At 45.1% G+C, this 144179-nt stretch overlaps 3 protein-coding genes and 1 long non-coding RNA gene across 5 annotated transcripts; 1 reads left to right on the top strand and 3 right to left on the bottom strand.

Moving 5' to 3' along the window:
- Window positions 1-16819: 16819 nt before the first annotated feature.
- On the bottom strand, window positions 16820-18206 carry LOC119826772. The gene is made up of 3 exons (XR_005287473.1): window positions 18151-18206; window positions 17228-17306; window positions 16820-17000 (listed from the first exon to the last, which is right to left on the bottom strand). It is a non-coding gene; the product is annotated as an uncharacterized LOC119826772 (long non-coding RNA).
- Window positions 18207-26435: 8229 nt separating this feature from the next.
- On the bottom strand, window positions 26436-34442 carry Sec61b (SEC61 translocon subunit beta). The gene is made up of 4 exons (XM_038347519.1): window positions 34332-34442; window positions 34104-34201; window positions 29516-29617; window positions 26436-26697 (listed from the first exon to the last, which is right to left on the bottom strand). The coding sequence occupies exons 1-4, from the start codon at window positions 34332-34334 to the stop codon at window positions 26610-26612; spliced, it is 291 nt and encodes a 96-aa protein (XP_038203447.1). The 5' UTR covers window positions 34335-34442; the 3' UTR covers window positions 26436-26609.
- A 284-nt stretch (window positions 34443-34726) lies between these two features.
- Window positions 34727-37868, top strand: Alg2 (ALG2 alpha-1,3/1,6-mannosyltransferase). Its single transcript, XM_038347803.2, has 2 exons — window positions 34727-35133; window positions 36850-37868. The coding sequence occupies exons 1-2, from the start codon at window positions 34786-34788 to the stop codon at window positions 37747-37749; spliced, it is 1248 nt and encodes a 415-aa protein (XP_038203731.1). The 5' UTR covers window positions 34727-34785; the 3' UTR covers window positions 37750-37868.
- Window positions 37869-92858: 54990 nt separating this feature from the next.
- Tgfbr1 (transforming growth factor beta receptor 1) lies at window positions 92859-141920 on the bottom strand. Of its 2 annotated transcripts, none has more exons than XM_038347415.2 (9): window positions 141733-141920; window positions 116571-116816; window positions 114374-114616; window positions 110209-110439; window positions 104618-104785; window positions 103700-103856; window positions 101589-101713; window positions 100369-100499; window positions 92859-97050 (listed from the first exon to the last, which is right to left on the bottom strand). In XM_038347415.2, the coding sequence occupies exons 1-9, from the start codon at window positions 141815-141817 to the stop codon at window positions 96925-96927; spliced, it is 1512 nt and encodes a 503-aa protein (XP_038203343.1). In that variant the 5' UTR covers window positions 141818-141920; the 3' UTR covers window positions 92859-96924. The 2 variants fall into 2 exon arrangements, with proteins under 2 accessions (XP_038203343.1, XP_038203344.1); XM_038347416.2 differs by having other exon boundaries at window positions 114374-114604.
- Window positions 141921-144179: the final 2259 nt, after the last annotated feature.

The raw sequence follows: 144179 nt of genomic DNA, 5'->3' as shown, positions 1-144179 counted from the left end.
GACTGTGACGTTGATACAGTACAATGGATGCTGTCCACACTTACACATGTATGTGACAGACACACACTGGCCACACGTATGTTCGTCCTTACTCAGTGAGTAAGCACACTCACTCAGTGATATCCTCTACTCCTTTCTCCTCCCTTCTCTCCTCCTTTACAATAATCCTCGAAATTCTAAGGACTTTTCTAGATCCAAAGGAAAAAAACTGTCTGGGGAAGGGTGTGACAGTACACACTTCTAATCTCAGCACTCAAGACTCAAGAATTCAAAGCCAGCCTGTTCTGTATAGTGAGCCCGTAGAGCATAGTCAAGCCAGGGCTATAGTGAGACCCTGTCTCAAAATACATACCTACACATACCTACACACACATATATATACATATGCGTGCGTGTGTGTGTGTGTGTGTGTGTATGTGTGTGTGTGTGTTGAGACTGATTTTAGAATTCAACTGAAGTGGAAGGTTTCCAAACCCCACCCTTTTTAATTCACTCACCAGGCAGACAGTGAGGTGCAGAAACATGGAGTCTCAGCACCAATCAGCTCCCTGGAAGACAGAGGGCACCCCTAATGGCGTCCACTCCCATGTGACTCTCAGAGAGTCAGGCAGACCCTTATGGCCCCAGAGGTCCCTGTGGGGGAGAGGTTGTCCCTGGAACCTGGACAGAAAGCTGGTCCCTCTGTTCAGAGAGCCAGGAAAGCAATTTTTACACACTGTTCCCTGAAGACCAAAACCACTGAGGCCTGGCCAGCCCTGAAGAGATCCTGGGTTTTAGCTGATGGTTGACTTGGGGAACCATGAGCAGGTTAAGGAGGAGAACATCTACTTTAACTTGAGCTCAGCAACCAGAACAAAGGAGGCAGGACGGAGAGTGACAAGCAGGGGTCCCCAGGAGCGGGGCGCAGGGAGACTGAGGCAGGGAGGGCAGCAGTAGTGAGAACGCACTCTGGGATCCGGACGTTTACAAACCACAGTGTTCGCAGTGAAGCTTTTGATGCATAAACTGAAAGAGAGGATATTTTTGTTTCTGAAAATAAAGTAGCTTATACAAAAAAAAAATAACAGCAATAAATGGAAAGAGATGGAAATCAGAGAAAGAAAAAGCTGAGATAGTTGGAGGCAGATTAGGAGACCTCATAAGCAATAAATATTCTAGTGCCGCGCACCATGCCCCTGTATCTGCGCTCTGTGTGCTAGAACCCAGTTCGCGAGCTTCGGGCAAGGGGCTGGAGGTTGGGAATACACACACAGAGACAGACCGACACACAGACTTTCAATCACAGGTACCAAAAAGCCCCCCCTTTATTAACACCATGTAGGCTTAAATACACTGCAGTCAATGGTCAACAGGTGAAAATCCCATCCTCTGATCCTCTAAACTAGGCACAGCTTCTAGTAACTTCAATTAGAAGGTTCTAGGAGGGAAAGGCAGCTAAAGGCCAGGACTCATTAGTCCCAACATTTTAGGAGCAAAAGACGTGCATAAAATCATGACAGAGTAAAAGAATAGACAAATTAAAATGTTTTCAATCTAATGAAAGATGTTTTGAAATTAGGAGAGATTTTTCTAGTCCCCAATATGACTGATTAAGATGAAACTAAAGACCTTGACCAAATCTAAACATTAAAAACAGAAAAAAGTTCAACTCCCATTTTCTTCATTGAATAATTATGATTTTTCCCCTAACAAGCAGCAAAAAAAAAATTAGCTGAAAGAAATAAAAGATAACTAAAATCCAAATTGTATCTAATTTTTATTATAAACTTCAGCATTTAAATAAATGCAAATTAAAAACATCACACACCAAAATTAACCAAACCCAAAGATTATGCTTACAACTCAATGAACTTCTATACACTTAGAGCAGTCATTCGGGTATTTTACATCCAAATAAATTTTGGAAGCACTGCCAAAGGTACTTCGTGAAGAAAGTGTCTCCTCTTGCACACATTTATTATACAATTTTTTGTGTTTACAGGGGCTACATCAAATAACATTACCACTTCTGTATATTCCCAGTGCAATGTTGTGTGTTGCAGGAAATAACAATTTACATGAGAATCTGCTGTCCTGTAATAAGACTTGTTTTACCTAAGTAGATATCCACCTTAAGATACTCTATGAGTGCTTCCTCTGCAATTTGAAGTCATTGATTCTAAAGAGATTTTGGCTTCTTATTTTATGATGTACATATACCAATGTGTGTTAGTACCTATGGATGTGTAATAAGAACTTAGTTACAGTTATGCTGTGTTCGTGAGTCATTTGTTCTTCTGTTTGGTGACCTAAAGGATTTTATTCACCTTTACAGTCTAATCTTTAATAAAATATGCCATGCAGCTGGCATATATTGCTATTTCTGAGGAGTTTTCTCAAATCTGTTCTGTTCCGTTGTTTAAGTGACAGGGCAGATTCCAATTATACGTGTGTTGGTTCTCTTTTGTCTGTGCGTCATTTCAACTACTTTCTCCCTAGCCTCTTGATTCCTCCTTTGCTCTTTTCATTCTCTTCACTGTGTACCTTGCCTTTCTTCAGCTCCTTCTATTTTTTTTTTTTTTTTTTTGGCTATTCTACCTTGGCACTTTAGAACTAACCCTTGAGAGTTATATTTATTCTCCTTATATTTCCTCCTAAATTCAGTCAATTCACTGACTCTTAATTCAATGATATTGTTTTATATCTTTATATCAATGTGAAAGTCCTCCTGCTGTTATTTTTGTAAAAGTTCTGAGACAGGTTCTCACCATGTAGCCCAGACTGACCTCAAGTTTGCAATTCTCCTGTCTCAGCCTCCTGAAATCAGGAGAGCACCACCTTTTCTGAATAACGTGGAATTTGTTTTAGGGTGGTATGGTGATTTGAAAGAAAATGTCCCCCGAAGGGAGGGGCTCTATTAGGAGGTGTGGCTTTGTTGGCATGGAACATTTGTAGGTGTGTTCTTGGTGGAGGAAGTGTCACTGTGGAGGCGGGCTTTGAGGGTCATATATGCTCAAGCCACGCCTAGTGAAACAGTCCACTTCCTGTTGCTTTCTGATCAAGATGTAGGCAGCACCATATCTGCCCGCACACTGCCATGTCCTGCCATGATGATAATGAACTAAACCTCTCAACTGTAAGCCACATCAATTAAATGTTTTCCTCCATAAGAGTTGCCTTGATCATGGGGTCTCTGCACAGCAATAGAAACCCTAACTAAGACAGGTTGTCTTTATCTGTTTGCTTTCAGGTTGGCAAGAATCAGCAATCTTCCGATTTTGTGGCCGTCTCTTATCTTGCAAGACTGAAGTTTCCTGTTTGGGGTCTTTTGGTCTTCACTACTAAACCTCCACACAGCACCTCCTCCCTGCATTTCATTGTCTGCTGTGCCCTCCTCAGGGAACAAGACTTTTCAAATTCCTGTTAGTAGCTGCCAACTCGGGGCAGATTCCTCCTCTCTAAAAGTGACTTCAGATCAGTCACAAGCTTCTCACTAGTTCCCCTTCTCCCTCTCCCAAACAATACTTCCTACCTCATACTGTGCCCCTTGTAAGGCAATGGACAAAACACAAAGAAAACTCACTGTCGATGTGTTTATGCACCTATCGGTAAAGCTGAAAGCTGGACATTCCAATCCTTCTGGTTATACTAAACTCGTGGATTTGTTTTATTTTTCTTTCTTCTTGTCAAGTTTGTTTTGAGATATTCAGATTTTTGTGGCTGTTATCTCATCTCTGGATGCTCTCTGGTGGAAAAAGGATGATCAGCAGGCACGAGGTTGCAGCTGGATAAAAGAAGTGCATTTGGTGTCTGGTGTGTTGCTACACAGTAGAGGGACTGCCAGTAACAATAACCATGCATTTCATAAAAGCCAGAAGGAAAGATTGTGGATGTTCTAACCACAAAGAAATGAGAAACTTTGAGAAGACAGACTTGAACATTATATGATGGGTACCTACATTGTAACATTATATGAAACTGTGTATGTACAATTTTAACATGTTAATTATAAACTAAATAAATAATATAAACAAATATTGAAATATAAATATAATAAATAATGAAAATAAAGTGCTTTCTAACAATATATTTTATGTGACTCTCATGAACTGTAAAGATTTTATTGTCTTCCTATTTTATTTTATTTCACTTTGTTTTGTTTTATTTTGATATGGGGATTGAACCTCATACTCATTAGTCAGGTAAGACGCTAAATCATCGGATCTTTTTACTTCTGATATTGAAGGAGGCTCTTGATAAATTGCCAGGGAAAGTCTTGAACTTGACCCCTTCTCCTAACCCAGATAATTTTCACTTTCCCTCCCTTCTGTTTTCTGAGAGTTACTGTTCTAGCTGATGAAATACATTCATTCCATCCCCTGCCATGGTAACAAAACTCCCCAGAGAGATGTATCACCAAAGGAACCCATGAATGTCCTTGACTTGAAACAAGAAAATTATCAGACTCTAGAGATGTAGAGACAAATCTACACATCAGACCAAACTAACACACACTCTGGCCTGTTTCTAACCTAGCAGCTTCAGAATGTGACTGTTTCCTTATGGGCATAAGGGAAACAAAATCAGGGGTGGTTTTTGAGATGTAAATTGTTAAGAACAAGATAGCAGATAGGCGGGTAAGTCCAAATGAATGCCATAAATGTCATTAGCTTCCGTAGACTATAACTTTGAATCAGTGTGCACTTTGGGAAGTACTTTTTTTAGACCCAATAACAGATAATTGTATCTAAAATTTTTCAAAACCTTTACTCTTGGTTGATGACCAAGCCTTGGGTCCAGCATGTAGTGAGGAGCTGCGGGCAGACTTGCTTTTCATCCTGCCCAGCTCCCGGCCACCGGCTAGCTTATACCTCGAAATAACATCACACAAATTGTATTCTTTTAAATACTGCCTGACCCTTAGTTTCAGCCTCTTACTCACATCTTGATTAACCCATATCTAATAATCTGTGTAGCACCACGAAGTGTTGCCTTACCGGGAAGTTTCTAGCATATGTCCATCTTGGGCTGGAGCTTCATCGCATCTCTCTGAGGAGAGGCAGGGCAGTCTAACTAACAGGAGAGGCGTGGCATCTGACTGAGCCATCTACCTCACTTCCTTCTTCCTGTTCTGTCTACTCCACCCACCTATGTTCTAACCTATTAGGCCAAGCAGTTTTCTTTATTAATTAACCAATGAAATCAACAGATTGATAGAAGACCCGCCTCCATCACAAGCATAGTGTGGAAAATTCTCTCCATTTCGAGGCTTCTCCACCGTTAGCTCATGTCCTATGGTATAACTACTTCATATCCACTTCCTCGGGCTTACACTAGCTGTAGGACTGAGTATTAGAATCCCCATTTGTCCATGTATTCAATAAGCCTCTCGTTGTTAGCTGTCAGTTACATAAGCTGATGTCCCAGCTGGCAAATGCTGAGGCTTTTGTTGATTTCAGCTTGGTTTTGCTTCTGAAGTAAATCCAAATGCATGGCTATGGACCAGTACTTTCGGTCCTCAGTGATGGAAGACAGGCAGAGCCTGCACCAGGACCTTGTCCCAAGTCTTCCTCTGCCTGCTCTTCCTCCCTGCATCTCTAACAAACAGCTATTTACCTCTCAGCATCAAGCAGCTGTGCAGAGGCCTCCTTCCCAGAGTGGGGTCATTCATCACTAGACGGGTGCAGGCAAGCCATTGCTCCTTTGCCTGAAAGAGTCAAGGTGGCCACTGAGAGAGGCAGCTGAACATGGGGATAGAAACAACAATAGGCAGGAGGCTGGGTCCCTGCCCACTCAGTCATGGCCCACAGGTTAACCAGACAAGTCTCTGTCTGTGCTCTGATCTCACCTTTCCCATTAAAACCAGACATATTCTGGGGATCCTCACCACTTAGAGGGCCTCACACACTCCTGAAACCAACTTCTGTTTGTGATGGTCTCAAGACCTTTGGGCACACATCTGGGTAGAGGGGACTAATGAGCGAGTGGGTGTAAATGCAGGCTGTGAAGGAGGGAAGCAGGCACCACTGCAGCAGGATGTGGAGGAGCAGCATGCACCGCTGCAGCGGGATATGAGGGAACAGCATGCACCGCTGCAGCGGGATGTGAGGGAGCAGCATGCACCACTACAGTGGGATGTGGGGGAGCAGCAGGCACCGCTGCAGCGGGATGTGGAGGAGCAGCAGGCACCGCTGCAGCGGGATGTGAGGGAGCAGCATGCACCTCTACAGTGGGATGTGGGGGAGCAGCAGGCACCGCTGCAGCAGGATGTGGGGAAGCAGCAGTTCCTGCAGCAGTGAAATGTGGGGGAGCAGCAGGCACTGCTGCAGGGGGATGTAGGGGAGCAGCAGGCACCGCTGCAGCGGGATGTGAGGGAGCAGCATGCACCTCTACAGTGGGATGTGGGGGAGCAGCAGGCACCGCTGCAGCAGGATGTGGGGAAGCAGCAGTTCCTGCAGCAGTGAAATGTGGGGGAGCAGCAGGCACTGCTGCAGGGGGATGTAGGGGAGCAGCAGGCACCGCTGCAGCGGGATGTGGGGGAGCAGCAGGCACCGCTGCAGCGGGATGTGAGGGAGCAGCAGGCACCACTGCAACAGGACGTGGGGGAGCAGCAGGAACTGCTGCAGATGTAGGGGAGCAGGTGCTTTCTTTTTAGTAAAATTTTGTTAACTTTTTAACATGAGGTGCATGTGTGGAGGCCAGGAGAGGAGTGGGAGGAATCAGTCAGTCCTCTCCTTTCATGAGATGCGCCCCAGGAAGCAAAGTCAGGCAGCCAGGCTGGGCAGCCATTGCCTTTACCAAATGAGCCAGCTCACCAGCCAGAGGCACGCTTTCTTATGAGAGTGGGTGGGATGACTGGATGTGGCAGGCGACAGTGACCACTGGAAGCTTTCTCAAAGGATCAAATGGGACCCAAGGGGGAAGTGGGATCCACGAGATGAACTGATGGTTTCGGAACTCACGAGTTCAGAAATGGCTGAGTTCCAGCCAGGGCACCTATACAAGCGAGTATCTCATCTTCTTGGTGGCACTAGGTCAGTTTTACCACACTATAATTTTACACTTCACATCTTATTTTTCTCGTTTGCTCCCTTCATATCTTAAAATCATCCCATTCCTATGAAACACGTTTAAAAACATGGGATCTAAAAAAGTTATGACACTTTCAGAAACATGGATCTACCCAAAGAGCTAAAATTCAGATATTGAAAGGAAGAAAACTCAGGAGACTGTTCTGATAAACACTTCCAGAATATTCTACAACCTCGCCCAAATAACCAGATCCAAACAGACAAGACTGGTCACATGTCCTGATCTTCAAACAACCTTCTTATTTTGTTTTTCAGAGAACTGGCCTCTCTGGTGTTATTGCTACCCACACGACAATGTGGCCACCCTCTCAGTATGACTCCTAGCAAGCCCTAGTCTGTCAGCTCTGCTTCCTTTATAAAACAAGGCATATGAGGATCACCTCATCTCAGCTCGAAGTGGGGAGTGGTGTCCCAATAAGGACCTTCATTCAGAAGGGAAGAAGCCCCTCAGGAAATCTTGAGGTCCCTCTCTCCATCCGGGGGGTTAGGACTCATCTCCCACCACCTACTTGGCAGAGATTCCCCTCCCCATCCACATTTACTAAGTTCCTCCACGCAATCCACAGAAACAAAGGTGAGGAGGACAGGCAGACAGTGGAGACGAACCTGTCACATCAGCCACAGCTCACAGCTTCTGAAGGAATCTGAGGGACCGTGGGTAGGTGGGGGTACTCAGCCTGTTCTCCCATCTGTACGTGGGGCGAGCTTGTCAGCTTTCCTAATAAGGGCATCTCCCCTCAGGTGATAAGAGAATGGGTATTCTGCTTAGACACGAAGAGGACAAGTCAATACCTTCGGGATTTGTTTAGGAAGAGGGGCTTGATCTTGAGGACAGAAAAGAAGACCAAATAGAACCTCAAGCAGAGTTTACCCTGCACCCAAATGGCCTCAAGGTCTCTTTCCGGCACCAACCTTACTTCTCTGTCTGATGTGGAGGGCGGGCCTACCTAGCCTGTGTGTGACCTGTCATCATTGAGAAATAGTTCAGGATCCTGAATTTACACTGTTGGAGAGGCAATGACCATGACCCCTTCTAAAAAGAACCCTTCAGAATCCTTTAACAAGGTCATGTCCCACATCACACCAGCGGAAAAAGGCTATGGCATCTCAGGTACACTCAGCAGTCTTAGGAGAGAAAGGAAAGTGACCAAGATTTGCTCCAGGCGAGAGGTGCTGGATGGGAACTAGGTGTGTTTCACAGCATGATCTACAATCAAGGGCCACTGCCATTTGGAGGGTCCTGCTAAACCCACAAAGGACACAGCTCCCTTGAGCGGCCATGAATTTTGTTTGCCCGAGTGGAGTTAGGCTTACCCAAAGCTGTGCAAACTGCTTTCAGAAGTAATTGCTTTGGTCATGATTAAATTTGTTTTTTTTTTATTATAGTGTACATCTCTACCCACCAGGCATATAACTCTCCCTCATTCATTTTACAAGCTGAGCAATACTCTGTTAAGATGCTGCATATCGTTTATATGTCAACCTGTTCTTACTGGACATCTGGGTTATTTCCAAACCCTTTCAAAAAGTCCATGAAAATCCATGCACCTACAACAAGGTGTATGTCTGTGGATATCCTAACGGCTTTTTGTTCTAGAGAAAACTTGTTGCATATCTCTCTATGCACATGTGTGAATGTGCCAAAGGGTAAGGAATGTGAGCAGAATTGCTGGGCTAAAAGGAACAAATGGTCTTCAGATTTTACATTCAAATTGCCCTCCAAAGATCTACTACCCATGAGGATGGGAGAATTATTGTTCATGTGCATGTGCGTGTGCGTGTGCGTGTGTGTGTGTGTGTGTGTGTGTGTGTGTGGTGTAGTGGAGGTGGTGATAGTGGTGATGGTGGTGATGATGATGGTGGTGATGGTGGTGATGGTGGTGATGGTGATGATGGTGGTGATCATGGTGGTGATGGTGGTGATGGTGATGGTGGTGATGGTGGTGATGGTGGAGGTGGTGATGGTGGTGGTGGTGGTGGTGATGGTGGTGGTGGTGGTGGTGGTGGTGGTGATGATGGGGTGGTGGTGGTAATGGTGGTGGTGGTGGTGGTGGTGGTGGTGGTGGTGGTCGTGGTGGTGGTGGTGATGGTGGTGATGGTGGTGATGGTGGTGGATGGTGATGGTGGTGGTGGGGGTGAGGGTGGTGGTGGTGGTGGTGGTGGTGGGGGGGGGGTGGTGTGGGGGGGGGGGGTGGGGGATGGGGGGGTGTGGTGGGGGGGGGGGTGATGGTGGTGGTGGGGGGGGGGGTGGTGGTGGGGGGGGGGGGGGGGGGGGTGGTGGGGGTGGTGTTGGGGGGTGGTGGTGGGGGGTGGGGATGGATGGTGGTGATGATGGGGGGGGTGGGGGGGGGTGGTGTGGTGGTGGTGGGGTGTGGGGGGGGGGTGGTGGTGGTGGGTGGGGTGGGGGTGGGGGGGTGGGTGGTGGTGGTGATGGTGGGGGTGGGTGGGTGATGGGGGTGGTGGTGGGGTGGTGGTGGTGATGGTGGTGGTGGGTGGTGGTGGTGGGGATGGTGGGGTGGGTGGTGGGGGTGGTGATGGTGGTGATGGTGGTGGTGATGGTGGTGATGGTGGTGATGGGGGTGATGGTGGTGATGGTGGTGGTGGTGGTGATGGTGGTGATGGTGGTGGTGGTGGTGGTGATCTTGTTGTTGGTGTTGGTGGTGGTGGTGGTGGTGATGGTGGTGATGGTGGTGGTGGTGGTGGTGATGGTGGTGATGGTGGTGATGGTGGTGATGATGGTGGTGGTGATGGTGGTGGTGATGGTGGTGATGGTGGTGATGGTGGTGATGATGGTGGTGGTGATGGTGGTGGTGGTGGTGGTGGTGATGGTGGTGGTGGTGGTGGTGGTGATGGTGGTGGTGGTGATGGTGATGGTGGTGATGGTGGTGGTGGTGATGGTGGTGGTGATCTTGGTGATGGTGGTGGTGGTGGTGGTGGTGGTGGTGGTGGTATTCACATCCACAACCATTCTGTTTCTTTTAAATTTTGAAGTTTTTGCCAATTTTACTTTCCTTTATCTTTTTTTTTCCTAAATAACCCAGGTTGGCCTCAAACTCATGCTCCTTCCTCATCACCCTCCTGACACCAAGCAGAAATAGGACTTCCACAGAGAACATCATTAGTGAGGCTGAGAATCTCTGTTTGCCACGCTTGTTCATCTTCTGGGGACCTGCCCATTCACAGCCTCCGCTAGTTTGTAGGTTGAGCTATTTGTCATTTTTCCATTGATCAAGGAAGTTCTTTATATAATCTGCCTGGTTCATGCTGCAAGAAAATGTCCCCTGACTCTGTGCTTTTAAATGTGCTTCTCTTTGCTTATTTTGCTAATGACTTACTGAGATTTTCTTATTAATTTCCTAAGACTTTTCCTATCTTAAGGGTCTCTATCTTGCTCACAAGTCTTTTATTTATTTGTTTTCCACTTGGTTAATTTAGAAGAAATTTATGCTCATGTAGACACATAAGGCTTTGCATGTAATAAACCTTTAGGTGAATCTTTAGGTGGCTGCTCCCCTCCTGAAATGAGACCTTCACTAATAACTTCCTCAGGATTGCCTAGCTATGACTCTGCAGTCCATCTGGAATTTATTTCGTGGTATGCCATAGGAATCTCATTCCTTTTTTTTCCAAAATAGTTGGTCAAATTTCCCAATATCTTTCATCAAGTTAGTCATCCTTCCCTCCGGAGAGTGTAACCTCACTTGCTCAGACAGTTAGTTTTTATTTGGACTTAAAAGATGTAGCAAAGATTAGGATCTGCTATCTTGACTTTGTTTTGCAGGGGTCTGAAGTGTTGTTTGCTTTGGATGGGAAGGGAGTGTGGCGTGGGGTAACATGGGGGAGGCAGTTATGTGGTCATGGAATTTGTTGTGGAAAAGGAAAGTTTGAGGAAGAGATTGCAAGAGAGAAATCTACTGAGTCATAAAAGGAACATGTTATCAACAAAAACAGCTTCAGAATGGCCGGAGGGCAGGAATCATAGAGCAGCCTTAAAATAGAAGATGATGCAAACAGAATCAAGCTCCCAGCTGAGAGGAAAAAGCCCACAGGCAGCCACCCCCAGCGAGCCTACTGGCTGTCACAGAGCCTGCACAGAGTTCATGTCGGGATTGGCCAGCTAATTAGAGGGTAGAAGAAGCCACGGTTGTCGCTCCAATCCATTCCCTTAGAGCTCGGGAGATGGCTCAGTGGGTAAAGTGTTTGCCCTGCAATAATGAGGACCTGCGTTTCATCCAGAGAAGCCATGAAAATAGCTAAGCAAGGTGGCAAGCACCTGCAGTGTCTGTGCTGGGGAGGCAGAAACAGGAGGACCCTCCCCCACACCCTGGGCTCACTAGCCAACCAGTCTAACTGAATGGGTAGCCACAGGTCCCAGGAGAGGCACCATTTCAAAAAATAAAGGGGACGCTTTTGAGGGTTAGCCATTGCTATCAGAAATCCCTTCTCACTTAAATCTTGTGCACTGCTTAGCACACACACATACACACATATAACACAAAAGTAAGTGATTTTCAAAAAATTAATGCCTTTGCACATCACTAATGACCCATAGAAATTCACTTAATGACTGAAAAATAGTCCAACATGTGGTCAGGTCACCACTTAGTCTTTTCAGTGTTTCTATTCAATTGTCAATGATTTGTGTGCAAATGTGTCACACGCGTGTGTGTGTGTGTGTGTGTGTGTCCAAGAAGTCAATACTGAGTATCTTCCTCATTCACTCTCCATCTAATTTTGGAGGACAGTCTCTCTCTGAACCTATAGCTCGCCGATATGTGTAGCTTGGCTAATTGGATCTTCCCGACTCTGCCTCACCAGCACTGGGGTTACAGCCACACCATGGGCTCCAGGAAATGAAACTCAGGTTCTCATGCTTGCCAGGCAAGGACTTTAACAACTGAGTCATCTCCGGACTTCGGTTAATGATGCTTATAGAATAAACACCGCAATTAGAAATCCCTCCGCACTGAAATCTTGCGTGCTGCTTAGCACTCCAATAAGAAAGAAATTAGCAATCATCTTTGTTCCGGCTTTTTCTTCCTTCCGACTGTCAGATTTCCTCCCAGAATACCCCTGATCTTTTATAGTAGCGACTTCAGTTCACTATGGTTCACTGTGCACAAGCCAAGGGTGGCTGTGCACGTCTGTAATGTTGCACTTAAGAGGGGGAAGCAAAAGGATCGCGAGTTCAAGACCAGCTGTGGCTACATAGTGAGACCCTATCTCAAATGGACAAATAACAGCTGACTGACAACTCCAACTGTAAATTCTACAGCACTTTCTCTGCAGTACTTAAGGCTCAGTCCTCTTAAAGGTGGAGCACTGAGGACTCATTTGATACACCCATGCCTCTAGATAGCTATTATCAGTGTTCCCGCTTTACAGATGAGGGTGGAGCTGCCAGGAGGTTAAAACCTGGCACAAGGCCACCTAACAGTAAGGGACTAAACCGTGTTTCAAAGCTCTGCGGTGCCATGCCCCCACCCTCCTCAAACGGACAGGAATGCCAGCTGCCGAGCTCACAGAAGAGTGTCAAGAGGCCCCAGAAGAACGATTGCACAGAGCAGATAGGAAGCGGATTGGAAGGGGTAGGGACCCAAGGAATTTTCTTTTCTCCAGAAGTAGGTGAGAAAACTCAGCAGGTCACACGTTTTACAGTTAAAAGCTTACAACAATGAAGGGGAGATGGCAGATGCCTCCAGCTTCCTAGATCAGAAGAAATGAGAAGAGAAAAATTCAGAAGCTAACGTTCAAGACAGGCAAGATAAGGAGGACAGGGAAACTTCTACTTTTCCGGGCTTCTGGCTAAAGATCTCCCCGCTGGTCATAAAATGGCCCTTGGTCCGCCCACTGGACTGGGGTTACACAGGAAACAGGCTGGCTCTTTTGCTGTGTGCAGCAGCGCCACCTAGCAGAAGTGGGGTAAAATTGCATCATAACCACCAGGGCCTTCAAAAGACTGGACCCATCAGGCCAGCAGTTGCCTAAGGCTGATAAAGAGTGTCTGCCCTTGCTGTGGGAAAGAGAAGTGAAGCTGACCTTCTCAGAAGGTTCCGCCAGGGGAACTGCTCCATCCATCTCTTAAAGATCTGTAATGGAGACAGACTGGCGGAAGACGGCAGAAGATGAGGGTACGTCTCATCTCAGAGACATCCCGAGGTGGAGAAAGCCTAGGACATTAAGGAGGGTGGAATGCTGGACTCGCAGTCTTGTTTGGCTTCCTGTTTAAGGAGGGAAGTCACCAGGCTTGAGTAAGGAAGGGACGTGTGTAGATTCACATCCCAAATTGGGAGTGTCCACACGAGAACCCACGTCTCCCGAGGGTCACTGAGCCAGGGAAGAGCAAGGCAAGCCCTCGGCAGCCAGCTCCCTGGAAACGGTCAGTTGGCCAGGCCCAGCCTACTCCTGAGGCTGTGCGCTCAGAAGACCTGATGGCGCTCCTGACCATCTTCATGTCTCTACGGGACCCTGGCCAAGCTACCTGACCTTCTGCCTCTCAGATTCCTTATCTATCACATGGGGATACCAATAATGTTAAATACTCAGTCCAACACTGAGTTCACACTTAATGCTCAATAACTAGATATTAAAGATGACACTTAATACTGATGTTTTAATATGGTAATATTACTGGTGCGCTTCTCAAACTACTGTTAATCACGGTGGCCCCACTTACTAAATTATTTTTTGCTTTTCTCTTTCCCAGTTACCTGTAAGATAACACAGAAATTTTAAGAAATAACTCACACATTTTAAAGTATGTGACATTCTGAATAGCAGAATGACATCTCCTGCTCGTTCCCTCTCTCTGTCCCATTGGAGATGTGAGTGGCTGCTGTGGTCAGTGCATCCACATGGGATATGCTACTCTGAAAGGCCTTGGTTATCAGATAGGCTTTGGGGGCCATCGGTGGCTGTATCTGTGGTTCCAGCCCACTCTGGGAAATGAGAAGCGTACTGCCCATGGATGGAGTGGGACCTACTATTACATAGTTATTCATACTTATCGGTTCTTACTATTTCTCATTAAGGACTACAGACTTGCAAACATGATGGGTCTGTCTTCACAACTTGAAGGGTCCTGCTACAAGTACATGGAGGTGGCAGCAGACAGACCCAGGAGGCTGCCCAATGGGTAGGAACTGTCGGGAGCTTTCCGCTCAGTGCAAAGAATGTCCTCCTTCCAGAGGCCTGATGAGGAAGAGTCACCTTAAGACCAGGTGACCTGTCAAGGCTACCTCCTCCTTGCACTGGGCAGGCAGATATTAGTCCTCTGTACCACCCAGGGCTTTGAACCTCTAACTGGGCTCTGCTTTTAAGGGGAATATGATTTGATAGGTCATCTGAGAAGACAGCTGTCTATGCTTATAAACTCAAAGCCACAAACAGCGCTCAGAGAAGTCGGGATCCAAAACACATAACCTTGTTTGTCAGCGTAATTCATTAGACTGCAGCTAGACATTTGAAGAAGAGGCTGAGATGCCCACATCAGCTTAAACACAGGGGGCTGGGCCAGAGGAACAAAAGGCAGTGTCATGCCTGATTTCAAATGCTGCCTGGAATCTTTCATTCCCAGAAGACTCAAAGGGCTGTCATAGACCACACAGCACCATGGGACATACCGGTTCTATCTAATGAAACACATCAAACAGTCACTGTTAGATCAGAGAGACGGTCCAGCAAGTGAACGCTCAGAGCACGAGCCTGGTGACCTGAGTTCGATCCCCAGAACACACAGTGAGGAGGAGAGAGCTGGTTCCACAAAGCTGCCAGCTGTCATCCGGCCGCCACGTGTGCATCGTGGCACACACACATAACACAGCACATATACAGGCACGAAGGATAAATACCATTGCTGAAAAGCGTGCTGTTACAAAGCACTTAGAATAGAAGGGCCAGGAAGCAGGAGGGGTAGGACACAATAGGATCACTAGAAACCTCACGTGAAACCCTGCAATCCAAGGCTGAAAGGGTCTCCGCCAACAGCACAGGTGGGTTGGGGCAGGTAGCCCGAGAGAACTGCAGAAGGAAGAGACTATTCCACCAGGGCCTGGTGGAAATCCCAAGTCGTAGGCCCCAAAGGAACTGTAGCGAGTAAGCGTGGAGAATTCCTCCATTAGCGGATTCTGTTAAGCAGGTAGGAAAAGGTCTGGTCCCAACTCAATTAACTGGATTTAGGGGTGTTATTTGGTTCGGGCTTTTGTTTTTAGGGTGTTCATTTTATTTTGAGACACGGTCCCACTATATATATATATACACATATATATACTCCTCCTTTGTTTGCTTGTTTTTTCTGATTGTGGTTTCCATTTATTGGCTGGTGTTTTGTTTTGCTGGTGTATTTGTTAACTTGGTATTGATGTTTTTTTTTTTTTTTTTTTTTTTAAACAGAGTCTCCTGTAGCCCAGGAAGGCCTCTAACTTTCTATACAGCAAAGGAAGACCTGGTCCTCCTGCTTCAGCTTTCCAGGTGCTGGCCTGACAGATGTGGGCTGCCACATCTGGAGGGATGGAAAAATGTGTGATCGAAAGGGATGTTAAATGAAGCAGCCTTTGTCTCTAGAGACCTATCTCCAATTCCCATGCTTTAGCCCAGACCTATGGTCAGAGTCTCCTCTCTTGCTCATTTGGGTACCATTTTAAAGTAATCTCCAAAAAATGATTTTATTAATCTCTAAGAGATTGCAAGCTGTAGTCTGAAATATGCCAAACATAATACAATTCTTACACACACACACACATCCTTCCTCGAAAGAAGAGGAAAAAAGAATAGAGATCTAAAGGTGTGGGCTGCGTTGGGAGTAGATAGTACCCTCTGTGGCCAGAGAACAAGGAGAGTGTAAGAGCGGATAGAAGGGCAGAGAAAGTGATTTAGAAAGGGCTTGCGGCTTGCCTGGGCTTCGGTCCCCAGGACCACAGAGACTGGGTGGTAGGGCTCACACCTGTGACCCCAGCACCAAGCAGGAGAGACTGGAGGATCAGGAGTGCAAGGTCACTCTCCAGTACACATCTGAGCCATCCTAGGGTACTCCAGGGGGATCCACAGCTGCTTACGACAGCATTGTTCAAGGGAGCCCAGAAGCAATGAGAACTCACTGCCCAGAAGCAATGAGAACCCACTGTCCAGCCGTGGATACGTGGAGTCGTTAAGTGTAATGGATCCGTGTAGTGTGCCATCAGCGTGGAGGAGGAAGAAACGCTAGTACATGTTACTGCATGAACCTTAGAAACGTGCTCAGTAAAAGATAGATATGTACACCCTCACCAGCCGGCATATGAATGGTCTGAACCTAGAAACGAACTATAGCCCAAGGCTGGGGATGAGGCAGGAAGAATTGGGAGTTGGTGGCCAGAGTACAGGGTTTCTCAGGCTGTGCTGATGGCTGGCAAACTCCGTGAAGTACAGAAGTTGAGTTGCTCAACTTCAACTGTTACCTGGTGACTCACAGTATGTGAGTTACATCTCAGTAAAGCCATAGCAATAAAACAAGAACAAAACAATGGCTCTCCGAGAAAAGGCAAGGACAACATACAGAGACCAGCTCATCTGATTGTCCTTGTGGCCCAGAAGGAGACATTGAGGGCCAGAGGCAGGGCTGATTTATGACAGAAGTGACTGCCAGTGCCTATGCCAGTCATGGGCCGGGCAGAATTTAATCCAGGAAGACTCTGGCCTTGTCTCTGGCACATGAAGGTGGCCCCCGACAGCCATGGCACAGGAATCAGGGTACACCAGCTTCCAGCCAAGCCTTTCACATGTCTGGGATGCTGTGTAGACCCCAGGTAGCCAGCGAGCTCCAAGTCAGCAGGTGGTGGTGGCAGGCAGTAGTGGCAGCTGTCGGAGAGGCCAGCTTCTTGGCCGGCAGCCCCGGGAGAACGGGTACTCATGCTCACATGAGGCTTCTGGAATCTCTGTGGGTGATCCCGAGGTCTGAAGGAAATAAATCAAGGCTCTCCTGCGAAGGTAATCCCAGCTAGGCCCAGGGCCAGGACACGATCCTGCCTGACTTTCGCCCAGGGATACGCACTGCCTGGAAGTCCCCACTGCCCAGCACCCCCCTTCTCTCCAAGCCACCAGCAGACTCCTCCACAGAAGAGGTGAGCTTGGAGGACCCCATTGTCAGTTTTTACAAACGGGTCGGGGCTGAGTGTCCTCACAGCTTTCCACACGGGAGGTCGAGTTGGGTCCTCCTTGGCTGTCTCTAAGCGGTTTTCCTTCTCAGCTGTTCTTGTCGAACTGGAAGGGGGAAACAGAGTTTAACTATTTCCAAAGGGAAATCAAGGACCATGCCCAAGCACATCATACTTCTGAGGGAAACTGAGGCCTAAAGAGAGAGGAAGAATTGCTTGGTTTGGGAAGAGCCATAGTGAAAACAGGAGCCAGTCCAAACTTCTTTCCAGGGGCCTCAGAAAGGCAAGAACGAAGGTATACTTTTCTTCTAGAAACTGGATGGGAAGATGACAGCTCAGCTAAGAACATGGGAGAGGGGAGAACACGGAACCTAGGAAAAAGTCCCATGACCCATACTTGCCTCATATAATAATATTTCCCTAAAAACTGAAGGAACGAGACCCCGCTTTTTAAGTAATGGTATCACAGAGAGTGCTTTCCGAACGCTGCCACCTTGAGCTTAGACAGGGAAGCCCAGACCCCAGAGGACAGAAGACTGATGAAGGTCACAGGGTCAACATGAGGATAGACAAGAGTGAGCAGGAACCAGGGCCAGCACCACCCCACACCCCAGCACTGGGTCAGACTATCAGCAATGCCTGTCTCAGGGCTCATGGCCAGTCACATACTGGTTTTGTCTCAGCTTTCCCTGCAGACTCAGCTGCCCCTCAGACCTCCTGGTGCCAGGCTGAGGTGGCATTCTTCCCAAGCCAGGGTTTCACTCACTGCCTGGGCCTGTAATGGGACCTCCTTCCTGCCTTCTGATGTCACCTCAGCTGCCTCGTGTCTGTGCCGAGGCCCTGGAGCAGCTGGCCATGGGCTGGCAGGCAGGTTCCGCTCTGAGTCAGCCCTGGCGAGCCCATGAAGATCACCTGCCCTCCAGGAAGCTTGGGTTTTACTGCCCCCTTACCAGGTACTGCAGGAGGACACACTGAACTCCACCAGGGCTTGAGGACACGGTCAGGCTGCCGGGGCAGATGGGAAGAGAACCTGAGAACCATCCTGGCAGTCCCTCTCCTGAGGGTGACTTCAGGACACAGTGCGGAGATAGGGGTCCCAGCTTCCTGCTCACATGTGAGGTAGAAGGGACTGTCCTGGCCTTCAAACCCCAGCCAGTGAGGGTCTGAGAAACCAGACCAGCTTAGCAGGTACAGGTTCTGAGGGGCAGACTCCTCTCTCCCCCCCAGCAAGAGTCAATCAATGGTACAAGAGGGTAGCTCCCCCACTGAGGTGAGAGGCCGCTGGGAGCCACACCACCTCAAATTACAGACCAAATTCCACAAGCACAGGGCAGAACGTGAGGGCACCAAGGAGAGGGACTAAGGCCACACAGCCCTCCTAGAGCCGGGGCAGATCTGAGCCTTGCTAGCCAGTCCTTTCTATTCTGCAGGTGATTTCAGAGCAGGGAGGGGCAGCCGTGCCCAGCCCCGAGAAGGGTCTCGGAACAGCTCTGCCACCACTCAGGCACCTTCACGGGATGGGCAGTAAGAACCGACGCCTTAGCCAGGCGGTGGTGGCGCACGCCTTTAATCCCAGCACTCGGGAGGCAGAGGCAGGCGGATCTCTGTGAGTTCGAGACCAGCCTGGTCTACAAGAGCTAGTTCCAGGACAGGCTCCAAAGCCACAGAGAAACCCTGTCTTGAAAAACCAAAAAAAAAAAAAAAAAAAAAAAGAACCGACGCCTTTCCTTTAGTCGTCTCATCGAGCCAGAAAGCTAGGCCACATCAAGACCGCGTGGAAATAAACCCAGGAGTCTCCATGAACCCTCGCCGGCCGTTTCTTTCTCTCATTTCTCTTTGCTTCATCAAGACTGACAGTGGGCAGTAGAGCCAGTGTCTCCAGAGCACCCAAAATGGGAGAGAAGGGGGTTGCTGCCTGTGCCAGACTCTGTGGGGCCTCACCGCCTGCCATCTCTGGTCAACAGCGACATGTGCCTCAGACTCACGGAAGGTCCTTGTGGCACAAAAGAGAGGCTCAGCCTCATCCACAAAAGAGACCGTGATCCCTGCCAAGGCAGCCACAGAAAACAGCTTACTAGGAGAGTGGGTATAGAAAAAAAGGGCCCTGGCCAATAGCCTTAGTTCAAGGACCAGCTGTGCCTCGCCCCACTTGACACTGAGAAAGACATTAGCCCACAGGTCTTGGTGTTCCCATCCATGCTGTGGAGTTGTAAACTCCTGAGCACCCCTTCCTAGGGTGTTCTGAGGATCAGATGAGGGGGAAGGATACCCAAGGAAGACAGACTTCTAGACAGGGAGGAGAATGTCGGTTTCCAGCTGCTGAGCAGGGATGGGGTTGAATGGAGAGCCAAAAGACGAGACAGCATCAACTCAGATGTCAGCGCTGCTTGAAGGCCCTTCGGAGACTGAGCTTCACTATGGACCATGGTCACTGCGCAGGCCAGGGGAGAGAATGAGAAAGCGGAGGGGGAGATGCCCAAAGAGCAATATAGTCCTAGGCCAACAAGAAAGGGAAGCTGCCTCCCCCACAGGCCCAGTACCCAGCCTGCGATCACCCCTGCAGTCACCACCCAGTGCTGCAGAGAGAATGTCTCAAAGCATTTGTCTCACGAAACCGCTGCTGAAGAGAAGAGAGACCCCTGAGACTCGACTGCTAAGAGAGAATCAAAGTGAGAGCTGCACAGTGCACCAGTCCCCATGTGTCCCCACATCACACAGCAGGCGCCCTGACTAGCCTAGCCCTTGGTGCAGCCATGTCTGGGGCAGGCATGCCCTGGTTTTCCATCAACTACAGGGAGCATTCACCTCTTTAAATTAGCCCAGGACTGTTTGGTTCACTTCAGCAGCAGGATCGAACCCCTCACACCCAGGTACCCAGGGACATTTACATTAGAAAACCTGCTTTCAACCTCAAACACGGTTTCCTTTCAACCAAGATGAAATAATCCCAGTAGGGATTTAAAATGCACTGTAACCTGCCCAGCATAGCCTGAGCATGTGACAGGAAGCCACTCGTGCCAGCAGGGCCTGGGAGAGTTTTATTAGAGAAATCAGACACTTTATTAACCACCCCAGGCCTCCTCATAAAGGCAGTCTATGGCCCTGAGTGACAGCGACAGAGCCCTCGGGGACTCTAGCTGCTTTATTCTGGCATTAATGAGCATGAATAAGCAGGGCTGGATGGTGAGGTTTATGATCCTCAAGAGCCTGAGAAAAGGGAGTTTCCAGAGGCCCTGCTGGTGGTGTCTTTGGGGCCATCTGTAAAATGTGCCTGGATTAGCCTCGCCCCTCCAGGGTCCGTACACTGTCAGCTGTGCAAGACCCCGGGGCCTGGGGAAGCTGGAGTCCGGAGCTCTGACCTACACATCACAAAGCTTCCTGTCCAATTATCTCCAAACAGCTACACCGTTCCCTAAGTGACCCTGGCTGCACAGGGAAGGGCTGCCTGTCACCTGCTTCCTGCCCCTGGAAAGCAGTTTGACCCAACACTTGTGCAAACTGAACTGCCACCCACACCGCCGCGATCTACACAGTGACCCAAAAAGACAAGGGTTGTCAAGGGCAGGAGCTCCTGCCACGGGGTCCAATCCAGTGGCTGGAGAGGTTTGTTAAAGAGGTGAGGTGGAGAGGGAAAGGGTACACTAAAGGACTTGAGTTTCGGTCCTGTGGGGCAGGGATTCAGACTAAAATAGGACCAAATGCTTGTTATTGGTATCATCACTGAAGGCCGACCCTGGGCTAAACACACTACAGGTGGCTGGACGCTCACATAAGAGTCAGCACAATAGTCCCTCTATTTAATTATACCAATTATCCAGAAACGGGAACTGGGATCTGCGGCGCGGGTCTCTGAGGCCCAGAGCAAGGCTCAGAACCTGTGTTTTCTGCCTCTCAGGATAAGGTACCTACGCAGAGGCTGGGACCTGGCAATCAGATCTGAAAGGGAACCAGCCTGGAATTCTGTCCCCAGTTTCCAAGGGGCTGTGGAAAAAGACAATATAACCGGATAAAAAGCAGGGCCCAGGGGTCTCTTAAAGGTGCAGGGGCTTCAGTATAGAGAGCAAGAGGAAGGGGTTGGTACCTGTTGTAAAACTCTGGCCTTTCTGCGACACTGCTGTAGCCTTCTAGAACTCAGAGCAACTATGATTAAAGTCACGGGACCCTCATAGAACAGGAGGGGTCCACAGACTCACAGTTTCAAGCCACCCCCTTTCTCCAGCCCCCAACTAGTTGGGTGTAATCCTGACCCAGCTGCATGTCACAGGGGTGAGGCTATGGGAGGTGGAAGGCTGACTGAAGGGGACACTCTAGTAAGGAGACTTTGGGGACAACTGTCCATGCCTGGGTGGGCTTCAAGAGTGACTCATACTCTTGCCAGGCGGTGGTGGCGCACGCCTTTAATCCCAGCACTCAAGAGGCAGAGGCGGACGGATCTTTGTGAGTTCAAGGCCAGCCTGGTCTACAAGAGCTAGTTCCAGGATAGGCTCCAATGCTACAGAGAAACCCTGTCTCGAAAAACCAACCAACCAAACAAAAAGAACGGCTCATACTCTTACACATTACACAAGAAATCCATCGGTTCAGCAGGCTGGATTTAGGTGAAACTGTCTTTGACCTGTCTTTGGTGCCCTATAGCTGGGGTGACCAGACATTTGTTTGTGTTACACACCAATCCAGTTTCCTAAGAGGACCATTCCATAAAAGGGAACTTCCAGCCAGTGTCTTGTTCCTTTGAGCCACAGTCTGGGCTTCTGGGGACCTTGGGTGGGCAGGCCACAAGGCTGAGCCAGCCCTGTTCTCCTCACCACCCACACTATCCCGGCAGAGCCTCGCCTCCCATGGCTGCTGTCCTAGGCCACTCCTGGCCTGAAGAGCCCTGAGAGGCCTGGGTCCCAGCTCTGCCCAGAAGCTGACATTATAGTCAGTGGGAGGTGAGAGCTTGGCTCCCTCTCTCTCAACAGTGTTTGTCCTCAGAGAAGGTCTGGGAAGAAGGATAGCCACTCTCTTTCCTTCCAAAGATAATCGGGGAGATACAGAAAGAAAGCCCCTGTGTCTAAAGGCAAAATGACCACAATTAATCTCTAAGCAAAAGGCCGGCCATGGCGTTCGTTAAGAAAACAGCTTTACGAGTTTAACGACAACCGAGAGAATGAAAGCGGATTAAAAGAAACAGTAATTAAATCAGGAGAGAAGTTTTTGTAAAGGGGATGGTAAAGGAAATTAAAACCAGTAATACTGAAAAATGTGGTGGACAGGGCTGGGGGGAGGGTCGGGCCTGGTGAAGGAGAAGGGGGGGGAGCAGGGCTGGGGGAAAGCAACTGAGCTGAGGGGTCCTAAGAACAGGGTCAGGAGATAAACCCCTGGAGATGCCGTGGCCAGCCTGTCCAAGCCAAAAGATACAAACAGTGCCTGGTGCATCCTAATCGTTTCAGGAGCCTCCTGGACGACCAACTTGTTCAGTAATTTATTTATTATTTATTTACTTTTTTATTGGAATAATTCAAGGGACAGTATGTAGGTTAAGGCTCATTACAACAAAAGGATACATGAACATCATCTGAGAAGACCCAGGTAGACCCAGGTAGAAGGCAGATCCTGCGCGGGTCTCCTAGAAGCTACCTTTCCTAGGAAGGACCCAGCACGCTTCTTTCTCCAGTATCGGCAGATGTGATAATATGAGTCGTGTTTTAGCTCAAGAAGTTGGCTAGGCCCTAGGATCCCAGGGTGCTGGTCATAGAGGCCCCTTCTACCTGGTGACTGATAAAATCCATGTTTCTAGGCCACAGAGGTGGCTCGGTGCTTAAGGGTTTTAGCCTCCTGGGCACACAGCCATGATCATTCCCGTCTCACTATGTTTGGAGTTAATACTATAACCTCAAGATGTCCCATTCCCAACTGGCTTTGACACTGTCCCTAACATGGCTTCTCCAAGAACTTAGAAGGCTTAGCCTGAACCTGTGGCAGCAGTTCATCTTGTTGGCGCTGCTGCCACAGAAAGCAGTGAGAATTACAGGCCATGTCAAGGGTCCTGGAAGCTTCTCTGAGCCAATGTCATCTTAACTCATAGATCTAATGTGTTAGGATTTCAGAAGTGCTATAAATAAACCCCAGGCATGGTGGCACATGCCTGCAATACAAGCGTTTGGGAGACAGAAGGGTCAAGAGCTCCAGGCTAGCCTGGGCTACAGAGGGAGCCATGGTCTAAAATACACACACACACACACACACACGGGGGGGGGGGGGGGAATAACAATTTATTTTAAAAGAAATGTGATACACAAATATCTTTCTGCCTAGAAAGAAGGGAATTCTGAAAAACAATGTAGCATGTGGAGGACATTATGCCAATCAAAATAAGGTCACAAACAAGACAAATGCTGTAGGATTCTACCTGTAGGAAGAAGTCACACCATGAAGACAGTGATGCCGTCAGCTGCTGGGAGAGGGCAGTTTTGCAAAGTGATGCATTTGGGAGGTGGATGGGGTGAGCATCCCACCAAACATACAAATATACTGAATACCACTGAATAGTAAGTTGAAAGTGGTTAGGATGATAAATTTTATATTATGTGTGTTTTGCCACAAAAAAAATATTTCTTTTGATAAAATAGAAAGGAACAGCTTGAACACTGTGTTTCTCGGCAACGGTATTAACAGAGCCAAGGCAGCTACGGAATAAATGCTGCACATCTTTACGTCCAACTCCCAAGTTCCCTTCCTTTCCTTCTGCCGACTGAAGCGTCCCCATCCTGCCAGCGAGAGCGAGCACCTTCTAGCTCACTGGTTCAGGGAATGCAGCAGCTTTTGGGTACCACTGCGGACCAGGCTAAACAGGACAACGAAGCAGAGAGCATCCTGAGTGGCTGCAGCATCTAGCTGCCCCAGAGACAGACAGACAGACAGAAGACAGACAGACAGACAGACACACACACACACACACACACACACTGATAAACAAATTTCTTTTCCAAATTTAAGTCCTAACTTTTAGCTGTATTTGGTTCCTCTAACTGGCTATGGCGGTGCAGGGTCAGGAGGTGGAATTCCACTGTTGATATTGTTGTTTTTTTCCAAATGAATCGGACTTTGTTTTCAGTGCTTCAAAAATAAAAACACCTATTTAATGAATTAAGAAATTCACAGAATCCAAGAAAGCCAGTTTTTCTATTTTTTTTTCCCAAGTAAAATGTTTCCTGCTAAGATTTAAAAGTTCCAACTCCCTGATATGTCTCCCTAAATCTTCCACAGAGCTGGTGAGATGGCTCCAGGGTAAGGGAGCTTGCGGCCAAGCCTGATGACCTGAGTTCCATCCCCAGAACCCACATGGTAGAAGGAACCGATGCCGGCAAGTAGTCTTTTGAGCTCCATGTGTGTGCCACATCATACAATAACCCCCCCCCACACACACACACAAATAAATAAATGCAATTTCTTTTAAAGAAATCCTATAAAGAGATATGTTGTGTAGCATGTGCAAGGCTCGGGGCCTGACTGCTCTCATAAAAGAGGCAACACTATTTGGAAAGAGGAAGGAAGCAGCCAACAGAGAGGTGGAACAGGACAGCAGAGTGACGATTAACTACACCCACAGAACAAGCAGCATGAAACCCATCAGTTTGCACAATACAAAGGGACACATCAGTACTTTTCAAAATGTGACTCAGAGTTACAGGCAGCGGTGAGCCACCTTATGTGGAAGCTGAGATTCGAACCCAGGACCTCTGCAAGAGCAGCAAGTGCTCCTAACCACTGAGCCATTGCGCCAAGCCAAAGATTGTATTTTTACTTTTTGATTACGTGTTTATGTGCCCATGGCAGCAGCGCATTTGGAGGCCAGCAGAGGGCACTGGGGCGCTGGAGCTGGAACTGCAGGGAGGAGTGAGCCACCTACAAGAGTGCTGGGAACAGAAACGGGTCCTCTGCAGGAGCAGCACACTCTTAACTGCTATCATCCCTCTGGCCTCAAGATTTTGTTTTTTTTTTTTTAATGTGTTTCTTAATGTATATTTTCATTTTATTTATAAAATAAATATGGCACACGTGGAGGTCAAAGAACAACTTGTAGGGACCAGTTCTCTCCTTCCACCATGTGGGTCCCAGTTGGGCAGCAGGCACCTTTCCCCACCTGGGCCGTCTGGCCAGTCCCTGGTGTTCTGTAACCTATACATCTCTTCAACACTGCAATAGCAACGGACAGTCAGCAGCTTCTTCCTCTCTCCCCTCTGGCTCCCAGAGTGCACTGGCTGGGGTGATTCTCACTCACGCCGAGTGGGGCAGCACAGGTGGCATGAACTTCAAAACTTACTTTTGGGCAGAATTATTCAGACTTAAGTGTAAAAATGCTGTCTCATTCCTATTACAAAGTCTTTAATTTTCAATAAATCCAATTCCTCAAATTAATTCTCTCAAAGCAGGTTTAGAAGTGAGATCTATGAGTGCTGGGTGGTGGTGCACACCTTTAATCCCAGCACCTGGGAGGCAAAGGCAAGTGGATCTGTGTGAGGTCAAGGCCAGTCTGGTCTACAGAGTGAGTTCCTGAACAGCCAAGGCTACACAGAGAAACCCTGTCTCGAAAAACCAAGCCAAAAAAAAAAAAAAAAAAAAAAAAAAAAAAAAAAAGAAAGAAAGAAAGAAAGAAAGAAAGAAAGAAAGAAAGAAGGAAAGAAGGGAGATCTACGGATGGAAATCCCTGATGGACTCTCAGAAAAAAAAAAAAAAGCAAACAATTATCTAAACTTCAGACACAAAGGACTGAAGGAGCCAGGCCTGGGGGGAGGGGGTGGGGGCACGCCTGTTCTCCTGCTCAAGGGGTGGAGACAGGAGGATGGCAAGTTTCAAGACAGTCTGGGCTACATAGCAAGACCCCATCTCAAAAAAGTAAAAACAAAACAAAAGAACAGAATGAGCAGATATCTCAGCCAAGACTTTTGGTTTCTGATTTCTTTGACTCTTACCCTCGGCACCAGCTGCCTCCTCACACGGATCTGCCTGACGGAGTCCAAGGCATACTTCCTGAAAACCAAGTACCCAAAATGACAATCACCAGGACAGAAATACCTTGGGGAAAACATGCCAAGGCCAATTAGAGCATCTTGGATTTGAATGACTCCATGGCTGTATGAGGAACTGTCAATCCCACACAGAATGAGCTCTCTACGAAAGGCTGTCTACCTTCTCACTAGCAAACCTGAAGGCAGAGACTGAGGGCCTTGCAGTGAAGCATCAGCGACCAAGCTCCATAGAAATCAATTCCAAAGTTTATTAGACATAGAAAAAACATTTCTCAAAGTCAATTCTTGTTAAGTTCTCTGTAAAATAATACACATGAACAGAAAATCACTACACTTTTGGTCCAAGATATGTTGGGTTTTTTCCTTCTTCTTCAGATGACAGATGGATGTAGCCAAATCTATGAGCGCGTGTACTTGCCCCAAATGTGCAACATAAATACAGAAGCGATGAACAGAAGACTCATCACCAGCACTGGAACAGGGCCACTAGAATGAGAGAGAATACTTCAGAACAAGGTATGCTTAATATAAGATGGCCTGAGGACAAGGTGGGGACATTGTTTATGCTGTACACAGGATTCCCAAAATTGTTACTGCTGCAAATGTGTGTGGTGGTGGCACTCCTTTGAAGGAGGCGCGGCCTCCTCTCCTGTGGAAAAGCAAATTACACAAAAACAAACCCATCTGATGCCCTGGAGGTCACCTCTCAGATTCTCTAATTTTGTGTACTTATTATTAATAAGCTCTACAATAAAAAATTTCCAAACTCTTACATGCAAATTATTCATTTACAAAACTTCTCAAATTAGCATAAATTAAGTGAGAACCTTTTCTAACTATGAGACACACAGGTGAATTATCCCATTTTATAATTTACAAAATACTTTTAAATCTATGATCCCATTCAACCTGCACAAACACATGCCACAAATGAGACAGTATTAATCCATTTTACATTAAGGAAACCCGAGGCTCAGATGGATTCTTGCCCAAACTCAGACTAGAAAAGAGAGGCCTGAACTTGGCCTCGCTGACTGTACCCTTCAGGCTCAGTTGACCTGCAAGTTCTCCTTTTGCCTGTTTTGTTAAGACAAGGTCTTTCTCTGTAGACCTGGCTATCCCAGTACTCACATTGAAACCAGGCTGGACTTGAACTCACAGAGATCCACCTGCCTCTGCCTCCCTAGTGCTGGAATTAAAGGTATGCGCCACCACACCCAGCAAATTTCTAATCTTAACACCACATTCTGTGCAGTGTATGCTGCTGACTTATATTCCTGGGCTCAGTGTAGAAAAGAAATAGATTTCCCTCATCTGCCCGCCCTTCAATCAAATGCTTTTCGTACAGAGAACTGGCTTACATGTTTCTTACTGGGAGGGCCTCTGACTGTCCACAACTGTGAGCATTGCCCACACCACGTTTGAAGAATTCACCTCCCAGATACTACTGGGGAGTAGAGAGCAGAGATTTCAGAAAAGGCATCTTTAGTCATCAAGGCGTTATCAGGACCCAGGGTGAGGTAGCAGCAGTACCAGATTGGACAACAAACAATGCAGAGATCAAGGTCTCTGCTCCATCAGTCTGAAGTTTGCACAATTGAAGAATAAGCAAGTTTACACTTGAACTCCCTCCCTTACTGCCAGGCACCTCTGCTAACAACAGCCAGCGCACAGAGTAAAGGATCCAGCCCTCAAGGACCAGAGCATGATGCCTGTCAGTCACAAGCGTGCCTGTGGCCCATCCCTTATCTTTAAATCTGTCTCCCATCTGCAAGATGGTTACTATGGCACCCATCTTGAGGGTTGCAGACACAAAGGCAGACTTATAGTGGGAACTGAAGAAACCCTATTATCAACCTGAAAAACCTTACTAAACCCCCAGAATGAGCCAAAACAAGCTCAAAGGTATTGGCTGATGGTAGATTTGTAGGTAGGCATTCTCGAGTGCATTCTTTCACTAAAGTATATTTCTCTAATATTACTGGGAAACTACTTATGAAACTTGAAGGGACAATTTCTACTAGCTCCTGAGAAGACCTAAGCAGCACCCCCGAAGGACTCGCAGGGCAGGTGTGAGTCAAACTTGCCCAAACAAGGGCTTCCCGCCTTTTTGAGAGATTTAAAATGAGTTCCAGGACCATGAGGAAGAGGATGGGAATAGAAGGCTCTTCCTACAACACTAAGAAAATCACCTTTAACAATCATCAAAGGGAGAACTGCACCCTAAATACACGCTCACAAGTCAGCAATACACTCGGGGGATGAGGGGGAACAGGACCAGCTCGGTGTGGTCACACACATCTGTAATCCCAGTGCTCAGGAGGCTGAGACAGAAAGACAGTGGTTTCAGTTTAGTCCAGTACTTAGTAAGACCCTGCCCCAGAAAGAAATAAAGAAAAAAAAAAAGAACAAAACAGTATAAGGAAAAAAATTCAATAAATGAATTAAACCAAAAAAAAATCTTCATAAACTAAATCTATAATCTAAGCCAAACTGATTAAACTAATTGCATTTTTGTCTCTTTTTACCAGATAGGCAGTAGGGGAAGGCATGTGCCTCAACAGTCAGGCCTGTTCTGCCCCCTGTCAATTGTTGTCGAGGACCTCACTGCCTGAGATTCCTCATCTGCAAAACGGCGCAGCTCCTACCTCAGGGCTGCTGGTCACATCAAGACACAAAAGACACTGCGTTTTCCTCCAAACAGCAGATGCTACACAAAGGAGATCTGCTGTTGTTACAGGGAACAGCAGGGAAGGGTGCCCTGGTACTAGACACCCTGGCCTAAGAGGTGACCACAGGACAGAAGTTGCCTGGACAGTCCCTTCTCATCGGCCCCTGAGTCCTCCCAAGCCTATGCTGGGAAAACTGATGCAGTCACCCTCCTGGACCTGCTGGTCACCCTCCAACAAGGAGGCCAAGCAACTTTGGGTAATACAAAGTAATGGGAAATTTCCATTAGGCTATAATAAAATCAGCCTCTCCCTCAGGGAAACTTTGAAAAACCACCCAATTCCCATTCAAATGGTTCATCCCGTTTCTCAGTGTGGGGCAGCAGCACCTAATGAAGAGAGATTTCCTCTAATTAAGCAGCTCCCCTCCGGTTCTCTGCAGCCATCTTTTACCCTGACACAGCCACAGGAGGCCCTTCTGTCCTTTCCATCACTCCCAGAAAGGTGTCATTCAGCGCCTAATCGGTCTAATCAGTTGATGGACGGGCCAGCCAGACCCAGCCCAGCTGGCACAACCGCAGCTGCAGTGTACATGTCAGGGACAGCTTCAACACTCAGTCACTAGGACGACTTACACTTTGAGCCCTGGGGAATCTTCTGTGTAGAATCGCCACATCCCTCCAGTCCCTGCAGAGGTGGTGCGGCCTGCACTCCGCGTCCCACAGCTGGCATTTTTTCTGAAAGGGATAAAAATACCATTAGTAGCCTTTTAATAACATACGCCGACAGTATACAGCAACAACCTGTAAAAAGAAAAGCCTTCTTTACTAGAACAAACTCAAACCCTACCTTTGCCTGTCGTCTTATGTTCTATGGACTGAGAACCAGCACCTGTCACGTGCCAGTGTGCACAGGACCTGCCTTTGCCATCTACAAGCAAGAACAACTAGCTCAGCAATGGCTAAGCTGGCATGTGCACCCAGGTCGGGCCCCAGAACCTGTCTGCTGCTTACACCATCTAGCCTTCTCAGTGCCTGTTGGTCTTCATAGGAATGTCTGTGAAACTAAGTAATAAACCCTCATCTATAAATGCTCTTATTCTATAATTCCATTTGAAATGACTACTTTTAAAAAATGGCTTAAAATAACTGTTTGCTGCAAAAATTAAGAAAAATCAATAAACTTTAATTATGTCAAGGTCACCAAAATGGAGAATGCACACAATGAATAATTACTTTGAAATGTACTTGTGCTATTTTATATACTGATCATAGGTCTCAGAGAGGGACAGAGTATGAAAAGCCGAAAATACATAATTAGAACTTGTCCTATGCAAAAGGACAGAGCTGGTGCATAGCGCTATCAACGGCAGACAGAGCAAAGGAAAGAGATGGACACTTAGGACCCGGGACAGGTCCAGACTCTCCTAGCAACTACTCTCCTGGGGGTAGGGGGTACAGTCCAGCCCTGTGCTAGAGCGGCAAAGCAAGGGCCTGGGCAGCAGGTGGCAAGAAGAGATTCCAAAAGAAATCCTTTTCAACCATTTATTGTTATGCCAAAAGTGTTCAGTGTGGGAAAAGAAAGGAGAATGCACCACCCCACAAAATCCCAATACTCCCCCTCTTAAAGCCCCATTCCTGGGAGGGGGCTGCTGATTCTTGATCAGTCCGAAAGGCCACCTCACCCCAGCATGGTCTTGGCATGACATTCTGAATGCAGAAATCCTGGCAATAGCCAGGGAACTCATCCTGCCATGTGGGTGTTCCAGGCTGGCTTCAGTTGTGCTCATGACAAGAACTCTGAAGATAGTACCAGATTTTTTTTTTTTGGGGGGGGGGGGGTTGAGACAGGGTTTCTCTCCTGGAACTAGCTCTTGTAGACCAGGCTGGCCTCGAACTCAGAGATCTCTGCCCCATCTTAATATCTTGAATTTCCATTACTTCTGCATGAACACTTCATAGTTTGTGGTCTCTAAAGTACCATCGCTCCTTTCCCTCCTTGTAGCAGCTTCCTTTTCCACTGTATTATGCAGATGAAGAACTCCAAGCCCAGCTGAACCTTAAATCCTACACATTTCTTCTCTGAGGTGTTGTTATTACCACTGTTACTTCATTCACCGGCCGTGCAATAGTAAATTAAAGACACCATTCATATCCATATCCGCAAAAGTTGCATCTGTCACATCACCTACACAATGATTGCCTCATTTTTATTTATCATTCTTTGACAATTTGATAAATAAGTGTCTTTTGGTTCTTTAAAAGTTCTCAGATGGGCCGGGTGGTGGTGGCGCACACCTTTAATCCCAGCACTCAAGAGGAAGAGGTAGGCGGATCTCTGTGAGTTGGAGGCCAGCCTGGTCTACAGAGCGAGTTCCAGGACTGGTTCCATAGCAACTGAGGAAACCTGTCTTGAAAAACCAAAATAGATAGATAGGTAGGTAGGTAGGTAGGTAGGTAGGTAGGTAGGTAGGTAGATAGATAGATAGATAGATAGATAGATAGATAGATAGATAGATAGATGAAGTTCTCAGATGAGTCAAACTTCCCTATTAATTCTTCTTGAACAAAAAACAATTCCCAAGGATCTATCCACACCTACAAGACTAGCACAAAGAGTCTCTGAAACCCCAGCTAGCAACAACACAGGAGCCAGGCCCGTACAGCCTACGCCGTCACTCAGTACACTTCCTCTAAGTATCTCAGTGATGCAACACTTGCAGTCACCCAGGACCACCTTATCATTTCTGACAGTTCTATGAGAACTCCCGTCTCTGAGCTGCAATCTGTTGCACACCTAGTCTAAATTCACTGCATAGACTTAGATTTTCCTACAGTAGTCAACAAGAAAGGTCTCTCGTCTCTTCCTTTGTGGATGTTTTGTGCTGTGCTTTGTGTGTGGTGCTAGAGACCAAGTCCATGGCCTCACACGTGCTAGGCAAGCTCTCCACTCCCCCAAGCCTTCCTCTCCACCTTCTGAATGATAGTTTTAAAGTTCCCTTCGAGTTTTCACAGTCTACTCCTCTCTAGAAAAAGGCCTTTCTAGGTGTTCCAAAACACAACAACGGGGTTGACTGATTCCTTCAGCTGATATTTATTATGGCGTAACTTAAGACAGGAACTAGGAAAGAGCACGTGGGCAGATTCTCTATTGAAGCAGAGGAGATGAACATGCAAGCATAAAGTCTCCTACTATTAACAAAACTACTAGCACCTGGGAGGTGAAGGCAGAGTGGTTATGAGTTTAAGCCTAGGCTATGTGAGACTGCCTAAAAAGAAACTAAAGAAATAAATAGTTGAGAAGAGAGCAGACCGAATGAGGATATGGAGCTTAGGAAATGGTAATAAGTTCAGAATTGCTAGATCACAGGAGGAAAAAGAGCCCCGGGATTACTCCACAGGCTCCTTTTTTTTTAACATTCAGCCACCAGAAACTTGCAGAGAATCTAAGTGGAAGAGAAACAGCAGGCTGGAGGATAGAAAGTGGTGGAAATGCAAAGCAGAAGAGGTTTAGAGCATGCAAATCAAAAACAACTCTGAGATTCCATCTTACACCTATAAGAATGGCCAAGACCAAAAACACTGATGACAACTTATGCTGGAGAGGATGTGGGGTAAAGGGAACACTCCTGCATTGCTGGTGGGAATGGAAGCTGGTACAGCCCCTTTGGATATCAGTGTGGCGATTTCTCAGAAAATTAGGAAACAACCTACCTCAAGACCCAGTAATACCACTTTTGGGTATACATCCAAAGGATGCTCAATCATGCCACAATGACATATGCTCAACTATGTTCACAGCAGCTTTGTTTGTCATAGCCAGAACCTAAAAACAACCTAAATGCCCTTCGACCAAAGAATGGATAAGGAAAAGGTGGTACATTTACACAATGGAATACTACACAGCAGAAAAAAACAATGACATCTTCAAATATGCAAGCAAATGGATAGATCTAGAAAACATCATATTGAGTGAGATAACTCAGACCCAGAAAGACAAATATCACATGTACTCACTCACAAGTGGCTTTCAGACATAAAGCAAAGAAAACCAGCCTAAAATTCACAATCCCAGAAAACCTAGAGAACAACGAGGACCCTAGGAGAGACATACATGGATCTAATCTACATAGGAAGTAGAAAAAGACAATATCTCTTGAGTAAATTGGGAACATGGGGACCATGGGAGAGGGTAGAAGGGAAGGGGAGAGGAAGGGAGGGAAGCAGAGAAAAATAAATAGCTCAATTAAAAAAGAAAAAGAGTTTAAGGGATAAACTGGATTGACAGAAATGGAGGAAGAGAAGTAATAAGAACATCTTCCAGTGGAGCCTGGCATATGACTGGATAGAAAAGACACAAGAAAAAGAAAGAAAGGAAAGGAGAGGGGGGGGGAGAGAAATGACTGGAGCTTCTGGATTTCTGTAAATACGCATATAGCAAGGTCAGCTAGGTGGTGGTGGCACAAGCCATTAATCCCAGCACTGGGTAGGCAGAGACAGGAGGAACTCTGTGAGTTCAAGGCCAGCCTGGTCTACAGAGAGTTCCAAGACAGGCTCCAAAGCTACACAGAGAAACCCTGTCTCGAAGAATCAAAAACAAAACAAAACAACAAATAAACAAAAATAAGGAGACACTGGAGCTGGAGAAATGGCTCAGAGTACTTGCCACTCCTGCAAAGGACCCCAAATCGGTCCCCAGCACTCACACGGTAGCTCACAATCATTCCTAACTGCAGTTCCAGCTGATCTGACCTCCGAGGGCACCAGACAGGGACATGATGCACATACACACACATGAGCACACAACACACACACTAAAAATAGATCCAAAAGACACACGAGCGGCTGGGGATGGGGAACTAGGGTGGCGGACTATTGTGTAAAGCAAGTTTTGTTAAACTGAGTGTGTATTGGACCCCTCGGTGAAAGTCTGAAAGGTAAAGCCCCAGAGACACCAGCCTTATGCCACCGCCTTTCCCAAAGTTGGTCACTGACCCTAGTCTAATTTAACTTCCCTTTAACTAAAGTGGTGCGTGCAACTGATCAAAGACAGGAAAACATTGCCTCCCTCCTAAAGGGCCTTTAACTACTGGATGGCCACGTCAGCTCGGGCTCACCCGGGCCCTGTGAATCTTCTTTCCATCCTGGACTTCATCCCGCCGTGCCAATTCCTGGACCCCTCACCTCTCCCCGCCTGCAGCGATGCGGACCCTGAGACCCTTACCTCTGCCGGACCGTGGATCCCGCCGCCCGTGCGGCCACCGCTTTGCTGGGAGAGCGCCCTGAGGAGCCCACATTGGTGCCACTGGGTGTCGGACCCGGCTGCAGAGAGAAGTAGATAGACTGTGAGCATCGCCGGCCCGCTTCAGGTCCCCGACCCGCCCCCACCCGGTAAGCTGGGACACGGAGGGAGACCAAGGCAAGGATGGGCCAGAAGCGGGGATCCGCGCACCATGCTGATGCCGAAGAAGAGCGGGCACCGGGGGCACGGGAGAGAAAAGTCGGGAAGTTGCCGAGCACTCGGAGCACCGGCGGAGACAGGCTCTGGCACCGCCCCCAGCTGGCTGGCAGGGTCCTCGCAGACTCTAGGACGTCTGAGCTGTCCTATGATATGCCTGTACAAATTACGCTGAGAACACCTGGACCGAGTGAAATACGACAAACCTTTAACGTCTTTAATTTGATCTTAGAGCCTTTCATGGGGACTAATATTACCAAATGAGCCGCTTTAGTTGTATCATGCGGGAGGTTTAGTCAGGCATTTTCTTAGCGCCCACAAGTTTGCCGCTGATGTGGCCTAAACCGACGCACGCGTCCCAGGGCCGGGTCGGCTTTCAGTGGCTAGCGGGGCCAGGGGCGGAGATTGCCGGAGGTCGCGCGCAGGGAGCAGGCGCGGCTGCTCGGCCATGGCCGAAAACCTGTGCCGAGCCCGGGCCCGGGTCTACCCTCCGTCCGTACTGTTCCTGCACCCGGACCTGGGCGTGGGCGGTGCCGAGCGGCTAGTGCTGGACGCGGCGCTGGCGCTGCAGGAGTACGGCTGTGACGTGAAGATATGGACCGCGCACTACAACCCGAACCACTGCTTCCTGGAGACCCGCGAGCTCCCGGTGCACTGCGCCGGGGACTGGCTGCCCCGCAGCCTGGGCTGGGGCGGCCGCGGCGCCGCCATCTGCGCCTACGTGCGCATGGTCTTTTTGGCGCTCTACGTGCTGTTTCTCTCTGGCGAGGAGTTTGACGTGGTCGTGTGCGACCAGGTGAGGGGGGCGGGACCCCTGGGCTGGGATTTATTTGGAACTGTCCCCTGCGTGAGTCCCCAGGGAGAGGACCATCTCCAGTTTTACTATGGATCCTTTAAGTGGCAGATCTCAGGAATCCCACCCCACCCCTTTTCGTTGAAGACATTGAGATAGGGATCACATGCCTGCATTTTAAATGCTTCGTCCTGAGACTAAAGTAGTTGGGTCGGGTAGTTGGGGACTCGCTCCAAGGAACACGAGCATTTAAAGTCACCTGTTACTCCTTGTCTTTAACTCCGTTTGTTCTTCTCCATCCATCCCACCCTCTCCAGTCTTCCTCGTCCTGCCCACTCCAGCATTTAGCAGTGCCATGGATTAAAATCAAGCTAAATCTATCATATCCCCATTAAAACTTTAGCATTGTCCCCGCTGGTCTTGGAGAAAAGTCCCAATTTTTATATGCTTTGCTAAGTGGTCCCAGACTGTCCTCCCGGTTCGACACCTCCTTGCCTCTACTCCTTTTGCCCCTACCTCCCAAGTACTAGGTTTACAATGTAAGCCACCTTGCTGAATTGAAGTTCCAAGTTTTGGGCAAATAGCGTTCAGCCCTATCTGCCCCGGAGCCATACCAGACTTGTTTCTTAGGTGTTTTTTACAATTCAGTTTGGGGGTTGGCCGGAGATGGGTGGGTATATTTATGTCTGTACAGGTGTCTGAACTTATGGAAACCGTCAGTGTCAGGTATATTTCTCTGTCAGTCACCACCTGAATGTTTGAACCAGGATCTCTCATTGAACCAGAAACTGAAAGATTTGGCTAGACTTTTAGGCAGGTATGCACTGCCACAGCCTGGATTTATGTGGGCAGTTGGAGTCAAACTTAGATCCCCACTCTACCACCTGGAGCCAAGGCCTCAGCCCCTCATTTTCTTTTTCTTTTAATTGGGAAGTAACATTTACTCAGGAGTAAAAGTTCAAATAGGAAGTATAATGTAAAAGTTCCCTGTTCCCTCCTTGAGAGAGCCACTGTCAGCAGTTTCTTCTGCATCCTTCCAGAAGTGTCGTGTGGCTACTGTAGCATATATGTGTCTGTTCCTGGCTACATCTTTCTTGTACATAATTGGGATTCAGTTTACCAGCTGTTGGACACCACAAAAATTTGAGACATCCATGCTTTTTGATATTCAAGATCCACATTTCTCTCCTCAGTGGCTGGAAAGTCCCTTTATTCAAATGTTTCCATCTTCCTTAGGGATACTAACATTGCAACCAGGGGAGAGAGAGAGAGAGAGTGTGTGTGTGTGTGTGTGTGTGACTAGGTGTGACATTCTCGTACTGCATGAGATGGGATAGCCTCACACTAATCTCACTTCCTATGCATGTCCTCTGAGGAAACGCCTTGGGGATGCTGGGAAAGGTGTGGGTTATAGAGTAGTTCATTGTAAATGTCAGTAGGTGTTTCCAAATTTGTCTTCCAAAGGTGTCTATACTAGATTACCCCATGTTCTTTTCCACAGTGGACGCTGCCAGCCATTGTGCTCTAACCAAACCAACAGGTACAACAAGTAACCACAATTGCTCTGGGGTTGCTTTATTATGATCCACCCTGAGGTGGTTATCTTCATGGTTAATGTAGATGTTTGCCCAGATCCTATGAATCAGTAATACCTGGCAGCTGGGCTGTGGCAGTTGGCATGGCCAGTCACTTACCTACTGTTCGTTTTACCTTGGTTAGGTGTCTGCCTGTATACCTGTCTTCAAACTGGCCAGACGGCGTAAGAAGGTCCTGTTTTACTGTCACTTCCCAGATCTACTGCTTACCAAGAGAAATTCTGCTCTGAAGCGGTTCTACAGGGCCCCCATTGACTGGATCGAGGAATACACCACAGGCATGGCAGATCGCATCTTGGTTAACAGCCAGTACACAGCTTCCGTCTTTAAGGAAACCTTCAAGACCCTGTCTCATGTAAACCCCGATGTCCTCTACCCGTCCCTGAACATCGGCAGCTTTGACTTGGCTGTTCCTGAGAAGATAGATGACCTAGTCCCCAAGGGGAAACAGTTCCTGTTCCTCTCAATCAACCGATTTGAAAGGAAGAAGAATCTACCTTTGGCACTGAGCGCCCTAGTCCAGCTTCGTGGACGGTTGACATCTCAAGACTGGGAGAGGGTTCATCTGTTCATGGGTGGTGGTTACGACGATAGGATCCTGGAAAATGTGGAGCACTATAAGGAGTTAAAGAAAATAGTCCAGCAGTCAGACCTTGAGCACCACGTGACCTTCCTGCCATCCTTCTCAGACAGACAGAAGATCTCGCTCCTCCACGGCTGTTTGTGTGTGCTTTACACCCCAAGCAATGAGCACTTTGGCATCGTCCCTCTGGAGGCCATGTACATGCAATGCCCCGTCATTGCCGTCAACTCGGGGGGGCCCTTGGAGTCTGTGGTCCACAAGGTCACGGGGTTTCTCTGTGAGCCTGACCCAGTGCACTTCTCAGAGGCAATGGAACAGTTCATCCACAAGCCGTCCTTGAAAGCCACCATGGGCCTGGCTGGAAGAGCCAGGGTGGCCGAGAAGTTCTCTGCTGAAGTGTTTGCGGAGCAGCTCTTCCAGTACGTCACCAAACTCGTGTAGCCGGGGCACCGCTAGAGCTCAGGGCCAGTACGTGGCTTGCGCTGCAATCCTTACGGGTTGTGAAAGCACCTCTGAAACCAAAAAGAAGGAGCTAGAAACTAGTGCTAGTAAGATCTTTTTTTTTTTTTTTTTTTTGGTTTTTCGAGACAGGGTTTCTCTGTGGCTTTGGAGCCTGTCCTGGAACTAGCTCTTGTAGACCAGCTCGAACTCACAGAGATCCGCCTGCCTCTGCCTCCCGAGTGCTGGGATTAAAGGCGTGCGCCACCACCGCCCGGCGTAAGATCATTTTTTTAAAGTAGACTTGAGTCTTGAATGTGAGCCACCTGTCCACCACTCCTACCTGTGATTTTCTGAAAATATCCTTAATATCCTTAATGCTGTAATCATTCCAGATCTGTCAGCGTTGTTGAAAGAATGGTAGAAACCTGCTGCCAGCAGACTATTTTAATTCTGTTCTCCTGGATTATTGTTCCTTTATATATAAAGGTGTAATCATCCACTGCCTTAATTGGCTTTAATAGTTTAGGTCTTGCCATTGCCACAGTCGATTGATTTGACTTCAGGGTATAATGGGAACGGGCAATTGCGGGTTTCACACTCAGTTCTCTTAAAGTGTTCTCTGTTAGCTGTTAGGAAAGTTTCGTTTGAATTTTCCCTGGATCCATAACAAGAATGTTCAGTGTTATTTATTGGTGGGTTTTTTGTGTGTGGGTGGGGGGGGGGTGTTCGTTACTGCAACTGGACAATAAATGCTGTTTGACATAGGAAGAGAATAAAACATTAGGTCTGGACCTCATGCTCTGATTTCGTCTTATTAAATAATGAAACCCGAAGTCAGAAAACCAGGGTGAACTAGTCGGTTGACACGAAGAATGAATATCATCACACACATGTCAGCTTGCTGTGTCAGAGATTACATGTGTTTGGCCTCATTTCTTTGAGCCTGTGGCAGACATTCATGGTAGAGGAAGCAACCAGGAAGCAAAGAGATATAGAAAGGGGCCAGTGTCGCCTCCTAGAGAATGTCCCTAATGACCTAATCTCCTGTCACAAGTTCTCCCACCTCCCAGTAGCAGCATGGGCTAGGGATGAAGCCTGCAGGGCACAGGCCTTTGGGGGATGTGTTAGTCTGGGTTCTCTAGAGTAGCAGCACTTAGAGAATGAGTCTCTCTATATGTATCTATAAAGGGGGGTTATTAGAATGACTTACAGGCTGCAGTCCAGCTAATCCGGAAATGGCTGTCTGTGAACTATGAACAGAAAGTCCAAGAAGCCAGTACTTGCTCAGTCCTTGAGACCAGATGTCTCCGCTGGCCTTCAGTATGCACTGGAATCCCGAAGAAATAGGTGCTGACGCCTGCAGAAAAACGGACTGGCTAGCAAGGTGAGGACAAGAAGACAAAGCAAAAGCTCCCTTCTTTCAAGTCCTTATATAGAAGGAGAATCTGCCTACTTCAAATGAAGTAAAAATCCCTCACAGGTGTGCCCTCTGTTTTTGGATTTTAGTTAAATCCAGATGTAGACAGGTTGAGAACCAAGAATGGCCCTCAGAGGGACATTCAGCATCTGAACTGTATACCAAGCATCATATTCCAGACATGTTTCATAATGTCACTGAGTCTCCAGGTCTCTTAGCGTTTGTGTCTGTATTCTCCCAGGTTTAGAATGTCAGTGTTTCCTGTCCTACATCTAACTGCCTTTGTGTGAAGCTTGTTTCATCCTCTCCTTGCCTCTCACTTCCATATCCCTGTGGCACTGCCCAGTCACAATCGTTCACTGTTTACCCGTTGCTTGTAAGTACAAATATTAAAGCAATCTTCAATTTGCCTTTAATGTCAAATTCACTTGTAAGAATATAATAAATTCCAGTACTCAAGTGGTCCGTTTTATGGTTGAAAGCACAGAGCCAAACATTCTGCCTGACTTAGCGAGAAATAATCTCTGTACACACCTCAACTTCTTCATCTGTGAAGTGGGCTGATCACACTGCTGGCCTATGGAAGGGTGGTGGTGGCTGTGGCTGATTTCAACAGTAGACACAGTGCAGAAACAATACTTGGTGTGTGGTCTGTAGACGTTAGCTGCAGCCACTGCCTTTTGTGGAGGCTGGAAAGGACTAGAAGTTTCCTGTGGGCTCAGGCCACTGTGAGACCACTTTGTTGGGGTTCCTTAGGAGTGCAGTTTTTGTTTAAATCTATCTCAGGAGTATTTTTACCACGTGGCACAGTACCAAAAGGAGCTTCACCAAATAAGGATGTCACACCTGGTTCTGTGAAATTTGGTTTCCTTGGCGTTGGGAGTGACCCAGGACAGTGGGTCTTCCCCATGTTGCAGTTTGGTAAACCTGGTGCCTCTGATCATTTGATTCAAGACTGGTGGAACTGGTCACATGATCTGTGGCAGCTGCTCACTCCAAGCACAAAATCTATTGCTGCTTTGAGTGTGTATCCTTCTAAAATGAACTCTGGGTTTCTGGGATTTGTCTTCCTTGCCCTGAGCCCCATGGATAACAGAAGACTTCATAGGTCTGGAAGGATGGCACAACCCCTACCTGCTCTGAATACCTTGTCTGGGCTCCTGGATAAACAGCTGAGGGCGGAGCTTTGCCTTTAGGGTGTCCAGAAGTTGCAAAATTGCATCCAGTAGGGAAATAGCATGGAGCAGTGGAACTGACTTGTGCCCTCACCAGTAGTAATTCAGCTTGCTCCCGGAGGTTCACGGTAAACATCCATTTAATCCTTGTAGGAAGTCAGCGGTCCTCTGCAGATCCGTGTGGGCAAACTACTCTCCTCATCAGAGCCTGGAAAGGTGGGCAGAGCCTGAAAATGATGCCCAAGCCCCACCCTGACCACTTCAGTCCCCAAGCTCCAGAATTGTCGGCCCGGCACCTCCCTCCACAGCACTGCTACTGCGCTTACTCAGGCCCTCCGGGCTCGGAAAGCCCTGATGTGGTGGGCTGAGGTTGGTATAATTCTCCATCATCTCCACCAGGCCCAGGCAAGGGAAAGCCATGGTCAAGTGTTCACTGCTGAAAAGTGGGCAAGCCAGGGTTCGGCTGATCTTGCCCCAAGACCTCACACGGGCCAGGATCCTCAAGTGTGTTCCTCTTGAGTCACAAATATCACAAGTCCCTTGTGCATGCACACCCAGTAGAGGTGAGGATGAGCTTGTACACAGAAGGTATGAACTTGCTCAATGACAGGCTGCATTATTGCTGTTCTTCCTACCCGGTGGTGTTCCCATGGTCCCTGAATCTTTCCAGCTGGCCTAAAAGTTTATTTGGAACTGGGCAGAAGGAACAAAAGAAACACCGTGGCACATGTACATCCACATAAAGCCAAATGCGTAAGCGCGGCGGGGGTGGGGGTCTAGACACACAAAAAAGGAGTCAAAAGCTGCTGCTTATGTGGGCCGCGGTACAAACCGTGTCCCCTGGCCCCAGCGGGCACGAGCCGCAGCATGGCGGACTCCCGCAGGGTGTAGAGATCAGCCTGAGTTGCCCGGTATTTCACGGCATCCTTCAAAGGTAGTTACGAGGCACCTTTCCAGGTGGGAAATCAGATACCCAGCTGGGAAGCAGTGTCGCTGTAAGTGAAGCCTGGGTTTGGGGACGGCCCAGGACAAGAGTTTCTCCGTTGAGTGCCTGCTTCTTCTGCGGTGCTTTGTCGCCTTCTAAGCTGCTGCAGGCACCTGTTTGCCTCCGCCTGTTCTGCATCAAATGCCACTGCCTCCCCTCCTCACCTAGTCTACCTGTCCTGAGTCCCGACTGCTGGTGGCAGGTTCTCACACCTGGCACTGTCTACCCTGAGACCTTTCTGTCCATTTCCAGCTCCCGGAATCTGACAGACTCTAGGGTCACCCAACTTAATTCACTCTTACGCAGATGGGTAACAGGCCCAGAGGGAACAAGGGACTTGCCTGAAGCCACTTAGAGGGACAGCTGCAGTCCTCCTTTGTCTTTGTGGACCCCTCTCCCAGCATCTGCAATAAACCTTCACTAGCTGTCTCTTGCCACTCTGAACTTTCTCCTCCATTCCTAACCCCAAGCCAAACCCCTGCAGCCCTGTGCCCCCCAGAGTGCCGCCAACCAGACACCAACACTCACACATTTGGTAGGTGGAGGGTAAGGAGCCTTGTAGTGATATTATGTTTGTGTTTTAACAAAGTTTGCCTGAAGATCAGAGTGCAGAGTTAAGCCACTAGGGGCCAGGGAGTGGTGGCACACACCTTTAATCCCAGCACTCTGGAGACAGTCAGAGGCACCTCTCTTAGTTCAAGACCACCCTGGGCCACACAAGAATAAATCTGTCTTAAAGAGAAACAGAGCTCACACAAATGTGACCCCAGCACTTGGGATCACATGCCTTTCATCCCAGCACTAGGGAGGTGGAGACAGGAATGATATGGCTGTATGGAGGGAGGAATATAAGGCAGGAGAAGGCAAGAGCTGAGTGCAGTCTAAGATTTGGTGGAGACAGATGGAGTCTGGAGATTCAGTCTGAGGGCAGGATCGTCCCTTTGGTAGAGGTAAAAACTCTCTAGTGGCTGGCCGCTCTACTCTGATCTTCAGCATTAACCCCTGTATCTGACTCCAGGTTTTTACTATTAAGACCAATTAGTGTCCATACTACAGAGCCTCCCTAGTGACAAGTGACTTTTCAGTCTGTCTGGTTACACAGTCAGTACCGGACAGGAAGAATAGAGGGATAAGTTCACCGTGCTAAATGGAACAAAAGGAGCTCAAGTCAGTGGCTCCCCAGCGATCCACAGACCAGAGTCAAGGAAGGGAAAAAGCATACGGTGAGGGGGACCAAGCCAGGTATTTTTGTATGTTTTATAGTTTGTGGGGTTTTTTGTTTGTTTGATATGCTTGTTTTGCTTATTTAGTCTTTGAGAGCTAAGAGCCCTGATTTATTTTATAGTGTATACATGTACTGAAAACATGGAATACTATAAATACATGTAATTAATATGGAATAACTAAAAACTTTTTAAGCTAGGTATAATGGCCCATGCCTGGAGTACTAGCACTTCAAGACTGAGAGAGAGGATGAGTCTGTGGTAAAGATGCTTTCTGCCAAGTTTGACATCCTGAGTTCAATCCTGAGATCCCCATGGTGGAAAGAGAGCTGGCTCTCACAAGCTGTCCTCTGATTTCTACACCCATAAACAAACAGCACTAAGTGGATCACTAAGTTCCAGGCCAGCCCGATCTGCATAACAAGTTCCAGGTCACCCAGTGTTATACAGTGAAATCCTTCCTTGAAAAATTTTTAAAAGGATCTTGCCATTAAAAAAAGGGAGGGGATGCTTTTTAAAAAGAAACTAAAAACAGCCCTAATGTTTGCTTGTTTTTAGAGCATAGTATCAGACATTATTAATGTGTCCGGCTAACGCTCTGAAATGTACATTCACTTCTCCTAATCTCATAATCTTACTGTTGTGTGTGGAAATCGCTTCATCTTTTTGCTCCTGTAAGCAGCTCAGTGAAAAGATGACAGACTTAAATTCTAAAAGCAAATATTTAAAATTTTGAACAGCAAAATTAGAAGGCAAAACCTCGGGGGGGGGAAATAGATGTGGAAAGAAGATTGCAACTGCCCGGCTTCACACACACACACGTGCGAGAGTGCGATTTTCACAGCAGCAAAAAATGATTTGCCTTCAGTGATGGTGTTCAAACCAAGCTACCGTGTTAACCAGCTCGCATCTAGCCACATTGTAGGTTTCCTTTGCATTATGAATCCAGAAATCTGCGGACATTTTAGTTCCATAGAGTAAAATGATGTCATGTGTGAGGTCTTCGGAGCAGATGGGATGGTTTAAAGGAGAAGGGCCCCCAGAGGCTCACAGGGAGTGGCACTGTTAAGAGGTGTGGTCGTATTAAAGGGGGTGTGGCCTTTGCGGTTTCACTTGCTCAAACCAGCCCCAGGGACACTCTGCCCCTGCTCGCTGCTTGTCTGGATGTAGAACTCTGCTCCTTCTGGAGCATCATGTCTGCCTGCATGACACATGCTTCCTGCCACGATGACAATGGACTAACCCTCTGAAACCGTGAGCCAGCCCCGATAAAATGCTTACCTTTAATAAGAGCTGCCGCGATAGTGGTGTCGCTTCAAGCGATAAGATCCTCACCAAGACAGCAGGAGTGTCGCTAAGTTTGAGATTCTAAGTGATCCAGGAATCGAATGCCGCAGGAGCACACTCTCTGTAATGTCCCATAGCCTTTCACAGTAGACAGCCGTCATGGCAGGGAACATGGTCCCCAACAGCAGACAATCTTACTGGTTCACCAAAGGGAGGAAGCCCCCTCTCAGGAAAGATGTCAGTGAAGAACTTCTGAGCCACTCTTGGTTCAGGGAACTTCCCTTGCTTCAGTAAGAGAGAGATATTCTCCAGGCTCAGCTCACCTAACTCGGAGTCTATCAGCTAAGGCCACGACCCAAGGCCTCCTAAAAACACAACTCATCCAGCTAGGAGCAGAGCAAAGACGTAAACAGGGAAGGATAAGCAAGCTGTCTGCAGGAGAGCTGGGCAGACAGAGCAGGAGGTCTCTCCAGTTCTCAGCGCTACAACCCTTAAAGACACCCCCAAGGGGCCCTGACAGCAATCCAGCGCTACCCACTTACACTGTACCCATTGTTCCTACAACCAATCTTACCAGCTTATACTTAAACCCTGTCTGTCATGTGCAGGAGACTGGAGAAAAAGATATAAACAGCTTCACATTCTTGGATCTCTATAATTCTATATCATTGACAGTTTTAGTCATAGACCAGACTTTTTCTTTGCTCACATTTGAAATCATATTTTACCCGTTTCTTAATTTTTATAGGTTTATACATTTATTGTGTGTAGAGGAGTACATGCGCCCATGCTATGGCACACATGTGGAAGTCAGAGGACAACTTGAGAGAATCGGTTTTCTTCTACCATGTGGATTCCAGGCTTTGAAGTCAGGCTGCCAGACTTGACTGCTGCAGGCCTCCATACCTTAGTTTTGATATTTAGTTTTCATTCTATTGAAAACAGATTCTTTTCTCATACAATGGAGCCCGACTAGTTTCTTCCCCCACTACTCCTCCCAGTTCCTCCTCCCCTCTCTTCCAGATCCACTCCTTTTCTGTCTTTCATTAGAAAAGAACCGGCTTCTAAGAGATAACAACCAAACACGGCAAAATGAGACATAATAAGATATAGCAAAACCCTTCACATGGAGGCTGGATAAGGCAACCCTACAGAAGGAAAAGAGCCCTAAGAGCAGGCACAAGAATCAGAGGCCCACTCATTCACCATAAAACACGCAGCTGAAAGCTGTAATATATACAGAGGACCGTGTTTTCCTTTATAAGAGTTGCCATGGTCATGGTGTCTCTCATGGCAATAGAAACCCTCGCTAACACACTCTATTATCCTCTCTTATTCCATCCTCCCTCTCACTCTGAACTCCAGATTCTTCCCAACTAGTCCCAAAGTGTTATTTCTGGAGCATAAAACATGTACCAGGCACTTTCCCGAGAGAGAGAGAGAGAGAGAGAGAGAGAGAGAGAGAGAGAGAGAGAGAGAGAGAGAGGGTACCTACCAACCTTAACTGCTATCTCCTTAGGAAGGAGTGAGGCAGGGCCTCTCATAGATACCTTCCCCATCCTTGATTGAACATTGAGGGCCCCCTTCTCACACAGCCCTTGTGAAGGTTCCCCAGCTGTGTCTGTTCAGGATTGTAACAGCTATGTGATCTAGTTGGCAGTTTCCAAAACACGGCTCTCACTCTCTTAGATTCTTCTCCCCCTGCTTCTGAGATGTTCCCTGGGCCTTGGAGGGGGCAATATAGATGTGTTGTTTATGGCTGAGCCCTCAGTCTTCATTCATTCTTGGCACTTTGACCAGTTATGGCTCTATATGAACTGTACCGTACTGCAAAGATGGGTTTCTCTGCTCAAGTCTGAGAGTGAAATCACTATGTGAGTTTAAAAATGTCTAACTAACCAAACAACAGCAGTAGATTCTCCCATCTAAGGAGGCTGTGCTGGCTAGTCTTGTGTCAACTTGACACACAACTAGAGTTGTCTCAAACGAGGGCACCCCACTTGAGAAAATGGCCTCCACAAGAACCTGCTGCAGGATCTTTTCTTAATTAGTGATTGATGGAGAAGCGCCCAGCCCATTATGAGTGATTCCATTCCTGGACTGGAGGTCCTGGGTTCTATAAGAAAGCAGGATGAGCAAGCCATGGGAAGCAAGCCGGTAAGCAGCATCCCTCCCTCCATGGCCTCGGCATCAACTCCTGCCTCCAGGTTCCTGCCCTGCTTGAATTTCTGTCCTGACTTCCTTTGACGGTCAACTGTGATTCAGAAGTGTAAGCCAAATGAGCCCGTCCTCCCTAAGCTGCTTTGGTTACAGTGTTTCAGCACAGCAATGGAAACCCTAACGGAGGCCTGGGAGCTCCATTAGCCGTGTGCTTTTGACCCAGCTTAGAGAAACAAGCATATGTTTCCTCCTATGGAGGAGCTTCAGATCTAACCAGAGAGCAGTTGGTTACCTCCAAAACAGTTCTGGCACTGCGTACCAGTGAAGATGCCTTGCAGGGCAGGCGGGATTTGTAGCACTCAGGGCAGCTCAGTAAACTGCTGGTGAGCAGTCTCCTAGCAGCAGCCCCCACATCCCCTCATGATGAAAGGGAGCCAGCAAAGAGGAGGACTCGAGTCATTTGGGACTTGTTTCAGTACGGTCACTTGACGTCCTGATCTTTGCTAGTTCTCATCAGACATGGGGTACCACCTTGGCTCCATTACCCCCTCTTCACTGAACACTGCCGTGAGCTGGCTCTCCCACAAGAGAATGGATACTACGAGTATGCCCAGTTCCCATTGTTTTGACATTGTACATACAATTCTTGAACCACATTCTTTCAAAGCTCTGTAAGTGCCATGTTATCATCCAAGTCAGGTTTTCCTGTAAATTGCTGGGGAACTAAGCTGCAAAAGAATGTTTCTGGGGAAAGGGTCTCTATGGTCATAGAAGTGTCAGAAAGGGTCCATCCTACTGGAAATAGACAAAGTATCTTAGGAGAGGCCAGGAGAACACTGAAGCCTCCATGGCTGGGCTGTATTTCCAGTGTATCCATGACTATCCGGCTGTTAAGGGACAGCTGACTCCCTTTTCTTTTTAGTTAAACGGTGTTAGACTTTGATCATGTCCTTATTTAGAGGTCAACTTTTCTGACTGGCTCTTCCTCAATAATCTTGTAAATTACACATTGCAAGTTGTTTCTATTGTTCTGAGAACTGACTGACCATAAGATGTTCCGTGGTCTGTTAATTGTCTGCTCATAGACCCTCAACATGTCCCTCCCCATAATCAGAAAAAGAACTGCAACGTTCCACTTTTAATTACTCACTCACCCGATTATAGAGCAACGACTCTGCCTTTAATCCAGGCTGTTTGTTCATTCTCCTACTATAAGAGAATGAAAATATGACCCAGCTGTTATTAAATTTTAATTTGCAACATTTTGACGTTAACTCCTGGTTTTCGACACCATTACATAGCTATAGAAATACTGAGAGAAAACAAGGGGTAGAGTACCGTAGTGGAGCACTGGGCTGAGCTCCCAAAGACTAGCTGAAGAGAGGGAGGAGTGAGAATATGAACAAAGAGGTCATGATGGGGACACCCACTAAAACAGCTTACCTGAGCTAATGGGAGCTCACCAACTCTGGCTGGACAGGGAAGGAACCAGCCAAGCTAGACCCTCTGAATGTGGATGACAGTTGTATGGCTGGAGCAGACTGCAGGGACACTGGCAGTGGCAAAAGGATTTATCCCTGCTACTTGTACTGGCTTTTTTGGAACCCATTCTCTCTGGATAGATACCTTGCTCAACCTGGATATAGTGGGGAGGGCCTTGGTCTCTGGGGAGTGGATGGGGGGAGGGAGTGGGAACTGGGATTGGTATGTAAAATGAAAAAAGTTTGTTTTCATTTAAAAAAATAAATTAAAAAAAAAAAGAAAGAAAAGGAAAACAAGCCAGTGTGGTGGTGGATTTCTTTAATATCAGAACCCAGGAGCCAGAGACCAGTGGATTTCACCAGTGAGGTTGAGGCCAGCCTGGTCTACAAAACAAGTTCCAGGACAGTCTAGGCTGTTACATAGAGAAACCATGTAAGATGCCTATGCCGTCAAATGCTCTACCACTGGGCTATACCCAGGGCTTGGCCTGCGTACAGTAGCTGGTTCTGCCCTCACATCAGCCCTATGGGATAGGTAAATCAATCAGCAGAAGAGGAAATTGAGGTACAGGAACCTTAAAAATAAGCTAGGAAATCATGAGGCCAAGTTCAAGCCCAAGCAGTTGGCGCCCAAGCAGTTGGCTCCCACGCCAGTTTGTTTGTTTGTTTGTTTGTTTGTTTGTGGCAGTCATAAAGAATGTCACATAAGGGAAAACAAGGCAACCTCTGTCCCTTTCTCCAAGTCAGAAAAAATTTCTAATTGCACCAGCATAGAAGGGGAACTTCCCACCACCGGAACCGGACCCTGCTAGGCAGTCACAGACCCCGGCTGCTTGGCGGCAAAGGCACTTTTAGAGTGACCTGATTATCACCCATGTGGGGGCTCAGACTCTGCTGTTGGCCAACGTCCAGGACCCATCTCAGAATGCTCATCACCTCATCAATTCATCCTCCTCTACTGACGGGCCAAACAACATCCAAATATTCATCGCACATCTGTGTGGGCAGATTATACATTAGCAATTCAAATCCGGCCGATGCGCAGGCCATTCCTGAAAATGCGTCTGTTTGGGTGAGATGCCTCGTTGTCTAGGACGGATAATAAGGCAACTCGTGCTAATCTTGAAGAACAATCAGCCCATCTTGCGAAGGTGACTGGCTGTGTGTGTTCCTGCCCTGGCAGCATCCGAACAATGGCCCCAGGATGCACTCGCCTCAGCTGGCAATGAAGTCCCATCCTGATTAGTAGCCATGGCTGGTGTCAATCACCACAGGATGCACCATTGTCCTCTGGTCCCCAACACAGTTTATTTACAGGAAAACAAAGGCTTTGGAGGGCTATAGTGGCTTCCCAGAGATTGCAAAATAGATTGAGCTGTCAAGCGCACAAAGTAGATGAAGATTAATGAGTTGTGTGGACAATAAATATGAAGAGATGACTATGAATATGCTAATGGGCATTATCCATATACACCGTAATTGCTACCAAAATTAAAGGGTGGCATGAGGAAGATGGGTCACCGGGTGACAGGGACATAATCTTGGATGCTTGAGACCTCACCCCAGATAAGCCTCTCTACAGGTTTCCCCTACCGATTAAGCCATCCCGAGCACCATTGTCCACCAGCTGCCTCTATGAGCATCCTTCCAAAGGAACCAAGGGCGGGGTCTGGAGGGAAGCCGGGCACCAAGTTAAGTTAGGGAAAGGTGCCATTAGAATAAGGAAGGTGCTTATCAAAGGCGAGGAGCTGTCAGGCTAGCTGTGGATCCCCAGGGACTAGGTTGATGAGGGGGGTCACTGAAGACTTCAGGCCCCCTCACCCAGAGCCACTGAGATAATTATACGACAGGAGTGTTATTTAGATCACCTTTCAGGGGCAGTGGGTGATTTCTCAAAGCATTTTAATGCTCTGTTTTGAGTTGTTCTTTAATAAATATAAAGAGCACATCTCAAAGCAGCTAAAATTTTGCTGCCATGGAGAACTTGGTTTGGGGACATGTAAATTCTGCACTTGTGAGGTGTGGCTGAGCCCAGGTTTGCAGGACGCCCTCCTATTTTCCTCTGTTCTTTTAGCCATGGCTGTGTTCCCTATCCTCATTCAGAACTCAGATTTTTCTGTTAGAAATAAAGTCTCCTTGGCTGGCCTCAAATTTATGGTAATCCTCCTGTTTCAGCTTGCCGAGGACTAGAATTTCAAGCATGCACTGTTGCACCTGGCTAGACTGTTATCATTCTTCAATAACAGGTACCAGCCTCCTTAGAGGAAGGGCTGACCCTAGGCTGACACAAGAGAAACGTGGAGCATCACAAAGCTAGAGAGGAAGGAAGGGCTCTGAAAAACTAAGCTCATATGGGCTGGGGGGGGGGGTCTCAAAGAGACACAGGACCGACAAAGACAAAAGCAAGAGCATGTGTACCACAATGAATAAGATAAAAACCCATGAGCCCACACAGTAAATGATGGAATAAATATGTAAACAAATAGTGCAGAAAAAAATAATGTTAGGTAAGGCAAAGGAAGTAGAGAATAGTTCTCTAGTCTCTGACTTGGAGCTGCCACACTTAACTTCCTTGTAAAACATACAAGAAGGAAGTGGGGAGAAAAATAACTAGTAATAAAGAAGTAAGAGAGAGTCACCTCAGCCAGGTGACTAAGGTCAAAACTACTGATAAGAAGTTACGCCAACAGGATAAACTGTAAGACACAGTCCGGGCAGGAGAAACCTGGGTGGGTCCCATGGCGGGTGAGGACCAAAAATCCATGCAAAGAAAGCTTAGGTATTTTAGAGGGTAGTGGGTGGTGGGAAGGTGGGGAGGGGGGGCAGAGATAGAAAGAGAGACACAGAGAGAAAAGGGGGCCCAAAACAACCTTGCCTTGGTGGAAGAGAGAGGATTGGAAGTGGGTGGTGGGCGTGGCTTCTCTTAAAGGGGCCTTTGTACCTACAAGGTAGCAGTCATAGCCTCTGGGCTGGCTAGGATACTGCCTGGGTTCATCCTGCCAAGTGACAAGGTAGGCCAGCATAATCCTAACATATACCTTTCAGGACATAACATGATGTAGCATAATGTGACATGAGAAATGTACTCTGCTGTGGGGCTTCTTCCCCACAAAGCAAAACCCCATGAGAGAAACTTGAGGTACATTCTAGCAGACTGGCATTCCACAAAACAGTCTCCAAACAGCCAAAGATCGAAAACAAGGAAAGTTCGAGAACTGACTCAGACACAAGGAGCCTCGGGAGGCACGGTAACCACGTGGAATGAACGTTCAGTCACACGACAGATGCAGGGTCATAAAAGGCCAGTGAGGGAAACGGACAAACGCTGAGGAAATCTGAACATTCATTATTTAGTAATGATAACGGACGGAAACGTCTCCTTAGCTGTGATAGCTATGGTATAGCTCTGTGATGTTAGCAACAAGAAGACGGTGTGGTACACTCAAGAATCCCGCCATGCTGTCTGTCCTAGTCAGGGTCACTATTGCTGTGACCAAAGCACCATGGCCAAAGGAGCTTGGGGAGGACGGGGTTTATTCGGCTTACACTTCCACATCACAGTTCATCAACAAAGGAAGTCAGGACAGAAACCCAAGCAGGGCAGGAATCTAGAGGCAGGAGTTGTACAGAGGCCGTGAAGGAGTGCTGCTTACTGGCTTGCTTCCCATGGCTCCTTCAGCCTGTTTTCTTATAGGGCCTCCAGTCCAGGGATGGTATGGTGGTTTGAATAGGAATGGTCCCCAGAGACTCAAGTGTTTGAATGCTTGGCCTACAGGGAGAGGCATTATTAGGAGGTGTGAACTTGTTGGAGGTAAGTGTGTCACTGTGGAGCTGGGCTTTAAGGTCTCATGTATGCTGAACCCATGTCCGCTATTCTAGTTCACTTCCTGCTGACTGAGGATCAAGATGTAGGACTCTCAGCTCCTCCCCCAGCACCATGTCTGCCTGCATGCCACCAAGCTTCTGGCCACGGTGATAATGGATTCAACCTCTGAAACTGTCAACCAGCCCCAGTTAAATGTTTTCTTTTATAAGAGTTGCCGTGGTCATGGTGTCTCTTCACAGCAACAGAAACCCTAAGACAACACCGACAATGGGTGGGGCCCTCCATATTGACCTTTAAGAAAATGCTCTATAGGCTTGCCTACAGTCCAGTCTTATGGAGGCATTTTCTTTTCAGTTTGGGCTCCCTTCTCTCTGATGATTCTAGCCTGTGTCAAGTTGACATGAAATTAGCTAGCACACTATCTTTGTAAGTCTTTGTATGTCAAAATGATTGCTAAAATTACTGGTTTATTTAGAAAATAGAGCCAGCCATGTCTTTTGTGTTCAGCAGAAGCTGGTGGTTGCCTGCTTTTTTGAAAGAATAGAATTTGCGTCCATGACTCTCTCAAGGTTGGTAGGTTTTAACCAAAATTCCCATATGTAAGCAGGAGACATCTACTCTTTTCTTATTTGTGCAGAATATTGGATATTGGATGTTTACATTGCAGAATATGCAATATTGACTTATTGTAGAATATTGGTCCACACACAATCTATAGAGGAACCTAAAACCAGTCATGGTAGCTATGCAGCTGGGGCAATGCTGGTGCCCTGCAGACTCCACAACTGGCACTGCTAGCCCCCTGATGTCAGATTCAACTGCCATCTCTAGACCTCCCACCAAAGGAGATGCCTGGGACGCCTATAGCTGCCAACATCCCTGCCAGGATCCTTTGGGAGGCTTCTAATCAGGGCAATGAGTCTGCTGGCTAGAGCCCAGCTAATGGCTCTGCTGGGCCCAAGAGAGAGGGAGATGTGAGCTGCTGCCATCCACAGCTGTATGGTGGAAGATGGGAGCGAGCTGGGGCTAAGCTGACTGGATGTTCCTCCAAGTTGTGAGAAACCAAACTTCCTTTCATTTGCAGCCCATGGGCACAACCCAGACAGGCGGGGAGCAGTGTAAGAGAAACAATTGGGCAACTAGAGAAGACATAGCATCTTCAGAGAGGAGTAACTTTTTGGCAAATAAAGTTTGTAACTTTTGACAATAACATCATACTTATGCACAATATACTGTGTTCACGTTCTTTACCTTCTCACTCCCTTCTCACTAACCTCCCTCTTCCCAAGTACTCCTTCTTCTATCCTCATGTGCCATCTTTCCTTTCCTCTCCCCCAACCTCTCTCTCAGCCCTGGGTGGGCAGCCACAGCCACCATGCATTCATCGTGCAATGGATGTGCTACATCCAGAAGACCGTGTCTACCACACTCCTCCCCATACTTTGGCTCCCACGGTCCTTCCATCCCCTGCTCTTACATGATGTTGGCTCCCTGGACCTCAAAAGAGTGCCATATATGCACCATATTTTAACCAGAGATTGTTCAGTCATTTCCTGGCTGCCCAGACCTGAATAATCACATGGAAACGATATTAATTATGACACTGTTTGGCCAATGGCTTAGGCACATTACTAGTTAGCTCTTACATCTTAAATTACCCTATTTCTATTATTTTATTTTACCACAAGGCTCGTGGTTTGTTACCTTCATCTTGCTTCTTGGGCAGCTACATGGCATCTCTTTGACTCCACCCACTCTCTCTATATCTCTTCCAGCTTGGCTATATTCTGCCCTGCCATAGGCCAAAGCAGCTTTATTAACCAATAAGAGCAACACATATACAGAAGAACATCCCACATCACCATATAAGACTGAACGCCTAGAAAACACTTCTTCTTTACAGTCTGACCAATTGGGAGGCCCTGCTTCGACTGATGGCCACAGCAAAGAGAGGCTTCTCTGGCCAAAGCTGAGAGCTGTGGTCTAAACACACAGGTTGAGAAGACATTTTAACTACACATCCGTTTGGCCAAATACCCATCATGGATTCTCCCACAGGACCCGTGACCTCCCTGGTCATATGATTCTAACACATCTATAGTGGTAGCGTATGTTCTTCCCATGATAGGTCTCAGATCCAAACAGGGAGCAATTGGTTAGCCTAGACAACTCATGTCACTATTTAAATGGCTGTCCATACCCTGATGAGCCCACCTTAGTGATCAAGTGCTTGTGGCAGTTGCTATGGAGACCACAGTACTTGTGTTTTCCTTGGCTAATAGTATGCCATCTGTGGTGTTACTAGAAAGGAAGCCACCAATCACCTCACACTGAGCTGGGACCACTCCCTGCTTGCTCCATTCTACATAGCTATTGTGTGGCTTTTTCTGGAGAGATATTTTTTTAAAAAAAAAAAAATGTGTTCACTCCAGATTGAGAGGGTACTAGCAGAACCAAAACAGGATTCCATCAGAGATGGTGAATATTGATTATTAACTGATGGGACCTAGAGTCGTCTAGGAGACAGGTCTCTGGGTGTGTCTGTGACAGAGTTTCTATACTAGTTTGACTTGGTATGGGAAGTCCTTCTGTATATGTGTTGCTTTTACCAGTTAATGAATAAAGAAGCTGGCTTGGCCTGTGATAGGGCAGACTAGAGCTAGGCGGGGAAAACTAAACTGAATGCCGGGAGAAAGAAGGAGGAGTCGCGAGACACCATGTAGCCCTGCAGGAGACAGACACTGGAGACAAAGGCTGGACGAAACTTGCCAGTAGGCCACGAGCCTCGTGGTAAAATATAAAATAATGGAAATGGTTAATTTAAGAGATAAGAGTGAGCTAGAAATGTGCATAAGCTAATAGGCCAAGCAGTGATTTAATTCATACAGTCTCTGTGTAGTTATTTAGGGGCTGAGCAGCCAGGAACAAACAAGCGGCCTCCTACAAAATTAACTGACATGGGAAGACCCCCATTCTAGATGTGAGCTTCTATTGGTCAGGTCCCCAGACCAAATGAAAAGGAGAAAGAGAGGCAAAGGTTTCTGTTGCTGTGATAAACACCATGAGCAAAAACAAGCTGAGGATGAAAGAGCTCACTTGGCTTACACTTCCACATTGCTGTTTATCATTGAAGGAACTCAAACAGGGTAGGAACCTGGGGAGGAGCTGATGAGTCTGTGGAGGGTGCTACTTACTAACTTGCTCCTCTGGGCTTGCTCAGCCTGCTTTCCTATAGAACCTGGAGCACCAGCCCAGGGATGGCTCCACCCACCGTGGGCTGGGCACCTCTCCCATCAATCATTAATTAAGAAAATGCCTTGAAGCTGGATCTTATTTAGGGTCTTACTGCTGACTGGGAGGCCAGCCTCCAGTAGCACAGGGCTTTGAGAGAAATCCAACAGGGTCAATGTAAGCTAAACTTTTTCTATCTGAGGGGGTTAGAGAAAAAACAATTCTCACATCTATTTTGATAGCTTTCTCCTTTAGTCTCTCGGTGCCGCTCTCATGATGTCTCTTTGTTACAGCCTCAGCTTCCCCTGCTCCATCTCTCACTCTAGCTGTGTCTTCATTCGTGATGTTTCTCTTGTGATGCTCCTCACATTCCTGCCAGGTCTTTGTTCTTCACAGCTTATAAAGGACCCACACAGTCTTTCAGGCATGACACCTGAAGGTCACATATATTTCTTGAGTAAATGCTACGGAACTGAGTCCTCTCGACAGTTCTTATCAGGCTGTCCAGATAATAAACAAATATAATAATAAATCCAAATCAATTGTCACCATAGCAAGGAAGAGGTAATTTCTTTCAGGTAACTCCCTAATTAGTGGGCTGCAAACAGAGAAGTCTTTTTGTTATCTTATGTATAGAGGTAGCTTTATAAAACTAAGCTATTAAGGAGACTAAGAGAAATGCGGAAATTGTGTGCTATATCCTATACTACTAAGTGCATAGGCATTCTGTGGTTAGCAGTCCTAAAGGCCGCACTTTCTTAGACTTGGAGACTGTAAGAGCAATGGGGTTGTCAGAGAGAGTGCAGTGCTGAGCTGAGCGGGCCCCTTGCAGCGGGAGCTGCAGCGCAGCGGGAGCTGCAGGGCAGCGGGCAGAGGTGCCACAGACAAGTTTGTTTGACGCTCTCCAAGGCACAGTGACATGAAAAGCATTTTAAATCATAAAACATATTTTTCTGTCCTGCAATGTAACCATTGACTGTAAAAACGGAGACTTTTAACTCTTTCTCAGGGCTATGAAGTTAGTTTATATTGTGTAGCCCTGGCCAGTTAGGGAATCTTTTCCAGTGACATCTGAACAAAGGCAATAAAACTGAGGTTAGAATTTGTTTCCAGCTAGACCTGGAATTTGTTATCACATCACTGGCCATGTGTCCTTGTAAATCAGATTGTATGGTTTTTTTTTTTTTTTTGTTTTTTTTTTTTTTTGTGACTGGCATATCTTAAAATCTATTAGCAAGGCACCTGGTCTGATCTAAAGTTATTTTGAAGTATGTGGCTATCTTGGCAGCTGAGGAAAATACAGCTGTTTTCTTAAGTTGTGCTCTAAGACAGCGCTTAATAGAAACTTATAACCCCTGAGTAGAGTAGCATCTTTTTATATTTATCTTATCCATCAAAACTCTGTATAGGCTAGTATTATTAATATCATTTAGCTAATATAGCTAAGAAGGAACCACCTTCTGGACAGCCCACAGATAAAAATGCCCAATAGATCAGGATTGTATTCATGAGATACACGCACATTAGAATACAGGCGGTGGGCAATTCCCCATAGCCACTAGGGAAAGAATGCAAATCAGCAAATGTAAAATTACAGCCAGCAGCAAAAGATATTGTGGAATCTGAATTTCCCGCAAGCTCTGCAAATACAAATTTCTTCCAACAGAAATTATTTTCTGATGGGTTGACACCTTGAATATTAATTGCTACTTCCTGTAATAATGACCTCCAGCAGCATTTTCTCAGTTGAGGCTCCCTTATTTCAGATGACCCTAGCTTGTGCCAAGCTGACATAGAACTAGCCAAGACAGGCATGACGGCACACAACTTTAGCGTCAGCACTTGGGAGGCAGAGGCAGGAGGATCTTGGTGAATCTGAGGTCATCTGGTCTACAGAGGGAGTTCCAGGCCAGCCAGGGATACACAGTGAGACCAAGTCTCAGGACAAACAGAAGAGAGCTGAGCACGAGCGTGCATCCTCCTCTGTTTCCCGGCCGCAGATGCAGTACAGCTGTCTCAAGCTCCTGCTGCCCTGTCTTCCCCACCATGGTGAATCACGCCCTCAGACTGTGCGCCAAGGTGCAGCTGTCACTCATTAAATGGCTTTTGTAGGTATTTGGTCCCATCAATTCAAAAAGTACCCAGTATTCCATCCAAGTATAGATTGGCTAACCAGTAAGCTCATAGGCTCTCCTTGTTGTCTGGTCTTGAGGTGCTAGGGGAAGGGGAAGTCTGGCTAGAATTGCTCTCTGAAAAGTTTTTATGAAGCTGAGCCCTGGGGTACATACCTTTAATCCCAGCACTGGGGAGGCAGAGGCAGTCAGTCAGATCTTTGAGTTCAAAACCAGCCTGTCCTACATAGTGAGTTCCAGGATAGTCATGACTGTGCAGACAGACCATGTCTCAAAACACAAAAGAAAAAGAAAAAAGAAGAAAGGAAGGAAGAAAGGAAGAAAGAAAGAAAAGAAAAGAAAAAAAGAGATAGAGAGATAGAGAAGGAAGGAAGACAGAAAAGGAAGGAAGGAAGGAAGGAAGGAAGGAAGGAAGGAAGGAAGGAAGGAAGGAAGGAAGGAAGGAAGAAATTCTTTTATGAACTTGAAGTCAAAGCCATGTGGGTTCAAGGTCTTTGTCTACAGTTATTAGCAGTGTCACACTGGGGCAAAAAACACTTTCAGGTCTTCAGTTTTTGTTAAAAAAAAAGTGTGTCAGTAATAAGGCAGACCACACAACAGAGCTGCACAAGGAAATTCCCAATACCCTCTCCTCTCATCACTGCAAAGGCTGCAAATCCAGTTTCTCCTCTACAAACTGGCCACTAACCCATTTTAAACCGAGAACTTGAGAGCTCACGAAAAAACACCTTCCTCTAAAGAGCTAAGATCAAGAGACCAAAGTTCTCCCACCAGCCCCTCTGCTCTACTTCTGGTCTTTGAATGCAGACGTGGGGCCCCATAGCTGTTCTGCATCTGTAAAAGGAAAAGGCTAAAGAAAGATGGCCAGGCAGAAGGCTGGAGTCCTTGCTTTTGCCACCGGACAGCCGGACTGAGGCAGCAAGATAGCCCTGCTCTGTCCTGCCTTCCCCGTTCACCACACTGTGGTTTTGGGCTTCATTACTTACATCCTAGAACCTTATAATCAATAAAATTTTCTTTAGGTTTTTTTGAAGACTAATGAGAATGTGGCAGTGCCCACCTGTAATGCTGGCACTCAGGAAGCAGAGGCAGGAGGATCCTGATTCTAAGGCCATTGCATACAGTAGCGGTAAACTCATTTCTATAGACTAGAGCTCCTTACTCCAAGAGAGTTCAGTGCGGTTGAAATGGCAGAAGGGAGGGGAGGAGAAGAACACAGGAGGGAGGGAGGGAAGAGCAGAGTAGATTCAGGGGTCAGAAAATATGAGGAGGGAAATGGAGAAGGGCAGGGAGCATAGGGAATGGAGGGGAGTGGACAAACCCAGGTCCCCTGGAAAAGCAGCCAATGCCCCTAACTGTTGAGCCATCTCTCCAGCCCCATGTTTAGCATTTTTTTTAACGTCTTCTTCAGTGTCAAGCCGGGGGCCAGTGGTCCTGGTTTTGTTTCCCTTTCTCCAGGTTTTCCGTACTACCAGCAAATAAGTGTTTCACAGTGTCAGCTCCCTTCCACAGATAGCCAAGCTTACGACACACGTTTCTCCCATCAGATTGTTTATCCAGAGGTCTGCTCCAAGGCAGAGGCTCACAGGGTCAGCAGCAGGCAGCAAGACTGGAAAAGGATGTGAAAGATGCAAGGCTCTAGGCCTTCCAGAGGACAAAAGACAGGTCAGGGCCTCTCAGGCCAGAGAGTAGCCAGCTCGTGCTGGGTACCTGACTCTGAGAAGTCGAGGCTAACTTGCAATGGTAAACAGAATGCATTTCCTTAGAACCCCATTAGTTGTGGCAGTTCTCTGCAGGTGACTAGGAATTGTGCCCTTCCTTCCTTATGCAGATGTTAGCAGGTGGAGAGAGGTGGCTTTATCTTTACCATGAGTTCGGCAGCAGTTGTATACTGTGTCTCCAGCTGTGCCAGGCACATTCAAGAAAGGATGTATGTGGGGGGGGGCATGATGAGGGACTGAAGAGAAACACAAGCATGAGCCACACTTGCCAGGTTTTGATGTTGTTGTTGTTGGTTTTTGTTTGTTTTGTGTTTTCGAAGCAGGGTTTCTCTGTGTAACTAGCTCTTGTAAACCAGGCTGGCCTCAAACTCACAGAGATCCACCTGCCTCTGCCTCCTAAATACTGGGATTAAAGGCTTGCGCCACCACCACACGGCAACTCACTTGCCAGTTTTAATGCGCCTATTCTCCATCCTCATTTCTCCACATTTGTTTTTGTTTGTTTGTTTGTTTGTTTGAGATGTAGTCTCATTTTAGGCGAGGCTGACCTTGAACTCTGTCCTCCACCCCAGCCTCCCAAGTGCACAGTACCCTCAAGTCCAGCTTGGGCTGCAATCTTGATCATTCTAGAAGTTATAGATATTCTGTGATGGGCTCTCCTCAGGGAGAGCCTGGCCAGTTCTGGCTAGAGCTGGAGGACTGGCAAGCAGAAGACAGAAGGATGTTTTCTTACATGAAGCTGGCTCCTTCCATGAAGCCTCCCCACCTCGGATTCAGACTGGTAAGAGTCTATGAGGCTCAGAGGGCCACTGTGTCCCAAGGCTACTGGTAAGGCTCAGAGGGTCAGTGTGTCCTCTGTGTCCCAAGGCCACTGTTTCTTTACTTTAGTGATGAAAGAAGTGTGAGGGTTCCCCTCCTCGAAAAGAATACCCCATCCTACTCAATCCAGTCACAAAGCTTGCCTGACTACGGACTGCTCATGTAAATCCTGCCCTCTGTCATCTTTATTTCGGTGGGTGACTACAGATGTGTGAACAGAATCCCAATGGCCGGTCAGGAAAGATGAGCTCCTAAACACTGCCCCCCAGCCCCCCAATCACTTCTTTAAATTCAGACTGTTTCCCGTTCCATCATTTGCCCTCAGAATTTTCGTCATAGGCAGATTTTTACAGGTCAGCCCTAGACCTGGGATTTATTTTCGCCCATAAACAAAATCCCAATATTAATCGCCAACTATTTCTGATTCTCAGTTAACGTCTTCAAACATCTTGAGTCCCCAGGGACTCTTTGCCCTGTCATATGAAGATGATGTTTTGAGATTTATATTCCCCCAAAGAAGCTCGGAGATCATAAAACCTAATGTATTCCGTGGTTTGGAATGATAATTTCACCAAGAGGTGAAGGATATTTCACTCTGGATCATTACGACATGGAGGAAGTTGTTGCTACGCTTCTTCCCTCTGAATATGTATCGGCCTCTGCTTGAGCAGCAGCTCCTAGCCCCGCTCCTGGGCTGTAGGTGGGCCATGCCTTGGGGGCAGGCAGTGAGGGCAAAGCAAGGACAGCTCCCCTTGGAGATAGAGGCAGAAGGTCAGAGGCTGTGTAAGCAAAATGACTAGCCAGGCCAGCACACTGAGAGTGGCCTAGAGAGGGAGGTCACAGCGGGGCCCAGGATGGACAGTGGGTGTATCCACAAAGATGCCCGTCTTGGGAGATTTAGCTTGAACCGGTGTCACACGCAGAGCCAGAGGCTGTCAACTCTTCAGCACTGTGACCAACAACCTGACACAGTCACCTGGAGTTTGGCTCATGGCTTGGAGGGACCAAAACATTCCTTTGGGCCTATGACAGGGTAGCCTATCACTGTGGGAGCACATGGTGGCGCAAAACCACCTCCTCATGGCCAGGAAGCAAAGAGAAAGGTGGCAGGGCTTGATGACCTGTAGACCTCTCATTGGCTACCAGCTCCTGAAGGTTCCTCCATCTCCTGAGAGCATCATACTAGGAACCAAGCTTTCAACACATGGGTCCTCGGGATGCATTCAAAATTCAAACCACCACACCCCAGCTGTAGAGGCTGATGATGGGTATGGGAGGGGAGGGAATGGCAGGGAGTGGGAGGAGGGGGAAGGCATGGAGTGGTGGGGAGGGGGAAGGCATGGAGTGGTGGGGAGAGAGGAGGCATGGAGTGGGAGGAGGGGGAAGAGGGAAGGCATGGTACAGTAAAGCCTCTAGAGTAGAGGAAGATTTGATTTAGTCAAGGTTTTTATTCTGAGTGCTCCTGCCCCTGTTCTGTGCTTGAATCCACCCCCATTCTAGTAACAGGGGCAAAGAGACACCTGGTAAAGCGTCTTCCATATGACCACTTAAGAGAGAGCTCAGAATGTCCATCGGTGTGACACTAGCCATGTCTTTACATTGTCCTGTGAACCGGGGCAGTCTCTGAAAGCAGGACTCAGACTGCTGTTTCTCTGTCCCTCACTAGGTTACCTAGAGTCTAGGTCGCTTCGCAGTGCCCAGTTCTATCTGTGAAGTGTGGATGATAACAGGACCCCAGGTCTCAAGACAGCTACCTAGGCGATTACGGCCTAGTGAGGGTACAGCACTTAGTCAAGAGCCTGGCACAGCTTTGAAGCCGGTACATTGCTGCCCTAAGGGTCCTGATGCCTGCCAAGCTTCATCCACAGGCAAAGAGTAGCCAGATACCTCTGGCAGAGCGTGGTGGGAACCTGCTTCGCTTTAGAAAGGCTTCTGGGACTGGTTGCTCACGTCAGAACTGTCTGGGTGGGGAGGACGGGGGCAGCTGCAGCTTGACGTAAGTGCAGCAGCAAAGGAGGGGGCTTATGTGGGCCTGAGAAGGACTGTGCAGTGGGAAGTCGGGGTGGGGGGCAGGGGGTAGTAATCCTGGGCAGAGTAGGGAGGGGATCACAGGTACCCGAGGGAGAGAATGGGGGTGAGCCACAGACACAGCAGAATTCAGTCTCCAACCCCGGCACTGTTTCTCAGCTTCCACACTTAACAGTGGAGACAATAGGCAGAATTATTGATTTATAAACATGGACCTGTGCGTGCGTGCGTGCGTGCGTGTGTGTGTGTGTGTGTGTGTGTGTGTGTGTGTGTGTGTGATCTATTCGTTTGCTGGCTTGGTTTGTTTTAGAGAAGAAAGACGAGGCTGGAAATGTAGCTCGGGAGCAGAGTACTTACCTAGTGTGGGCCAGGCCCTAGGTTCTATCCCTGGCATTGGAGAGACAGAGCAGACAGAGGTGTGTGTGTGTGTGTGTGAGAGAGAGAGAGAGAGAGAGAGAGAGAGAGAGAGAGAGAGAGAGAGGGAGAGGGAGAGAGAGAGAGAGAGGGAGAGGGAGAGAGAGAGGGAGAGGGAGAGGGAGAGGGAGAGGGAGAGGGAGAGGGAGAGGGAGAGGGAGGGAGGGAAAGATTCTAAATAGGATTCTATTCTTATATAAAAGAAGGTTTAAATGTGTGGCTAGGGAGTGATCTGGCAGATCTCACAGACACAGTAAGAGAAAGCAAAGATATGAGAGTATGCCTGCTCTCCATGTTCTTAAACTACTCCTGCTAGACCATGCAAGAAATCAGGACGTGGTGTCTGCATTTGTGGACAGAGGTGAGCGATGCACTGCTTTCCTACATCCCCTTTGGTCCTCCTCCGTCTAAACTTACACTGAAAAGCCAAGCAGGGGGCTGGAGAGTTGGCTCAGCCCTTAAGGGCGCTTGCGGCTCCTCAAAAAACCCAAGTTTGCTTCTCGCACCTACACTGGGCGGTTCACAAGTGCTGATAACTACAGCTCCAGAGGAACTGATACCCCTTCAGAGGTGATCAGAATACCTTGTCCTCATTTGTCACGAAGCTTGGGTGCTCCTCATGTCTGCTTCACTTTAGCCTCAGGATCACCGGGTGAGGTTCCCAGGCAAGCTTACTCCACTTCCTACGCCAAGGCCCTAAGGCTGAGAGCATCCGAAAAAGCATCTGAATCCAGTTTTCCTGTCCTCCTAAACAAACATCCTTGCATCAAACGAGCTATTCTTACATGCCACAGTAAAGGCTTGAAAAACTCTGGAGGTAGAAGGAGGTTTTGCCATCCCTTGTTTATGGACGTCTTCCCAGTTTGCGAGCTCTCTCGCCAAGGTATGCTTGCGCGGGGTCTGGAAACCAACGATGCGTGTGCAGCTTTCGCCCTCTTGTGGCTGATATGCGAAGTGCTCTACAGCGGAAGAACAAAGGCCTGCTAGCCTCCTTCCCTCCTCCCTGGCCCAGGAATGGGGGCTGGGAACCTGGACTTGGCTCTAGCGGCCCAACTGACTAATGAGCTGTACATCTGCGCTGGAAGCAGCTGTTGAGTGCCTCACGGAAGGGCCGAGCCTGAAGGAATGAAATGAAAATTTGATTGATGTCACTTGCGTTGGCAAGCTTTTGGGAAATGACCAGCCCGCAGCAGTACCCCAGCACTCACGAGGGCAAAGGGTGAGAGTTTGTCTCCCCGTCGCCCCACCTCCACCCTTCAGCTGTTAGAGAAGTCATCTGCGGAGAACTGGCTCTTATGATCCCTCCTCCAGGGAGCTAGCTTGTCCCACCCCGGCTGGAGATGGGGGCCTCTGGTCCTCCTCTGCTATGCCAAATGAGTTAGGACGACTTCCGTCTACTGGTTTGAAAGTTCAAGGAAATGTCCTTCTCAGCTCTGAGACCAGCCAGCTCCGTGTAGTTCAGATAGTAAGCAAAGGAGTTAAAGGTGTGTCGACGGACAGAGGATGGCCACGCCCTCTGCGTTTCTGAAACGCATCAGGTAGCACAAATTCTAATTGGTGTTAATAATAAAAACCCAGAGTCAGCTATAGGGGTTAATGCTGAAGACCAGGGAAGCAGAGCAGCCAGACACTAGAGAGTTCTTACCTCTGCTGATGCTCAAGCTGAAGGGGCCATCCTGTCCTTCGGAATCCTTAAACGGTCTCCTCAGACTCCATGCTCAGACTACAGTTTAGCTCCTGTCTCCTCCTGCCTTATATTCCTCTCCCCACCCAGCCGTATCCCTTCCTGTCTCCACCTCCCTAGTTCTGGGATTAAGGGCGTGTGACTCCCAAGTACTAGGACTAAAGGTATGAGCCACCACTGCCGGTTCTGTTTCTCTTCTAGACTGGATCAATTTCGTGTAACCCAGGGTGGCCTCGAATTCACAGAGATCTATCTGCCTCTGTGCCACCACTGCCCAGCCTCTATGACTAACTAACTAGTGGTTCAGGCAATCTTTCTTGTTAGAATGCAAACAAAATATCTCTACAGCATCACATCTCCAGAAAAGTCAGGCTCCTTTGAGAAAGGGGGCTTTGTAACCACGGGGTCTCCTGGAGCAGTTTTGCGGGCATGTGGATGAAGCCACTGGTGAGCTGAACACGGACTCCAGAGCTTGCTTCTCCACCCGCCTGTTCCATCTCCAGTTCTCCCAGGCTAACGATGGGTAACCCCAGTTCACCCTGTCTTCTCTACAGCTGGGCTTCCTGGAGAATCAGTCCCGGGGAAGCTCTAGGGTAAAGGACTCCTCCAGACACAGACACAGCAATACAGAACAGCAGTCCCCAGCCTGCCACAGAGCCAGACTGCCCGAGTGGGAATGCTCACTGCCATCCTTACCAGCGCGGCCCCCTTAGGCACCTCCCATGCTTTCTCCGCACTTCATGCTGCCTTCTAGAAAAGAGCAAGTGACTCCAGGAAGGACCCCACCGACCTGTAGGATGGAGTGAGTGGCACTCTTTGTCTCTGGCCTTGGTGGAGGAAACCCTGGGGAAGTCAGCTTTGGTCGTCATGTATGTCTGAAAGCCATGCTGCATTCTGTACATCTAGAGGGTGGGAGAGCTTGAGGCAGAGTCTTACACTGTGGCCTAGACTGACTTGGAACTCACAGCAGTCCTCCTGCCTCAGTCTCCCAATTGCTGGAATTACAGGTGTGAGTCACCACACCTGGGACATCCTTCCATAAACTTCCTCTCCCCGAGGTCAACAAGCCATTTATAGAAGGAAAAAATGACATGTCTCCAGGTTGGGTTTTTTTTTTTTTGAGTATTTATTGAATGAATGAATTAATGAATAAGTAGGATTTCTGCATAGATTTGTATTTCTGAAGCAACAATCCACTGCTGAAATGTAGGTGATTTCTACCGTCCAGGCAGAGATAGTGTCAGGCAAGGGAGTCATACATCCCCTGAGACCCTGAAGACTTGCATGCCAAACCAGGGCTATTTAATACTTCCATTAGCGGCTTGAAGGATGGAATGGAGGCCTGGCTAATCACATTTCTGCAAGCACCAAGGCTGGAAGGGATCTTTGCCACTTCGAAGGCCCAGATTAAAATGGGATCTAAGCTTGACGAATTGCAGAGATGGCCCTAAATCAATAAACAGAGCGGCAATAAAGATAAATGCCAGCTGCGTGAACGGGGCTGGGGAAATGACCAGGGAGCAAGTGGTGGCAGAGAAATGAGTTTTGAGGGGGCCCAGAGGAAGAGCCTGGGTGGAAATTGATAGAGCCATCATGGTATTGATAAGGCAGGGGCTGGCTCTGCCACCCAGTGGACCCCAGACTTTAGAGAGAGACAGAGAGTGGCTCAGGGAGCTTGGCAAAATGTGAAAGTCAGCGCTTGGACTGAGATGGTGACACAGGCATTATGGATCTGGGAAGAAACTCTGCTGTGGGTGGTCCCATGGATGACTGTTGTGATATTGTTTGTGTTGTTGCTCCAAGACAGCCAATGGAGTCTGACCTTGGTTTGGAGGGGCGGAGTCCACATTCAGCTAGCCAGAATGAACCATAGAGTTTTCTGGCTGACTCAGAAAAAGATAGAGGGACACACAGGAGGAATAAGGAGGGGCCTAAAGAGATGTGTGGCCTTTTTGATCCCGGAAGGCAGAGAAGAGGGTCAGGTGATCAGTTCTCCCTTGCTCTGTGGATCTCTCAGGTTTATTCTCTAATAGGTAACTCCTGAGTTTTATTTCTTGATAAAGCAATAAAAGAAGTCCCAATATCTGGTGTCCAATATGTGGCCTTAGTTCACACTGTTGTAGAATAGTATTATAACTTGGCAAAGATGTGTTATAGGTGTTTATGCTGTGGCATATTTCTTTAACTATGTAAAGGTGTGTTATATTTGTTTTGCTGCATTTGTTTAATTGTGTAAAGACGTGTTGCATCTGTTTCCCCTTGCCTGCCTAAGGCACCTGATTGGTCTAATAACAATCTGAATGGCCAACAACTAGGCGGGAAAGGGATAGGCAGGACTGGTCGGCAGAGAGACCAAAGAGGAGAAATCCAGGCTCGAGAGAGAAGAGAGAGAGAAGGAGGAGAGAATGAGGAAGAAAGGGAGAGGCATGGCCCAGGCCCAGAAGCCAGGAAGCTGCCACTCAGACATGGAGACAGCAGGAAAGCAAAATATACAGAAAAAAGGAAGGTAAAAAACCCCAAGGCAAAATGTAAATAAAGAGAGACAGGTTAAAATAAGAGCTATGATATAGCCAAGCATTCATAACTAATAATAAATCTAGTGTCATGATTTGGGAGATGGTTGGTGGTCCAAAAGAAAAATCCTGTTACATCCCATCAAAGCAGCACAGAGCTGCCACTGCTGCAGAGACAGCTAGAGGTGATTTCTTTGCCTGACCAGAGCAGCCACCCTCTGCCGCTACCTGCAGGTGGGTCGGTCCTCCCCCGTGCTGCGTTCCAGCTGTGTGGTTTCTCCTACCCATTTCACCATATTAGCTTTTCAGGTGGCTCACTCTCCCCGCCCCACCCCTGCACAGCATGTGAACAGCCACAGTGGCCCATAGCCCAGACATACAGTTAACATGGCGAGGGGCACCCTGCCTCCACCCTCCCTATCAGCACAATCAAATATCATCACTGTAGATTCTGATTACTCATACAGTTCCACCTACATATATTATGGTACAGGAAGTTAGGTCTCTGTATGGTTCCACAATGGATGCTTTGAAAATGGAAAATTTGAATGAAGGGATAACCAAATTGCTGTGATTGACAGAATGTCGATCATAAATGTTATGTTTGGTGATTCATATTTTATCCTTCAAAATGTGGTTTGATAACTGTGAAATATGAAAATTTGACTGATATTAAACCTTAGAAAGACTTACTAAAGAAAATAATGAAAATTTGACTAATAACATACAGCCCTTAGAAAGACCTACTAATGAAAATAAGAAAAATATTCAGACACAGAGGAATTTAGAGCAGAACCTGTCATACCTTTGCATTATGAAATTGAAGAGGAGTGGCCCAAAGAAACCAACCTCAGTTTATCTAGTGACCATGCAAGAATGACCACCAGACAATAGGCATCCCCAAAGCTATGGAGCGGTTGACTGGAATCCTGCCAAAGTTTTAGATTTGAAGAAATTTAAAAGGAACAGTCATTTCATATGGTATGCATTCACCCTATGTGAAGCAGATGTTAAATTCAGTGGCAACTTGGAACAGAATTATCTCACAAGACCCAAAAGATTTAACTTCAGCAATATTAGAAGTCAGTCCTCAATTACAACGGAAAATATGGTGGAGAGAGGAAGCTAGGGTTATAGAACAATGAGATAGGCAGGGGTGGAATTATGGAAGTTTTCCAAGATCAGCTTCTTAGTGAAGGCTAGTATGCTGATTTGCAAAGATAGTTTAGATTTAATGATCATACCTTGGCTCTATGTCATATAGCAGCTTTGAATGCTTGGGACAGGACTGAAGAATTAGTAAAGAGGACCAAGTCATTTACTAAAATTATACACAGTCCAAAAGAAGCCTTTATGATATTTTACAAAGACTGACTTCAGCTGTAAATAGAAGGATATCAGATTCAGAAGTTAGACAACAATTAATTGAATCTTGGTTTTTTTTTTTTAAGAATACCAATTCAGAACACAAAAAGATGATTAGGCCTTAAAAGGCAAGATTGGCACCAATAGATGAATAGATGAGAAATGCAGCTGATATTAGATCTACTGCTTATGGATACCACTAGGATAGGAGATATAATTTTTAGAAATTTTAAGAAAAATCACATTGTCAGCTGTTTTAATTGTGGTAAACATGATCATTTGAAAAGGGATTGTAGTCAGAATATTCCTAGAACAATGATTTTTTTCTAGAGATAATCCAAAATGAAAGCCCTAGCCTTCTGGTGTATGCAGGAGCTGTGGCAAAGGCCAGTGTTGGACTAATGAATGAAAACCAACAAGAAACAGGCAAAGTAACCCTTTGCCATGACAAATGCCTTAGGGGGCCTCACACAGGCCCCAGTGTCAAATTTAGTGTCAGCATTGGAAAAACTCTCTCCGTGGTACAATTAAAAGACCTAATGCCTGTTGTTAAAAAACAAACAAACAAACAAAAAACCTATATGGTTCTAGATGACAGAAGTGGCAATAAACAAAACAATTTTTTGGGAGAGACCATAAAACAAAATTTTGATAAATGTAGTGAGGGGCTGTGGGCTGCTTTCCTGCAGCCCTGCTCCTGATCGCCGGCTAGCTTATGCCCCAAAATAACAACACACAAACTGTATTCTTTTAAATACTGCCTGGCCCATTAATTCCAGCCTCTTACTCACAACTTGACTAACCCATATCTAATAATCTGTGTAACACCATGAGCGGTGTCTTACCGGGAAATATTCAGCATGTCTGGCCTGGTAGCTGGCTTCATCGCATCTCGCATCATCTCTGAGGAGAGGCACGGCAATCTGCCTAACTTAAGAGAGGCGTGGCATCTGACTGAGCCATCTACCTCACTTCTTTCTTCCTGTTCTGTCTACTCCACCCACCTAAGGGCCGGTCTATCAGATGGGCCAGGCAGTTTCTTTATTAATTATCCAATGAAATCATCAGATAGATAGAAGACACACCTACATCAGATAAATTTCTATAAATGATCAAAGACTGAAGCTAAAAACATAGATAAATGGCGTTGTAGTTGAGGATTTGATAGACACAGGGGCAGATGTAACAATAATTGCACCAAAATCTTGACATCCAGATTGGCCTCTTCAGGAAGTAAATGTTTAGCTTCTTGGGATTGGAACTTTACCTCAGGTAAAACAAAGTGCAAGACGGGTCAAGGGTAGAGGGACAGAAGGACAGACTGAAAGATTTAAAACCATATGTGGCTAACAGAGAAATGAATTTGTGGGGATGTGATTTGTTGGAAAACACAGACTAAACATTCCTCCAATCTCAGAAACAAACCATAAAATAAAGAATGCTTCTGAGAGAGCTATTAAAAGGTATTCTCAAGAACAGTCACAGACTGTTCAGGTTGTACATAAACAGGTTACAGAAGTTGGTGGCCTTTCAAGGGTACCAACAGCCCTACTTTTAAAATGGTTAACTGAGGGCTGAGGAGGTGGCTCAGGGGTTAAGAACACTGACTGTTCTTCCAGAGGTCCTGAGTTCGATTCCCAGCAACCACATGGTGGCTCACAGCCATCTATAATGAGATCTGGTGCCCTCTTCTGGCCTACAGGCAGACATGGAAACTAACACTGTATACATACATACATACATACATACATACATACATACATAATTTTTTTTAAAAAATGGTTAACTGACAATAGAATAATAAGCTTTGACATCAGAAAAAATTGCAGGCACTAGAACAGCTAGTACAGGAGTAGCTAGATGCTCAACATGTTGAAGAATCAATTAGTCCTTGGAATTATCCTATATTTGTCATTTAAAAGAAATCTGGAAAGTGGATAATGTTAACAGATTTAAGAGCTATAAAGCGATTCAGGCAATGGGCTCTTTACAGCCAGAAATTCCCTTGCCTTCTTTATTATCTAAGGGACAGTCTATTATAGTGATTGATTCAAAAGACTGCTTTTTTAGTATACATTTAAAAGAACAAGGTAGAGAAAAAATTGAGTTCACAGTGCCTACTTATAATAATTCTTAGCCTGTTAAAGGTATAAGTGGAAAATTCTTCGATAAGAGTTGTTAAACAGCCCCACCTTGTGTCAATATTTAGTACAACACCCATTAGAAATAATTCATAAACCGTTCCCTCAATATATAATTTACCATTATATGGATGCTATCTTACTAGCTGATCCAGATGCAGATACCTTAGAAACAAATGTTTCAAGAAGTAAAGTTTGCCTTGTTGGGGGTCTACAAATTTCTCCTAAAAAATACAAAGAGGAGATTTTAATAATTAGCTAGGATATAAAAAAGGTTAACAAAAAATTCAGACACAGAAAGTACAAATCAGAAGAGATCAATTACAAATTGTTAATGATTTTCAAAACTTGCTGGGAGATGTTAGCCTGCTACGGCCCACAATTGGATCAACTCAAGAACTAAGTAATTTATTTCAAACCTTACAAGAACTTAGATAGTCCAAGAAAATTGTCAGTTGAGGCTGAGAGACAATTGGCTTTGGTAGAAGAGAAATTGCAGGACACACATGTGAATCTCTTGGATCTAGAGCTTGATTTAATTCTGATCATACTACTTTCTATGCATCCTCCTAATGGAATTCTTATGCAGAGAGAAGTCAATATCTTAGAATGGATAAGTTTATCACAAAAACAGAGTAAAAAATTAAAGGCCTATGTAGAAAAGGTTTCGGAAAGAAAAATTGAGACTTTTCAGTTAGCAGGAATAAACCCAACATAGATTGTGCTACTTTTTACCAATGCTAAATTGCCTCATTATAGACAGAAAATGAACACTGGCAAAGAGCTTGCAGTAATTTTTTTTGGAGATTAGCAACAAGTATCCCAAAAGCAAGAGACTCTAGTTTATAAATTGAACTAATTAGATTCTTCCTCACATTGTACAGGGAACATCAATTTCTGGAGCCCTACATTCTATATTAATGCAAATAAATCAGAAAAGGCAGGTTATAGATCAGGAAAAATAAGTGAAGTGGCTCAAAGACCTTATGATTCTGTTCAAAAGTCAGAATTATATGCTGTTCTCATGGTATTATTATTTTCAGAACCTCTTAATATAGTTACTAACTCTCAATATACAGAAACAATTGTTTTATGCCTTGAAACCACTGAACTTATTCCAGATGATTCAGAATTAACTTGTTATTTATTCAATTACAAGAAATAATCAGAAATAGAAATCGTTCCTTGTATACAACACATTTCAGATCCCATAGGGGCCTACCAGGTCCTCTATAACAAGGTAATAATGAAATTGATCAGCAATTGATAGAAAATGTGATAAAGTCTCAGAATTTTATAAGAAACACAAAGTTAATAGCAACAATTTGAAGAAAGAGTTTTCTATCACTTGGCAACAAGGCAAGGAAATGTCCTATTTGTTCTCTGTATAACCAAACTCTACTGCCTGCAGGAAGTAACCCTAAAGATACTCAAAGGAATTAAATTTAGCAAATGAATGCAGAAAATTTGCAGAGTTTGGAAAATTAAAACATGTGCACCATACCACAGATACTCGTTCAGGATTTCAATGGGCAACTGCTTTGAGTTCTGAAAAGGCTGATTCTGTAATTACATATTTATTAGACATTATGACGATGATGGGGATACCTGTACAAATTAAGACTGGCAATGCTCCAGCATATGTCTCTAGTAAAATGAAACAATTTTTTGTATATTACAATATAAAGCATATTACAGGTTTACCACATAATCCTACAGGACAAGTAGTTATAGAAAGATCTAATTTCACTTTAAAAGATATGCTTAATATACAGAAAGGGGTAATAAAGAAAGACCCCAAGAGATAGAATGCATAATGCTTTATTAACTTTAAATTATTTTTAATGTTGATAATAAAGGAACAACAGCTGCAAAGAAATATTGGATAGTAGGGGAAAAAACTGCTGAATTAATTAATCAGACTGTATACTTTAAAGATATATTGACCTCAGAATGGAAACCAGGACATGTATTATGTAGGGGAAGAAATTTTGCTTTTGTTTCCACAGGTGAAGAAAAGTTATGGATACCATCAAGACTGATAAAGATTAGATTTGAACAAGAGAGAGCTCTTGATTAGAAGAGGCAGTAGTTCACCAAACTGCATGATTATTACATCTAAATTAACTTATAAAACTAAAAAATGTCTTTCATTGATCACATAACCTTCCAAAAAGGGAGAGTTCCCAAAGTTAGGGTCAGGGCACGTTTTGTTTTTGTCTTTCCAGGAGAATAAAGACATCAAACTAAAGAATCTGAAACCACTGGACAAGTAAGATATCTGAAGAGGAAGTACAAATCATCCAGAGAAAATATACCAAGAAAGAGTAAACTGGCTTAATGGTATAACATATTTCCAACAGGAAAAACATTTAATAAATCTTCCCAAATGTTTGTCTCTAATGTTCTCTACAGACATATAAGGCAGATGATCTTTTTGTAGTCCCAACCCATTAAAGTTTTAAAGCTATCTTTGGAGTTAGAACATGGCTTTCTTCTTCTCTAAACCCAAGCATGTTTCTTAAAGGAAAATCAAAAATCTCTGCCTCATATCAGAAAAGCCACCTCATATGGGACAGAAGGAAAACCAAAATTAAGGGACTATTCTATTGTCACTAATTTCATCATCCCTTAGATTTATTTTGACTCTTTAAAACTTTTCTTAAGATATAAATATTATCTCAAAAATTATAAGATTTATAAATATATATATATTTAAACTCTCTGTCTTGATATTAATGGTCATATAGAGTACTAAATAATTCTAGAAATAGGCTTCATCTAGCTTCCTGTACATGATTTCAGGCTTGGGTTCAAAGCAAGTAGTTAGGAGTTAAACTTTTGTATCTGGGATATATTTAATAGATAGTGGTGCTTTAACCTCTCTGAGATCATGTATTTAAAATGTTTAAGTTTTCTCCAGTGAACTGTAGCCATTCCTAACAGTGATCTTTGAAATCTCCAAAAGGAGGATGGGGCCCCACAATGATGATTCCACCTGGATTGTGGTATTGCCACTAAGCTGACAAACAGCTCCCAAAGATCAGCTTTGAACTACAAACTGCTCAGGACAATTTCAAGGAGGTTATCTCAGATGGTCCAGCATCATAGACTACTTCAGTCAGAACTCCAGATAAGCCTTGCACTTTCCTGTCACACCAAGACTGGATAATAGCTAGCTCTCCCAGAACTTGATCTTTATCTCAATTATTCAGGGTCCCCTAAAGATGCATTGCTCCCATACAGCAAGAAGCAATTTTATGAACTCAATGCCCACATTCTCAAGGGGTTGGGTGGGTGGTTTTGGTCATTCAGTGGCTGTTTCTTATCATTTAGTGGGGGTTGGTTACAAGTTGTTATTGGTCATGATCAGGGAGGAAACTAAGCAAAGAAAATTAGATTCAGGGAACTTATTCTGAAAAGAAAAAGAAAGAGGGATATAGAAATGATAGGATAAAAGGGTAGATTATTGAATCTACTTCCAAACTAAAAAGCAACTACTAGTCTCAAAAAGTTTACATTGGTATGTATTTTTGTATATTAATACGAATTTAAGATTATTTTATTATACTGTATTATATTTCTATTCTTGTTTAAGTATTATGCCTGTATAACTCATTTTTAAAATGTAAAGTTCTAGTCCTTGAAAACTATTAAGAATAATAAAAAAGACAGGTTAATAGTCATCTGTAATAATCAAACTTGTAGTCATGTTAAGTATGTTTTCAAGGTTAAACAAAAATATATTTTAAATAGGTAAATGGTTTTCACAAACTTCAGAGACCTACAGAATATGGCATTTAAAATATTTTAATAACTTAGGACTTTTCATGATAGTAAGATATGTCTGCTCCTGGCAGAACCAATTTACTTGAAAACAAACAAAGAAGGAATGGTGGACATCAAGGAACCTCCTTATGGAGTTTGCTTTCATTGTGGCCAGTGGGCAAAAAAAAAAAAAAAAACCTTCCCGTGTCTTGACTGCTGACAGTATGCTGGGACTGAACTGCCCTCTAACATTCTCAAGAGCTGAGAGAAACATGTTAACTACAGTGCTGGGTTTTAGCTTCACGTATCTATTAATAAGGGCTCATGACCCTGGCCCGGAGGGAAGAGGCCTTTCCTTGTATCCATTGTCTTCCTAGAGCAGTGTCAAGGGCTGCTGGCTGCCTCCCACTGCCTGTTCAAACAGAACCCCCACACGGTTTAGCATGACCACGTGCCCTACTAAGAACCCATGCTTCCAAACCTCTTTTGCAGGGGAACTGACCAAGCTGGCCTCAAACTCACAGAGATCCACCTGTCTCTGCCTCCCGAACGCTGGGATTAAAGGCAAGCGCCACCACAGTCAGAACCCAGCCAAGATTTTTAAGACAGGAATGTAGCTCCAATCAATCCCGCACCAAACCTGGATTTCTGACATTTCTTGGAAAACTGGAAGCTGTGGGCCACCATGGGAACTGTGGTCTGCAGCTGTCTCTTAGGGAGCCTCCTCACTTCTGCAGTTCTCCTACTCCCAGTTCTTCCTTCCCTGACTCCACCCACTGGCTCCCTAACTCAGCTTCTTTTACTCCCAGGAGTCCTGATTTGCATAACACTGGGACTCTCAGAAGGGGCTGGGTTTCCACTCAGTTCCTGGACTGGCTGGAATCCCGGCCTTTGCCTTGCTTTCTACCTGGTGTTGGCAGCCAGCGTTTGCCTGCTGAAGGTTGAAAGAATGATTGATGAATGAATGAATGAACATAAAAACAGGTGAATGTGTACTAAACAAGTATTGAACAAATTAGCATCTATAAACATGGGCAAATTGGGCTGCTCTTGTAGGAAGTTCAAACCGAAGGTGAAGCTGGGGGTCCCCTCAAAGCTGAGGACGCTCACTCCCTGGTACTGTTCTTTTCCAAACAGCTCCCAGATGCCTTTTCCCTTCACAAGAGACCCACTCCCCTAAAAACAGAAGCAGCTACTTTCCAACACACTCACCCCAGGCCTTGGGCCTTACCTTCCCATCCTGTGGCCAAATAAACCAGCTGCTGCTCAATTCTGCAATTGACTGCATGGCTTAGGGAACAGGCCCTTAAATCTGATTATAGCAAAATTCATTACACTAAGACCTCCCTCGAGGGGCAGGCTCATAAAGGTAAGCTCCAGAGGCCCCAGCTTGGGGGAAGTGGCTCCTGAGCTACCCCATCTACCGATTGGTAATAATTAACCTGAACTAATTATCAGCGGGTCCCAGGTCAGGACTCCCTCCCACAACTGCTCTCAAGGCTGGAACTTTTGCCTCAGACCAGCACAAAATGCTAGCAACATCCACAGGCTCTGTCTAAGGAACATAAAAGAGCTTAAGGAGTCAGGAACCGGTAGGAGGCAAGGATGAGCCAGTGAGGGCTTCCTGGGGGAGAAGCTGTGCCTAGAGGATTCTCTCTAGCAGGATTTTAAAACTGACGAGGCCACAGGACTCAGCATGTAAAAATATCAGCAAAAGAAGAAAGGCAGATACATGTTAAATACCAATTAAAAGGCACCATGATTCCAGGCCAGCCAGAGCTACACAGTGAGACCCTGTCTCAAAAACAAACAAAAACTGACATGAAAAACTGAGAAAAAAAAAATAGTCCCAGAGAAATGTCTCAAAACCAAGCACATTTGTGTCTTTGATGTCAGGACTGATTGAATAACGATACATTTACAAGGTACAGCCGCCTCCATGGCAGCAGTTTGCCAGGTATTTCCACTTTCCTGGAGAGCCATGGCTGAGCATTAGGTTCCTTTATTCTGCTTGTAATTACTAATCCTAACTAACTGTCAGATCACACTGCACAGTATGTAAGCGTGTGTGTGTGTGTGTGTGTGTGTGTGTGTGTGTGTGTGTGTGTGTGAGTAGGGTGCAGCATAGCCAAAAAGGGTTAGGAGGGCACAGCAGAGTTCAAGAGACTTCAGAAGGCCCGAGCCTGAGAAGCCAATACAGAATACGGTTTCCAAGGATGACATCCAAACAGCAGATGCTCCTGCCGATCATAGCGCCCCCTGCAGCCTCAGAGGGGATCTGCAGGGGGGAGTGGAGGGGACTTACAGACCAGGGCTGGGTGAAGGGATGGGCAGATGGATGAACGGTGGGCCCAGATGGGACAGACAGAAGGTGGGTCCAGGTGGGTGAGTTGGTAGGCAGGCAGAAGGCAATGAGTAGGTGATGTCCACAGTGGCACAATCGAGCTGAAGCCACCTGGGACAGGCAGGGCTGAATGTCTACTGGTCCTCCTTATTCATATAAACATACACACAAGCGTGCACACACACCCTGAGTGACCAGATGACAATCCTGTGGTGGCTGCTGCCATCGCAATGCTAGGTGTCCACCCATTATAGGGTGCAGGTGAGGTAGTCGCACCTTTTTCTTGATCTGGTGTGACTAACAAGATTTTGGGCATGGTTTTCCTGATGTGATTTTAATATCTATGGTCCTTACTCTGTGGATATTCACATCAATAATCTCCTATGGTGGCACCCATCCTACTCCCAGGAATAGGTCATTTATCAGTCTGTGCTATGTGGTTGGTCTAAGACAGATGGGGCCAGCCATGTGTTCAGCTTCAGTCATCCCTTAACCTCAAAACGGCAAAAAAAGCCGCTTGGGCAGAGGAGCCTCTTGGGACAAGGTTCAGTCTGAAAAATTAGTGCTGTATATAGCATGTCATATAAAAACCAATGCTGTACATAGCATGTGGTGACTTAGGGCAGGGCACAGCCTGATCTCAATAAAGAAAAGCAGCTTATCAATAGGCAATGACCAACAAATGCAACCAATGCTTTTGGCTTTGTTATCAGTGTAATGTTTTTTCGGCCCGATAAACCTCTCCACCGACGCAATAATCCAAATCAGACCAAATCAAACCGAATTAGAAAAAGCCCAGGTATAATGGATGCCAGCACTTCTGGGTAACTAGCTCTCTGGGGAAAAAAACGGACAGGGAGAAGGAAAACCAGCAAGATTATATGCGAGTTCGTTCGGGGGGGGGGGGGGCAATTTAAATCCCCTGTGGGAGTGATCTTGACCCTCTCTGGGGAGGGGTCACCATTCGGCAGGTTTTCTCCGAGGTGGAGTCTGGACTGAGGCAACTCCCAGGGGAGGGGACTTGAAATGGAACTTTCCACCCAACATTTCAAAAATGGATGCCAAGGGCTGGGGTGAAGCCCCACCCAAACATTCCAGACTCTTTGGATAGAGGGGTGTCAGTGGCTGGGGTGACACTTCCAACCAAACGATCAGCACCCTAGACATGGTGGTGCACACCTTTTTTCCTAGTACTCAGGAAGCAGAAGCAGGCGGGTTGTCGTGAGTTGAGGCTAGCCTGATCTATATAGCAAATTCCAGGCTAGTTAGGCCTCCACTATGAGATCGCATCTTGTTCATATTTACAAATATATCAGCCTCACTCTAGTATTTAAAAAAATACATCAATGAGATAATGTATTGCCTAACAGATTACCAGACTGTCTTTGTTGTTTTTAGTTTGACATTTATGCTGTTATTTTTGGCTTTTTTCTCTACAAGTAATTTGTCAAACAAACTTAAAATTTGCATATTCATTAATCTCGTGTCTTCAGCTCCTTATTCTCAAGACAGAGCTTCTGGGTGTTGGGGGGGGGGGTCATTATGTCACCTGGAGGAAGTCTGGAGACATTGATGGCCACCACATTAGAGGGAGGTTTGCTACAGGCATCTACTGGGTAGAGGTGCCAGGTGCCACTAACCAGTCTGCCCGGCACTGCACAGCCCTGCAGAATAAGAGTTACTGCTGCTCCTGCTGAGGACGTCCTACCTTCCAGAAAAGCCTCCTCTAAGCTCACAGGACTATGTGTGCTTACCTGCCTCATCAGGCAGCATTGAGAGAGAATGTTAATCCTGCCCTGTAGTGAAGAGGCAAGCAGGCCTGCTTATCGTCCCGCCTGGCTCTCGCATAGCTAGCTTTACACCCGAAATAACACACAAATTGTATCCATTTAAACACTGCCTGGCCCATTAGTTTCAGCCTCTTATTAGCTAATTCTCACATCTTGCTTTAACCCATATTTAGTAATGTGTGTAGCACCACGAGGTGGTGTCTTACCGGGAAAGATTCAGCATGTCTGACCTGGTGGCTGGCTCCATGGCATCTGGCCCAAAGAGGAGAGGCATGGCTGGCGATTGCCTCGCTTCCTCACTTCCCTTCTTCCCAGCATTTTGTTCTGTCTATTCCGCCTACCTAATTTTCTGTCCTATCAGGCCAAGCAGTTTTCTTTATTAATTAACCAATAGATAGAAGACCCTCCCACATCACTGCCTGGTAAAAATAAGACCACTACCACAATTCTCTGGCCACATTTAAAGAAAGCTTTATTAAATACTGGCCAGGATGATAGACTCTGACCCGGTCCATACCAGGGATTCCCAGACAAAGTCTGGCAGTGAATTACATTAGTAGTCAGGAGCTTAAAAAAGGCAAACCCCACAATGCTATGCACTACCCTCCTTCATCCCGTTAGGGGCAAGCATGCATCCTGACGCACTTCCTGCCTATGTGTGATCAAGCACGTCCTACGCAGCTGAGGCAAGCAAGCTTGTCTACAGAAGTGGGAATTCGTGGCTTGTTATCTTACATGAACAACAGCCCTCCCCCCCCAATTCCAGGAGGTTATCTGTCCTTGGGCCAGTGGGGCTTACAGGTGAGATGCACGTTTGTTTTATAGATCTCTTAAGCACAGGACTCTAAACTTAAAACACAACTGACGTCATCACAAGCACTCATCCGTCAGGGCTACAGCTCGTGAGCTGCTGACGCCCCTGTGAGCACTGGACAGCGACGATCGGAGCATGGCTGTGTGAGAATAACTGATTGCGGAAGCGTGTGTCTTTTTCAACCATCTTTGTTTGTGCCCACGTACTGTATACAGCTAGAAGAAACCCCGAAAGCTTTCAACAGCACTCCCTTTCACGACCGCATGACTTGATTCTCTCATTCTCATGGTATGTTACTCGGCTTCCCTCCGCTTGACTGGTGGAGCATTAGGGTCTGACCTGGAGAGATTCACTGGGCCATTTCCCAGGAACGTGGAGCCGAGAGAACAGTGCCAGGGCGCCGGCACACAGCCTGGCAGCCACCGGCTGCAGCTGCTCCCCCTTTTGGTTCACCCCAATTCCTGAGAAGACACCGCACAGTAGAACGCCAGGTTTTCCCCTTTCCCTCCCAAAACTCATCCAGAGTCAACCATGTCCATGGAAACAGAGCGGCCACCTCCCCGCGGGTGGTCTGGGAAGCCCCAGAGAAGAGTTCTCTCGCACCACAGAGACAAAGGCCACTCTCACAACCACAAACACCGGCTTCTTGTCTCCCCTGGCTTGGGAACGATGAAGAAGAGACAAACCCATGTATATAACGCACAGGACTACAAAACAATAAACACCGTGCTGGAGTGTATTTGTTGCGTTTCCGTTGCTGACAGACGAGCCAATAGGTGATTAATTAATTTCCAGGGGAACGTTTACATTGGCTCAGGGCTTCCGAGAGTTGCCATCCATCACGGAGGAAAGGTAAGACAGAGTCCATGGCTGTGTCCAGCAGGTGACAGAGAATAGACGGGGAAGCAATGGGAGCAGCTGGAACGGACCGGCTATAACTTCCAAAGGCTCATCCTCAGTGGGTTATCCCTGTCACTCAGCTGCTGCCTTTAAAGATGTCAAAGGAGTGCCAGGAGCATAGGACCTAGAGTTAAATCATAAACTCGGCTTGGGGGTTGGAGGCAGTTAAGACTCAAACCATAACATGGGGGGGGGGGAACCCACCTTTCAATCCAGCAGATGTTAGTTAAATCATTTCATGAACTGCAAATGTCGGTGGGGTGGATGCTAATCTTGGATCTGAAATGGCCCCAAAGGCCCGTGTGACAGACTTGCTTCTCAGCCAGCTATGGCGGCACCAGCAGTCCCAGCACTGTGAGGCCAAAGCACGTTTATCAAGAATCCAGCGCCAGCTGGGCTGCATAGCGAGACCTTGTGTCAAGACGGGAACCAGGGAGGAGAGGGGACGAGATGGGATCAAAATGGCTCAGCAGGAAAAGGCGCTTAGTGCCGAGCTTGGCATCCTAAGGTCGCTCCCGGGAATACACACAGCAGAAGGAAAGAACTGACTTCTGCAGGCTGTCCTCTGGCTCCCACACATTTACTTTAAATAAATAGATAAACATTTTCAATGATTTGGCCCCGGCTTGGCCCTATTGTAGAGTGGGGCAGCCCTCTGAAGAGGTAGAGGCTACTGAGGAAGTTAGCTATGGGGGGACACGCTCACAGAAGGGCTCTAGACCTCCTCCTCCCTTGTCTGTTTCCCAGCCGCTGTGAGGTGAGGAGCCTCCTCCACCACACACCATGATGTTTTGACTAACAACAGGCTAAAGGAGGGTGGACAGAAGTCACTCAAACTGTGAGCAGGAGTCACTTTCCCAGCTTAGTCCCCGGTTACCTCTGGTAGTTTGTCATAGTGTGGGAAAGTCAGCTAGCAAAGTGGCTAAGAAAGCTGGGCTCTGGGGTGAGATAAGCTCAGCCCCTACCCCCCGCCCCCCGACTCTGCTCGTCTGCCAAATGGGGACGTCTGAGGTCATCCATCCATTGGCCTGCAGAGGGGTTTACAGAGTAATGCACACAGGATCCTTATCCCGGGGCAGCAGGGCAGGACATAGGAGTGCTCGGTTGGCATTGGCTATTGTGATTATTCGTGAAGTGGGTGTTGCCAGTAGAGGAGGCCCCTGATGTGCCAGTAGGATGAGAACAAACAAACAGTTATGAGAACTGACCACGGGACCGTGACCCGTGAGCGTGCGGGCCGTGAACACAGCGAGGGCAAACAAGAACGTGTTTCCAGAAGCTACCAAGATCTGGGGACAGTCTGCACTTCTCCACAACAGAGGTACTCTAGCTGAGCATAGCCGACTTCCAGGGGGCCCAAAGACCCCTGCTGACATGGGAGCTACTCCTTAAAGCAGAGGACCCCTCCCCCCGCCTCACTCACTCTGACGCCAGCAGGTGCAGCAGCTCGCCTGAGATAATGAAATGTTTACTGTAAAGATTAGCTTGTCAAGGGGAAGCCCAGGCAGATGGCTATTGATCCTGTCCCTTACATCTGAGGTGAGGTGTTGGAGAGGGGCTGTCTCTGACCCAGAATGCAGGCGGGGGCTCGGGCCCCAGATACACAGCAGTACATAGACTTTCGTGAGGTAAGAAGGCCTCTTGAGTCTGCTGCCTGCTCCCCAGAGTGGCCTCCACATCTGCCTCCTTAGGGAGTTATGAAAAAGACACAGGGAGTGGGAGACTTGAGTTCGTATCCCACTTCAACCACACCGTCTATTGCTGAAGGATGAGGATTCATTCTGAGAAACGCTTCCTTAGGTGATGTCATCATTGCACAAATATGACAGACACTGCGCATCCACAAATGAAGCCGGCCAAACGGCACAGGACACTACAGTCTTAAGGGAACGCTGTCATATGTGTGATCTGTCGTCGATGGAAATGTCATTCTGGGGTCCCTGTCTGTGAGCTGGATCCCGTAACACTCAATTTTTTTTCTCATCTGTTGGATAAGCCCACAGTAATACCTGTCTTACAGATGTTATGAGACCTAAATTGGAAAACAGATGGTGGAGGTGGGGCAGGCCTTTAATCCCAGCACTCAGGAGGCAGAGGCAGGTGGATTTCTGAGTTCGAGGCCAGTTGGGTCTATAGATCAAGTTCTAGTATAGATAAGACTGCAACCCTGTCTTAAAAAACAAAACCAAACAAACAAACAAAGGAAGAGAGAGAGGGGGGGAGGGAGGGAGGGGGGAGGGAGGAAGGAAGGAAGGAAGGAAGGAAGGAAGGAAGGAAGGAAGGAAGAAGGAAGGAAGGGAAAAAGCATGTCAAAGTTCTGAGAACCAACATCATTGGTTGAATGTTTGTTTTGATTTTTTATTTTTAAGATTATACATATGTAAAATTATGCATATGTCCATGTGGGAACAGAGCAATGCTCACAGAGCCCAGAAGATGATGTCAGAGCCCCTGAAGCTAGAGTTACAGAAGGTTGCCAGGCACCCAAGGTGGGTGCTGGGAACTGAACTCAGATTCTCTGCAAGAGTAGCGTGCTCTCTCAACCACCTCTGAGCCATCTCTCCAGGACCCATTTAATTATTTTTTCAGTGAGAAAATCAAGATGGAGATTAGGACCCTCATACTATGCGGTAATGTCTCCAGTGCATCATGCAGGTTGGTGTTATCAGGAGCCTGAAGAACCCAGCTAAATGCAAGTTGGTGTGTGCAGGTCTCGGGCTTGGCCTTGGCCCTGTGGGCATGCTGTGCCAACCAGCGGTGAGTGTTCAGAAAATGTAGGTGTTTCCGGATAACCACCTGGACGGAAGTGAGCCTGGAACTACTCCCCCGTTGGGTAGAGTTTGTGCGTAGAACTGGACGTTAACTGATTGAGATGGACGTAAAAGACGGAGGCAGAGCTGAGTCTCCTTCAGTCACACTCCCAGCTGCTCTCAAAAAGATGAGAAGCCTCGGAGGAGTCCCGAGAGAAGGTAAGGAGATAATAGTGGAGAGGTGGGAGATGTTTATAAAGGTCCACAAGACAGATGCCTCCAGCTGCCTGGATACGCACGCAACAGCAGGGACTGGATCTGGACTCACTGCAAAGACTGGAGCCTTCACAGTCATTGCCAACATCTTGGTGAATTTTCTCAGTCTTCTCCAGTCGGCAATGGCTTCCCCAGAGCAGGAGAGACTCCTATGGAGACCGTGATGAGGAAGAGCTTGGCACAGAGATGGGGGCGGGTGGAGGGCCGGCAGAATGACATATAGAATGGTTCCTGAAGCTGAGGGAAGAGGTAGAGGGAGGAAGAAGGGTCAGAGTATCGGCTTCAGGAACTGCCACAAGATGCTATTATTTAAAACCCCACTGGAGCCTGGAATGACTGTCCTTGGGTTCTGTGACAGGGACGCTACTTTGAACTTGAGGAGGGTTACGTCTGAGAGGTGGTTCAGGCAAATGGTCAGCAACTGGGGTTTGAGGATGGGTGAGGGGTAAGAACACACAAGGAGCTCCACACCTGCCTGGAGAAGCTCAGCACACAGGGAGGAAAGAGGGCAGGTGGGGGCTTGGGCCTAGGGAAAGCAGGGATGTTTTGTCTTCGGGGAGCTTGTCTTGTTTTGCTTTGATTGAGCTGAGTTCTTATGTTGCCCAGCCTGGCCTCAAACTCCTGAATTCAAGAAAGCCCCCCAGTTCAGCCTCCCAGATAACTGACAACTGGTGCCCTGCCCCCAGGAGGCTTGGTCCAGGTGGGGAACTCGGGAACTCTAATCAGTGACTGCAGGGCTGGCCTTGGACAGCAGGAACGCAGAGAGCAGCCCGGTGTGAGGGCATAGGAGGACAGGTGTTTGCAGATGGAAAAATTAAGTCCTGACGCTGTACAAACAACCTGCAGTGAATGTTCCAGAGAACTGGCTGGAGGCAGCCTGGGGAAACAGAGTCTTTTTAAAATTTCAAATTCGGGGCACAGGGATCATAGACCAAGGGCACCCGGGCTGGGAACCAGAGAAAGTCCTGCTGCTCCTTGGTTGCAAATTTGCAAAGAAAAGAAAGCGATTCAGAGGATGCCAGTAGGTCGCGGGCTGACGCCGGCAGGAAGTGGGCAAAGGAGAAGAGCTGTGTATCGGAACCTTCCAGGTATCGTACTGGGGATGAAGGTGCCAGCGAATCCACTTGCACAAGGCAGGAGTCGGACGGAAGACCTTCTAGAACATTCCTTTTGGGCAAGGGTGTCCCTTACCCCCACCCCCATTTCTTCTTGTCCTCTCTAAAAGGCCTCCTATACTTCCTTCTAGAGTCACAAAAGCTGGCAAACCTGATTGCTCTGGCAGAAATGAGAGGGGACACAGCCTGTCAAGCAAAGATGGGTATGTGGCCCTTGACTCTGGGCCCCTCCTCGTCCTTTTCCTTGGCCTCAGTTCCCCCACCGAGGCAATAAGCTTGCCTTGGGGCCATGTTCTTCAAAGGAGAGTTTCATTAATGAGTGACAGTTGTTGTTGTTTTCATCATCTGAGAGGCTAACATGGAGGTCGGAGGGAGGGCGGGGTGCAGAGCCGAGCTCCAAAGCTCAGACAAAGTTAACTGCAGGCCCTTTAAGCAAGATCCAAACAGAAACATTTCCCTCTTAATTAATGGCTGCCTTTGAGGTTATTAAGTTAGACTGGGTAGGTGTGTGGCCTTTCTTTCTACTGCCCTTCCAATTAACAGGCACTTTGCTTGGTAAATGTTAATTTAGAGTAATTGGGTGTGCAGATGAGGGCGGGAGTGAAGCCGGTGCTGCAGGTTAATTGCTGGTAAGTGTCGTTCCTGCAGCCTTGGGCCTGGATGATTAATGGCCTCAGAGTACCGGAGAAACCCCTGAGGCCAGCAGAGGCTGCCTAGTTTTAACCCTTCAGTTACCAGAATGAGAAACATAGCAGAGGCACTCACTGGGTGCCGAGCAGGGGCCCTGTAGGGGTGCTACTCCCCCTGTGGGTCACTTCTGGCCATATATTTCCAAAGCTGGATATTGCCCAATATAAGCTCAGCTCTAACCACATCACTCTATAGGTAGAAGGACTAAGCAATTGAACCAGAGATCGCCCTGAGATGTTATGATCTGGAGAAATAAAATCAGTTTCTACCCTTCCCTCCAACACCCAACCCTGAGTTTCTGCTGTCACTTAGCAACCCTTCCATCCACATCAGTCTGGGACAGCCAGGGTGACGCTCGCTCGTCTGTTGGCTTAGTGTAGCAATGAGAGAGTTTTGCAGAAGGCATGGAAGTTCAAGAGCCCTGGGAGGGACAGTGTCCCTGATGAACAAACTCGGTCTGCAGCATCTCTTGGAAGGCCTCCGGGGCTCAGCAGAAGGCCTTCAGGGCAGAGACTGCCCTGAAGAAGATTTCCTTGTGGAGGAAGACTTCCCTGAGCACAGGGCTTCTGAGTCCTCCCAGGTTCCACAGCCTTCCTTCCTATAGGTTTCAAATTTTGAACTCTCCTGGCCATCCTCATAATTACATAAGCCAATTCCTTTGCAGCAGATCTTAGGGTATACCTTGTGCAGGGTCTGGTGTTTAACATCAGTCCATCAGACAGATTTACAGCCCAGATGATGTCTAGTCCACAGCCCCAAAGTCCCTCAGGACTGGAGGACATCCCTCCCTGAGGCTCAGTTCTCTGGAGGACAGCTGGCCTCACTAATGCAATCTAGGCTGACTATCTCCCAGCTCTCAGGCACACTGGTAAGAAAGTTTCTCTATCTCCCTGGTGTACTCAGCCTTCCAAACCCAGTTCCTGGTTCATGTATTCTGTCTTCACCGATGCAGTTCCTCCCCTGGAGACTCCCTCTCCGGAAGAGGTCATAAAGTGAGACATTTTTCTCTCCCAGACATAAATTCCTGTGACAAGCGGGGATTGTTGCCATCCTTGTTTTATTGTGAAAGAGAAAAATGGATCTTTTGTCAATTAAAAACCTCCAGGTCATGGCAGCAAATAAGAGAAGCAGAGTATTAGACACCTGTGTATAAAGGGAGGAGAGAACACGAATATGTTCATAGTGACATACAGAAGGGGTGGGGCGTACATAGCTAGGGGGTGTAGCTGGCCGTGGGGGTGGGGTGCGGCGAGGGTGAGAGCAAGACAGCTCAGTGAAAGACACTTTGATTTTTGAATGGCAGTACATTATCGACTCAAAAACTAAAAACTATTTAAAGATACTGACTCTTCAAGAAGGCCCTGAGTGCCCCTGTGATGGACTGTGGAAACAAAGAAATGGCTTAAAAACTCTCTCTCTCTCTCTCTCTCTCTCTCTCTCTCTCTCTGTGTGTGTGTGTGTGTGTGTGTGTGTGTGCTTAAGTGTATATCAAAGAGATCAGGGTGGTGGGGAGACAGAACAGACAGACAGACACACTGCCAGCAAGGAGCAGAAGACTGGAACAAAGGATATGGGCTTTGAGAGAGACAGGACTGGAGCAAACAAGGGACATGCAAGCTTGACCACACAAGACCACCCTGTACACTGGCCCTCGGCTCTAGAACTGTCTAGTCCTTCTCTGACTTCTCTGTCCCTTTAGAAAAGGGTCACTGCTCAGAGGAGACACTGTCTAGTGTCCAGGGCTGTCCCTAGATCAGCTCAGGCCCCTGGGTCAGCGTGGGAATGTGGTCCTCAGGGAGGAAAAGGAAGCAGGGGCTTGGAGTCAATGAGAAGCCTACTTTTAGGACCCCTGTGGGCAGTGCCCAAACTGAGTTAAAGTTGGGTCCACCCGGAGTACCACCTCCCGTTACCCAGAGATTCAAGGTGAGAAAACAGTGTGTTTACTGGATTCACTGCAAGGAGCGGTTATCCTATAGGGCTAGAAGACAACCAAGCTATCTCCGAGAGCTAAGGCTGATGAACAGGCTCGGGAAGTGGGTTTACAACACACAGCCCTGCACAAAGTCGGGGGCTTTAAGGGAGCAGTACACACTTGGAGGTGGAATTCACTTTGCCAGCAAAACCACAAGACACTGAGGGCTGTGGCCAGCCACCAAACCCCTCCCCCCGCCCCACACAGAGCTCAATCACATCATTACTGTGGAAATAGAGAGGGCACTGTAAGTCTCTTGTGACAAAATAGCAGATCAATTAATATTTCAAAGGGGATTAGGGCCTACAAGATGGCTCAGTACATAAAGCACTAGTCTCCATATCTAACGACCCAAGCTCAATGCCCAGAACTCATGTCAAGGTAGAAGAAGAAAACGGACTCAACAAGGTTGTCCCCTGACCTCCACACATGGCTGTGGCACCTTTCATGCCCCCCACCCAGGTTTATTTGGGCTTGAAGTTTGAGCAGCTGTAGTTCCTCATGGTGGGAAAAGCCCGGTGGCAGGAGTCAGCCATCTGCAGTTTGGAAGCAGAGTATGTATGGGTGGGAAGTGGGGCCAGGCTGCAGAATCTCAAGGCTCACCAATGGTGACCTACTTCACAAGGGAGACTCCACCCCCTGAAGGTTCCACAACCTTCCAAAACAGCACCCCGACCTGGGGATCAGAGTTCAAACATCGGCACTCCTGCGGGGATATTTCACCTTCAAACCAGAGAAGTATGTACATGTGTGTGGTTATATATGCGTGCACGCATTCATTAATGGGTCTCTGCCAGTGTTATTTTTTACATTAACCATCTCTGGGAGCATCTAGCAATGTCGGTAGCTTCCAGGGGAGAGACATCACTCCAGAGACTCTCATCAGAAAGGACCCCAGCGTGCACAATGGTGGGTAAGTGCCAGGGAGCCAGGTCTTGCCCACACCGTTGCTCCTCATCCTCAGTGTTATCCTCCTGTGCCTGGACCAGGCCTATGCCCTTCCACACAGTGCAGTAGGGGGGAGGACAAAGAAAGGAAAAGGCTCAAACACACGGCTACTCCGCACCCACACTGCACATAACACACCCTAGCAAACCCTTCCTTAGCGGACCAGCTCCTCAGAGGAAAAGGTGCCGTTGCTTTAAGAGGGCAGTGAGCAAACCTCATCTGGCGTGGGATGAAAAGGGCGTTCCCTTTTTAAAAATACAATCTCTATACCCTTTTTTTATACACAGGTGTCTAATACTCTGCTTCTCTTATTTGCTGCCATGACCTGGAGGTTTTTAATTGACAAAAGATCCATTTTTCTCTTTCACAATAAAACAAGGATAGCAACAATCCCCGCTTGTCACAGGAATTTATGTCTGGGAGAGAAAAATGTCTCACTTTATTTTGTTAAGCCGTAGTACTTCCGTTTGTATTTCAGTTGTTTAACCCTATGAAGCTGTGACACTTTGACTGTCTAGAATACCTGATGGGCTAATAGAGATCTGAATGGCCAATAGCAAAGTAGGAGAAAAGATGGGTGGAGAAGGGCAAGCAGAGAGAATATACAGAAGGAGAAATCTGGGGAAAGAGGAGAGGTGGCCAGAGAAGGCCATCAGGGGCCAGTCATCCAGCTACACAGAAATCCAGAGTAAGAGTAAGATTTACAGAAGTAAGAGAACAGGAAAAGCCCAGGGGCAAAAGTAGACAGGATACGGAAATTAAGAAAATCTGGCACGCTGTACAGAAGCAACTGGAAATTGCAGAAACGGGAAGGATGGTGTGAGCCTGTGTGTGCCAGTGAGGGTGCCCTTTTGAATACTATATATCTTTATGTTTTAAATGTATACATTTTATATGCATGGCAACATTCACCTACGTGAAATTTTTAGAAGCACATACAATGTTTATCATCTAAAACTGCAAATAATGAAGTATTAAAGATCTATTTAATTTACAGTCAGTCCTGGGGATGAGCTGCTTTTGAAAAAGGCTCCCCCAGGAAGTAAATCCAATTGAGTCTGAAGGAACTCATCTAAAGCCCCAGCTATTCTAATGCATACAAACCAAACCAAACCAATAAACAAAACAAAAACCACATTGGAAGAGCAGCACTGCCCCCTTGTGGAGACGCACTAGACAGTTTGCAAATGAGGGCTTTGTTTTTCAGGTTGGGCTTTTTGGTTTGTTTTACATAACACTACCTTTTGAGTCTTATGACCAGCTGAAAACTGGGCTATCTTCCACTGCAAGCATGCGTAATAATTGATGTGTGTAATGGGGGTCTTACAGAGAGAAGCTAGGGAAGGCATGGGGCAATATTTAGGAAAGATTTGTTTTGTTTTGTTTTGTTTTGTTTTGTTTTGGAGATGGTATCTCAGGCTCACTACAGATGGTTGGCCTGGGAATCTCTAAGTAGATCAGACTGGCCTCAAACTGGCAGACACCTGCCTACCTCGGCTTTCCCAGTGAGAAGATTCAAAGCGTGCTGCACCCTGGCCAGCAATGGAGTTTATTCACTGTACCCAAGAGCCCAGTGGAACATAATGTCAAATCTCTCACTTGGCTTTGCCAGGGCAGAGGTAGACGTGGGCCTATGGAGATAAACAGGCTAGAAAAAAATGTTTAAATTTAAGTCTCACTTCGCATAAATAGTACTTAATGAAAACCGTGAATTCACGTGACTGAAAGTGAACCTTTCTACCCCATCTGCCACAGCAAAGGTGTTTGCATGTTGGAGGGAAGTTAGACCGCAGGACCTCTGCATACATGCATGTGTCATATTTCTGATACCCATTCTGCTAGGTCAGTGCAAAGCCCTAAAGTCACATGGACTGTCTTTTGGAATGATTCAAACACAGCCATGACTGTGGCATCCAGGAGCAATCAAAGTACTTAACCTGGCAAGGCTTCCTAAAGTCCAGACTATGGCAAGCCATGGATGGGTTCATGGCACCCATTCACCAAGCTCTTCAGGGCTTGTTCTGAGTCCAACCCTGGGGTAGGTGAGAGGGTTGTAGAAATAGACTGGACATCATCCTTGTTTTGGGGGTGTTCACATCTTGTTGCAGCAACAGTAGTGGTTTAGGGGGATCCCTGGAGGAGCAGAAACAAAGTGGTTTGTGGAGCCATTCTGAAGAGATGCTTTAGAAGCAGTATTGTACTACTGAAAGAGCACCCCAAATATGCCAAGCTCCCTGAGACTCCAAGCACATCGCAGAGTTAGCATGCATATCATCACACTGGCTTGTTAATCCTTAGATGTTTGGTTAAATGTGAAAAAGCAGCTGCTTCTTTCAGGGGAATGGGGTTAAAATGGGAGAAAAGTGCAGAGTTGGACCCATGGAAGATAGATATCTACCACAGGCAGGATGGGAAGGACTGTTGAAAGAATGGCCTTGGAGCCGAGCCTTGGGATGACTAAGATGAGCAGAGCAGGGCAGGGGTGATGTGGGTCTAGCATCAAACCGAGCAGAAACAGAAGAGCAAGAAGTAATATATGTGAGGGTCATTCAGTATGGTACACGGAGTACTGGGTGAGAACGTTGGCAGTCAGTGAGCTTTGTTTTCAACAGATTGATCAAAGAATAGGTTAAACATCATAAAACTTACCTACTGCATGTGTGCAGTGAATGGGGTTGAGTACATTTACAGACATGTGAACCCAGCCAAACAGTTCTAGAGCATCCTTGTTGTCCCAACTTCTCTGATGCCGACTGATAGTCCTTTTGTTCTGCTTCCTTCACGACTGCACAGAAGGAATCCAGGGCTATCATCCTATGATGACTAAGTGTTGCCAACTTGACAGACTCTGGAACAGAGACTCTCAACCTCCCTAATGATGTGACCCTTTAATACAAGTTCCTCATGTTGTATGGTGTATGGTGGTGACTCCCAACCATAAAATTACTTTTATTGTTACTTCATAACTGTAATTTTGTCACTGTTATGAATCTTAACATAAATATCTGTTTTCCCATGGTCTTAGGAGACCCACGTAAAAGGGTCTGTCAATCCTTGAAGAAGTTGTGACCCAGGGTTGAGAACCACTGCTCTAGACTCTGCTGGACGATGGGCCTCTGGGCATGTCTGTGGGAGATTATCCTGTCTTAACTGAGATGCGAAGACAGGCTCATTGCAGACAGTACCCACCCATCCCGGCTGGGATCCTGGGCTGTGTACATGAAATCATGCCATCACCAATTCCTGCTTCCTGTGATGTGATCAGTAGCTGCCTTCAGTCCCTGATGTCATGATGGGCTGTACCTTGAACTGTGGCCAGAATCAATCCTTTCTTTATTAGGTTGAATTTTCTGTGGTATTTTATCACTGCAATAAGAAAAGACACTAAGAGCCATCCCAAAATACACTACCAGTGTATGCTAATTATTTTAATTAAATGAACTTAGTGGAGAATGTGTGCTAAAGGCAGCTTTCCTGTTCCCCAGACCACAGAGGATGACGATTATCTCTCTCCCTTCCCTGAGCTTTCATGAACTAAAGGCACACTGAAGACTGAAATCTGCCAACACCAGTTAGACAGCTGTCATACCCCACTGCATTCTATTTCAGAAGTGAACAAACCATCTCTTTTGTTCTTCCGAGGTGAGAACTGTTCTTTCATCAATGAGTGTGATAACATGGATAATATTTTGCCTGTTATGAATAATGCAGCTATAAGTATCCACATGTAAGCCATTGTGTGGGTGTGTTTTCACTTGCTAGACTTAGTAAGTAAAAATCCAGGGTGGCCAGTTACATTTTAGTGTTGGGTAAACAACAAACAGTATATTCTAGTCAATGCAAGGATGTTCTTACAATAAACACTTTTTCTGTTTATCTGATAACTAGGTTTCATTGGAAATATTGTTATCTTCTCTGGCAAGTCTATTGCACATAAATACTTGGAAATGGAACTGCTGGGTCATGAAACAAGGTTATGTTTAGCTTTCTAAGAAATCCAATTTGCTTTTGAAAGATTCTGTCACTTTACATCCCAGGAATGAGTGAAGGGCTTTGCCAAGGAAAGTGTTAACGGTTGGTATATATTGTCTTTCCTTTTTCTCCTCTTCTTCCTTTTTCTTGCTATGTAGCCAGGCAGGCCCTAAATTTTCAACCCTCCTGCCCTAGTCTCCCAAGTGCTGGGATTACAAGCATGTCACTACACCGGTCACCAGTAGTCTTTATGAAGAATTAGTAGACATCCATGTGTCTTCTCAGGAAGATGCCTACCAAACTCTCATCCATTTTAAAATTGGACTGTCTTATTGATTTTTTGAACTCTTCATATTGTTTGCATCGGTGAGATGCTTCAAAGGGTGTTTGCCAACAACCTAATCACCTTGAGTTTGAGTCTCCACCGTGCACAGAATCTAATTTCCCAGGCTGTTCTATGCACTAAAATGTGCAAACATGTACAACCCCCAACCCACACTAAAACTAATTTTAATGTTCTTTATATATCCTAAATACCAATCTTTTCAGGCATATAATCTGTAGATGCTTTCAGTCTGGTTTCTCCCTTTACTCTTAACGATGTCGTTTGCCCTGAAAGACCTTCAATTTTGATAAAGTCCAATCTATCAATTTGTTTTCTTAATGAGTTTTGCTGAAGTCCTTTGTGTGGTTTTTCATATTTCATTCTAAGAACTGTATAGTAGAACAGGGACATCTATAAAGATTTAACCCTCTTACTGTCTTTTTCCTTGTGAAATACGGCCATCCCCAGTGGCAACTGTTAAATGCCACCCTTTCTCCCACCGGGTCATCTTCTAAGGGTTCATTTCCTGAATTTTGTTTCATTGCTCTGTATGTCTACCTTTATGCCAACAAACACTCCAGAAGAGGATGTCCGAATCCTTGTAGATAAGTTACAGGTAGTTGTGAGCCCCCAATGGGTGTAGAGAACTGAACTCAGGTCCTGTGCAAAAGCAGTGTGCTCTCTTAACTGACTGTGGATCAAGATGTAGAACTCTCAGCTTCTTCTCCAGCACCATGTCTGCCTGCATGCCACCATGTCCCACCATGATGATAATGGACTGAACATTTGAAAATGTTAGAGGTCCAACAGTCCCAAGTTTGGGAATAGCCTGGGCATGCATGCTTCAAGGGAGCCTGGGCTGTATAGCACAGCCTGTCTCAAAACAAAATCCAAAGCCATTAATGGTAAAACTGTTGGAAGAATTGTCAGCTAAAGCCCAAGAGGCACTCTTTTGATTCAGATGTAAATGGTTTAAAGGTAAAATTGTGGGGAAAATACATAGTATCTGTCTTGCTTAGGGTTTCTATTGCTGTGAAGAGACACCAGGGCCATGGCAACTCTTATAAAGGAAAACATTTAGTTGGGTAGCTTATCTCTACCTCCTGCACATTGAAATTATAGGATGGCACTGCCAAAAACAGTTCATCTAATGAAACCACTGGTTAAATCATGCCTGCCATTTTGCAAATGCCTCCAAAGTCTGAAGCCCTTTTGTTTCTGTTCTGTCTTTTATGTTAATAGTTTTACTGTAGTATTCTTGTTTTTGCTATTATTCCAATGAAGATTTGAGTGATGTTTTCAGTGGTTGCTCTAGGCTGCAAGATTATGCATGTCAACCACACACAATCTTTGGTTTGTTTCAGTCCTGTTTCATTTCAAGATCTCCCATGTGCTGTTATCATACCTTGTATGCTGCAAACCCAACAATATAGTACTGTATGTAATTATTGCTTTATACAACTAAATAAAAAGAAAATACATATTTATTGTGGCAGCTCAATGTCTCCCCACACTTATCTCCGCATAAACCTTGGTGCTACAGTGGAAGGACTGTGATGAAATGGAGATCACTAGAAATCATCCTAGTTTGCCGCAGGAGGCCCAGGAGCACAGCAGAAGAAATAGACGCAACACAACAGAGGTGAGAGGCAGAGAAGGAAATGTGTGAAGGGCCTGAAGCTGGGGCTGGCCTGGTAACAGCGGGGGGACACCAGCCACTAAGAGTGGATAGCTTCTAGATACGCAGTTCCACAAACTCATCAAACAGTGGATTCTTATGACACCCTGACCGAGTTAGGGAGCTTATTCAATTCTGCTTCCAGAAAAGAATGTAGCCATTGGCACTGGTGGGAAAAAGTAGTTTATTTGCATTGCTTCTGTTTTCTACTGTAGTGTTAGGACGGAACTCCCTAGCGTCTATTTACAGTTCATCTGGAATATTACTACACATACCATGTACAATTTTAAAAACTTATGGGGGAAACACAGTTGTGTTTTGCTCTCTTCTTCACAGGCTTCCAAAATCATTCAACTGACATGAACATTTCTATGGACATCTGTACATATCTGAAAGGGCAGAGATCACACCAACAGAGTCAAAAGATTTTGCACAAATACAATAAAATACAGACAACAGTATAGATGATGTTATTTGGGGTACAAATAGAAACAATACAGTACCATCTGAGAACTTAGCAACATAACACTCATACTTTACAGAAATAAACTGCAGACCTGGAGGATGCGACAAATACTCAAACATTATATACACAATGAGGTAAATGTACCTTGGTCTCTTGAGAGGTAATTTAAGTTTAAAGCAAATGACATTTTGAAGCATCTCCTTGTCATACAAAGAAATATCAACTACTCCATTCCATTGGCACAATGTGAAAAGGGATTATCAAAACACTGTTCATGATACTCAACTCAAAATCTCATTGAAAACAAAAAGCAAATTTGCTTTAAGTGTTAATAAAGAGGTTGAATGTTACTGACCATATTTTAAAAATGTTTATAAGAGTGCATAACAGGATTGAAAACAGCGTACTGACAGCCCTCAGCTTTCCTAGAGAGAGCCCACAGAAACGTCAACCTAACACATGAACTGCACTCTCTTAATGCGCTGACATGTTCTGCACTGCAGCAGAACATCTGGGATCTCCACATGTGGAGCCTGAACACTCCATGACAAAGGGAAAAAGGAACGACTTACAGCCATCCTTCCAGTGCACTGAGAGAAAACACAGCCTCTGCTATGTCTAGTGGGCAGATTCTGGTGCGCCTGTTAATCAGTACTTTGTCATTGGTTTTACTATCTGATAACAGGGAAAGAGTCAAACATGTGTGGACTGCAAATAGTCACGTGACCACTTTAACCTGTGGCGAAGACCAAAGTCTGGAGTTCCTGACGGCCATGGCTCCACACAGGGTCAAGGCACTTCTTGAGCACCACTGCAGTCGTGGGCTACAGGCTCAGCTCCTCGGCCTCAGCGGTCACTAGGAACACCGCTGGCCACTGTTTCTGAGGCGACTCCTGCTGCCAGCTGGCTGTCACCCTCCTCTCTGCCCAGAGCTACCAGCAGGAGCATCCCTGGCCCCATGTTTGCAGACCACTCCTTGTGACATCCAATGACTCAGTGAAGTGGGAAAGTGTCACAGAGCTTCATCAACCACTTCAGTTTAGGTCTCAAAAGCAGCTCTTCAGTACAAAGGCTGGAGGTGGGGTTGGGGACAAATCTCTGAGCCGGGGACAGCAGAAAGGCAGACCAGGAGAAACACAGCTGAAGATGGAAGGGGCCCAAGCTGTCTAAGTCTCAGTAACGCACACTTCCCTCATGCTCTCGGCCAGGGCACTGACAAGATCATGTGTCATTTGTCAGAGTATGTTTTAGCCATACTACATCTTGGAAAGGGGAGGTTATTTCTGATAGGTGATATAAACAATAGACTATATTACAAAATAACATAAAAGTATTTTTCTAATCAGATGTATTTGTAGTCATAGCCACAGTAACTATGATCTATCTCAGCTTTTAAGTTATTTTCATATTCATATTGGCCAGTTGGGATTAGCAAACTATCCCTCAACAAAAAAATAGCTATAAACACGTAAACTCAATTAAGAACTAAATTCGAACTTTAAAAAAGTTCCCTGGTTCATCAAAAGCACATTTTATCTACTCAGGCAAGAACAACATAATGATTCTTCAGCCTCTGATGTGATGAAACGCATCTTCGGGAAAACCCATTTCCTTGTATGAAAGTGAGAAACTGTATTACAACTTCAACTCAGACAACTTTTGGTATGTTCTTAAAATTATATAAAAATAGTTTTAGTGATAAAATGCATTGGTCCCCTGGATTTCCATAAAGCAGATCTCAAAGGGTTAGAAATGGAAAAAACAAAAAACAAAGGCCCCAAAGTACCTGACCAAAGCACTAGAGCTTATTAAGCAGGTGACGTAACACACCATAACAACAAACCCTCACGCTTACTCACACTGATGAAATCATGATAATTACAGAAAACTCAAATCTGTATTCAAAAATACTAAATCTAAGCACTTTTCCCCACGATGTTTTAAATGCACGAAGCTGACACTATGCCTATGTAACATGTCATTCATCCTACAGTTACTTTGGTTTAAGACCAAACAGTCTTCAGATTCACCCTAGGTGAGACAAGACATAACAGAAAGCAGCTGCCTCATCCTCATCCTCAGCAGTCACAGTCCCCTCCTGACTGAGCACTAGAGGTTATTCTGACCTTCTGATCTGGGAACTGGATCACTATGCTCAACATCTTGCCTCAAGCAATGACAACACTTTCCTCTCAGAATATGATCACAGTGATAGAAAGGACTTTGAAAGTCATAGGAGCCCTGTAAAGACTCGAGAGCATGGAAATAAAACCCAGGCTTAACCAGCTAACTCCAGCACTGGTGAAAAGACCCAACAGGCTGACTGTGAACATTTCATGTGGCCAAGAATACATGATGGGAGCCTCCACTCAAAATGGCTGCTAGCTGCCACTTCTCCCAGTATCAGGTGTGCACTGTATTTAATGCCACCATGTAACCATGCAGTTGCAAGATCTATACATGAGATAGATAAAAAGACTGAATTAAAAGCTGCCTTCTTCATAGTGTAGTGACCTCAGAACTCCATTAACTCTATGCTTCCCAAGATAGAATCCACAAATTACAGCTACGTAATATGTGAAAGTCAAGTACACCTGTTGCATATTCAAATGAACTATCTCTGCCTTCCTAGAAAAGGCCTATTATTTAACATTAGCCACATTTGAATTTTAAATGCAATTCGTTTCAAAACAGAAAAACCAGTCTTTGATTAGATGAAGAAAAAAATGGCTTACAGAAAAGCATACAACTTTTGACGAGGCAGTAGACAGAGCTCTCCTTTCAGAAGAATGAGTCTGTGTGCCACAAGGATTAAATCCATAAAGCACTGTACGTGTCTGGAGTGCCACTTGGCTTTTTAAACTAAACTCAGAAAACACATCTCAGCTGCAAAGCTTCAAAGCTCAATGTGGGGATGTTCCCACATGACCAATAACTGCTTCTTAATGCTACTGCATTGCCTCAGTGGTTCAAGCACATTTGGGTAGAAGAAAGGCATAAATATTGAATGACCTCTACCACAAAAACTTTTAAAAAAACAAAAACAAACCCAGAAAAGATTTAGGTTACTCAGAAAAATAATTTTTTTGAATGAAAACAATACAGGATTTAACACAGACTTGCAGAAGTTCTGTTCGTTTCCATTCAGAAAGATGGAGAAGTGGCACTTACTGGTGCAGCACAGCCCACGCTGAAGGCATGTCGTGTTCTGAGTATGAGGAGCAGGAGCTACACACAAACACAATGCATCAATTGTGCCCCTCACGTCTACACGAGGTCGGTTTTTTTTTTAGACTATAGAGTTTCAGGTGTTAGTTTCAGATCCTGAAAAATTATAAAACAGTACATTCAAAGTGGATCAAGGAAACTAGTGGTTCGGAATCCTCTGAGAATGTACTAACAGGAGTGAAAACCACAAGTGCTTCATTGAACTCGACGCCCCAGTGCCTTCACCCGCACGGATGAGCATCAGCACAGCAGCTCCCGGGGCCAGCGGTCGTCTTTTACAAACAAGCTCTGCTGATAAAAACAAAAGCAGACCACACAGCATCCTGCAGCTGCCCTGGGAAGAAGCGTCCGCAGTGCACAGCAAGGATCCCCGTGGTGGCCTCTGGGCCCAGAGGAACTCTGGGAAGCTTTCAATTGACCATATTCCACTGCAGCAAGAGGAAGCAGTGCCCTCCGCTCTCCCAGTGAGGTAGAACAGGCCTCCCAAACACGCCCAGGAGCAGATACGAAGAGAGGAGAGTCCCCATGAAGCTGCAGTTACATTTTGATGCCTTCCTGTTGGCTGAGCTGTGACAATGTTTTTTTAATTCGCAAAGCTGTCAGTCTAGCTGCTCCATTGGCATACCAACATTCTCTCATAATTTTAGCCATCACTCTCAAGGCCTATAAGAAAATATGAGAAAATAATTAATGCATATATACCACTTGCCATTAGCCAGTGACTTTTAAATAAGGTTCCTATTCTAGCATTGTTTGTAGCAGCAAACACTGACTTTAGTGTCCGTTAAGACCCAGGTGCCAGCTGCTGAAAGGGCTGTGGGTGTGGAGCTCTCTCAGGGGACTTCAAAAGGCTGATATCACCAGAGACACTGGGTGAGAACTTAACTGCACTGTTAAGTACTTTAGAACAAAGCTTAGGGTAGAAAGTAGGGAAAGGGCTCAAAGGGCTGGAACTCCGGCACTGACCACGCCATTTCACAGCTGGGGACCCAGCCACTTCGCCATCCTAGCAGAAGACCTGAGGGTTTTCATCTGAGAGAAGACCTAGCTCTGGCTCCAGAGCATAAGTGCAGACATCCCACGCAGGAAGCATAGTGATTTTTCAGACTGTAAACGTTCTCCCACAACAGGAGCAGTGCTTGTACACTCTTTTTGGGTGGACTCTGAAGGTATCTCCTTCTGGAGATTTGGGCAGCCCCAAGAGAACAGGCCTGAACAGATCACCAACAGTGACTTCCTAAGAAAACAGCCTGAGACAAGGAAGCTGAAGTCAGTCATATGACATAGGGGTTCTACCAGCACCTAGACCCTCGTTAAAAGTGAAAAGGGTCTGATCAAACATTTGAAAAAAGTAACATGAAATGGAGAAACTGAAACCAACAGAAGATACAGACAGAGAACACCACATCAAAGCTCTACTGTTAGTGGACAGGGTGCAGCTCCTTGGAACAGTGTTTGCACAGGATGTGCGCGGTCCTGTGTTCGGCCCTTGCACTGGCACCACCAAACACTGGTATTCATCACTGGTCCGTGTGTTTTGTTTAAGTTTATTCTCTCTGTGTAGTCTTTATATTCAAAGTTCCTTCCCTCTCTCTCCCTCAGTGTCCCTGAGTCCCTGCTTTTTATACTACAGAACTACACAAATGTCTAGTGATGGACCGATAAGGCTCTGTAAGTAGTGAAGAGGAGGAACATTCTGAGAAAAAGTAAGTACTTGTAGAAATTAAAAATTTGAGAGAAAGGTAAGGTGGAGGTCATGAGGAGGAGGGAAAGGGTAGGGAGAATGAGAATATATATGAAAAAACAGAATTCGAACATGAAGCTGATAAATCTCCCAATAAGTGGGAAAAAAATTGGGGACGGGAGTAGTCTTATATTCAGATAAGCAGAGGTGAAGTAAAACAACATGGGAAGCTATCCAAGACTTCTTCAGAAGTATTTCCTAAAAAATATAAGCTTCTAGATTTAAAGGACCATGAACCAATTCATACATATACGCTCACTTAAACAAATATTTTTGTCTGTAGGTGTTAGACACAACAGAGAACAAACTTGTAAAATCCTTGTCCTCAAAAAGTTTGCATTCCAGAGATAAACCAATTAATAAATTATTGCAAAATACGGACCTTCAGGGTGGTAAACGCCAAGATGAAAAACAATTTAGAGAGACTGAACACGCCAAGAGAGGCAAGCACTTGTCTCAGTAGGAAGGGGGAAATGTTTAATTTGAACAGAGTCCTAAAAGAGAGGAGTAAACAAAGGAACAGGAAGACAGAGGCTCAGAAGGACAAAAAACAAAAACAAAACAAAAACAAAAACAAAAAATGTAAAAAAGAATTCAGGACAAAAAGCCACACAGTGGTCCTGGGAGAACCACACTGGAAAGAGCAGAAGGCCCTACGAGAGACATTATGTACTTGTCCATTTGGGGCAGGTGTGTGCCCTGCACATGTGTGGCTGGACACTGAACTGGGGCCTCACACACACTCATATGTGCTTCACCTAAGAGACTTGTAAACCCTAGAAAAGCAGAAACTTGAAATAGCGATAAGTACCCAGAAAACGAGTACCTGAATTGAGAAAATAACTTGGCAGTGATAGCATCAATCAGCACACCATTACACTAACTACATCTGTGCTCTACCAAAAGCACACCCCTGTCTGTCGAGTTCCAGCACATGAAAACTCTGAGTACGCTGAGCTATCTCCTCTGGGTCTGCACACTGCATTTTACTTAAGATGTCACACAAAAAGAATTTCTTTTACTCTTAAAAAGTTCTTAAGGAAAAGAAAAACATCCTTTCTCTTTAAGTTTGTGTTCCCCACATAACTTGTTATTGTTTGGGTATGTGTCCTACCTGGACTTCCTTTTTAGGAATGCATATGTTTGGTACTTTACCAACAACAAACAGTAGAGCTTTGTAGAAATTACCAGACTACAAGAGAGACTTTCCTAAAACCACCTTAGTATAATTCCTTGAGGCCCCATTAAGAGATCTAACGTTATTTTGAAGTAGGGTCTCATGTAGCCCAGGTTGGCCAGAAACTGGCTGACATTAAGTTTGAACACCTGTTCTTCCTGCTTTTACCTCTGGAATACTGGGATAACAGGTCTGTGTACCACCGCCCTGCCTTAAAGTGACACCGTAGAGCAACCCCCAGACCTCCCAGAGGGAGTACACTGATGCCAGTGGGGAACCACTAAGCTGTCCAGACATCTCTAAACTATAAAACGTCAAGTATGGAAGGCACATTCTGCTCCACTATTGGAACAGTAACAACTGTCAATAAAATTTGTCTAATGAGCCAGGCAGTGGTGACGCATGCCTTTAATCCCAGCAACTGGAAGGCAGATCTCAGTGAGTTCAAGGCAGCCTGGTCTAGAGTTCCAGGACAGCCAGGACTATTTCACAGAGAAACCCTGTCTCGGAAAACCACGAGCAAAAGAAAAATTGTTTAATGACTTCTTTGAATTTATAGCTAAGAATGAATTCCTACAACATTCTTTAAGAGCTGGGGATGACTCCTCCCTCCTGAGAAGCAGCCCTACACAATCCTAGGAATATAGGTCATACATCTGAAGCTCTGTGATGACTGTGCCCAAGCTCCTCATCTGACAAAGGGCGCTAAGCTCCAGAGAACTGAAGCAACCTGCCCGTGTGTGAGTCTGAGAGGGAGCCGAGCTAGGACTGACAGTCCTCCTCATTCCTGCCCAGTGTCTGAGAGTGTCTGCGCTACCCTGGCTGGAGGGAGGTACCCACGCCAACAGCAAGCACCTTAGTCCATGTTCAGACACGCCACTGAGCACTGCAAACGTGACACGGTCCTTCTAATACTCAAGAGAAGCAAATTATTCGATTTTTACTTATTAGCTTATGAGAGAGGGGAAGAATGTGAGAATTTTTCCTTCCAGAATGATACATTCTGCCTCCTAAGTGGAAACAGTGGAGCAAACAGCCTAGTATCAAAGGAAATACTCACTTCACAGCTCTGCCATCTGTTTGGAATATTTGGCCTTAACTTCTGTTCACAAACTACTTTTCTCATTTCTTCAACTGATGGATCAGAAGGTACAAGGTCATAATAAGGCAGCTGGTAGTCTTCATGAATTCCTGTATTGGTTAAAAAACAATCCCAGTTAATCAGGAACTGTCTATCAGTGGAAGGCTACTCGACAGGTTCATTACTGTGGCCCGCCTCTACAGCGGGCAGGTACAGAGAGGGTCACATCTGCAGCTTTATGCATGTATCTCCTCATACCTGCACCAATACCCCACCCTAGGGCCATCACTGCGCCTATACTTTTGTGAAGGATAATGTTGTCAACTTGACAACTCTAGAATCCCTGGGAGATAAACCTTTGGGCATGCTTATGAGGGATTATTTTGATTGAGGGCTCATATTAATTATGGGCAGGACTACTTCCTCAGCAAGGGATCCTGGAGTGTGTAACTAGAGAAAGCAAGCTGAGCACCAGCATGCACTCACTGCTCTCTGCTACTGGACTGGATGTCATGTGACCAGCTCCCTCAGGCTCCCACCACTGTGACTTCCCTCCAGGATAGCTGTAACTGGGAACTGGGAGCCTTTCCTCCTTGAGCCTGCCTTTGAGGAGCACTGTGTCACAGAACAGAGAAGGAACCCAGAGTGCTGTGGTGACTAGGAGGACATTCTGATTGTAGCTCCAGCAGGCAGAAGACGAGACATTATTGTGACTGCAGCCTCTGGCTGGATGCCTGGATACTCTTATAAAGGGGTGTGAGGCTCACAAATCCCTTCCTCTGCTTGTGCCTGTTAATAACATATCCTATGCTATAACACCAAACATACACTATCCCTTACTGTCTCAAAATCTTCAAGTTCTAAGTCTCATCCCAGATTCCTAAGCCTAAGAGACAATGTTTTGAGCAAACACTGACAAGTAAGTTCTTAGGCTAATATAAAACCAAAAGCTAAAACAAACTTAAACAACTTCTCAGGTGGCCTTTTAAATAACAAGAAGCTAGGTTCTGACACCGAAACTCAACAGCAACAGGAGAGGACTGGATGAAGCTGTGTGTTGGCGAGGTTTATCTTTTGTTCCTTGTGGTGTTCCCAGTGGTCACCTGTCAGCCTACTGACTGTAGAATGTCAGTCATGGGGGAAGAAAATTCTTGACTAACTTCTCATGATAAACGACTGGGGGAAGGAGAGCGATTTACCACCAATGGAACAGCGCCGAGCAATTTCCCAGAACACTAAGCCCATTGCGTAGATGTCCGCACGTTTAAAGGATTCAAAGTGTTTCATATTTATGGAATCATCTAGAACTTCAGGGGCCATGTACCTAAAAAAAGAAGCAACATTTTAGCTGACATTCATTTGAACTGCTTCATATATTGTCTTTTCCTTCTGAGAAAGACACAGACACACAGGGTCTCACTATGAAGCCTTAGCTGGCCTGAAAAAGTTACTATATAGACTAGGCTGGCTTAGAAATCCACCTGCCTCTGCCTCCTAAGTGTCCGGATTAAAGGTATACACAAAAAAGAACCCAGCAAACTTTTCTTTTTATGTTGGTTGAGCTGCTTTAAAAAAATGATTCACACTTCTTATAAAAAATTTCCCAAGTATATAAAGTACAAAGTGAAAAAAAATCACCTCCTTACCATGTTAACAAGTGTCAGTCCTTTCAGACTCCTTATAAAAACACATACACAAAATATCAAATAACTGAGATCATATCAGACTCAAGCAAAATATTAAGTATCTAAACTGGTTTGCAAATAAATGATGTTGATTAAATCCCATGAAATGCTGACACAGCAGGCAGTGCCATGCCATCTGTCTTCTTTCTGATCATGGTTTCTGAAAGACACACACTGAACAGCTGTACTGTTACAAGCACCCTGGTGCACATCACCCTCCAGTACTGTTTAGGGGCATATTTTTTTTCTTTCTTTTTTAGTTTTTGGGACTGGGTTTCTCTGTGTAGCCCTGGGTGTCTTGTTGTTCTGGACTAGGCTGGAAAAACTGTGTGCCACCACTGCCCAGCTCTGAAATTCCTAAAACTCTGCTACAGTTACAGGTCCTACAGACCACTACTCAGCTCACTCAGCCAGTCATGAGTTTTGCAAATCCTCATGGAACTCAGAAACTGTAATTACAATTTAGATCATTTGAAGCTGCTGGATTTCTCCAAGTTCAAGGAATGAGTTTTGAAGGAATTGTGAAGTGATTTTTAGACACAGTAAGGCTCCGAGTCCATCTCAGCTTGTCAGCTGCATGCTGACACACATTACTTAGCCAACTTGGTGATTTTCTCATCTGAATTAAGAGTAATGACACCTACCTATGGCGGCTCTTTTGAGAACACACGAATGCAACAAATATTTCTGAAAGTGTATTGGGCACTTCAACAAATACCTGGAGTACAAAACTGCTCTTAAGCTTCTTGCAATCCAATGGAATACAGAGATCCAGACACATAAGTGGACAGAACATAATATGAAAACAGTTACAGCAAATGCCTCAAATTGTCATTTGTTATGGTGCTGTGCCAGGAACATGTAAGGGTCCTGAGGACCAGGAAAGGCTTTCTGGAGACAGGAGGGCTATTAAGGAACAGTAGGGAATGTATGTTTTAAGGACAGCATATACAAAAGTTCTAAGGAAGAAAGACAACAGAAAATATGAAAACAGCCTTGCTACAGTACAGAAACTATGGCAAGCTATAGACTATTATTAGTTATTATTTGTGGTGATTTGAAAGAAAATGATCCCCATAGGGAGTGGCACTATTAGGAGGTGTGGCCTTGTTGGAGGAAGCGTGTCACTGTGGAGGCGGGCTTTGAGGTCTCATGTATGCCCAGAGAGACAGGACCATTTATTGTTGCCTGCATATCAAGATGTAAAGCTCTCAGTTCCTTCTCTAGCATCATGTCCGCCTGTACACCACCATGTCCCACTATAATAATAATAATGTACTGATTCTCTGAACTGAAAGCGAGCCATCAAAATTAAGTGTTTTTCTTTATAAGAGTTGCCATGGTCATGGTGTCTCCTCACAGCAATAGAAAAGCCAACTAAGACATTACTGTTCTTACAATTAACCAAGTTAAGTTCATAATGATACTTTCTGGAAGGGCTGCTCTATCAACAGGCTCATTTTCAAGATAGGTAACCAGGCTTCAAAGGAGTAAATACTCCAAAAGCTTATGAAGAGTCTAATAAAGGACCAAGTTTGAGTTTCAGAAGAGATAGGTATATGAAAATAGGAAAGAAAAGAAGTTGACATAAGGCATTATTAAACACCATTTATTCCTAAGTGTACCTTTTAGTGCCTACTCTGTGGTTTGGAGCAATATCAATTGTATCTGTGGCAGAATCATGTCTCACAGCCAGTCCCAAGTCTGCAATACAACAAGTTCCATTCTTCTTCACCAAGATATTCTTTGATTTCAAATCTCTATGAGCAATAGCTGGCTTTCCTATTGGAAACCAAAAGTTAGACATGACTGCTTAACGAGTGACAGCAATCACAACTCACTTTTTAGGTGCCGAAGCGTCGCCTGTCCCATTATGAACACACTCAAACTACATCACCTATAACAACTAGGCTACTGTTGGGAGCAGTGAGACCCCAGATCCTGAATTTCTTATAATCCCGATCTGAGTGCCTACAGCTGCTCTGAGCACGAGACCTTCAGGAGTTCCTGATGGCAGCAGAGTGGTTTCTGGTGGGTTTGGCTGGGGTGTAGCTATCTCTATATAATCTGACCCTGAAGGGGGCATTCCTGGGAAATTCAAGGATGACCCGTGTCTCTCTGTCTCTCTCTCTCTTCTCTGTCCCCCCCCCCCTCTCTCTGTGTGTGTGTGTGTGTGTGTGTGTGTATTTTAACCTCCTGCCCCTTGCCCAAATTTCGCGAACTGGGTGCCAGCGCACCGAATACAGACACGGGGGCACGGTGCGCGGCAATTGGAGGTCTCCACTGAGATTTCGGCAACTAACCTCCCTAAGTCACTGCGCTAAAAGGGATGAAGTTCTGTTTAAATTTTCAGACAACATAAATCTAACAACTAAAAAATTAAGGTGAAAAAGTTGTTTGTTGATCTCTAAGTAAATTTCCATATTTCTGAGATTTGCCTTGGAAAAACATTCAAATTTTAAAAGCTACCCATTTCCAGTTCTGAATAGATATTACATTCACAGGAACTTAAACATAAATAATAGAACTATAGAAAGTATTACCTTGGGTACCAACGATCTCCATGTGAAGATGGGCAAGACCACTTGCGGTGGACAGAGCCAGTTTGATCATCCCTTCCACCGTAACAGTGTATCTGTTCAAGTAATCAAAAAGGGAGCCATGCTCATGGTAATCCGACACGAGCCACAGCTGAGTCCACGTGCCGTTGTCTGGAAGTCAGAGCACACATTTCAGCTGGGCTGCAGTGCATTTACAGCTACTCAAGGCTCTACCACTCTCCACTCTCAGTCTTGATCACACAATTGCAACATGACGTCACCTTAAGTTTGCATGAATTTCTTCCACATTCTTATATTCAATTTTTCTACACTTTTATGTGTAGTCCCTTGGAGTACACCCCCTATTCTTGAGACAAAGCAAGGATAAATATTTTCACTTAAGAGAAAAGGATTCATATTCCCACAACGTTGATTTCTTTAGACTACAGAGTAGCGGAGGTGGGGCTCCTCAGTTCCTAGGAAGGAACCTGGGTCAGATTAGTTAGTGTGCAGTGTTTGCTTCTGGAAGGGAAGAAGGGCACAGGGAGTGGGGATGAGAAACACCCAGGGAGCCCAGCACGGCCTCAGTGTGGATGAAACAGCATGTGACAAAACTGGCGTGAGCTTCGGTGCTTTAGCGACAGACTGTACAGTTCTCAAAGATGCCAGACAAGTTGATTATAGCTTCAATGTTGCTACCTCAGGAAACCAAACACAGTAGTACCTCTGATGCTGAGAAAGGAAGTGAAGCGTCAGAAGAGACAGCTGAAAACAATCAGACTAAGCTTCATTTTACACAAGGTGGTGCAGAACCTAAACCACTTGGAATGCGGGTGCTAAGAGTTCCCTGGTAAGCTGATACACGCATCTGAAACGTTTTCCCAGAGCAGTAACGGTAAGGATGCTAGTGAAATGCTATTAAACTCAGAAGCGATGGTAAAACAAGAGACAGCACAGTTCAGTAAAAACATACCCTTAAGTCATATACTGGCTAGTTTTTTGTCACCCTGACATAAGCTAGAGTCATTTGGGAAGAAGGAATCTCAACTGAGAAAACGGCCCCACTAAACTGGCTTGTGGATGAGCCTGAAGAATGATGGTGGGTGGGGTGGGGGAGGCACTCACTACGGGCAGTGCTGCCTCTAGGTTTGTGGTCTGGAGTGCTGAAAGAAAGCAGGCTGGGCCAGCCATGGGGAGCAAAGCATTCTCCATGGCCTCTATTTCAGTTCCTGCCTCCAGTTTCTGCTCCAACTTCCTTTCATGTGGACTGTGATCATGATATATAAGCTGAAATAAACCCTTATGTCCCCAGTTTGGTTTTGGTCATGGTGTTTTACCACAGTAATAGAAAATCTAACTAAAATAAGTCAGACTGACTTAGGCAGGAAATCTAGGGTCTGTATACTATTGATTACATGGCCTCAGACAAGTTTCTCAGCGGGGTTATGCTTTTTTTATACAAAAACAGCAACCTACTTTGAAGACTCTTAAGATGTTAAAGAGAATACAGAACTGGATTTCTTTTTAAAGTAGGTAATACGCCAGGCAGTGGTGGCGCATGCCTTTAATCCCAGCACTCGGGAGGCAGAGGCAGGCGGATCTCTGTGAGTTCAAGACCAACCTGGTCTACAAGAGCTAGAGCTAATTCCAGGATGTTTGGCACATGAGACCTTAAAATATGCTGATCCCTACTAGCTATAAACAAAAGAAAACATAAAATAATTCTATATTTTATAGATTGTAGTACATGCCTTTAATTCCAGCACTCAGGAGGCAGAGTCAGGCAGCTCTCTGAGTTGGAGGCCAGCCTGATCTACAGAGTGAGTTTCAGGACAGCCAGGGCTACACAGAGAGAGCCTGTCTCAGAAAACCAACGACAGCATCAACAACAAAAACCAAAACAACAAAGGGGGTGGAGGGGAAACGTTGAGGGAGGACTCGGGAGGGGAGATGAGACCAAGAAACAAGATGGAACTACAGAATATGGAGATTCCTTTATTTTTAATTTTATTATGTTTGGGTGTTTGACCTGCATGTATGGCTGTTTACCACTTATATGCCTGGTGTTCACAGAGGACAGAAAAGGGTACTGGATCCCCTGAAACTGGAGTTATAGACAGTTGTGAGCTGCTATGTAGGTGCTAGGAGTTGAACCTAGGCTCTGAGCCATTTCTTTGGCCCCATGCATTCTTGGTACTTCCAAAAAGGACTTAAGAGATTAGTGACACTATTTTTTTCTTCTCTTTCTTTCCTTTTTAAACTGTTCTTCCTTCAATTCCCAAAGTCTTTTTCTTGGTATGGGCGCATCACCAGCTCATGTGCATGTCTGCTGCATGCATAACTGTGTTCTGATAGGCCTAAACACACAACAGATAGAGAAGATGGCAGGAAAGGGAGGTTTCCTGAGTTATCCACCAGGGAAGAAGGAAGAGGGAAAAGACTATACAAAGAGGCTGCCCAAGGGACTAGAGAGATGACTCAGAAGTTAAGAACACATACTGCTTTTGAGGAGATCAGAGTTCAATTCCCAGCACCCTACTGGGCAGTTTACAAATGCCTGGAACCCAGCCCCAAGACAACTTATGCATTTGGCCTCTTTGGTCACACACACACCCACACACAGATATAATTAAAAATAAATCTTTTTATGTTGTTCTGTTTAAGGCTGGCCTAGGCAAAATTAACCAAATCAAGAGGATGAAGATAAAGAAAAAGAAAACTGAGGTAAGAAGCATAGGTTGTGCCCTAATAAAGAAAAAAGGGATGAGAGAAAGTCAGTAGGGTCAATTAGTTCCCATCGTGACCACCAGATGACAGCCTCCACCTGACTGTTGCTTGAATAAATGACACTTCAGGGCACAACAGGTTCAGCAGTTAGCACCTGTGTGTCCTAACCAGGACCATGCCTGATGGAGCCTAAAAGAGGTTTTAGTTTCAAGTGCCCTTTTTACAAATCAGCCAGAAGAGTAAGATTGAGCAAACAAGCAAATAGTAAAAAATAGGAGTAGGCTGGTATTGACACACACTGTATCTCAGCACTGGGGATGGAATGAGGAAGATCATGAGTTCAAAGCCAGATGAAGCAATCTTAAAAAAACAAAAGAAAATATAAACAAAAATTATAAAAATACAATAAGAAAAATGCTGTCTTGAGAACTGGGTGAGTGAACTAAGCAATCAAAATAGAAGAAAGCTGAGAGCAAAGGGCAGTCAGACTGTGATAATTACTTTAGTTTACTTCTGTTTTTTAATTAAATACTGACTTGTTAGCAGTCAGGATAATCGCTGCTAACTATCCATTACTGTTTCTACCACCATAAGCCTCCCCATGTTACAGCCTAAGAAGTTGAGGAAACCAATGAAAACCAATCAGAATGGGCCTCTGTAGTGCAATCTTTTTTGCTTATGTGTTTTGTTGTTGTTTCGAGACAGGGTTCCTCTGTAGCTTTGGAGCCTGTCCTGGAACTAGCTCTTGTAGACCAGGCTGGCCTCAACCTTACTGAGATACACCTGTCTCTGCCTTCCGAGTGCTGAGATTAAAGGTGTGCGCCACCACCACCTGGCCTGTAGTGTAATCTTAACTGTTAACGTGATTGTATTTAGGATGTTTCAGAGACAAACCTCTAGGTGTTGTCTGTGAGGATGGTTTTCGAGAGGTTTAAATGAGGTGAGGAGACACCCTCCAATATGGACAGCACTACCGTTCCACGGCTGCATCAGTAGGAAAAAGGGGGCCAGGCATCACCCTCTATTTCCTGACTGCAGATGCAATGTGACCGGCTCCTTCATGCTGCTCCCTCCATCAACAACAACAACAAAAAAAATCCTTCCTTCCCAAAGTTGTTTTTGTCAGGCATTTTGCCCCAATAATGACATAAACTAATACAGCCTCTAAATTTAATGCATGCTAAAATAAACAAAAAAAAATACAGAGATGCCAAAAGAAATTGTAAAACCCCTCATAGCACCACCTGACATTAGAAAAAGGGAAGGAGAGCCTACTTACAGGTCTCACCAAGATACAAATGATAGTCATTGTTGTGGTTTTTGTTGTTGTTTGCTTTTAATACGAAAGCAGGAAATACACTTAGATTTGGGGCTAGGATGTTAAAAGTTAGGTCAAATGTTGGAGGGGCAACTGTGGCATAAAGGTACTACCTGACTGAAGCCATGACACAGAAGCAGGGTCTGAGGTGGCTGCTGGTAGTCACCCCTCACTCTGACTTCACAGGTGTAGCTTCCTTGCCCCTTGAGCACGGGCCTTCACACCTACACTGGCTCTGCACTGTCCATAGTGTTCATGTGGCTCCAGCAACAAGGCAATTCAGCAGAGACCTCTTCGGTTTATCTGAGTTTCCTTACAGTACTGAAGAATTATTTAATCCTTGACAGGTCAGAAAAGAATACACTGACAAATTATTTTTACTCTCCCCCAAAATAAGGCCACTGTAGATGGAGATAGAGCAGGATTGTAAAGCACTTGTCTAACATGTACAAGGAAGGCCCTGGGTTCGAAACTAGAGAATTAGTGAGGGAAGCTGGTCTACACTGAACACAGCACCTGTGTGTGTGTGTGTGTGTGTGTGTGTGTGTGTGTGTGTGTGCGCGCAGTCCACACAGAGATGTCTTACTAACCCCAGTACTGGACAGGGGTGGGGAGGTGGGGACAGACAGACAGACTGATCTATACCGAGATGTCCAATCAACCATAGCACTGGGTGTATGTGAGGGGCCTGGTCTATACTGAGATGTCTTATTGGACTCATCTCAAATTCTAAACCACCTGTTTTTAGTTTTTTTTCCTTCTATTTTATAACTATACTCAACTAATGGCCAACTTTAAAATAATAAAAGTATACAGCATTTTTATAGCTTTTTTCTATTTTACAAATCAATAAAAGATTTAGAAATATACTACCATGGGCCCGCAAGATGGCACAGTGGGTAAAGATACTTACTGCCCATCCAATCCTAATAACTTGAGTTCAATCCCTGGAACCCACATGGCGGAAAAAAAGACTCTAACAAGTAGTCCTCTGACTTCCACATGTGTACAGTGGCACACAAAATAAATATTTAAAATATATTGTCATGAAGAAAATCTTAAGAATGTTCTATTTCTAAAAGATTGTATTTGACCTAATCAATATTACCTTTACAAAAAAATATCTATTTCTCATCAAATCCAAGAGTGTTTATTTAGTAATCATCTCTGTAAAAACAAAGCTCTTCTAGACTTTGTTGTATTCCACTAAAAGTAAGGAGATGGGACTAGGGAGATGGCTCAACTGGTGACATGCCTGTCATACATGACTCCCAGCATCCACGTAAAATCCAGATGTGGTAGTGCAGACCTGTAATCCCAGAGCTGGGCAGACAGATAGATCCCCGAGACTTCTAGCAGATCAGACTAAACAAACAGCTATGTTCCAGGTTCAGTGAGACCCTATCTCAAAAATTAGGTGGAGAATGAGTGTAGAGATACCCAGCATCATCCACATGCATGCACCCCTACACAAGTGTGCATGCATGCACACACATGCACATGCACGCATACACACAGGTGCGCACATGAGAAAGGAAACATCAGTAACCTTTGTTGTCTGCTGCTATAAATCCCAGGATGTTTTCATGGCGTAACATGACAGTCTGATAAATCTCTGCCTCCCGGAACCACGAACGCTCTTCCCTAGAAGAGAATATCTTCACAGCAACTTCTTCTCCCCGCCACTTTCCTCGCCAAACTTCTCCAAACCGACCTTTGCCAATGCTTTCTTGTAACACGATGGTCCTGGCAATTGTCCTCTGAACAAGCAGTGGTAACCCTAAATACAAAGACAAGTACAGTGTAAATCACCAACAGCCCACACCTCACAGGTGACAGTAGGCAGTGCAGACAGAGGTGGGTACTGCTCCTTAACGTTTACCTTATTGGAAAAACAGACTACATTTGCCTCCCCAACTCCAAAAAATGAAAAGGGAAAACCAATAGTAAATATAGTTAAAAAAAAAATCCAGAGACACCTGCCTAGAGATTTGGGGAAGGAAGCTGAACTTTTCCTTTAAGGGATAGGATGAAAGAAAAGAGAAAGAAGAAAGTGGTTATATAGGGGTATTCAGCAAAGGCAAATAAACAAGGTATCTTTTGGGTACCAGTCTTATTAATGAGAGAGGATATAAGAGAATGTAAGTAGAAGAAAGGGTAAGCTGTCGCCAGAAGATAAATAGTTCTAAAGACAAGTCCCACGATGACCAATGGGGTGGGAGTAGGGCAAAGATTCTGAAAACAGAGCCATGAATATGCAAAATGACTGCAAAATTTGATTTTAGAAAGATGAATCTAATAAACGCTTTGTTTATAGAAGAAGAAAAAGAATGTGAACACATCTAACAGAAGTAAATGCTGACCTAATTTTTATTAAATCATTTAAAAAATGCCACAAAAGTCAGGTGGCCACAGTGCACGTCTTTAACCCCAATGCTCGGGGAGGCAGAGGCAGGCGGATTTCTGTGAGCTTGAGGCCAACCTGGTCTATGAAGCAAGTGCCAGGACAGCTAGAACTGCTGCATAGAGAAATCCTGTCTCAAAAAGTTAAAAAAATAAAAATCCACAGAAACCATTTCAAGGCAAGGAATGTACTTGCTAGAACCTGACTACCTACCCGAACTGGTAGGTGAAAGAATGGGAAATGCATTGGTTCTCAACCTTCCTACTGCTGCAACCCTTTAATACAGTTCCTCATGTTGTAGGGACCCCCCCCACCATAAAATTATTTTCATTGCTACTTCATAATTACAGTTTTGCTACTTTATGAATCATAATGTAAATAGATATTTTCCAATGGTCCTGGGCAACCCCTTGAAAGGAGTTGCGACCCACATGCTGAGAATCACTGATACAAAGTAGCTTACTCCAGCAAGGTAGTTGTATTTTTTAACTAGTTGACCTTGTCTTACTCTAAAGGAATTATCATTTTATTTTAGTTTTAACTATGTTTTATTGAGTGTATGTACATGAGAGTGTGCAGTGTGTATTTGTGTGTACGTGCGTAATGTGAAGGCTAAAAACCAACCTCCTCAGGCACGACACCTTATTTTTTGAATGTTTTTCACACTGGAGTTTACTAAACAAACCAAGCTGCTGCCCTCCTCACTGCTTGAAGTATAAACATTCATGTCACCATGCCTGGTGTTTTATCATGTTCTAGATTAGTACTTATTTATATAATTTATAGGCACACAAAATCGTGTGGTGGTTTGAGTAAGAATGGCCCGCATAGGCTCATGTGTTTGAATATTGATTACATCCTCATCGTCACAAAGAGTTCCTAAACTAAGCTTTTCCCTTGTACAGTGTAGTAAATTGAAGCCCTATGTGAGTGTTCTTTAGCATGTTTACAATTGGGACCAATACCTGTCATCTGGACATAACTCAAATTGCCAAGTCCTTTCACACCCACTACACCCCCCACTCCAATCTCGTTTGAACTTCACAGTCATTCACTGACTCGTACTGCTCGTAGCTTTGACTTTAAGGATGGACGAGCTCAAGCAGGCGACGTCAGCTGCACAGTCAGAGCTGGCGAACGATGGAGGTAAGTTTGCAAGGAGAGCTCCGAAAGGAAGGGGAAGCTCTGAGACAACAGAACAACTCCTGGTGGCCCCAGACGCACAAGGGAAGTAGAAAGAGAGAATAACTCCACCCTCCAATTCATACAGCTACATTTCAAAGGCAAATAGACAGACCTCTGCTAGAAATCAGCTGTCATCTGCATGGTGATGCCTTGAACCCTTCCAGTGGGCTTGTGAAAGTGAGCTGCTGTAATTTCCCTGGGTCTAAGTTCGGCAATAAGAGAACAGATCCAAGAGACTAATTGCAATTGGTCTGTAATCACCCTGGTTTTCGGCAACTTTGTTCCCTACTTATTGTGGACCCGGATTCCTTGTGAGGAGATTTCATGTGTTCTAACAGTCAGAAAAAGAACACACTACTGAGTATTCATTGCCATATTTTTATCAAAGGCCACAGTAGGTCTTTGTAGAATCAGCTTCCTCAAGAACTTAAATGAGTGATAAGGTATGCATACTTACCAATATGTATTAATTTCCTTATAATAGACATTATTACATGTGCGCCAACATTAATGTGGTTTTGTCTTCAGAGTTATACTATTTATTCCTCAGTCACAAATCCTGCTTTAATGTTCTTCTACTATCATTTATTTTAAAATCAGCCAGATTTTTATTTCAAAATCTTCATAATGGCCATAAATTTTGCCCTTATTTAAAACCAACCAATAGTTTTTAAAGTATAGTATGACACATTCAAGATCTCAGTAAACCACTTTTAAGTATTTTTTCCAAAAGTATCTGTTCTGTATTTCTATAAGGAAATAGAAGCCTAAAGAGGAAATATGGATCGACCAAAGTCATAGAGATTATGTCAGAATCTAGACCTGTTGACTGCTAGCCACACATCAAATTCCAAAATTGTAAAGTAGACACACTTCTCTTAGTCTTCTTCCAAATACAAGCAAGAAAAAATAAAACGCAATTTCCTTTGATTTAAAAAAAACTATTATTGCCAGGTGGTGGTGGCGCACACCTTTAATCCCAGCACTTGGGAGGCAGAGGCAGGCGGATCTCTGTGAGTTCGAGGCCAGCCTGATCTACAAGAGCTAGTTCCAGGACAGGAACCAAAAGCTATGGAGAAACCTTGTCTCGAAAAAAAAAATACTATTAAGCTAAATTCTATCTCAGGATGATTCTGGCAATCAGCCAGTCTATTTCTGAGTCCACAAAAAACTAAAAACAAAACTGAGGAAAGCAAACGTCATAGTACATTCACTAATAGGATTCCTATTTTTATTTCTTTGTTTTAAATTTTCTCTTAAATATAAAAAGTTACTAAGAATGCAATAGTTTAATTTTAAAAATAGACAATAAACTGGACTGGCCCACTGACTCAGTGGATGAAGGTACTTGCCACTAAGCCTGATAACCTGAGTTTGTTCCCAGGGATTCATATGGTGGAAGGAGAGGCACTAACTACTAATTGTCCTCTGACCTCCCATGTGCTCTGTGGCTCACAGGCAGGTAGACAGGCATGTACATGAGACAGACAGACAGACAGAGGCAGACACACACACACACACACAAATTTGCATTACAATAATAATTTCATATCACTAAAAAGGTAAATAACCTTCCAAATTTCAGAACAGTCCCAGAACTGCAGAATGGTAACTGTATCTCTTAATGGCAACTCTATCTTTTTAAGAATGGTGTTCTATCTGGGCAGGAGTGGTGCATGCCTTTAATCCCAGCACTTGGGAGAGAGCAGGTGGAGGCCAGCCTGCAGAGAGAGTTCCAAGACCAGCCAAAGCTGAACAGAGAAACTGTCTCAAAAAAATAAAATAAAATAAAATGAAATGAAATAAAATAAAATGTCTCCTACTTTCTACTTCCCAAGCTCACAAAAAGCCAAGTACCATTCTGTAGGAGAGGATACTTTGAAGTCTAAACAACTGTGGAAGTGACTGATTTATTTCAATGGTAAAAGCAAGCTCTAATTTATGTACATTAATCTATGCAGTCAGACAGACAAGCTCAACAACCTTTATTAGGCTGAAATCTGGAATAGCATTCACACTATCCCAAAGTTTTAGCAAATTAAACCAGATGCCTCAACCAGCTAATTAAAATAATTAGCAAAAGTGATTCACTAAGATACCTTAAGAAAAGGTAAACTGGCATTACCTGATCCAGATCCTGATGTTGTCATATCATAAATTAAATCTTTTAAGGTGGTGCCCTCTGAGATGAAAGGGCGGTCTAGTGACGGGTCCTCTTCATTTGGCACGCGATGATGAATGACCGTGCGGTTATGGCAGATGTAGACCATCAGCATAAGTGCAATGCAGACGAAGCAGACTGGGCCAGCAATGACAGCTGCCAGCTCCACAGGACCGAGGCTGGGGGACTGCTTTTCTGAAAAAGGTCCTCAAATGAAACAAACATCAACAAGGACAAAAATACTGTAGGTGGCACTCACATTTTCCAAACCCTCCATATTTCCCAAGTATCCACTGCTATCACTAATCGAACTTAACCATCCAGGTCACATCTTTTCAAACAACTGAATCTTTTTGCGACTTTTAGTGACATCTTTTGAAGCACTGAATCTTTTCTTTTGTTACATTTTTGCTGCTTGCTAACTGGAACCAGAAATGAGGTGACTTCTCCACAGGGTTCTATAAATTTCCACTTCAATATTTCAAGTATAAATAATAGAAATAAGAAATTCAGGAATTGTCATTTTCTTTGACATATTATAACTATAGATGCCTATATAAACGTCACAAAGAAACCACAGGCTGGCAGAGTCACAGAGTCTAACCACAGAGAGCTTCATTAGCTTGCTAAAACTATGAGGAAGCTACATCCCTTCTGTGCCTGGTAGGCCTGGCCTCTTTCCTGAGCTACAGGTGTGCTTCCTACTTTAGTCAGCATGAGTTCTGAGGTCCTGAGTACTGGAACCAGGTGCTTCTAAAAAGAGAATCTAACAATTGCTCTTGTAGCAACTCATCCCTAGTTCTTAAATTGAAGGCTAGCACAGGATTTTTACCAGTCTGGTGTCATTCACACATACACACGCACACACACACACACACACACACACACACACACGCACCCCCCAGATGTGGAGGTCTGTCTCTAACGGTATCACAAGGGACTCTTAAACAAAAGTGACAACATCAATACAGAATTTTTTTTAAAGTAAAAGTATTCTTGTAGCTGTAGGGCTTATTATGTCTAAAAATCAAGATGCAAATTCAATGTCTGATTATACATACACACGAGGGGGAAGGGGAGAGGGAGGGGGAGAGAGAGAAAGAAACAGACAGACAGACAGACAGACGGACGGACGGACGGACGGACGGACGGACGGACAGACCAACTGACCTACCTACCAGGTCTTACTATGCAGCCCTGGCTAGCCTCAAACTCAGAAAGTTCTTCTTGCCTCTGTCCCCTGAGTTCTGGGAATAAAGGTGTTTATCACCATGCCTTTACCTTCTTCCTTCCTTCCTTTTCTTCTGGTATTCGCCCTTTCACTAATCCTGCTAGCATTAATATAGTTTTTCTCCCATTTTATATTCCTTTGACTATTAAAATAAAAATCTAGGATTTAGAGAAAGTGGCAAATTTTTATGTAATTCAGAATCTTAAAGTTAAAATTACTGGCTATGTCAGGACCAAGTACTATTATTTTATGTGCATGGGTGTTCTGCCTACATGTCTATGCACCAGAAACATAACATGCTTGAGGAGGTCAGAAATGGGCACCAGATCCCTTGAACTGGAATCACAGACAGTTGTGAGGTACCATAGGAGTGCTAGAAATTGAATCTGGGTCCTCTGGAGGAGGAACAAGTACTCTTAACTGCTGAGTCATCTTTCTAGCCCTTTCAGGACCTTTAAAAAAGTATTAAATACATGGTTTCAAATGACATCATACAGGTTTTTAAATTACATAAAAAATTACAAAATGAAAACATCTAGACTGCTTAGTGCACTTGACTTCTGCCCATCCAGTAAAAGGCTGTTTACTGGACTGCCCTTAAGATGTAGGTACATCGTACAAGGAACAAGAAATTCACTCTGGGGGCAAGGTAGGGGAAACCCTAAGGACATGCTGCCCTATGAGATTCTAGAGTTCACTTTGAAGAGGCTACCCTTGCAGGCATAGCAGACCTCAGTGAGCTTCCTAGAACTGCTTTCTCCAACAGTCAGGACCCTGGCTACTCCTAATTCTACAACTGTGGGCAGGTCACTTTCTGCTTCTACCTTCAACAAGACGAGCTTAATGACTTCTGTGAACACTTGTGACAGTCTAGCTTTCCTTTTAGCATCTTGGAGGAAGGGAGGGAGGGGTGCTAATATAACAACTTACCTGTGGTGGGGAGTTCTATTTTATTGCAGTGGTCCTGATTGCAGCAATATGTTGTCGTAACAGCACCTGTTTTTGAAGATGGTGCACAAACAAACGGCCTGTCTCGAGGAATTAGGTCGACTTCCGCTATACACATACTGTTGTGTATAACTTTATCTGTGGTCTCTGTGACTGAGACAAAACAGAGGCCATCCGTCTCACAGGTAAAATTGTCTTTTGTACAGAGGTGGCAGAAACACTGTAATGCTGGAGAAAGAGAAAAAAATTTATTAGGAAAAAGAATTCCAAGGTTCAGTTTAAAAGTTCAACATTACAACTATTAGTATATTTTTGATCTATTATAACACAATTTATGTACTACTCAAATAGCAAACATATTACTCTTAGAATGTCCAAGAATCACATAAAATAGAAGCCAAGGTAATTTAATGAACTTTCAACCTAGACTTTTACCACCCCCCATCTGCTTCCTAGAAAAGAATTATACAAAATTTCTTCTAGATAAGGCAAGAATTTGCCCTTCCATTTCAAACAAGGTACAATTATACTTGTTCCTAGCCCTAAATTAGACATCCACATATACCCACCTCCCACCCCTCCCTCACAAGTGATTGGGAAGCAATGTCTAAAAGTATTGCCACAAACTCAATACAGCCTAGAAATGCTTTTTCAGTAGATTCATGGCAATGAATAGAAATAGATTCATATTGAGCCACAGGTTTTCTACTCACTCTTGTGCAAATCCCAAGACATGTATCTTCTAACTATGGGTGAGACTATTCCAGCCACATGGGCAAATGAGCTACATGCCCTCTACACCTATTAAATTTTTGTGGCTCAGCTCTAGGAATGATCCCTTTATGGACGTATCTGTTGTCGTCAGCATTTTCCCATATACACACCGGTATCCTCTAGTGACATTAAGTGCCTCCCAAAGTAATACAGCTTACCAAAAATGCTTTTATTATTTCCTCCTCTAAGAAAAACATAAGTTCTTTGAGGCCAGAGACTCATACCCATCTGAAAATTCACCACGGAGCCTTATGCCTGACAGCAGCATTCAACTGCTTGCTGAATGAACAACACAGTAAGTGATCCAATTACTCACTGCCAAGGGAAAAGTCCAGTTAGGAAGAATGGTCAACAATGATGAGACCAGGGAGGTTTATTATATCTAGAAAGGGAGTAGCTAGGCAGACAGCAGGCCAGAAGAAAGCTGTCTTCCTAAATGGCTAGTGTGCTGTGCAGCAAAGTTTATTTAGCAGGCCAGCATAATCCCAAGAGTAACCGTCCTTGACTGGATGTGAGTGCTGAGCCTCTGGGATATACTCTCCGATAAGAATGTTTCTCTACAAGTAAGGCTTTGGGTCACATAGTGCCAATTTGACCAGATAGTTTGCACTAACAATGTGATTCAGAGAAGAGACCTATTTTTGTTTGTTGGGATGGAGGCAGTAGGTCCTTAGCTCAGCTGCTATGCAGACCATAAACCTATAGACAGTGATAGTTAATCTGGATCAACAACCTGACTGGGTTGAGAACTACTACGAGATTTGTAAAGCACACCTCTGAGGGCATTTCCAGGGAAGATTTGGGGTAGAGGTGTGTGTGGGAGGCTACCCTGAATGTGGGTATTACTGTCCTATGTTCTGAAGATCTGGAAAGAGTAAAATGAGAAAAAACAGGGAGGGGGAGGGAGAGAGGGAGAGTCATTAAGGACAAAGGAGGGTAATGCTTGACTCTCAGATACTTTGTCAAGCAATGAACAGTCTCACTAATACAATAGCTGGCGACTGATCCTCAGTAAAGCCCTAGACATCAACCAAAGCTCAAGTGGGCTTTACTGGTTGGTAGCACTTTGGACATGTTGTCACATGCCACTGCCAAGAGAATCAAGAGTCCTGCTCTACTAGAAAAAGGTATGTTGTCTGGAGACCCTGAACAAATATGACAGCTAAACTCTTAACTCAGGAACATCATGTTTTTTCTTGAACAGTTGCTTCAAAAGGTTGCTACTGCAATCAGCACACTGTCTATTATCTTAACAGACTAACAAAGTTTTATTTTGATCATTGAGATGGCTCAATGGGGTACTTGCCACACAACCTGCTGACCTGAGCTCAATTTTCAAAACCCATATAAAAGATGGAAAGAAAAAGATCAACTCCAAAAGTTGTCTTCTCCACCACGTTCACTCCTTCATACACATAAATAGTAACAATAAATTAAAAGAGTATTTTCCTTCTTCTTAGACTTCAGCCATTTAACTTAACTCTACTCAAATATGAAGGGAATTCAAGAAAAGTAAAGAGACAACACTGTTAGAGGCATCAGTATGTTGGTTTGGGCGAAGAGTTTTAGTTCCTCTCTCTGCCTAGTTAAACCCACCTCTCCTCTGCGTCTCACCCTTCAAGATCCTATTCAAAGACCCCTTCCACATGTGATCTCAAGTCCTCCCCTTCAGATAACTGGGGTCTGTTCCATGTGTTCTCATACCCTCTGCACCCTTGAAGATGCACACCAATCTGTCTATAGTTGTTAGTGTCTCTCATTACTCTAAGAGGGGCTGTTTAACTGTTTTGTTTTATTCTGGACCCCGAGGTAGTACCAGAAAATTATATTTGGTAGATGGTTTCCCATACAAGAGGTCACAAAGAAGAGAAAAGTAGCTGGGCAGTGGTAGCTCATGCCTTTAATCCCAGCACTCGGGAGGCAGAGACAGGTGGATCTCTGTGAGTTCGAGGCCAGCCTGGCCTACAAAGGCTAGTTCCAGAATAGGCTTCAAAGCTACAGACAAACCCTGTCTCGAAAAACCACACACACACGCACACGCACACACACAGAGTCTATGAGTTACATACCCATTTTCATTCCAAAGATAATCTATCAACAATGATAAATATTCTGGATCCTGAGTAGCCACCATCTCCAAAAACAATACAAAGCTTTCACTACTATTTTTACAGCTGTGTGAAAAGCTCATTCAGGTCAAATGTCCTTGTGGCACACTTTACACACAGTATGTATAGAGTAAAACCATACCAATAAAACTTACAACACAAAATGCACTGGGCAACGTAGACCTGGTAGACTCAAAAGAGCCAGTACCACAGGTGTCCTGAATCCATGCACACCCATACAAATCCCTTCTTTGTAGGAAACCTTGCAGACATTCACTTGCAGTATATATGGCTATTAATATTCAATGATACTTTCTGTTCTCACTTTAGAAAACCATTTAGTAGAGACTTCAATAATAGTATAATACTAGCCCTATCTTTCAGTAAATGAAACATCTCATTAAAACTGATATTTGAGGAATGCTTGCTAGCAAGTGTTTTGGTTAGGTATGAGATCCCATTATCCTGAGATCCAACAAGCCCTGAGGTCATTAATGCTATCTTGAACATTACTGATGAAAACAGCCGCTTGCAGCATTTATTATCACTGCAGTTAGAACAGTGAAACACATATAAAAATAAAATTGTACCTAAGGCCATTTTATTTCTACAATGAAATAGAAACATAAATTGTCATGCCAAATAATTATATTAATTTGCATTTTGTTTGATGTGGGATTCCCCTCTGTTTGCTGTGAATACCACTGGTTATTAATGAAACTGCTTTGAACCTATAGCAGGGCAGAACAGAGCTAAGCAGGGAAAACAAAACTGAATGCTGAAAGAAGTCAGGGAGAAGCCATGTAGCCTCGCCAGAGACAGACGCAGAACCTTGCCACTAAGCTACAGCCACGTGGTGATAAACAAATTAATGGCAATGGGTTAAATTAAGATGTAAGAGTTAGCCAGTAAGAAGCTAGAGCTAATGGGCCAAGCAGTGATTGAATTAATACAGTTTTTGTGTGGTTATTTCGGGTCTGAGCTGCTGGGCAGTTGGGAAATGAACAACAGTCTCCTACAACATTTTGCTATCTGTTGTTGTCTTTGTATTTATTTACAGATTAAGTGTATCATTGTAAATGAGTCCCAAACATTGTTTTATGATTTCTAATTTCATGTCTACAATCTAAAGAACATTGTGAAAAATACATTTTGCATTTTCCTTTCAAAGAGGTAAATAATGATGAAATTTTGAAAAAGCCAATGTTGAAGGGTTTCTCTTATTACTCTTTCAACAAGAAAGGTCAGTAGACAAGATAAACATCATACAGCATAATGCTTAGTTATGCAAAAATTTATCTCTTGAGGGGATTTTAAAACTCCATTTTCCAGTCTAAACCAGATGACTGAATACAGGATTTCTATTATATGACCTAGTAAATTATGAAAAATAAAAACAGAAACTTGATAGATTATTATAGACATATTATCTTAATTCTCATTTCTTACAAGTTCTAGTTTGCAAGCTAAGCATGGTAGTGTACACTTGTAATTCTAGTGCTTAGGAGGCAGAGGCAAGAGGATTCCCAAATCCCAAAACAGCCTGAAATACACAGCAAGACTGCTTCAAAAAAAGCAAAGGCTAGGGATATAGTCAGTGGTAAAGCAGCTCCCTACCATGTGCAAGGCCTTGGGTTCAATACCCAGCACCTCATCTCACCTAAAACAAGAATGACTTTGTTATTTACATCCAGCTCCTCGTTTACCTCATCCCCCTTTTATTTTTCCCCTTTAGGTATGTGTAAGAGTGCCTGTGTGAGCATATGCCATGGGTGTACGGGTGACTGAGAGGGCCACAAGGGGGTGGTGTAGATTGTTGTGCACACCTGATATGGGTGCTGCGAACAGAACTCAGGTCCTCTGGAGAAACAGTATGTGTTCTTAACCACTGAGCCATCTCTCCAGCCTCCACCTTCTTCCTCTTTTATTAAAATAAGGTCTTTGGGCTAGCAAGACAGCTCAGCAAGTAAAAGTGCTAGCCATGCAAGTCTGACAATGTAACCTTGACTCCAAGAACCCAAGGTGGAAGGAGACGACCAACTCCCCAAAGTTGTTCTTTGGCCTCTACTCACACAGTGACACACACGCACCCGTCTCCATCCCCATACACACAAATAATTTCTAAGTCAAAGTAATGGTTGGCAAAATGACTCAGTGAATAAAGGCATTTCCCATCAAGTCTGGGAACCTGAGTTTATCCCCAGAAACCACATAGTAGAAGAAAATGGACTCTTTTAAGTTGTTCTCTGATCTACGTGCATTTGCAGTAGCACACTTTTCTCTTACACATGCCACACTCCACATAAAAATATAATTAAAATATTTTTAATTAAACTAAGTCTTAGTTTCAATTTTTAAATCTTTTAAGTCAGTACACGAAGTAACGGAAGTTATTACTGCACTCACACATATGTATCATTATGCTCTATTGCAATTCATCCTGCATGTCCTCTCCTTATCACCTTCACCTTCACAAGCAGTCTCTTTTCATGCCACAGGTACTCCATTCCCTTCTCAATTAGATCCTTCACATCCGCACAGTCCCTGTTCTAAACCTATCCCACACACTTAAAATCGCACATGAGAGGAGACATCTGTTTTTCTATGTTTGGCTCACTTTATTTAACATGATTTATAATTCTGTCCATTTTCCGACATGGACACAGCTGAACAAAATTCCACTGTATACGTTTTTATCTTTGCAATCAGTAACATAATCTCAGGCTGGGGTCTAGATGTGAAACTATCCAGTTGAGCCACAATTGTTTTTTTTTTTTTTTTAATATGTGTATGTGTATGTGTGGGCTGGACTCAGACTGGGTAAACAGAAGGAGAACTACCTGGGGTGCTCTACCCAGAGGCAGGAGATGGGAAGGAATGGATCTTCCTGACAAACAGAAACCACTTCACAAGTTTCTAAGGAATCCTGATTTTCTGCTTTTGTTTATTTCCTAGCAATCCTTCTGTTTACCCAAGTTGTACTTAATAATACTGTTCATTCTTTCAGAGTTCAAGGCAGAAAAGGAGTCTGCAGAGCCTGCAGTAGCTCCAAATCAACTAAAAAGAAAAAGGGCAAGTCTTATGGGAATATGCTTCTAAACAGGGGACTCAGAGAACTGGAAAGAAAGATGGTGGAACAGAGCTTCCTGCACAGAGAATGATGGATCTATGCCCTTCGCTGCGTCTCGGTCAGCAGGCTACATGCACAAAGGTCATGCCTGATGAACGATGGGACTGCCAGTACAGATAGATGTGTGGCAGCCTGGAGCTCCTACAGAAACAGGTCATTATTAAATAGGACCAGTCGTAGGCCAACTGGATGGAGCGATGCTGCTTGCCCTGCTGTGACTCCTGCCCGCAGGAGCCAAGCACAAAGGTCGAGCCTGGGAGCCTGGGGCAGCAGTCATTGAGGGCAGGGAGGTGTGCAGCAGCCAGGAGCTTGCATAGAACTTGCCTAGCTGCAACATCACCCTGACTCTGGGCGAGAGCGGGATATCCTAGATGAGTCTCGCCAATGGTCCAGTATTTATGGTGCTTCAGAAACCTCGAACCAATCCAACGACTTGCTGCAATGAATATTTGCATATAAAGCTGTCAGGGCAAATAAAATATAGTGTGTGACACATTGCAGTTTCTAATGCCACTACTATGCACAAATATATAATGGAGAGGTAGGAAAGATGAAGAACAGAATGGTGGTGAGCGAGCAATGGAGAGAGGCAGTGACCTGAGAGAAAAGGCTGTGGTAGACGGGACACGCCCTTGCTGAGTAGGGCCAAAAAGATGCTGTACAGCAGCCTGGGGCTTGCACTCCAAACACATTGCGCAGCCCCAGGATAGCGCTTGGGTTCTGAGCAATGACAGGATGCCTGAGATGAAGAACGGTTCATTTTCTGGTTTGGGCCTCCTCAAAATAACTCTATGGTCCATGCTGCCCCTGGAGGCCACGTTGGTATCTGTGGTCCACTGCCTCAGGCTGTGTTGAAGTCCAAGGTTCATGTGGATGTCCATGGTCCTACAGCAGCCAGGAGGCCATGTTAATGTCTGTGACCTGTGGTACCACCACAGGCCATGTGGGTGTCCGTGATCTGTGTGGATACACAAAGCTATGTTGATGTGAGTGGCCTGTGAAGCCACCTGAGGCAATGCTGATGTTCATGAGCTATGCTGCCACCAACAGCCACATCTTGGTCCATGGTCCTTCTGAGGCTGGGAACCATATTGAGGTCGGAGAGCCACGTTATCACTGAAGGCCATGTGGATGTCCACTGTCTGTGCTGCCATGGAGGACTATGATGGGGCAGGTGGTCTGTGCTGTGGCAGAGGGTCGTGCTGATGTCTGGAACGCTGATCTCTGTGGCAGTGCTAATGCCAAAGACTGTGTGGGTGTCTGCTGTCGGTGCTAACACCAGAAACAGTGTGGAAATTCATGACCGTGCTCCCACTGACGATAGAGGGCAAGGAAACTGCTTTGCTGTGGCATCAACGACTGCAGACTCACCGAGAAAGGACACAGAAGGCATCTGTGACAGCCCATACCCTCCCCACCCCAAAAAGGAATGGCCTAGACAGAAAGCCATCGGAGAGAAATTTTAAAAATAGTAATAAAGACAATGAAGTGTAGCTCTCCACAGTGCTGGCTTCTGGTGGGGTGCCAGTGGGGAAGGACTCAGTTTCCTTTAGAGGTTGGCTACTGGGAGTTTGACCATGCTCCACTGAGTATAGGCAACAAAAATTGGACTTGGCTCCCCCCTCCTCCCCACAAGCTTCTTTTTCTGGGGGAAAAGCCACAACGGTGGGGGGTGGACCTGGGAGGGCTTGGAAGTGAGGGTGGTGGGGTGCATTATGTGAAATTCCTAAATAATCAATAAAAATATAATGTAATAAAAACATTAAGAGGCTTCTCTATTCTCATCCTTTTTCTCTATACTTCTTTTACAGTCTTAGCTCAACACACTCATCCTAGGGAGCAGTTACTTCATGTTAATTTCAAGCTTTTGTTCACTCTGGAAAATAATTTTCATACACACAATCCTTTGAAAAATCACTCTTTAATCCATTTATTTCATTTCTTAGGATTTGGTCTAAGGAAACAAGAACATAAATGTAAGCACACAGACAGCCACCAGTGTTTGTGACTGAAGCCCCTGAGTGAAAGACAAGGCGATGAGACCAGCTACGACACAGAACAAGGACAGGAAATGGTCTGCTCATCAACTGCACAGAGAGCAGGACATAAAGCTCCATGTGGTGCAACTACAGTCTGCCAAGTTCTTCTTAGTTTTTTTCTACAGTCCTGGGGCTGGATATTTTAGAGCAGGCTGATGTACCTAACACTGCACTAGAGCCTCGAAGAAATAGGAAACTTCTGCTTCGGACGGCGAGTGACCAAACAACTACATTTCTGATTTTCTCCTAAACAGGCTTTTGTACTTTGACTTAGTAGATTTCAATTTGATTAGTTGGTATTATAAGAACATAATCGTTGGGCATATAGAATTCAGGAACAAAAAGACTTAACACTGAATCTTAACTGTACCAGCTAGCCATAATGTCAATCTGAAAAGTCATGAGTTTATTTGAGCCTAAATTCATTGACTTATGTTCTGTAACAATACTAATTATAGAAGATTTGAGAGTTAAATGTAGACTTGGGGGTTAGATAGCAGCACAGCGCTCAGAGCACTCAATAATCCAAGACTGTTATGCATTCATTCAACAAATGCTTAATTAGCGCATCTACTTCATCCTGTTACCCATTTTAGAAGCTGAGCAAATAATCAGGGCAACCTTCAGACAGCTCCAGGGAGTAATACTGACACAGAGCACACCAGAAACTGTAGGCGCAGAAGCAGTGGGCACTCACAGGAGCCATTATCTCTCCACTCAGGTCAACTTTCAGTAGTGTCTAAATCAGAATGACAAAAGAACTTTACTGTGGGGACACAGAAAACATGTACAGGAAATACAATTCAGTTACAAATTTACAGCACTGCAACAGGTCCTGGGTATACTTTAATATGCAACACTCCTGATAGCAAGTTCATACCACAACTTGTTAGCCATGAATATTCAGGCCGACTCCCGTCCGTTGTTTTACAGATAAAGAAACAAAGTTCTAAGTACTACATCAACAAATAAATATTTATTTTGGAAAAAAGAAAGAAAAGAATGAGAAATCCTGTAGTGTTCGCACTGAAGTAGCATAAGATGAAGGGTTCCACATTTTCTCTGGAAGCAAGAGTGGCGGCAGACACTGCTACTTGGCTGTGCAGAGATGTAGCAGATCATCCTGAACTAAGAGCTTGAGGTACAAGCTATAACTGAGCTATGACAGAAGTAGTAACCACCTTCCATAGTTGCCTTTGCCTTTGAAGTAACACCTGGACGAGCAAACAGCTAAAGACCTATGCGACCCATTGCTGAAGAAACCGTCTAGGAGTGCCATGCGGTTGGTGGACTTTCCCACAGGAAACAACGGCATGTTTAAGCTGCACAAGGAGAAAGAAAGAACACCCTTCAGAGGCTGTGGAAGGGAGGACTCTTGCCTTCTAGTTCATGATACAGAGAACAAAACACATCACTGGTGAATGCCATGCAGAGTGCAGATTGAGTACAGAAAAGGAAAAGCTCTCTGAAAAAGACTCCCATACTATAAACTTAGGAAAGTTAATGGAAAGAAACCATTCGGGGGAGATGACACAGGAACCAGTGAAACTGGCAGTTTGACAATATAAACAAACAAACAAACAACTGATAAAAGTCTACACATTCATTTAAAAAAAGGCCATTAGCAAACTACATACTAAAGGAAACCTGGAGGAGTTGAGCATATATATATATATATATATATGTACATACGCACACACACACACACACACACACACCCCTATGATTAGAGCCGAGCACACAAGCTCAGGATTCAGTGCCCAGCATTACACAAAAGCACGGCAGCTCACAGTGCCTTTCTCTCAGTGAGAAAGGTAAAACAAGACAAGAGCGTGGTAGAGACGGCATTGGATACAGAAGATAAGTCACTGATTTAAAATGCACCAGCCTTAGAAAGAACTAAAGCTGAAACATATTAAGAGACCATTCTTCTTTTTAAACTTTAACAAATAACTATTTTAATAAAGTTTACAAAAATAACTTAGTAGTTTATTGATAAAATCTATTTTCCCAGCACTTCTATTTTCATTGTATTTACTAAAATGTTCTTTCTCCAGCTTGATCTTCAAACTCCTTGCCTTCAAATTTTTCTTTACGCATTACTTTAGCAGAACTACCAAGCAGTTTTTGATATGTAGGGTGGATATTCATTTCTAGTCTATAACCAGATTTCCCTTAACTAAAAGATTATTTTATCTATTATTTTTATATTATCTATTTTGCATTTATTTATTTACTGTTAATTTCTAATTTGAGTGTTCTTTGTAAACCTCCATATGGTAAACTTCCTAAAAAATCCAGAAGTATTCGGAAAGAATTCTATTTATGATTACAAAATTGGAGTTCATTAAATATTTATTCTATAATTTGAATCCTGCTTTTCTTAATTTACAGTAGTTATATAAATGTCTTCTATTTTAACAGTTTTAGACATATATACATATTTTAATAGCTACATAAATATTAATAATGCATACTGGGGAATGGTATCTCTTATCAAAATAAAGTACCATTTACCTTAGTGTTCTGCAGCTTGATTGACTTTGTCTGGTATTAATTTTATTATAGTTACATTTTCCTGTTATCAGATATAAATTACATAATTTTGACTTTTTTAGTGGCATTTTAAATATTTCTGGGGAGGGGGAGGCAGATTTACAGTCCTCTGTATACATTAACACAATCTTAGAAAATTTTCAAAAAGAAAATAATCTTTCAGATTTGCTAAATATTCGTGGACTTAATTGTAGCACGAATTCTAACTGTTCTTAATAAAAACCCAGAATCAGATACTAGAGGGTGAAAGCTGAGAGTTCAGTGCCGCCAGCCACTTTTACCTCTACCGAATTCTCAGATTAAAAGGGCAATTTTGTCCTCAGACTGTTTCCTCAGACTAACTGCTTCAGACTGCACCTGAGATCCTGCCTTGTATTTGTCTCTTTGCCTAGCCATATCCTTTCCTGTCTCCACCTCCCTAGTGCTGGGATTAAAGGCATAGGACTCCCAAATACTAGGATTAAAGATGTGCACTCTGATATTCAGGCAAGCCTTATTTGTTAAAACACAAACAAAATATCACTACACTTAATACTTGCCCTGTAATTAGATTTTTTTTTGTTTTTTGTTTTTGTTTGTTTGGTTTTGGTTTTTCGAGAGAGCGTTTCTCTGTAGCTTTGGAGCCTGTCTTGGAACTAGCTCTTGTAGACCAGGCTGGCCTCGAAGTCACAGAGCTCCGCCTCCCTCTGACTCCTGAGTGCTGGAATTAAAGGTATGTGCCACTACCGCCCGGCTGTAATTAGATTTTTAAAAGCTTTTCATGTACGGAGTTTATGGCGTTAAATAATTCTCTAAGACTTTTGATAATAATAAAAAAGGTAGCATTCACATCATTCAATTCTTATTCCCTGTTCTACTGAAGCAAATTTATTCTACCCTTGGTTGATTCTTTCTGCATTTGAGCTTTACTTAACTCCAAATTGTTTGCAGAATGAAAAATGTATTGAGCCTAGCAAAATTAGATGGTAGGCACTATTAGAAAGCTTGAAAACTTAAAAATGATAACACATAGTAGTTACACAAGCTTGTGTGTTCTTGCCTTCTCTCATCTGAATTATTCATCTCCACCAGAAAAGATCTCTTTCCCTCCCTCCCTCCCTCCCTCCTTCCCTCCCTCCCTCTCAGTTTTTCGAGACAAGCTGTCCTGGAACTAGCTCTTGTAGAACAGGTTGAACAGGTTGGTCTCAAACTCACAGAGATCTGCCTACCTCTGCCTCACAAGTGCTGGGATTAAAGGCGTGCACCACCACCACCTGACTTGCAAGTTGATTTCTTAAGCCAACAAAAGGAATTCTTCGGTAATAATTCTACAATATAGCTATACTATTTTAACCATTGACTCGTGGACTCCTGGGGTGGAAATAACCACCTCACAGTAACTGAACTCCTTTTGGCAAACGCTTAAGTCTATAAACTTTGTGTATAAAAAAGTCTGGGATGAGAGTAAGTTTTCAGACCATGAAACCTAGATATCAAGAAACTCGGCAGTAGAAATGTGGTAGGCTTCCAACTGCTACTAACAAGTGGTTACTGAAGAAAACCTGTAGGGGTGGGAGAAACAGAAAGACCTGCTAGGATCAGAGGACTGAGGGACTTGGTATCACTTGGAGAAGTGAAGACACAGCACAGAAGACTCTTCTTACAGAATTATGAGTTATATGCAAGTCAGCAATTACTAAGCTCTAGCTATAATTTAGAATAGATCATAGGTGATTATATCCACCTGTTCTGTGAGACTTGTTTTCCCAGTTCCAGCTGCTTAGGAAGACTATTTCCTCAGGGCACACTCTTTGCAATGCACCCTTAATTCTGAGCTTGCATTTCTGCCAGATGCCTCCTCCCTCCCTCCCAACCTCTTTTCTACATTGACTCGATTCCAGCACTGGAGAGGCAGAGCCAGGTGGAACTCTGTAAGTTCAACGCCAGCATGGTCTCATAATGAACTCTAGACCAACTGGAGCTACATTATAAGACCCTGCCTCAAAAACAAACAAATGAATGACAGATGAGATTTCACTAAAATAATTGGCCTTTTTTGTTTAATAAAAAGGTAACATGGAAGACACAATGGTGATCACGCATGTGAGAACAAACAGACTTACTTTTACATGTATAAGGACAAGTAAAAAGACACAAAAGTAAAGTACACTAAGAAAAGCAAAATAATTTAAGATGGAAAAATTAGTTCATTGTTGTGGGATATTTTGATTGCACCCTGACACTCCTCAAACTGCCAATAAAGTTTACTTTAAATCACAGGATGAAACTAGCTACTAGCTGACCAAAATTAGCCAGAGAGGTTTTGGAGGATCAAGAACATATAGAGACACAGGAAGTAGTAGGGAGGATTTTGGATTTTGGGTTAAGGAAGGAGAGAGAGAGGGGAGATCACTGGTCACTTCTCCACCACCTCTCTGATCATTTAAGTTCTTACCCCAATATCTGACTTAAGTTTTTATTGATAAAGAAGAATTAGATAAACGCTTCAGTTCATAAGAAAGCAATCCATAAGCCAGGCCCAGGGGCTTACAGGTTCTAGCTACTTGAGAGATTTAGATTTAGACAATGGAATCGCAAGTTCAAAACCAGGATGGGCAGCTGAATAAGATCCTGTCTTTACAAAACAACAACAACAAAAACAAAATGACAACAAAACAACATTTAAAAAGAGTTTAGGAATTGATATATCTCGTCTACGGATAGATGAAGCTCAGTGGTAAAGGACCTGCCAATCATGATGTTCAATTCACAATACAGAAAGAAGAAAGAATCCATCCTGCTATGCTCTGTCTTTGTCATGTGTCAATAGCAAAGCTGTATGGGGCGTGCAATCAGAATATCTTTCCTCACTGAGAAACACAAGCAAATTGGCTCCTGGTTTGTAATTTTTTTCCAAATATAAAATTAGATAAAATAACTAAAACTACTTTAACTTGTTTATTTTGGTAAAAATAATTACATATAATTACCATTGAAGGAAATCTACAATAGACCATCTTGATGTTTTATTTAAATCTGTTGCACATTGAATAACAAAATTAAAATGTCAGTTTCTCAATTGGAGAATACGCAAATCAACAGCCATGTGCTAAACAAAGAGACTCAATTAGAGCACATTACAGTTCAATTTAGAAATGAATCAATCAAGAAAAAACCATATATGCACGCACATACAAATGAGAAGCCGCAGTTGCTCCTCTTGTCGCTGTATTCAGAGTAGGTCTGGCTATGTCCTCCATGTTCAGAGCTCTCAAATATGTCCATTAGTCCTAGCGTCCAGTACAAAGGCTTTGCATTTTTGCTTTTGTCATAGGATCTATCTGAATGTCAATGCATATTTAAGGAACTTATATTGTAGAAATGTAACAGGATGCCTGTACAAGGTGTCCTAGAACTATAAATACAGTATTATGTAACCAGTGAGGTCCACACCTAAGAAACCTAGATGGAATGGTTATCCTGAAGCAAGTAATCAAAAGTAAGGTGAACTTTAGGTTTGCCCTATTGGTGAAATCAGGGAAACCCTGAAAAGGATCTAAAGTCGTCAACAACTGCCAAAATAAATAAATAAATCTGGAAAGAACCTAAAGTCATCATCAACTACTCAAATAATAAATAATTACTACAATAAATAAATAAATGAAATTTAAAAAGGAAAGCTATCCTTATAAGTCATGACGAGTAACAAATACAAATCAATCATTTTCTGGGTCCTTATATAAAAACAGATTCTGCTAAGAAACAGGAAGATTCTAGAAAGCCTCAAAACATAGAATGTTCCTCAAGTTGATGTGGGTATCTTAGACTGGTAAAACAGGGGAACATACTCTGGGTACATGTGATCTCCCCTAAAGTAATCAAAGCAAAGACACTCTCAACATCTGTCCTACATGGATCTGTTGGAAGAAAAACATGTCTCGTTCTGTTCATCTTTGGTGACCATTCTTTGATGATGTCTGCCAGATTGGACACAGGCCAATTGAAGAATATTAGAAAAATGTCTTTATAAGCCAGCCCAAACAGTTTCATGTTGTTCTCTCTCCATTATCCTCTAGCTTCTAGCAAAGCCTAATTCCAATGTCCCAGCTTTGCATCAGCTGTTCCATGGTATTAGGGACTCATATGTCCACACTTGAATCACAGCCTTAAATAAGGAAAGATGGAGGCAGCAGGTACGAAACTGAACCCTAGGAAAGTGTGGAAGAGTGGGTCTTAGGACAAGAACTCAGAGATGCCGGGCTGAGCAGTAACTTTATACCTTGGGGGTTCTTTGAGCACTGTAATCTTGTGCTTGGGGGGTTTGGCGCTTTGGGTTAAACCAAAATCTTGCTGTGTGTGGGTGGAGGGTGGGGGTTGTTCATGAATTCTTAGTAATAGGCAAAGAGATCTTCAGCTTCCTCCGCTGCCCTTGCTGCTAGAAAATTAACAGCTCACTAAGTATCGTGCAAAGCCCTCTTCAGCTACAGTGTTGGAATGTTTGTTTCCTCTTTGCCGCCACTGACCAGTCCTTCTGTTTCCCACTCATTACTGCTGATCTCATTTTATTTCAAGCTAAATCCCTTTTCGGAGACTAGCCAGGGTACAAGACAATCAATAAGTAAAATATCTCAGTTCAATAAGGAAGTTACAAGAAGCCAGTGCTCAAAAGAGACTTTTATCTTTTAAGTGTATGGGTGTTAGCGCACACACTATGCACGCGCATGTATGTCTGTAGGTATCTGCATGGGGATACGATGGTGCCTAAAGAGGCCAGAAGAGGGAGTGAGACCCTCTGAAACTAGAGTTATAGGTGGTTGTGAGTCACCTGATGTGATGCAAAGAACCAAACTCTGGTCCTATGGAAATGGAGCAAGCACTCTGAGCTGCCGAGCCATCTCCCCAGCCTTATTAAAGTAATGTTCATCTTGAAACATGAATCCTAGTGAGACTTGTATACCAGCTAAAAACACTAAGTAAACAAGGAAGTTTGTTTTACAACAAAATACACAGACTTCTCCAGGAGAAACAGCTGAGACATAATCAAATCCAGTCTTCCACATAATGCAAGAAATTTCTTCCACAGCTTTTCAGCCTCTGCCTGCATAGTCCTTCTGCAGGTTTGCAGTAACAGGTACTTTGTGACAGCTACTACTGAGAAAGTTCTTCCTTGAGCTGAAATCACCTTCAGTTTGCCAAACAACTCTTTTCGAAAGTAGTCCTTCACTTATTTAAATATGTATTAATTCCCACTTGTTGAATATCTACTATGTCAGGCTTGCACAAGGTACACTACAAACACTGCTGTGTACTATCTTCACAGTGGCCATGCAAGTGAACATTTAACCTTCACAAAGTGCTCCCCAATGAAACACACCTATAAGAAGATAATTACAGACAGGTATGTTATGTTATCTATTCTTAGAAACAAAGATACTACTAACTTTCTGGGAACCTGCTTTCAAAATTGGAAGGGAAACAAACTTCAGTTAGAGCAATTCAAACAGAAAATGAAACAGTCTAGAGACACACAGCACCCGTGTCTGAGTCATGGAGCAAAAGAGTAGCAGAAAACAAAACAAAATAAAACAAACCATTTCACAGGACAGGGATTGGAGAACTCCAAGAAAGATTCCTGTAATATCAGCAACCATGAGCTGAGACCAATGGTGTAAACCTAAACTCCAAACAGGAGAATTCTCGGTCAGGAACCAGGCAAATTCCTAAATAGACTGGATGTTTTTCCTTAGTTCAGTGTAACAGAAGATCAGATTCTGAACACCTATCTTCTGTGTTAGGCAGGTGGGAAAATACACAAAGTAAGGCCCTGCAACATAGGAGCGAGGAACACTCCAATGAACCAAGCAGGGTCCAGATCCAAGTTAGGACTTCAGGATTAGAACACCCCTCTTAATATGGCTTTTCAGACTTCCAGAACCAAAGAAAAGAGCACAGGAGGAAAGAGGATAGTGGCAAGGCATCTCCTTGCCTAGAGTCCACTCTTCACTCCCTACCGGACAACTGCACTTGGATACCTTACCTCCAACTCAACTTTCTCAAGTCACAATTCATTTTCCTTTAATCTTTCTCTTTCTAGACTCCTTATAACAGACACTTTCCAGGTGCCCAGACCTGCTGCCACTTACATATTGACCATGCACTTTCTGTGCATTTGAGACACACCAGTCAACACAAAGACTCCTGCTTTCTTGACGTCTGCCCTCTAGCAGGAAAGAGAAAGAAACACAGGAAATATATACGGTATTTACATAAATAAATAGACCATGTGGGAACAGAAAAGAAAAAAAAAGAAGAGTCTAAGTTTGTAAAATGAGTTGGAGAAAAAGGAACATCTAAGCGATTTCCGAGAGGTGAGGGAAGAAGCCATTTAGGTGCCAGGAAACAGAATTAAATCTGATTTGACTGACATGTCACAGAACCCCTTTTCCACTCCATTTCCAATATCATCAAACTAATTCTAAAGTCTCTCCAGGCAGCTGCCTTGCTCCACTTCCACTGTGGTACAGGTAAACATTTTTTCCCCACAGCAAAACTACTAGCCCAGTTTTCACAATTCACAATCATTACAACATGACAAACTTTTACTCATCTACTGAAAATTCTTAAAACTTTATTGCGGTCCTTCTCCACAAGTGCCACTCTGACTGGGGAACCAGGACTGCTTCTCTTTCCATCGCCCTACCACCCCCTGCAAGGCGGCTACACCTCCAATGCCTCTGCAAAGTGGTCTCGGTGGCTGCTATAGCTGAGTCTGTGCCAACGTTTCTCAGCACTGTAATTTTTAAATGAAAGCCTGTCATCTAAGTTTTCTATATTTTCCATCTTATCAACCATTACTAAATATCTGCTAAGAAAAACATTTTCAAACTGGAACTTTATCATGTAAAGCACTTTTATTAGCACCAATAAACTTCTAAACACAAGGGTGAAGAGTATTTGAAGGGGAGTGGCTCAACTGGTAAAGTGCTAGGTGTGCAAGCAGGACAAGGTGGATTAAGACCCCAGCACCCACACAGAAAGTTGAGCACAGCTGTACACATCTGTAATCTCAGCATGTGGCAGAGCCCTCCCTGAATTTTCCCTAGCCAGCCAGTCTAGCAAGAACAGCAAACTCCAGGTTCTGTCAGAGATCCTGTCCCAAAAAGGTTGAAAGCAGTATAGGAAGATACTTGACATCTGCATGACATGAACTTGGCTACACACACACACACACACACACACACACACGCTAAAATAATTGAAAAAAGGAGTATATTTTTAGTGTGCAGAAATACAAAAAGCAATATTTTTAATGTTAATGATTGTGGATAACTCTTTTGTTTTTCTCTAATCCAAAATGTCAGTTGTTTTCACTTCTATACTTACTTTTAAAAGCAGGAGTTTAATATGGGCGCTACAAACCAATACAAATACAAAGATCAACTATAACTGGGTTCATGAGTGATACTCAAATTACCTAAAAATATAACTTTAAGGAAAGATTACACACTGAGCCAATTGCAGTTGCAAAACCAAACTGCAATTAAGACAAACTCAAGCCGCGAGGCATGGTGGTACATGCCTGTAATCCTAGCACACAGCAGCTAAGGCCCCAGGAAAATCTGGGAATACACAATGGTCAACATGGACTCTACAGCAAGACCAAGTTTCAAAACTATTTTAAAAAGGGAGGTGGGAGCTGAAGAGATGACTCAGTAGTTGTGGTAGCTCATTACAGAATCGTGATGACCAGAGTTCAGATCCTAGTACAAATGTAGCAAGCAGGGCTCCCTAAAAATGCTTGTAACCCCAGGTCTGAGGGATAGAGAAATGGGAGGGTTACTGACTTCCAGCCTAGTTGAGAAAATATGAGCCCCAGGTTCAGAGAGAGATTCTGCCTCAAAGGAACAGGCAGAGAATGATAAAGAAGGACATAGGCACTTGCATACACAGGCACACAAATACATAGATGAATGAATGAATAAAATTTTAAGGTAGAAAAATAAGAAGTTTTGTAGCAATGAGGCGATCAGGCCTGCTTTTCATCCTGCCCGGATCCCACACGGCTAGCTTTACACCGGAAATAACAACACACAAATTGGATTCATTTAATCACTGCCTGGCCCATTAGCTCTAGCCTCTTACTGGCTAACTTTCACATCTTGCTTCACCTATTTCTAATAATCTGTGTAGCACCACAAGGTGGTGGCTTATGGGGAAAGATTCATCATGTCTGACCATGGCGACTGTCTCACTGCCTTCTTCTTCCCAGCATTCTATTCTGCCTTCCCCGCCTACCTATGTTCTGACCTATCAGGCCAAGCAGTTTTCTTTATTAATTAACCAATAGATAGAAGACCCTCCCACATCAAAGTTGATTCATATTCTCACGGAAAGAAGAACTTCCTGTTGAAGTAATCCTAACAATATGACTCTGATTTTCTTGTCTGTCAAACAGAAATCAGAAGCTTCTCATGCATACACCTTAATAGATACAAACTAAGTCCCAACCTAAGCAAAGTCTTGTCTCTATTAGTGAAAGGTCAAACACAAAACCTTAGGAACTATGGTTCATGCTAAGCAATGCTGAAGAGGATCTATGTCAGAAAAATCCAGTTATCTTCTGAGCATTGGTTGCCTAGACCTGGGACAAATGGAGCCATTTTGTGGCCCCAGAGATTTAATTTAGGACAGAAGGCTTACTTAGCATGTTCAAGGCCCCAGGTTTGATTTGTACCACCACAGACGTTTTAAAATTAATCAGCGTGTAAACAAGAATCTGCTCCGTTTGTGTGCTACTAACTAGCATCCAGGGTTGACTATCAGGTTAAATGAGACAAGATAAGTAAATGCTTATATTCTTCTAATGAATATTAACACAGCCTACTTGTATAGCTAGGGGTTGTTATTTGAGCTAGGAATTATTTTTTTGCATGTCTTGTTTTCAGGTTGCCAAATGGGGGAAAAGATTTATAAAAGACCATATTAGGTCAGACAGTGATGGCATGCCTTTAATCCCAGCACTGGGAAGGCAAAGACAGACAGATCTCTGCGTTCGAGGCCAGCCTGATCTACAGAGTGAGTTCCAGGACATCCAGGGCTATTACATAGAGAAACCCTGACTCAAGGAAACAAAAACCAAACAGACAAAAAAAAAAAAATGTTATCAGATCAGTAAAACTGAACCCATGTAGTCAGCTTTATTCCACTGGTATTTAAAAAAATGGATATATGGTAAAACAAAAACAAGAACCTGGTAAGTCAACCAATTATAAATTCACAATAAAGTAGTCACTAGACTGACCTACAGTGACTGGACTGTAGGCCAACTAAATGGTTAAAAAAGGATCTACTTCAGCAAAACAAATTTTAATTTTTGTGGAAAGTGCTTGGATGTGTTCTTAAGAAAACTCGGTTCAGAAACACATCCTGTGTTAGGGATGTAGCTTGATTGCTCAGCATGTTAAAAACAAACAAAACAACTCTGGGTTCAATCCTCAATACAGCAAAAAAAAGTAAGTAAGTAAGTAAATAAATAAATAAATCTGCACTGTTCTGGGAGCTGTAGATCAGAAGTTCAAGGTCAGTCTTAGGTGCCTAGCAAATTTGAGCTATGCGAGACCTTTTCCTAAAAAAAGGGTGGGAGGCCTACAATGCTGCCCTAAATGCTGCAATTAGGTTGGGTCAAAGTGACTATAAATTTGAGACTACTCCAAAATTTCCTAGAGCAAGTTTTATGAAGAAAAGCAAAACATCCCTGCGAAACATGCCAGCATCTGCCCTGAATTCCAGAAGCAGGAAGTAAAAATGTGTCCCAATCACATGATAGTAAACCACAGTCCATCTGTTCAGAAAACATTGCGTTATGTAAGCCATGAGAAGAAAGCACAGCAAAGGGCTCACAGCTTGCAGCCCCTCCCCCACATACACCCAATTCAACTACACCTTTCTTAACACCAAGACAAATGCAACAGTACTGTTAGCCCTCTGCTCTTAAACAGTAAGGACTATACCAAGTCACTTAAGGAGCAATAAAAAACATGACTTTTTACCTATAAGCATCCTCCCTCTCTCCTAAAAAATTCACTTTTCTTAAATTTTGTCAATTCAAGACCAGTTTCACTTAAGGAAATCACCACTAATCCAGTTCCTCCCTCATCTTCAAGTCCTTTACTTTTAATTTTAAAGCACAGGACAGGACACAAGATTTGGAACTAGAAAGCCCAAGTTCCTTCCTTTCTCAGTTTGGCACTGCGGAGCCCTGAGAATGTGATTACTCGGGATCCTCCAGGGTAAACTGGATGGCGATGACCTATGATCTTCACAACTGGAGCGCCCAGCGCTGGCGAGCAGGCTCCCGTCATGGCATCCTCCTTCTCACCGCCCACCTAGACTTCCACTCCGTCTCATCTCCAGACATGTATTATAGAGTTTAGAACTGGGGGAAACAATACATCCAAGCACAGTGCAGACTAAGGAACCTAACTCTAAAAAAATCATTTGGCTTGATTCTTGTCCTGCAGTGGTTGGAAACATAAAGAACTTTAAAAATCATTAACTCCTCCTATGTGTCTATCTGAATTCTAGAGACCCTTCAAAACCATTTTTATATAACTGGGCCATGGTGGCACACGCCTATAATCCCAGCACTCGGGAGGCAGAGGCAGGCCAATCTCTGTGAGTTCGAGACCAGCCTGGTCTACAAGAGCTAGTTCCAGGACAGGCACCAAAGCTACAGAGAAACCCTGTCTCTGGGGGAGGGGGGAAATTTAGTCAGAAAGTGTCCAGGAAGCCCTTTCCATTCACTTCAACCTATATACTACTTCCCTGTCAAATACTAATATGTCTCTCCACAAAAAAAGTAGTACTATGAACATTTAACAATATGCACTACAAGGGTAGTAGCTAATCAGAAAAGGTATTTAACCAATCAAAACACAGCCTACTGGGCAGTGGCTATACACAAGTCCTACTCATTGCTAAAAAAACCAGAAACTTCAAATTTAAATACACATACTTTCTCAACTGATTTCTACAATTTCATGAATTATACAAAGCATCACAAAGTAAATAGCTGTTTTGTTTATCATAACACGCAATGTTCTCCAATTATATATAATAAATATGTAACTCTAAATTAATATAGCATAATCTGTACTTACATAAATAGGACTTCCCAGTCAAACAGAATTTATTTAATCAAGACACATTTATGTAGAACATAATATAAGACACAGTGCTGGGTTCTAAGGACATAACGAAAAGACATAATAATACCCCGGATACTCAATACATACTCATACAGTTAGTCAACAATGCAGGATGGTAGCAATGGATAACACAAACTTTAATGCTATACATTTCCAAGAGACGGCATTCAAAGAGAGCTAAGTGAAGCCTACACAGAATGTCAGTCTGAGAATTTCTGTCCTCTGATTCCCATAGAAGGGACAAAGTGAAGCCCACAGTGAGAGAGCTAAAGAGTCAGGAACTGGTGGGAAAGCAGCTACTACAGAGCATAGGGTTTGCAGTTCGGAGATGTCATCTCTCTAGGTGGGTGGCCCTAATCACAAGCCTCAAGTGCTGCTCTGGGTACTAACTACACAGCAGAGAACTTCAAACCTCAATAGATAGCCTAGGACAGTTTGGCACTGGTTCATAAAAAAAAAAAAAAAAATCCTCCATGACAGAAACACTACAAAAAAAAAAGTAGATTTAGGGGGTAACTGGCAGGACTAAACTGGTTGGGAATGTTTTCCAAGAAAGTCATGAAATGGCAAACATCAAACGGCATTTGAACATGTGATGCAGATATAAACAGTAATACTGTGTACCAGGAACAAAGAAACAATGTCTCTACAAAAATCTATATTGGCAGCAAAATATAAATAATACTCAGACAGTGAAGAGTAACTTCCAGTTTTAAAAGAAGCTAAATTATAAAGAAAAGACAGGCAAGTTTTTCTGAATGTTTAAAAGGACACACTGAAACATCAGCCTAGTTTATCTAAGCCACAGCTTCTTTTAAGGGGGGGATTGGGAGTTCGAGACAAGATCTCTATATTATATAGCTCTAACTGTCCTAGAACACACTATGTAGACCAGGCTGTCCTCAAACTCACAGAGATCTCTGCCTCTGCCTCTCAAGTGGTGAGATTAAAGGCACATGCCACTATGCCGGGCTGGCCAGTTTCTTAAACTGAGTCATAACTCCATATAGAGGTGCTGGGGAGGGTCACAAAAACTCTGGCAACAGAAAAGGACTTCTGAATACACAACACCCCAAAACTAAGTCAAAATCAAATGAGTAATGAATGTGAGGTGTTTCTGGCAGGATGTGCTTACGCTGTATCATGCAATTTCACTATGGCCTTGGTTCTGAACATACATGTTGTCATGCTGTGCAGTGCCAACACAGTCCAGACTATTATTTTATGAGTTTTAATGTTTTTACTGTACTTACAAAATTTTCTACTCTTTCAAAAATCTAACGGCTAACTACAGAAAAGATTTCCATTCTTCATGTGTACAAAGTGGTATATGTGTTAGAATGTTTGATTTTAAAAACTGTTTAAGTTAAAATCTGTTAAATGAATTCCATCTTGTGATTAAGACAGAATTTCCAACACTTTCTGAAATGGCCCTAAATACATGTAATTATATGAAGTGACATTGAATGATTTAATTCTTTATGTGAAAATAAACGCACCCACCTCATTACTATGAAAATTTGCTTTAGTCTTTAATAAACGGCAAAACTGTATGTACCAATCAATTGCATTAAAATAATTTTATTTATGATCTATTATCAGAATGTTTGATTTCTACCTGCTTTCTACATTCATATATTCAAGGTTGCAGACAATTTCTTGAGAAAAAAGGGTGACAAATGGGAAAAAAAGTTTATGAAGTGCTAGTTTAGGCTCTGAGCAGTAAGAGCATCTAGGCCAGTTTGTGTTACACAATTGCCTAAGTAGGAGATAAACTCCTCCAGGGCATGGACCAACCTTCTCCGCCTCCAAATCAAAACTGCTAAATGCATGCATGTGCCCTGCTTTGTGCTTGGTAGAAAAGAATAAAAGAATGAATTACTTTAGAGAAAGAACTGAGTAAAGGCCACTTATAGTTGATGCATAATTATTACAATTCTCCCACTTTGCCCCCAATTGTCTTCCATCCTAAGTCAATGTTAGAACCCACAGTATCTTCTAACACAGACCTAAGTGAAGGCTATGTTCAAGTAAATTTAAAAAGACCCCTAAGCTGTAAGTATTAAATACCAGCTGTTCTTTCAGTGGGCTATGCTACTTTGGTGTAGCAGGTGCACCGATTTTGAACTCTGAAAGGCCTAAGTGCAAATCATAACTTCTGCACTTAGTAAGAACTTAATCTCCTGCACCTTAGTTTTCATGTCAATATATAGAACAAATACTGGTAGCCCTGAAGGTTCGGTTATGGGTGTCAGATACTGTACTATGGTGTACCTTTTGTATATGCATTATAATCGACTCATAGTAAGTAGTAACTATTAAGTTTAATAGCTAGCATCCACAGTCTGGTGAAACCTTTTATTGGCTCGTTTTGGTTTTTAAAAAATTTTGTTATCAAATTTCAGCAACAGAAATGTATTTTCACTGTATTTTAGTTGCTAATGCTGAGCCTCGGTATTTTGCTTTCTCCTATTTTAAATTCAGTTACTGACAAAGTTTTCCCTCTTCCCTCCACGGGGTGACATCCAGTATCACGATCGGCATTAATATTTTGGAAAACCACACAACATTCCCCACTCAAAACCCAGCTACAAAGAAGTCTGATCCTAAAACTACCTTCACTTAAGGAATACATCCAAAGCAACGACCCCTTCGAGAAAATGAAGCATTCGGTCAATTCTACAGCATCAATCCCATTAAAACGTTCCCAAACCTGAAGAGTGAACAAACGTTCAAGTTTCTACTCGAAGACAACTGGTAGCCCTCTGGTTACAGGACTCTTAACTCTTCCTAGACGCACGAAGGGCGAACATTCCGCGCATCTTCCCGCCCGCTTCTCACACAAAGCCCCCAGAGTGGAAGAAGAGTCGCCCTTGGCGGGTGTCTTCCCTCGAGACAGCGCCGCGCACCCGGGGTCTCGGCCCTCGGCGCCCCTTACAAACCCCTGGGAGCCCTCCAAGCTCCGATCTCCCGACCGCTTCCACTCCGGTGCCCGCCCACACCCCAGCAGCCCCAGGCCCCGACCCACTTGGGAAGAGACTCGGGGCCACGGTCCCAGCCGGCCTCGCGCCCCCGAGGGCATCCCCCGACCTCCGCAGGCTAGCCAGTCGCTGCACCCGGGAGCCTCAGAGGGCCAGCCTCCCGGCGCTCGGTCACCCGCGCCCGACACCGCCCCCGCCCCGCCTCTCCTCCCCGCCCCGGCTCTCGTGGCGCCTGCCGGGTCAGGAAAGCCCGGCCGTCCGGGCGCCGCCACCTGCGCCCCCGGCCCCGCGCCATGTTTGAGAAAGAGCAGAAGCGAGCCAGAGGCCGGGCCCGGCCCGCGCGCCCCGCAGGCGCCCGCCCGCCGCTCACCCTTCGTCCCCGGTAGCAGCGTCGCCACCGCCACCAACACGATCAGAAGCAGCTGGCGACGCGGAGCAGCAGCAGCCGCCTCCATGGTCCCGCCGGCACCGTTTACGGCCCGGCCCGGCCCCGGCCGCAGCTTCTCCCCAACAAGCCTCGCCTCGCCTCGCCCCACCTCCCCGCCGCCGCCGCCGCGGCCTCGCTCCGGCCCTTTGTAAGTGCTCGAGGGACGCGCGCCCATTGGCTACCCGGCTCCCGCCGACCCCGCCTCCCCCGCCGCCCAAGAGCGCCCTAGAGGGACCCAGCCGAGAGCCCCGCCCGCGGGGCCTCTGGGTGGCCAATGGGCGGCCGCGGGCTTCGGCCTCTAGCCACGCCCCCGCACTGCTGGGCCTCTGGCCACGCCCCCGCACCGCTGGGCGCCCCTACTCCAGCCACAGCGGGGCGGCTCGCGCTCTACCGGCGGGTGGGGGTAGGGTCCAGCCAGCGCGCGAGACGGAGCCCGTGGTCCCGGCTGAACGCAGGGTGTGCCTGTGCGAGTGGCTCAGAGAAAGCTTGTGACCGTTGCACGCTCTTTTCTTCTACCCCAACCCCACCCTGACTTCCCCTGCACAGCCCTGCTCCAGCAAAGCCCAACTCTCGCCTCTCAGACCCTCAGTACCGTCCGCCGTTCAACTTCCCCTGCCTGGACCAAAGCCTCAACTTCCAGGCTCCCCGCAAGATAATCCGATTTCTCCCTGCTCTCCACGTCCGCCCCAGACCTTGTCAGCCCCTCCTCAAATTCCAGTCCCAAAGTCGGATCCCAGATCCGGATACCCGAGGCGGAGCCCAGACACACCCCCGGTTGGCCTCCGCCTCTCAGCAGCATTAACAAACCCAGACTGGGGATCCTAGCCGCCCTCCTTCCCTCCCACCCTTCCTGACCCGCAGGGAGCGGAGAGTCCCACGGGGTTCGAAGGAGGGGGGAACTGCCCTACCGAGCATCCCGCCCCGGGGCGAAGCGGGAGCAGTCGTAGGTACTTTGAGCTGTCTCCGACGCGCCTGTGTAATAATTTCGAGGTGTCACTAAAAACCCAAATAAACTCAGCTCCGCTTTCATTCTGAATTCCTAATTTACTGTGAGACGCTCCACCCACCTTCCCTCTGGGACGCCAAAATGAGCTCCAGATTTGTAATTCTTCCTGTCAGACTAGTCCTTTCTTCAGACACAAACACAGCCACGGAGGCGGCCGCATGGCACCGACAGCATTTTTCCGCAGAGCCTTTTAAGGAGAAAATTTTATTTTCTGTGTGATTTGAACTCGAAATTAAATAAAGCTCGGTAGTAGGAATCAGCCGGCCTCTAGTATCGATTGGTAAATTGCTTCGGAGTCACTCCCCAAGAGTTAGATCCTGCTAGGAAGGGAAACCGTGGGGGTTAGAGATGGGGTTTGAAACTCCACCTTGGCTGCAGCTAGGACACGCTTGAGCAAGTCCTCAACCTGCCAGAGCCTGAACAGGCTGGCTCTCCCGGGCCTGCTCTCTGGGGCTCCAGAACCATCAGCCCTCAGCTCCCCTGGTTCAAGTGCACTGAAGAAGCAGAGACTGACTGGCCAGCTTCAAATGCGATTGACTCTGGGAGACTTCAAGGGTCTTGTCACACCCGGTGCCTGCCCCCACCTCACCCCCACCCCAAAGACCTTGTACTTACTAGGCAAGTACTCTACAGATAAGCTACATCCTTTTTAAAGATTTATAAGTGTGCCTGCGAGTTTGTGCTCCATGTGAATGCGGTGTTTCTTGGAGCCCAGAAGAGAGGCCTCTAATCCCTTGAAACTGGAGTTACAGGTGGTTGCGAACTGCTTGATGTGGGTGCTGGGAGCAGAACCCCTTCCTCTGCAAAGTGTAGCAAGGCTCTTAACCACTCACCTCCCCCAACCCTTGGATTTTAATGACAGGATCTCGTTATATGTAAACCAGTATAGACTGGAACTTGGAACCCTCCTGCTTTAGCCTTCTTGTCTCTTTGTCCACCCCCTACTTTACTTTTCCTGGTCTAGTGTGTGTCTTGTACAAGATCTCAAGAGATTTTTACTTAACGCATGAATAATTAATCCCATAGGATTTTTTTCCTCTGGTTATCTTTATTAGTGGGTAGCAAATAATAAAAGTACCTAACCCACTTACAAATGAAAGGGACTGACTCACAAGGCCAGGGTGCCTTAATGACATAATGTGTCTGGAGCAGTGTCTGAGACATAGTAAATATTTAGTTAATGCTATTTTCTTTGCCCATCCCCTCTGCACGATGTTAACCTTGAGTTTCACCCAAGGCTTTGCCTTCTGAAGCCTGTACCGATCAACGCGAGACCGTCTTCCGTGACACACTTCCAGTCCTGAACATTTTCCATGGAACTAAGTGTGCTCACTAGAAAACCGAGGACCAGGAAGGAGAAACAGATTATTTTTAAACCGTATCT

This window comes from Arvicola amphibius, chromosome 11, assembly GCF_903992535.2.
Source record: "Arvicola amphibius chromosome 11, mArvAmp1.2, whole genome shotgun sequence".
NCBI classification, from domain to species: domain Eukaryota; kingdom Metazoa; phylum Chordata; class Mammalia; order Rodentia; family Cricetidae; genus Arvicola; species Arvicola amphibius.
The sequence above is the reverse complement of the archived record's forward strand: the minus strand, read 5'-3'. Positions and strand labels throughout refer to the sequence as shown.

What these genes read in the sequence shown, in the direction of transcription:
- Sec61b (XM_038347519.1), bottom strand. An exon ending in GGATCCACGGTCCGGCAGAG is followed by an intron (nt 29,618 to 34,103) that starts GTAAGGGTCTCA and finishes TATCCCTTTCAG; the next exon opens with AAAAAATGCCAGCTGTGGGA. An exon ending in GATTCCCCAGGGCTCAAAGT is followed by an intron (nt 26,698 to 29,515) that starts GTAAGTCGTCCT and finishes CTCTCATTCTAG; the next exon opens with TGGCCCTGTTCCAGTGCTGG.
- Alg2 (XM_038347803.2), top strand. Translation starts at nt 34,786, where the DNA reads ATGGCCGAAAACCTGTGCCGAGCCCGGGCCCGGGTCTACCCTCCGTCC. An exon ending in ACGTGGTCGTGTGCGACCAG is followed by an intron (nt 35,134 to 36,849) that starts GTGAGGGGGGCG and finishes TACCTTGGTTAG; the next exon opens with GTGTCTGCCTGTATACCTGT.
- Tgfbr1 (XM_038347415.2), bottom strand. Translation starts at nt 141,817, where the DNA reads ATGGAGGCGGCTGCTGCTGCTCCGCGTCGCCAGCTGCTTCTGATCGTG. An exon ending in TATAGCAGCAGACAACAAAG is followed by an intron (nt 104,786 to 110,208) that starts GTTACTGATGTT and finishes TCTGACTTCCAG; the next exon opens with ACAACGGCACGTGGACTCAG. An exon ending in GGAGATCGTTGGTACCCAAG is followed by an intron (nt 103,857 to 104,617) that starts GTAATACTTTCT and finishes GGTTTCCAATAG; the next exon opens with GAAAGCCAGCTATTGCTCAT.